The 144179-nt window shown below is 38.7% G+C and overlaps 5 protein-coding genes across 13 annotated transcripts; 2 read left to right on the forward strand and 3 right to left on the reverse strand.

Annotated features, from left to right (window-relative positions):
* Nucleotides 1-3492: 3492 nt before the first annotated feature.
* Nucleotides 3493-23085, reverse strand: sh3bgr (SH3 domain binding glutamate-rich protein). 8 transcript variants are annotated; one of them, XM_053651497.1, is made up of 11 exons: nucleotides 22665-23085; nucleotides 16524-16709; nucleotides 14729-14809; nucleotides 13004-13228; nucleotides 12564-12593; nucleotides 12028-12057; nucleotides 9413-9436; nucleotides 9077-9103; nucleotides 6942-6968; nucleotides 5417-5471; nucleotides 3493-4395 (listed from the first exon to the last, which is right to left on the reverse strand). In XM_053651497.1, the coding sequence occupies exons 1-10, from the start codon at nucleotides 22707-22709 to the stop codon at nucleotides 5448-5450; spliced, it is 699 nt and encodes a 232-aa protein (XP_053507472.1). In that variant the 5' UTR covers nucleotides 22710-23085; the 3' UTR covers nucleotides 3493-4395; nucleotides 5417-5447. The 8 variants fall into 8 exon arrangements, with proteins under 8 accessions (XP_053507472.1, XP_053507471.1, XP_053507477.1 ...); XM_053651496.1 differs by having other exon boundaries at nucleotides 3493-4437; XM_053651502.1 differs by lacking the exon at nucleotides 13004-13228 and having other exon boundaries at nucleotides 3493-4437; nucleotides 22665-23067.
* Nucleotides 23086-54237: 31152 nt separating this feature from the next.
* get1 (guided entry of tail-anchored proteins factor 1) lies at nucleotides 54238-61125 on the reverse strand. The gene is made up of 5 exons (XM_053651505.1): nucleotides 60949-61125; nucleotides 58456-58621; nucleotides 58003-58070; nucleotides 57482-57596; nucleotides 54238-56614 (listed from the first exon to the last, which is right to left on the reverse strand). The coding sequence occupies exons 1-5, from the start codon at nucleotides 61039-61041 to the stop codon at nucleotides 56541-56543; spliced, it is 516 nt and encodes a 171-aa protein (XP_053507480.1). The 5' UTR covers nucleotides 61042-61125; the 3' UTR covers nucleotides 54238-56540.
* A 6665-nt stretch (nucleotides 61126-67790) lies between these two features.
* Nucleotides 67791-103484, forward strand: brwd1 (bromodomain and WD repeat domain containing 1). 2 transcript variants are annotated; one of them, XM_053650980.1, is made up of 42 exons: nucleotides 67791-68195; nucleotides 68311-68369; nucleotides 68474-68503; nucleotides 68721-68780; nucleotides 71117-71267; nucleotides 71355-71453; nucleotides 71628-71788; nucleotides 73737-73958; nucleotides 74031-74131; nucleotides 76018-76088; nucleotides 76595-76695; nucleotides 76790-76830; nucleotides 79769-79870; nucleotides 80202-80352; nucleotides 80957-81091; nucleotides 82041-82169; nucleotides 83024-83249; nucleotides 83416-83568; nucleotides 83883-84066; nucleotides 85003-85093; nucleotides 85450-85590; nucleotides 85709-85785; nucleotides 85999-86251; nucleotides 86953-87069; nucleotides 87150-87257; nucleotides 87469-87593; nucleotides 87713-87795; nucleotides 87905-88016; nucleotides 88116-88177; nucleotides 88961-89116; nucleotides 89248-89368; nucleotides 90249-90374; nucleotides 90515-90584; nucleotides 90661-90714; nucleotides 93323-93445; nucleotides 96593-96745; nucleotides 97002-97177; nucleotides 98201-98370; nucleotides 98838-98972; nucleotides 99065-99226; nucleotides 99324-99623; nucleotides 100407-103484. In XM_053650980.1, the coding sequence occupies exons 1-42, from the start codon at nucleotides 68147-68149 to the stop codon at nucleotides 101810-101812; spliced, it is 6546 nt and encodes a 2181-aa protein (XP_053506955.1). In that variant the 5' UTR covers nucleotides 67791-68146; the 3' UTR covers nucleotides 101813-103484. The 2 variants fall into 2 exon arrangements, with proteins under 2 accessions (XP_053506955.1, XP_053506956.1); XM_053650981.1 differs by having other exon boundaries at nucleotides 67792-68195; nucleotides 93326-93445.
* Nucleotides 103485-106983: 3499 nt separating this feature from the next.
* On the forward strand, nucleotides 106984-111044 carry rbp2a (retinol binding protein 2a, cellular). The gene is made up of 4 exons (XM_053650992.1): nucleotides 106984-107319; nucleotides 107834-108012; nucleotides 109177-109278; nucleotides 110752-111044. The coding sequence occupies exons 1-4, from the start codon at nucleotides 107247-107249 to the stop codon at nucleotides 110803-110805; spliced, it is 408 nt and encodes a 135-aa protein (XP_053506967.1). The 5' UTR covers nucleotides 106984-107246; the 3' UTR covers nucleotides 110806-111044.
* Nucleotides 111045-111917: 873 nt separating this feature from the next.
* Nucleotides 111918-120977, reverse strand: mrps22 (mitochondrial ribosomal protein S22). The gene is made up of 8 exons (XM_053650987.1): nucleotides 120830-120977; nucleotides 118055-118212; nucleotides 115054-115218; nucleotides 114413-114556; nucleotides 114232-114315; nucleotides 113791-113936; nucleotides 112479-112581; nucleotides 111918-112157 (listed from the first exon to the last, which is right to left on the reverse strand). The coding sequence occupies exons 1-8, from the start codon at nucleotides 120954-120956 to the stop codon at nucleotides 112071-112073; spliced, it is 1014 nt and encodes a 337-aa protein (XP_053506962.1). The 5' UTR covers nucleotides 120957-120977; the 3' UTR covers nucleotides 111918-112070.
* Between the last annotated feature and the right edge of the window lie 23202 nt (nucleotides 120978-144179).

The raw sequence follows: 144179 nt of genomic DNA on the forward strand, positions 1-144179 counted from the left end.
GTTCTAAAATCTGATTGGCTGAGCTGCATTCAAAGACATTTTAAAATCCTTAATATCGTTAATATGCACACCTGTGAATACTGTAATTGAATTCTGTATTAATGCTCCAGGTTCTACAACGATATATATGTTAAACCTAAGCCATTGTTCTATCCATAGAATACCCAAATCTTTGCTTGTTATTTTGCTTAGCAAACAGAGCCTGCTGTAACAGATTATTACATGTTGCAGAATAATTGTTTATTGTGAATATTATTAACAATAAATTACATCATTTACTAAAGGCTGGATTTTTTTCTATTCATATTGTTTTTTAAAAAATATTATCAACAGTAAGTTTTCCACATTTAGAGCCTTCTGAAGAAAAAAAAACTCCTCACTTAAACTAATTGTCAATAAATGTGATGTTTTGGTTGTTTCCAATAAGTGAATTACAGATAATAAGGTACAGCAGTTTCATGCAGGAGGAGAAACAGTCAACTGGTCAATTGGTCAGCAGTAAGCTTGGATGCTAGTGCATAAGAATGACTAGTAAGGGAGTGGAAGGTCATAGATCAAGAATACCCTAATGGACTTTAAATCTCCATCAGAGTCAAATTCTGCTTTTTGTGTCTCTGCCCACCACCCAACAGAACGGCTCTGCAATGGGAATGAATAACACTGCCCAATCGATTCTCATTCCAGAAGCCTTCTTCACTGGCATCAACAATGTCATATGCCTAATCAAATGTACCTGAGCAACTGTCTCCACCCAGCCGGGAGCCAATAAATTCTCAGTGAAAAATGTCTTAGTAAGTGATTGCACCAAAAAAAAAAAAAAAAAAAAAGAAAGAAAGAAACCGGATGACTCCCTGCAAGCAGAGAGCTTCAAGCAACAGCCACAACTACAAAAAAATTCACTTTTTATTACAGTACAGTATCTAAGAATCGGTCATATTCCATGTGCCAGACATGGTCTGATTTTTTTTTTTTTTTTTTTGCATGCTTAAAATATTAGACAATTAAATATATATATATATATATATATATATATATATATATATATATATATATATATATGTGTGTGTGTGTGTGTGTGTGTGTGTGTGTGTGTGTGTGTGTGTGTGTGTGTGGTTTGGAAAAACGTATTTGCCCTATCTTGATTTCTTCTGTTTTTTGTGTGTATCTGTGTAAACTGTATTTCATTGGTTCTGTACCTGTACTTGTACTCTGCACAATGACAATAAAGTTTACTTTCATCTAATATAAAATCAGAAATTAAAACAAAATCTAAGGTAAAATAAAGGCAACCTGAGTAAACACAAAATACAGTTTTTAAATGACAGTTATTTATTGAAGCAAAAAAGTTATCCAATGCTAACTGGGTCTGTGTGAAAATGTATTTGCCCTGTAGTTACTAATTCCCCAAATCTATGAAACTGCATTCATAATGGGGTTCAGCTGGACTAGATGCAACCAGGCCTGATTACTGCAAACCCTGTTCAATCAAATCAACACTTTAATAGAACTTTTTCAACAGCATGAAGTTGGTTTAAAGGTCTTACCCAGTAACACACTATGCTAAAGTTAAAAGAAATTCCAGAAATGATGATGAAGAAGGTGATTGAAATACATCAGTCTGGGAAGGGTTACGAAGCTATTTCAAAGGCTCTGGGACTCCAAAGAACCACAGTGAGAGTCATTATCTCCAAATGGAAAAACTCGACACAGTAGTGAACCTTCCCAGAAGTGGCCAACAAGTGACAAGACAATGATCCAAATGATAGGAGTAAGTCCTAGTACTAGAAGTAAGTGAAAGATTGATCTCCAGTTATTGTAAGCATTTGGTTGCAGTTATTGCTGCTAAATGTGGCACAAAAAGATTTTAAGTTTTAGGGCGCAATTTTTTTTTTCACATTGGTGATAGATAATGGATAACTTTTTTTTTCTTCCTTCCCCAGTCCAGAAACATGTGTTGTAGGCTGATTGGAATTTCCAAATTGTCAGTAGCACGTGAGTGGTTGTGTAAATGTGTGTGCCAATGTGCCCTGAAATGGGTTGGCACCTCATCCAGGGTATGCCCCACCTTGTGTAGACCCTGTATTAAGAATGAACATAACATTTAGTAATGAATAACCAAATTTGGAAACAAACTCCAAAAAAAAAAAAAAAATCATAAAATTGGGAATGTTAGCTCTCTTACTAGCAAACACGGCTAATTTTAGAGTTTACACACAGTAGTCAGCATAATGGCTTGCTTAGGCTAATTTGAATATTTACACACAGCAGTTAGGATAACGTTAGCTCGCTTTGTCTAATTTTAGTATTTACAAATAGCGGTTAGCATAACATTAGCTTGCTTCAGTAACCTTTGTGTATTCTATGTAATACTCTTAGTATTACACTTTGCAAAAATGTATTTAATTGTTGAATTAAGGATTAGGCACTACTCTGTACACTGGCGTTGTCATACAGTAATTAAGATATAATTTCTGTTAAGGGTAGACTTGGTTACTGAAAAAGACAAATTCATAAAGGAAGAGTAAACACAAACACTACAAACAGGTAAATCTAATGAACAAAGGACAAGGAACATGGTTATGTAATGCAAGGATTCACTGGGGACACATTGGAAAGCGAAGAGATAAGAATTACACATTTTGGTCTAACATGTAGACACAAACAGCACTACCTCCACTGTTGATTACCCTTCAAGATTTCACATGATGCTTCAAGGTGATCTCTGTAGACAGTGACAAGTCATCACACACTGTCTGGAACTCTCAGTGGTATCATTGGCAGCACTTTGTGGAACATTAGGTAATGCAAATAGAGTTGGTGGCAGAACAGCATCCACAGGCGTCACTGTCAGTACTAGTCTGGTGAAGTTTGATGTGAAGAGGTGGTAGTGACTGAACAGACAGCAGAGGCAAGGACCAGAAAACCAAGAATTTCTATGCCAATGTTTTAAAATTAAACAAGAAACTAGAGATGGCACCAATCAATACCAAGTATCGGTATCAGTCTCCTGTAATAAATAGCAAAGATTGGAACTGTATTTGGGAAAGTCATATATTTTTGCACCTTGGACTTGACTGGTTTTTCTTTTGTTAGGCTTGTTTTGATTATATTTAATATATTCACAATGTGATTTTTGTGTGGAAAAGTTTAATTGTGAAGTGGTTCAGGGTGGGGGTGGGGGTCGGTGGGGGTGAGTGAAAGCATAGTAGTTTTGTAAAGAAAACAATATCGCATAGGTGTCGATATCAGCTAATACTCAAGGTTTCGGTAATGATAACAGAAAAGAAAAAGTGGACTGTAAAAGGGTTTGACCCAGTGCTAGCAGAAATAGAAAAAATATTAAAATATGAGCAACAGTATGTCTTCCACATTTAGAACCTTCTCTAAAATCTTTTTGTTTAAACTAGATGTCAATAAATGTGATGTTTCAACTTTCATTTGTGGGGAGTTTTAAATATGCAGTAAATAACGAAACAGACGGAATCTTCTGCCACAGACGTTTTAATTGCATTCAAATATTTTCAGCAATTCGTATTAAACACAAAGTGCTTTTCAGTTCATACATGACTACAGCAGCCTACAGCCAGAACTTAAACCTCAAATCAAATGGAGATGGAGAGAGAGAGGCCCCTGTTAATAATAAAATATTGTGGGGGGGTTTTTTCCAAACAAAGATTAAGACTAGGTTTGGACAAAATATGTGGATATTCTGCACATTCAGGAATAAATTAACCTGTATGATTCTGGAAAACAGACCTTATTAGTGACTAGCTGCAGCCCTGCAAACCGAGCCTCATGAAGGATAGAAAGGATAGAAATGATGCAACAATATCAGTGCTCCTATTAATGTTAATCTTTTGTAAAAGAATGTTGATAAATTACATGTCTTTCATAAAGGTATGCTGTAATGACATTTTTTTTTTTTTTTTTTTTTTACCTCATATACATAACTACATGGTTATAAAACCACAAGTAGGTATTTGAAAGAGCAGTTTACTTCCAGCCTTCACACTGTCGGTCCGCCAGGTTGCAGTTACACACTATGGTGTACCTACAACTATAACAGACTGCAAGATTATCAGTACTATCTTCTAAAAAAGTAGTAAATTCTTCTAAACATAAAACATGCAATATGGCACTGAGAAGAGCAATGCCACAGCACATGCGCTAAACCATTAAACCTATAGATATTACAAAATCTCCTTCCTCTGACTTCATCATAGTAAAAAAAGACTGAAGGTAGCTAAAGAGGAAGGAAAACAGCAGTTTCATTTAAGTTTGGTGGTTCTGATGTTCATGTTTAAGTTCCAGAAAGTGTCCATGTGAGCACGTACTCCAGGACCACTGTGTGGAAAATGTCCTGCCCTAAACATCTCCATGGTCTTCAAGCAGAGGCTGTCATGGAAGGTGGGAGTCAATATGTGTGAAACTAAAAATCTAACACATCAACAGAAATTTGGGTTATTTTCTCTGTATGCCACAATGGATAATAGTAGAAGCTATTACTTTGTCTCTACTAAATTCATGATAGGTGATCTTATGTTAACTAGCTGCCGAGCATTAGCATTGAAAACAATAACATATAAGCACAATTATTAGTCCTCTCATAAATTCAGGTTAGTCATAATACCTAGCTGGCTAACATTACCATTAAAACGTATTAACATACAGTATATAAATGTGACTTTAAAATCCTCTCAGAAATTCTATCAGGCTAATTCATGATAACTAGCTAGTTAACATTAGCAGTGAAGCATATGAACAGATATATGAATATAACAGGTCAATATAACAGAATATATCAGGTCAGTTCAGAATAACTAGCTTTCTAACATTATAGTGAAGCCTAGGAACATGAATATAACTTCAAATTTCTCTCAGAAATTCTATCACATTTAGTTCATACTAACTAATAATGAAATATTACTTTAAAATCCTCTCAGAGTTTGGAAAAAACTTGCTAGATAGCTATCATTATCAGTGATATATATATATATATATATATATATATATATATATATATATATATATATATATATATATATATATATACACACACACACACACAGTACACTGCTCACATCCAGATAACATTAATATCCTCTCAACTAGTTCATGATAACTATAGCAGTGAAGCCTACGAACATCGAACATACAGTATATGAATATGAATAATAATTAAAGAATTTTAAAAAACTCTTAGATATCCTGTCAGGTAAGCTCATGTTAGCTATCTGGCTAACCAAATAAATACAAAATAAAATAAAATAAAATTAAAAAAAGCAGAAACAATGAGAGCTTCTCTCATTTCCACCTCATTACAATTATCTCAAGCATACATTACATGGACTAGAAAATTTTGATCAAATTTACCCTATTGCTCCATCTAGTGGTAGGAGTAGAGAACAACACATACCGTAATTGTCCTGATCCTCTGTATCCCATCCTCAGTCCTCAGCCTCTTCTCCCTCCTGTAACACAAAACAGATCTGAATTGGTCTTTATAAACAATACTAACATTTGATACCTGAAATAAGAGCTGTTTAGTTGAGTTAATTAATCAGTTATCATGTTTTGAGCAAAATTAAAAAGACTGCAAATGTCAGTTCAGTTACGAAATTATGTTCATATCACATACTACTACTGAATAGACGAATATAATACAATGGTATGGGTATTTTACTGAAATCAATTCCACTGCATCACAGAAGGCAAACTGTGTATTCTCTTCAGTGATTGACAGAAGTGAGGTGAACACAGTCCACTTCTTTTCTAGACAGTAGGGATAGATAAGGGAAGCATTCTCTACCCCTCTATCAGGAGAACATTTACATTTTCAGTGTTGTATTGTAGACGGATCAGGGTTTTTTTTTATTTATATATTTTTTGCTTGTCCTAGGTCGATTCCAAAGTTTGTAACTACAAGAGATTGGTCAACAGAAAAACTAGGCAGGTATTGGGTGCAAACAGTTCATCATTAGTAGTAGGCAAAGAGAGAGATGAGAATTTATAGGCAGTTTCATAACTTCTGTAATGGTGTAAAATGAATTAATGTCATGTGCCACTGAAAGAGTTTGTGATCTGGACCAGATTCATTTAACCCTGAAGGGATCTGTTAAAATCAGAAGAAAATATTATGGAGGAAGTCATGAATGTTTGTTGTAAGAACCTGGTTTGAAATTAAGCAGATTCTAAATAACTGACTCAGATGGATTCAAACATAAGCTGCAATGCACTGTGTGTTCTGAGACTTTTCTATCATAGCCATCATTAAAGTTTTCAGCAATTTGTGCTACAGTAGCTCACAGTTTGGCCCTTGTCAAAGTCACTCAGATGCCCATTTCTCATGCTTGCAGCACATCAACTTCGAGACCTGACGTTACACTTACTGCCTAATATATCCCACACCATGACAGGTGCCACTGTAACGAGTTAATCAATGTTATTAACTTCACCTGTCAGTGGTTTTATGGCTGTTATGGCTGATTGTGTATACAAAATATATTTTAAGGCATGATTCCAAGTACCTCAACTGTAAATGTATCAAAATGAACAAAACTATTTTCTATCCAGAACAAACCATTTTTATACAAATTACATATACATTTTTTTCTATGGCCATCAAATACAAATGACAAAATAATATTTTGCATTTCAAATAGATATTTGACTGTATACGAATATCTGGCCATTTCAGCGCTTGTTATTGCTCTAAGGAAGATTCAACAACGATGTGAGCACAAATCTGCAATTTCTCTTTACATGCTGTCTGAATCTTGTTGAGATCATAAATCATAGAGGAAACAAGGAGAAAACTGTCTTCATACTAAAGGATGTGGATGTATATATTATAAAGCTTTGGATTAAAACACAGCACAAAAACCTGTTAAGATCTCTGTCCTCTAAAACCACTACACATGCAATGCAGTGAGCTTTTATACCTCCGATACTTGCGCCTCTTCTTCTTCCTGAGTCACAGAAATAGCAGCAAGGAAATTAATTAAAACATGCAAAATGTGACCCAACTTTTTAGACTACACACAGTAGAACAATGACAACAATAGAGAGAGAGAAAAAAAACCAAAGCTACAGGCACTTAGATGTTGTGTGTGGAGCTCTGTTTCACAAGCTGAAAAAAAAGCAAGATGCAACGCTCCATGGGTGTTTAGTGTGGAAAAGCAGAGACCAGAGGCTGGTGATGCTTTTTCCTGGGATATGATTGAACTGGAAAAAGAAGTGTGGTAAGAGAAAGAAAGTAGTCTGAACAGAGATCGATTTCTGGCAGTGAGAAGAGACAATTTAGCAGAGAGGAAAGCAAAGCAGTGATAGTCAAGTCAAGAAAGAAGAGAATTTTTTTTAAAAAAATGTTAGAGAGAGAGTGAGAGAGAGAGAAAGGGGGTGGATGATGGGGGATGTCATGGTAATACATTCATTCATTCATTTATCCATTCATTCATTTCATTCAGGGTCAGGGTTGCAGTGGATCCGGAGGGTATCCCGAGAACACTAGACGTAAGATGGGAATACAAACTCGATTTAAATTCCAATCATTCAGAGCGCACCATGCAAACACACATTCCCATATGCATTCACAACTGAAGGCAATTTAGCATAGCCAATCCACCTACTGCCATGTTTTTGGGAGGAAACTGGAAAAAAACAAGAGAAAACCCACATGGGTAAATGTTACAAAATTATTTACTCATTTTGTGAAGAAAAAGGACATACTTTTGAATGTGTAGCAAAAGATTATACAACTGGGACATACTAACACATTGTTGCCCCGTTACGCACACTGACACCGTAAAACAAACTCATTATTGCATTTCAGCTTTTCTTCGTTCATTATTCCTTATACAATTTATACTATGTAATTTAATTGATCATTCGCTTGATTTCTTTTTCTACATTTCATTTACACCTCTCTAAAATGTGTCCTTGAAGTCAGCGAAGTAAACCGTCACAAAACTCCTCCTCCCTCACGCAAGGAGTTGTGGGAAATATTACCTGAAAAAATGTCCACGGATCAACACTTCGAAAATCTGCTACAAATAGCAGACCACCCGGGTACCTTTGGGATACTCATATAAACATACTATGATTTGGGACACACTAATTCGAATCTCAGAAACTATTTAGGACGGACAGTAGGTGAATTGAGACGCAGCAGTTATATACACTCGTAACACACAGTGTTTATTGCTGTCTTAATGGCGAACACCTGATATTGGCTGAACTAGTGTAGTGTATATGCTGCGTTATGTAACAAATAAAACATGATGGGGCATCAGAAATGGGGTGGTGTGATGTGGTCTGACATGAATCATGCGTCCCAATGTGTTTTATTCCTCTTATACCACAGCGATTTGCCAACAATTAAAATGCTTTACTTATTAAAGACAGACATATCATAATTGTATCCATTTATATGAAAGAAATTCGTTCCTGTTATCACTTTCATTACAGAATACTGGAACGTATATGAAAACAGTGGTTCCCTCACTTTCTCTTGAAGTTAACAAGACTGAAAAAAATGCAGCTTGTTATGAAGAAAGCACAAAGCACAACATCCTCTCTCCTGAAGACTTTCCGGTGGTGGAAAACTTAAAGTTGCAGCTTTTCCTGTGACAGTTACGTTAAATAAACTTCACTATAACAATGATTTGATGTTTTTGCCTTGCTAAATAACAGGTTTTTAGTGTTATCTTAGATTATGTCTGTCTGCCATACAAATCCTTGTGAATAGTTGTTACTATATAAACAATAACATATTAGAATGAGCAGATTAATACATACCTGTAATTTGCCTTGTAGCTCACACTAAATCATAGGCCAATGGTTATAGAAAATTAATCAACTCCTTCTGACCAATTAGATTTCAGAATTCAGCAGCACTGTGGTATAAGCATTAAGAATATGTATGTCCCTGTATCAGGTTTGGTCCAAAACCATCACATTAACACATTAGACAGGCAGATGGAAAGATAGAAAAGCACGTGTGTGTGTGTGTGTGTGTGTGTGTGTGTGAGAGAGAGAGAGAGAGAGAGAGAGAGAGAGAGAGAGCGCTGGGATCTACCTCAAGCTGTCGAAGTTCTTCCTCCTCCTAAGAAGGAACCGCAAAGGGTCAAAGGCATTGCTCAAATGATGGGCAAAAGAGAGAAAGCACACACAAACACACACACACACATCACACACACATGCAGTAAAAGGAATAAAAGAGCTGTTTTGTGTATGGGGTGTATAGAGGAGAATCAAACCAACAGGTGCAGTACTGGGGAGAGAGGCGGTTAGAGAGGAGAGAGGTAAGGCAAAGGAGGGTTTATCTGGTGGACAATGAGAAATAAACCCAGATCACTGTGTTTACTGTGAAACAAACCCAAACAGTTTTCAAAGAAAATAGGAGCCAAGTTACCTCAGACATCAAGTCCTCTTCTCCCTGGAGGAATGCACATGGACAAAAGGGGCAAAAAGGGTTTAAAGATGTGAAAAGTGGTGGAACCGTTCATTTTTTTTTAATAAAGTTCATATAGTTCAGTATAGCCAGTTTGAGGACTGAACACACCATGCTACACAGAGAAAAAGAAAACGGTAGGAACGTAACGGCACGAACGTTAACGAAAAACAGATGATAAAAAATATATATCGAAAGCAGACCTGATAGAGGTAGAGAAAGATAAACAGTTAATGTAGAAGACTCTTTGCAGTGAAGTGTTCAATGGTAAGGTATGAAGTCAAATGTAAAAGAAGGTTGAAGCAGAGGGGACTGAATCAGAAAACATACATACTGTACATCAAGTTTTCCTGCTGTTTTTACACCACACGGCCATGTCATTACTTTATATGCTTGTTTATTAAGATCCAAAATAAAGCATGTTAATTTTTACAAATCCTGGAAGAGAAAATTATCACTCACCACACATACACCAATCAGCCATAAGATTAAAACCACCTGCCTACTACTGTGTAGGTCCCCCTTGTGCCGCCAAAACAGCTCTGACCCGTCGAAGCATGGACTCCACAAGACCTCTGAAGGTGTGCTGTGGTGTCTGGCACCAAGACGTTAGCAGCAGATCCTTTAAGTCCATATCCTTACACTTGCCCATTTTTCTTGCTACACCAACTTCGAGAACTGACTGTTCACCTGTTGCCTAATATATCCCACCCCTTGACAGGCGCCATTGTAATGAGATAATCAATGTTATTCACGTCACCTTTCAGTGGTTTTAATGTTATGGCTGATTGGTGTATATGCGCAAATACACATCAAGTTTTTAAATGCAATAAATGAGCCGAGATACGTTGAGAAACATGATTCAAGATATGATTTAAACACAAACTAAAAGAGTGTAGACAAGATTGATGCCTCTAAATAAGGTATATGTAAAAAAAAAAAAAAAAACACTCTCTAAATGCTATTGTTTTCAGAATTAAATTATTAAATCCTATTTTTGAGAAATTAGGACATTTATTTTTTTTATGGTTTTATGCACATAATACAACAGCAGTTGCTATTCCTGCAGTGACTTTCACGCTTACTAAAATCACATTGTGGCTGTTAAATTAATGCATTCGTATTCACACTCTCCCATAATTTGCATCCTTAGATACAAATGCACTAATTTGCATAGTCAAACACAAAACGATGCATATCCTCCAGAGATGAGGCTAGCCCTTTGGCAAATCAGCTTGGATTTTTTTTCTGTACATGTTTTTACATATGACAACCTGCAGCTGCACCTTAAGCTGCAATAATGTATTAATGTAATAAATTACATTCAATTTCACATGTTGAGTATTAGATCAGTGATTCTTAAAGTGGGGTCTGCAAAGTCATGGGATTCATGTTTTTTTAAGAATGTAAGAATGCTGGGAATCACAACCCACCATTATCTAATGTTATTATATTTCCTACTGCGTTTCTATATTATTAGCATATATAACTGAAATGGGATTAATCCAAAGTGCTATAACAAAAACAAGTAGACCTGTAAATAATGTCAGCTTGGGCGTAACTGGGTTCTGATGGTGGAAAGTGCTGGAAATATCTCTAGCTCTAAGGCTCCAATAGCCAGAATATTAACTGACACAACTAAAGAATTACATTTTGAATAGTTGTATTAAGTTCATAAACTAAATCTATATTGAGTGGGTCCCCATAAACTTTACATTTAATGCAGTCCTTGGCTACAAAAATGTTTGAGAACCTCTGTATTAGAACAATCTAGACCAGAGTACACTCTGTTTGTAACAGAAATATTAATTAATTAAACTTGTGGTCAATATGTATGATGTGTAAAATGTCAAGCTGAAGCAAAGTGTGTGCCGAAAAAGAGCAGTTAAAAGCCATGCCCCAAAACCTGAAATGAATCCATGTATCCTGTGGGGAAATAGGAAAGTAATAATGGAAAAAAAAACTCGCAAATGACAGGCTACAAGCGAGAATAGGGACGAGTTAGCAGTCCAGATACGCAGACACACAAACACATAGCTGGAAAAAAGAAACAAGCTGATGGACTGCAGGACTTTTCACAAACAGATGAGGTCAGAGGTCAGAGGTCAGATTACACTCGGGTGAGTAAAGAGTTGTAAACATACTTTAAACATTCATCTAGCTCTGAAACTGTGGCTTCATCTTTTCCTTTAAACAGTCAATAAAAATAATTATGCTTTTGTTTTCATTGTTCCTAGTTTCCCTTGTCATACTAGTTATAGTTCCCTAGTTCCCTAGTCATAGATGTTAAGGGGAAATCCCTTAACATCTATGACACTTGAAATGACAATCTATGAACAAGAAAGACAGAAATAGAGACTGAATATACCAATCTGACTCATTAGACTCATTCTAAGACTAAACCCAGGCTTATATGATATACGATTATAAAAATTTTAATTAAATAAGCCAGCGTATGTCTCTCTACAGTCGTGAACAAATAATTATTACTAAAGTTGTAGAGACTGTGGTCTTCATTTATTATATAGATACCAGACATTGTATTTGTTAAAAAAATAATGTTAAAAACACATTACCTGTTCATATTCTTCTTCTACATCACCTTCCTGTCAAAGTGGCAGAAAAATACAGTACTGTCAACAGTAATAAGGAATTTAACATATAATTTAACACAATTCTCCTTAAAAAAAGAAAAGAAAGAATAATCTCTTCCTTTGTGGACTGAGGACTTTATTAAGATAATTCCTATGAATCTCCTGAATATGAATAAAACATTCTCTAAAACCATCCTGTCCTATCTATCTCTCTATGTCCCATCGATCCACTCTTGGGTTTAATTACACCCACCTTCGTCCAATTTATTACAGTCCATCTTCTTGTATTCCTACACACCTCTTCGTTTATTCTTCCATTTATGTGTTTTAAGGGACAGCCCATCATGTAAATTCACCTCCAACCTCATGAGACAATTTATTTTATTTCTGGGGCTATGTACACTCACTCTACTCCAATCGTGTCCCTTGAGCCAATGACTATGAAAAACTTCCCCTTATTAAGACTATACAGTATGACCAAGCCTGTCAGGGGATGAGAAAATGATTCAGTACATTACCTGCTCTTCCTCCTCTGCATATGGCATTTTCTAGTGGAAAGATAAAGGAAAATTCACCATTAGTACACAATCCCTGCCATGAAATTAGAAGTCTTCCCCATTTTTCCAGACTCAATAATAATTCAGTAATCCATATAAAAATGAAGGTGCTAATCATGCAGTGAGAGCTGTGCGAGGGCTTAGATGAGTACAAGGGAAAATGAGGAAATGATTAAAATTGGTGATGGTTGCATGTCCAACAGACCTGGAGAACAACAAACTCAGAATTAATATGTTACAAGTAGGAGGTTAGGGAAGGAGTGTGGAGGAGTCAAACCACAGGAGAACAGGGAGACAGAAAAGAAAGCATTATAGAAGGAATGGATGAGAGGTAGAGTTAAGAAAGTGCACCAGGAGGAAAGGGTTTAACCAAAGAGCTGAAATACAATGTCTTATACTACTTCTGTTTCTTCTTCTTCTTCTTTTGTGTCTTCTTCTTCTTCTTCGTCGTCGTCTTCTTTTGCCTCCACTTCTTCGTCTTTTGCCTCTTCTTCTTCCTCTTTAGCCTCTTCTGAAGGCTCGTCCTGTGCTACGACCTCTTCCTTAATTTCTCCTCCTCCCTCCTCCCCTGGCGAAGTCACCTCTGGTGTTTTTTCATTTTGCTCCTCTTCTGTGATTGCCTCTTTCTAAAGGTAAAGAGATCAGCATTCCCCAAAAAACTGATGTAAACATAATGTTTGCGTATGTCATGCTGGTCTTACTGCCAACACACATGATCCAACTGATCAGCTAAATTTAGTTTGTTGTATCAAGTGTGTCAGCAGTAGGAAAACATCAGAAACTACAGCCATCCGGACAATAGGACGCAGACAAAACCTGAGACTCAATGAAAAGAATAATTAAAGTTCAGCATAGTTCAGTTTGCAAATCAGCTGAAAGCTTGACTTCATAAATAGGGTATAGTTGACAATATTAAATAAATACTCCAGTGTTTTCAGCCAAATCTATATCTACCATATCTATGTAGGACATGTATGATGATTCAAAACTTATTTAAAAAAAAAGAGAGCACATATTGGAAAGTCCTTGGTAATCAGATCGATGCTACAGATGAGGTGGGTAGAAATAAGTATAGAAAATGATGGAGAAGTCCTTTCAATTTTTGACATTATAGGCTCATCATCAACGTTCTCCTGAACAGTTTTGCTACCTGTACCAAAAGATTTAAGTTAAACAGGAAAAATCATTTACATCACCTGTTAGAGTTGGGGGGGGGGGAAACCAGAACATTGTTGGTGATTACAGGATTCTTTTATGTATAGCTGCAAGGAAACATCTGTGAATCATTTGGAATTACCAAGATTTCTGTTTTATTCTGTAGCATAGATTACTCATAAATTGTGGTTTGACTTTTACCAACCACAATTATAGACAAAAACAATCTGCTTAAAGTAATGTCAAACCAACAATTCTACTTGTTGTGTCAGTACTGGACACACCATTTAAACACATTAGACTGTTTTCTGGACAAAACTGTAACTTTTTTGGAAGAAACAGACAATGATGAGGAAAGATGCATTGCATGCCAACACCAAAACCCAACAATCATCCCAACTGTGAAGCATGGTGGTGGGAGCATCAGGGCCTGAAGAGTTTGCAATCACTGAAGAAACAGCAAAGCCACCATTTGTCTTTTCAGTCTGTCACCTGAAGCTTAACATGCAATAATTGTTTAAAATATAATAATAATAATAATAATAATAATAATAATAATAATAATAATACATATTCTAACCCAACTGAGATGTTGTGGCATGACCCCAAGACAACAATTCCTGCAAGAAATACACTTCCCATAAATAGTTACAGTTATAAATGCAAATCCCAGAAACACAGTTTTTGTAGGGAGCAATGGCCTCGTATTTGTAGGCATGAACATGGCATCTACAGGAAACATTTGGTGGAGATTATTGTGATCAATAAACTTGAAAAGTATCATTCTTTGTGTATTATTAGTTTAAGGATCAGGACCAATATTAAGAGTAGCTTAATTAATGAAGAAATCCAGGAAGTTCAGAAACCTTCTGCAACTGTATATCATGCAACATAAGAAAACACCAACTTCCACAAGTATAAGCATCTAAATGTGCCTTCATGAAATATACTAACCAATAGAAAATACTGACCTTGAAGCCAGGTGGTGGGTTCAAACCCAGAAATTCATAAACTGAATTGTCCTCTTTGGCATCAAAGAACGTCTCATAGTCCTGTAGCACACAACATTGTTTCTGTTTGTGTCTTGTAGACTAACAGAAATTATACAACTTGTAGGAATCATATCCTTCAAGAAAAACATTTCTTCAAATTCAGTCAAACATTATTCTAACAGAGGTGTGTTTCTCTGGCCATTTTCAGCATTGTGGTGGATTACAACTAGAAACAATATTGGGAAGTACAAGAAATGGAACTGAAAAATATAGTACAACCAAGATTTTCCACTTCACTTGATTGAGTTCAGCAAAAGCTTTTTACCTTGCTCCTATGAAAATCACAGCCAGGTTCACTAAGGCTAACTGAATTTGAGGGTGTTTTACCAGGTTAACTACAAGGAAGAACTACTATGTTGGTAGAACTCAACTAAAGTCTTTATATGTACAGTGCTATGAAAAAAGTATTTGCTGATGTCTTTTGTTTTTGTGTATATCTAATACTAAATAGTTTTAGATCTTCAAATGAAATACAACATAAAACAAAGGCAATCTGTGTGAACACACAATACAGTTTTTTTATTGAAGCAAAAAAAGCCACTTTGCCACTCCAAAACTTTAATTTAGCTTTTTTTGAACCATTCAGAGGTGGACTTACACCTATGCTTTGTATCATTGTCTTACTGCATTATCCAGTTGCTCTTGAGTTTCAACTTATGGACTGAAGACCGGGCATTCTCCTTTAGGATTTGCTGGTAGAGAGAAGAATTAATGTTTCCCTCAATTATTGCAATTTGTCCAGGCCCTGAAGCAGCAAACCATCCCCACACCATCATACTCCCACCACCATGCTTGACCGTAGGTATGATGTTCTTTTTGTGGAATTCTGTGTTTGGTTTGTTCCAGCTGTAATGGGACACCTGCCTTCCAAACAGTTCCACTTTCAAATCATCAGTCCACAGAACATTCTCCCAAAAGGTTTGAGGATAATAAAGATGTGTTTTGTCAAAATTCAGACAAGCCTTAATGTTCTTCTGAATTAGCATTGATTTCCCCTCACCACTCTTCCATGGATGCCATTTTTGCCCAGTGTCCTTCTGATAGTGGAGTCATGAACAGTGACCTTTATTGATGCAATATAGGCCTGTAGATCCTTTGAGATTGTCCTTGGCCCTTTTGTGACTTGCTGGATGAGTAGTTACTGTGCTCTTGGGGGAACTTTGGAAGGTCGGCCACTTCTGGGAAGGTTAATTTCTGTGTCAAGTTTTTCCATTTGGAGATAATGGCTCTCACTGTGGTCCTTTGGAGTCCCAGAGCATTTGAAATAGCTTTGTAACCCTTCCCAGACTGATGTATTTCAATCACCTTCTTCCTCATCATTTCTGGAATTTCTTTTAACTTTGGCATAGTGTGTTACTTGATGAGGACTTTTAACCGACTTCATGCTGTTGAAAAAGTTCTGATTTAATTGAATAGGTGAACCTCATTATGAATGCAGTTTCATAGATTTGCGGAATTAGTAACTACGGGGGCAAATACATTTTCACACAGGCCCAGTTAGCAATGGATGACTTTTTTACTTCAATAAATAACTATCATTTAAAAACTGTATTTTGTGCTTACTCAGGTTGCCTTTGTTTTATCTTGTATTTTGTTTGAAGATCTAAAACTACTTACTATGAGATATAAACAAAAACAAAAGAAATACAAGAAAATTCACAGCACTGTACAACTGATTACTGTAAGCAGATCATGGCATCACTAACTTACTAACCCCACAGTAGTTGTCCTCATTAAAGATCTGAGGTGGGAGTGGGATTCCACCGGAGGGCTTCTTGTCTCCTGGTACATTCTCCCTCATCCACATGCGATTTTCTTCATTTGAGGCAATGTCAAGCTGTGCATATTCAATTTTTAGAGCTTCCAGAAACCCAAGCACATCCTGCTGCTTCTTTTTGATCTGTGGATGAATGAATGTGATCTGAATGAAAGAAATATATTGCTTATTGACTTTATTTTAGTTATCCAGTACATCGCATGGGAAACACTTTTAAAAAAATAAAATTTTAAATAAGGAGAACTAGCAAAATCAATAAACACACACACTTTTGAAGAGACAGAGCAAGTAAACAGTATATGGGGTGTTTTTTATTGAAATGCACTGATCTAATTTTCCCACTTTCAATACGATACTGATCTCAAAGCCACGAGTATCAGCTGATACACAATATTGATTCAAATCTCATTCTACAAAATTTTTTGCCAATTTATGTGAAGCGCTACAAGTATAATAATAGCTGTCCTTAAGATACAGCGCCATCAAACCTGGCCTGTTGATCTGTTTCAATCAACATTATAAACATTGATGGCTTAAAATATTGTCAAATTTTAGAAAAACAATCAAAAAAATCCAGATGTAGTCCCTGGAGCTCTGTGAAATTTTACCTCTGGACTTACCAGAATTGTAGATGTACAGTGGCCAATAAATGTAAAACAAAAATGCATTAGCAAATCCAGAAACAACAGCAAAACCAAACAATTACTCGCTCACTTTCAGTAACCGCTTATCTTGGTCAGGGTCGCAGTGGAACACTGGGCATGAGGTGGTTATACACCCTGGATAGGATGCTAGTCCATCACAAGGCATCATGGAAACACACATCCACACACTCATTCACATCTATGGGCAATATATCAATCCACCTACTAGCATGTGATTGGGAGGTGGGAAGAAAAAGAAGAACCTGGAGGAAGCCCAGGCACACACAGGGAGAGCATGCAAAGAAACCACACACAGACAGTAATCCAAGCTCAAGACTGAACCTGGGTTTTACTCAAAACCACCCAAAACCAAACACACAACAGCAAATTCAGAAACACATTAACATAAACTCAAAATGGAAAGAAATGCTTATTGCTGATTGAATGGGGTGAAGTTCACGTTTTCAGTCTGTTATCTAGCATACACGATTTAAGGTGAAGTTATTTATGCTATTATAGTGAGGATTCTTCTCTCTGAATAACCCAGGTTACTTTATTTGGCTTTTCAGGATTTGCATAATCATATTATTGCCATACAATGTTGAGAGCATACAGTATCTAAAATAATATCAAATACATCAGCAGATTCATTTAGGCTCTTCATTTAATCTTACTGTAAATAACATCCTCCAGCTGTCATGCACCACCCTTTCCGTTTTGAATTTGCTGTTGTGTTCTTAGTTTTGCTGTTCTGGTTTTTGTTTTACTGTTCTGTTTTCTGAACTGCTGTTTCAGATGATACACAATATTAATTCAAATCTCATCGTTGCGTTACTGTCTTTGTATTTGGAAAATACAGACCTTGTGTATCTATGCATATCTTGTGTAGACCTATGTCCCACATATCGATGTCACATAACAACATTACTATTAATCAGGGTGATTAACTGAAGCTCTTGATATGTATTTTATGATATTTGGGTATATATGTATATGTACAGTATCTCACAAATCTGAGTACACCCCTCACATTTTAGTAAATATTTGATTATATCTTTTCATGTGACAACACTGAAAAAATGACACTGTGCTACAATGTAAAGTAGTGAGTGTACAGCTTGTGTAACAGTGTAAATTTGCTGTCCCCTCAAAATAACTCAACACACAGCCATTAATATCTAAACTCCTGGCAACAAAGGTGAGTACACCCCTAACTGAAAATGTCAAAATTGGGCCCAATTAGCCATTTTCCCTCCCCAGTGTCATGTGACATGTTAGTGTTACAAGGTCTCAGGTGTGAATGGGGAGCAGGTGTGTTAAATTTGGTGTCATCGCTCTCACACTCCCTCATACTGGTCACTGGAAGTTCAACATGGCACCTCATGTCAAAGAACTCTCTGAGGATCTGAAAAAAAGAATTGTTGCTCTACATAAAGATGGCCTAGGCTATAAGAAGATTGCCAAGACCCTGACACTGAGCTGCAGCACGGTGGCCAAGACCATACAGCGATTTAAGAGGACAGGTTCCACTCAGAACAGGCCTCGCCATGGTCGACAAAAGAAGTTGAGTGCACGTGCTCAGCGTCATACCCAGAGGTTGTCTTTGGGAAATAGACGTATGAGTTCTGCCAGCATTGCTGCAGAGGCTGAAGGGGTGGGGGGTCAGCCTGTCAGTGCTCAGACCATACGCCGCACACTGCATCAAATTGGTCTGCATGGCTGTTGTCCCAGAAGGAAGCCTCGTCTAAAGATGATGCACAAGAAAGCCCGCAAACAGTTCGCTGAAGACAAGCAGATTAAGGACATGGATTACTGGAACCATGTCCTGTGGTCTGATGAGACCAAGATAAACTTATTTGGTTCAGATGGTGTCAAGCGTGTTTGGTGGCAACCAGGTGAGGAGTACAAAGACAAGTGTGTCTTGCCTACAGTCAAGCATGGTGGTGGGAGTGTCATGGTCTGGGGCTGCATGAATGCTGCCGGCACTGGGGAGCTACAGTTCATTGAGGGAACCATGAATGCCAACACATACTGTGACATACTGAAACAGAGCACGATCCCCTCCATTCGGAGACTGGGCCGCAGGGCAGTATTCCAGCATGATAACGACCCCAAACACACCTCCAAGATGACCACTGCCTTGCTAAAGAAGCTGAGGGTGAAGGTGATGGACTGGCCAAGCATGTCTCCAGACCTAAACCCTATTGAGCATCTGTGGGGCATCCTCAAACGGAAGGTGGAGGAGCACAAGGTCTCTAACATCCACCAGCTCTGTGATGTCATCATGGAGGAGTGGAAGAGGACTCCAGTGGCAACCTGTGAAGCTCTGGTGAACTCCATGCCCAAGAGGGTTAAGGCAGTGCTGGAAAATAATGGTGGCCACACAAAATATTAACACTTTGGGCCCAATTTGGACATTTTCACTTAGGGGTGTATTCACTTTTGTTGCCAGTGGTTTAGACATTACTGGCTGTGTGTTGTGTTATTTTGAGGGGACAGCAAATTTACACTGTTACACAAGCTGTACACTCACTACTTTACATTGTAGCAAAGTGTCATTTCTTCAGTGTTGTCACATGAAAAGGTATAATCAAATATTTACAAAAATGTGAGGGGTGTACTCACTTTTGTGAGATATCGTATATGTGTGTGTGTATATATATATATATATAGAGAGAGAGAGAGAGAGAGAGAGAGATAACCTTACAATAACCTGGTTGTATAAGTGTGCACACCCCAAAATTATCTTTCAGCATGGTACATCTTAACTCAGCAATATTTTCCCACTCTTTCTTAGAAAAACATTCTAGATCCACCAGATTGTGAGGGAATCTCATTTGCACTGCCCCCTTCAGGTCACTCCACAGATTTTTAGTTGGATTGAGGTCTGGGCTCTGGCTTGGTCATTCAAAAACATTGATCTTCATTTGGTTAAACCAGTCCTTTATTGATTTGGATGTATGCTTGTGCTGAAAGGTGAAATTCCTTTTCATCGTCAGTTTACTAGCAGACACCTGAGGGTTTTGCACTAAAAACCCTGAAGACCCTGAAGACACAGAACCCTCAGGACACTGAGCCCCAAGTTGCTCCCGATGGCAAGTTAGCACCTTGCATGGCAGCTCTGCTACCATTGGTGTGTGAGTGTGTGTGTGTGAATGGGTGAATGAGACACAGTGTAAAGCGCTTTGGATAAAAGTGCTATATAAGTGCAGACCATTTACCATTTAAAATTGGCTGCTATTTGTAGCTATTCATGATTCCCTCCATTTTGATTAAAGTCCCAGTTCTGGCTGAAGAAAAACAGCCCTAAAGCATGATGACCATTCTTCACCGTGGGTATGGTGTTCTTTTGTGATGTGCCTTTTTTTTTTTTTTGCCAAAAAACATACCTTTTGCAGTTATGGAATTGTTATACCTTTTGGAATTGGTCTCATCAGACCATAACACATTTTGCCACATGGTTTGGGGTGATCTAGTTGGGCTTGGATGTTTTTTGTGAGAAAGGCTTCCATCTAGCCACCCTACTCCACAGTCCAGACATGTGAAGAATATGAGAGATTGCTGTCACATGCAGAGAACAATCGGCACTTGACAGATATCCCTGCAGCACCTTTAATGTTGCCGTAGGGCTCTTGGCAGCCTCCCTGGTAATTTTTTGTCTTGTCCGTTTATAAATTTTGGAGAGACGCTTTTCTCCACTTGTTGCTGATGGTCTTCACTGTGTTCAGTTTTACAGCTAATGTTTTGGAAATTCCTTTATACTCCTCTCCTGACTGATTCCTTTCAACACTGAGGCCCTGTACAGGCTTTCTAAGCTCTTTGCAGACTATGGCTTCAGCAGTCAGATGAAACCAAGATGGTGTCAAGAAAATCCTACAAAAATAGCTGGTCTTTAGTTAGACTTAGTCAAAATAATTTCATTGATGACAGCTGTATCTGAATAATAATTACTTTTGAACATGAAAATGAATGTTATTGGTTCATTCTGGTTCAGTACGTTGTAATTTCACATTAAGGGTGCACAAAGTTCTGACATGATTTACCTTAGTTTAATTTTATTCATCACAAAAATCTGCCATTTTAACAGGGGTGTGTAAGCATTTTATGTCTATTGTATACAGTATATAAAAACACAACAATCTTACATTAAAACATTAAAACCACCTGCATAATATTGTGTGGGTCCCCCTTGTGCCACCTAAACAGCTCTGACACATCAATGCATGGACTCCACAAGACCTCTAAAGGTGTACACTGTGGTACCTGGCACCAAGATGTTAGCAGCAGATCTTTTAAGTCCTGTAATTCGCAAGGTCGGGCTTCCATGGATAGGACTACTTTGTCTAGCACATCCCACAGATTCTAGATCAGATTTAGATCTGTTGAATTTGTAGCTCTTCTGTGGGATCGGACCAGATGAGCTAGTCTTCGCTGCCCACATGCATCAATAGCCTTAGGCGCCCATGACCACTTTTGGTAGGTACTAACCACTGCATACCAAGAACACCCCTCAAGACCTGCCATTTTGGAGATGCTCTGACCAAGTTGTCTAGCAATCACAATTTGGCCCTTGTCAAAGTTGCTCAGATCCTTATGCTTGCCCATTTTTCCTGCTTTCAGCACATCAACTGACTTTGAGAACTAACTGTTCACTTGCTGCCTAATACAGTATCTCACAACAGTGAGTACACCCCTCACATTTTTGTAATGTAACGTCCCTTCGGAGATGGCAGCAGGTTCCATTGTAATGAGATAACCACCTCACATTGGCTTTAATGTTATGGTTGATCAGTGATATTATTATTATTATTATTATTATTATTATTATTATTATTAAATATATATGTATAAAGTTAAAGTTAGTGTCCAAACTAAGATGTGTAGTATAAACTAGAAAAGGTGCATAAGAAGGTGGAATTAGTAGGCAAAATTTATGACATATGCTAAAAGCAACTACTCAGCACTCTCATACGTTAACTATATCTGATCACCATTTTCTATTTTTCTGGTCAGTATCAATTACTAATATTTATAAATATTTAAAAGTCCATTACATATAGGGTTAAATATAAGGTTAAATATGGCCAAATAGCAAGGTATAGGTCCCAATAGGATTACATACAAAATGCTGAGGGAAAGAAATGCACAGTGTGAAAGCAGCCTATTTTTGATTAAGTAGTGTGTCTTGTGTGTTCTAGCAGGTTCTGTGTGCTGCTGCTAGTCGGAGTGTTTCTGCAGGGTTGGTATGTGATCCAGCTCTGACTGCACAGATATATAAGGAAACTGGAGGAGGGCTAAGAACTGCACTGTGGCCTCAACCCTTTCAGAATAATTATTATAACCTAAGGCTTCATCACAAGTCTATATTAAAACTAAACCTATAGCCAAGGCCTGAGCACAGTATAGCCTACGAATACAACTCTCGCTGACTTACCGCTGTCGATCCTGAGGAAGAGGCCAGAAACACTTTAATAACCATGGTGAAGTTGTTGGGGAGAGGCTGTAGGTTGATCACTCGGCTCGAGCGCACAGGAGGCACTGAGATCTATTTCTGTCCTCCAGCGCTTCATGATAGCGGCTCTGACTGAATGATTGGCAACTTCAGCTGTCTGTCTGTCGACATTGAGGGGCACTGCAAACTCGCACATGGACAGAAATAGCAAGTTAGAAAGTTTGAAGGCCTGTAGTTAATGAATAGCCCCTTTGAAAAACAGTATTTGTATCACCTTTGACGACAGAAACGCTATTTTTATCCCCTTTGCCACAGGTTGCCAAATTGTATGCACAATCAAAAGCAGTGACATAGCCAGGAGACTATTTCAGGTGGAAATGAGAAAATATGCTAAAAAAATTGGGGTTATTTAACCCCTTAGGCACCATCTCCCCATTAACCAATCCGGCCATATTAACAAAATTGCTGTAAAATACCTTTATGACAGTTCCACTGAAAATAATAAAAAAATAACCCAGCCAACATACATATGTGGGCCCCACATGGTTTATGCTTGGGCTACATGGGTACCAGGTGGGCATGCTACAGTATCTCACAAAAGTGAGTACACCCCTCACATTTTTGTAAATATTTGATTATACCTGTTCATGTGACAACACTGAAGAAATGACACTTTGGTACAATGTAAAGTAGTGAGTGTACAGCTTGTGTAACAGTGTAAATTTGCTGTCCCCTCAAAATAACACAACACACAGCCATTAATGTCTAAACCGCTGGCAACAAAAGTGAATACACCCCTAAGTGAAAATGTCCAAATTGGGCCCAAAGTGTCAATATTTTGTGTGGCCACCATTATTTTCCAGCACTGCCTTAACCCTCTTGGGCATGGAGTTCACCAGAGCTCACAGGTTGCCACTGGAGTCCTCTTCCACTCCTCCATGACGACATCACAGAGCTGGTGGATGTTAGAGACCTTGTGCTCCTCCACCTTCCATTTGAGGATGCCCCACAGATGCTCAATAGGGTTTAGGTCTGGAGACATGCTCGGCCAGTCCATCACCTTCACCCTCAGCTTCTTTAGCAAGGCACTAGTCATCTTGGAGGTGTGTTTGGGGACGTTATCATGCTGGAATACTGCATACTGATCATGCTCTGCTTCAGTATGTCATAGTACATATTGGCATTCATGGTTCCCTCAATGAACTGTAGCTCCCCAGTGCTGGCAGGACTCATGCAGCCCCAGACCATGACACTCCCACCACCATGCAATCATGCGATCATGAGGTGTACTCACCTTTGTGAGATACTGTATGTAGGTCCCACATGGGCAAACACAGGTGGGCTCCCTGTATGGGTCCTAGTTGGGTCACTAATGGAAAATGAGTGCATAGGCTCAAAACACCGGCCCATGCACTCATTTCCCATTAGTGTCCCAACTAGGAGCCACATAGGGAGCCAACCTGTGTTCGCCCATCTGGAACCAATATTATATTATATTATAAGCAGAGGATGTCCTACTCAATTTATCAAGTCATCAGTTGTCAGTTAATAGGGTCAGATACAAGAGAGTGCGGATAATCATATAACAAAGTCAGTTACATAAGTATTGGAACTACTGTATGAGGGCAAATGGGTCTGGGTGGAACATAGACCAATCGGCAAAATACTCTCTCCATATAGTTATTTTAAAATGTTTAGAAATGGTTCAAAATGTCCAGAAAATGGTCACTGTGTGGCACAATTCAGAATTAGAGGCAGATGCAAATGCAAATGCAGAATCTCAGTGAAACATTTAATAAAGTATCAAACAAAACCCTACACAAGACTTACATGAAAACAAGAATGAGCGTAACATGATACATGAGGACAGAACAAACAATGCAAGACAACCGTGCAGTGCTGAACGTGGCTATATATACACACACACACACACACCAGTGCTAAGGAGCTAAACGTGAAACAGGTGAATTGAGACATGTGACAAGGTACAGTGGCTCATGGGAAACGTAGTTTCAAGTCCTACTCCAATATTACATGACACTGTGCAATAGGAAGAATGGGTTACAAAAGGCTAATTATCTATCAAAATAGTGACTGGAACCATAATGGCATTATGATGGGTAGAGGAAATTAGACCCCTAGCAACAGCCACATCTTGATTCCATGGAAGTACTCCAGAGTTTTATGGTCAGTCAATTAGGGACAATTTAATTCTTTTGAATATTGAAATGTTAGGCCTATCAGTTCAGCTGATGAAATAGCCAAAGTGAAGAAAGATGGAATGGAAATTTGTGTTTCTGAAGGGAAACCCCCTATGTAATTTCAGAAATCATATTTGCAGCATATTTAATAATAAAATTCAGGAGCACATTTCAATTGAAGTGGATATAGTATATGTACTAGTGACAGGTGGCAGCATCAGTAGTAGTAGTAGTAGTAGTAGTAGTAGTAGTAGTATTGGTAGTAGCTCTGTCACTAGTAGTGGTGCGAGTAATGGAATTAGTAGTAATAGAATCAACAGAAGTAAAATTAAAAATGTCTTCTTCTTACCACATGTTGCAGTAAATCATATTCTTACTAGAAATGGTAATAACCCATAACTGCATCAGTATTAGCAATAAATCATCAGTAGTAGTTTTAACAGAATTAAATAGAATCGACTCTTTCGAAAACGCCGCATCGCCAGACTCTACACTGGGATTGTGTGCAATTATAGCTTTAGCATGTCGTCTTTGGTTCTTTTGTGGTTTCTATTTTTATTAAAATATTACTTTATCCTGATTTTCTGCTCTTCAACTTGAGAAAACCATGTAAAGAACAAAGCATTGAACTAAGAGACATGTATATGATGCAGTGGAACGTTGGAATACTTCAATAATGCACCTCGGCAACAATACAAAAACACAAACAATTTAATAAAAGACAAGTTTAATAAAAAACGTAATTTCGAATTAGCATTTGCAGTAAATGTTTGGAAAATCATTTCCCACATCTTTTATAGCCTGTATAACGGTTTAATGATTTTTGTTTCATCTACCGTGATCAGGATTCACCATCCGTCCCATAAATGACTTCTGTTTGAGTGTTCATCTCTGTGCTTGGTTAAGGAGTGCAGGGTTTTCCCCCGATAGAGCACAAGCCACCAAGCACCCATGCCAAGCTGGGAACATTAGATAGGCTGAAACCATGAGTCCCAGCTGGGAACAAACCATGAGTCCCAGCTTGGCATGTCCCTTCCCCCACCCCCCGCTTTTTCAATTGTTGATTGTTGTTTTAACGTTAACTTCGACACTATGCATTTGTACGAATCTTATTCAAAAATTTAATTCTTAAAACATAATTACATAATTACTAGAAATTGAAATTAATTTGATCATAATTAGATTATAATGTCAAATGAATTTCCTGAAGTAAAGTGGACGCGCTTTCCTGTCACAGGCGCTTCAAACTGGTCTAGGTGAGTGTTTGTTTCCGTGGTGTAAAAGCCCATTCACAATAGAGTTCGAGAGTGTTGCAAGGCTTTCCCCGCTGTCATCGTTCCTGTGTAGAGATTGCATTTCTGCATTGCATAAATTCTCTTCCATACACACAAGCCTTTGAAACAAATGCAATCATTCCATATCGTGAGTGTAACCGGTAGAGCTCCTTGTGTATAACCGATCAAACGGCTTCTATTTGTCAGCAAACACTGCAAAATAACGGTCTTAAAAGTTATTAAGAATGCAATAGCGTGTTCATGTATATTTCGATGCAGAGTACAAACACAAATGGCTCTGCATTTATTTGTGCTATCACAAGATATTTGTGTATTTGTATAATGTACTGTATGCTTGTAAAATATTTGTACATTTTGTGGGTCCGTTGATGATTTTTAATTCAATGAAAGTGAAATAAAACTTAGCTCTTCGGCTCACATGAAAACTGTACTGAGGTTCGATAATAGCAATGTAGCTAATTATCTATTTCTGTGTGGCAGGTGGCCGTGAAATTCATGCTCAAGGGAAGGAATAAAACAACTATCACTCTTGTTAGTGAATCTACTTTTGTGATTTTCCAGATGATAAACACTTTCTAGACCAAAACATATGAAGGGTGACAGTGACACAGAAAAAAAAACATTGCTAAACATAGATTTGCTAGAAATGCATGTGAAGTAAAAATGGAGCTAATTAAAAGGCAAGCGTATTAAAATTAATACGTTGTGTTAAAATGAAATACGTTGTTAATATGAAATACGTTGTGTTAAAATGAAATACATTGTGTTAAAATGAATATGTTGTGTTAATACAAAATATGTTGTGTTAAAATGAAATACGTTGTGTTAAAATGAAATATGTTGTGTTAATATGAAATATGTTGTGTTAATATGAATTACATTGTGTTAATATGAAATACGTTGTGCTAAAATGAATTACATTGTGTAAAATGAATATGTTGCGTTGATATGAATTTGATGTGTTAATATGAATATGTTCTTTGTAGTAGTTGTGTTGCTTTTAGACTAGGATTTTATAAATATTCAAATAACAAAGCCACAAGAATAATAACTTTATGAAATTAGGCTGCTGTCATTGCTGATTTGTTACAGATGTGTGCATATTACATTTAAATGTAATAAATTCATGAATTGCAACTCATTCATTAATGATTTTTTTTCACTAAAAACTTAAGAAAACTTAAAAAGTTTATCTTCATATTAAACACATGTAAGTATTACAATTATATAGGTGTATATACAGCGTATGGACCCTGTACTTACTTTGATTTCTGGCCTGATAATTGTTGCAGGTTTCATCTGGAATGCCCTTGTCATGTGCGTAAGCGTACATACCCAGGTGATCACCTCCAAAACAAGACCCTGCCCCTCCACAGTCAATTACATTTTAGATGGACAGTTAAGCTGATGGCCACGCCCCTTTCCTTTTGATGTTACAAGAGGGGTTTTTTTGCAGAATTTTTTCTCTACCGAATACAAAAAACGCAGTGTTCATGTTCATGTTACATGTTTCCCATGGTGGAAAACTTATTGACTTATTGACTGCGATGACACCTGAGACTCCTTTCATAAATGTTAAAAAAAAAATGTTTTCTTATAGAAAACATTATATATATTAAGGAATAATAAGGATATGTTTTGCTGTGTTAAATAACAACTGTTTTATTATTTGTCTTAGATTATGTAGCTCATCCTCATATCTTTTGGATTACAGTCAAAGCTACTGTCACAGCTGCTGTTACAGAAAATTAATCTACACCTTCTGACCAATCAAATTCCACAGTGCTGTGGTATAAGTTATGTAATACAGAATATGTAATATGAGCCCTTTTGTCCTTTTTGCACAGGACAGCAATAATCACAATTTTTCCATAATGCTGACTGGTCAATAGGAGTCGTTAGTATTGCTAGCATGTTTAATTGCTATATGATGTATTTCATTCCTTCTCCATGCACACTGCATAATGTATGATATAATGGCTTCTGCACACTATAGGTACAGCTAATCGATCCATTTGGGATTTAGTCTGTGCTAATTATCAACATAAGCGCTACAGAGGGCAGTAACGAAAAGGTTAGGAGATGCACTATGTATCCAGTAGGTGATCATTTGGGATTCAGCCTATATCAATTATATATCATAGTCCAGGTTGTATATCTGCCAGGGCGCTGTTAGAGCCCATGGCCCAGCAGAAGCCACAGTACTGAGAGATATGCTGATTGCGTGTCACACTCACATAGTTTATCCCATCAGTGTTATGCCAGTCCCAGGAAGCAGGGAGCTCAGTGATGTTCAAGTACTCATGAGGTCTGGCATATGTTCTAAAAAAGATGAAAAAAATCATGCGTTTTAATGCAAAGTACCCTGTAAAATTATCTGCATGGATTACTTCTGTAATCTATTTTTAAAAGTCGTAATAATAAATAAAGACTCATTGAACACGTAAGAATTTAAACACAAAGATGAGTGCTGTTGTAGGAAAATAATCAGCAATGGAGTAGTGTGATACCCCAAATTTGATTATTATCCAAAGTGTTCCAAGGTGTATACGTACCAAAGTGTTTTATTCCTTTTATACCACAGTAATTCACCAGTGATTACTCTTATTAATTGAAGAACACGTACTTTTTTGTTTAAAGGTATATGTTGTAGAATGTCCACAAAACAAGATAGTTTCTGTTATCAATATGTTATAACAGCTATAAACAGTTGCTCCCTTAAGCCGGGTGCACACTGTGAGATTTTTAATAGTCCTGTGCGACTGTTGCTTTTCAGACTATACGAACACAATCCCCACTGTAAGCCATGTCACGCTGTAGGATCTCATTGTCATTAATGTCGGACTGTATGACAGTCAAGGCGCGAAAAACGGACGCACACAAGAAGACTCATACGGAGTAGGAGAAGCCACACTACAGGACTGTGCCTCAAATCTCCCAGAATTGAATCGGAGGAAAAATTTTATTGCAACGGCCGTTAATCGGCTGTCAGGGAACACATAAAACTAGCGATCAAAGACTACAGATTTTGGCCTAGGATTATAGGAATCTTTTAGGATTCTCAAAATTAGTCTCAGACGACCAAATCGTGGCCAAAATTGTATAGTGTGAATCCAGCTTTATCAGCATTTCTCTTTTCTGTGTTGGATAATTAAAGTGCTAAATAAATGTCTCCTCACAGAAAATTTCATCATATGAGTGATGCCAAACGTTTTTAAACAGTTTACGCTGAGATTCTGCCATACTATATCCAATACATGTTGTTACTATAGAAATGATAACATGACTAGGAGCGCATTAATAAAACCTTGTGATTTGCCTTACTGCCAGCACTAGTGTCAAAGATACGGAAGTAACAATATGTCGCCGGTAGATGGCGATAGAAGCATGGACGTACATCATCTCAGCCTTCGAGCACAAAATCTGAAATTAGAAATAAGCAACTGGATTTTGAATCATGACAAAAAATAAATAATTCTTCTTCTTCTTCTATTTTTAATTATTATTAACACCAAAATCAAGCTATGGATATGAAGAAAGTGCTCACATCAGCATTTCAGTCATTTTGACCAGGCCAGTGCCTCATGGTACTCCAGCCTTACAAAGAGAAATGAGGATTGTCTCCAGGCTACCCAGAACAAAATTGTTCAGTACCTGATAAATGCCCCCTAAGGACCCACAGAAGGTACAAGAGTTAAAGCTGGTTAGTATGCTGCCAGTGAAGCTCAGAGTAAAACAGCTGCAAAAAAAATTACATATATAATATTCTTTTCAGAAACACCCCTAGATATGTAACACCTTACTTAAGTCTTTGCACATCTTAAACCCAATATTCCTGTTAAATCCTTATGACTGTCCTCACTTTTTTACATAGGTGACCTCACTTTTTACTGGCCATCTGGAATTCATTACCTAGTCATATTCAATCTATTAATGTCAAGAGTATAATTAAAAGATTACTACTAATAGTCACTGTGATATTTCATATGTGATATATTTTATTATACTTGAATGTTTGTTTTCACTATTGTGAAATCTAGGTTTGTATAACTCTTAATTTTTAAGAATAATAATAATAATAATTTATTTTTACAGGCAGCATTTTTAGGGGCCAAGCACCCAGACTCTGTGAGCCACACATGCACAGATGTGCTACTATTGTTGCAATCACAGGAAAGTGAGTATTAATGATACCTCTACTACCAATGATGTTACTATTACTAATTCTATTAAAACTATTACTGATGATTTTGTTGCTCATACTGATGCAGTTATGGGTTATTACCATTTCTAGTAAGAATATGATTTACTGCAACATGTGGTAAGAAGAAGACATTTTTAATTTTACTTCTGCTGATTCTATTACTACTAATTCCATTACTCGCACCACTACTAGTGACAGAGCTACTACCAATACTACTACTACTACTACTACTACTACTACTGCTACTGCTGATGCTGCCACCTGCCACTAGTACATATACTATATCCACTGCCACAACTACTAACAATACTTATATTCATGTTACTATAACTATATATACTGAATTTATATGATGTAACCATACTGAATTGATTTCTCCCTTCATTCTCCTCATCAAGTAGTGAACTGCATGTTCAGTTGAATGACATGACCAGGCTAAAACTTTCTACTTTTTCCTCCTGATAAAGTCCATTGTTCAGTTGGCAGTGTGTTTTTAGATCTTTGTCTTGCTGAATAATAAAGTTCCTAAATTTGAATGAATTTCTCTCTAAATTGGCAGACAAAATGTTCCTGTTAACTTCTAAATTCACTCTGTTGCTACCATCATGAGTTATACCGTGAATAACGATTAGTGAGCCTGTTCCAGAAGCAGCCATGTATGTCCAAGCCATGACACTGTAGTGGGGTGTGTGTCATGGTTAAAAAACGTCACCCTTATTAACTACGTGGCCAATGAGCTATCTTCCTACCACAGTATATAAGTGGTTGTTTATGCCTCCCAGAATGCGTCATAGTCGAAAACCTGCCCCTTCCTTTCATTGCTATGCACTACATCAGGGATGTCAAACTCATTTTAGTTCAGGGGCCACGTACAGCCTAATTAGATGTGAAGTGGGCCGGGCCAGTAAAATCATAGCATAATTACCTATAAAGAACAATAAGTCCATGTTTTTCCCTTTGTTTTTGTGCAAAGAAGTACAAGTACATTAGGAAAATCTTCATATTTAATGAACTATTCTTTTACAAAACATATCATGAACAACCTCAGATTTCTTAAGACAAGCATGTGCAATTTGCTTCTGATTATCATTTACAGGTGTGCATTACAAATGGTCAGTGTTTGTACAAATGCAGAAAAGTTTAAGTCACAGGTATTTGGAACTGAAATATATAGTATTGCACTTTAAAATTTATGGCATTGCATGAACAATAGGATTCCAACAAACCAAGTGCTTTTGTAGTGAAGCTGTTGACTAAAATTAAATTGCACATTTTTTAACTATTACTACAGCAAGGATTCATTTTCACAGAACTGTATTCTTTAAGTGCAATCAGTGTCTGAAGCAGCATTTTAAAGGACTTAGTCATGTCTAGACTACTTTGTTTTTGCTCCTGAAACTTGGCATCTTTTGGTCCTTTGTCAAAAAAGGAGAAAAGTAGTATCCACTTTTCTCTTTTTTGACAGACATTTTGGCTAATGGGGGTGTGGGGACGAGTAGAATATAGGTTAGACCAGTGGTTTTCAAAGTGGGGGCCGCCCGGGGGGCCTCAATTTGGTGTGAAAAATAAATAAATACATGATATATATATATATATATATATATATATATATATATATATATATATATATATATATATATAATATTATATATAGCCAGCCATCCATCATATCCTATCTATAGCTAGGTCTTCCTTTCTTTATATTTATGTGAGATTTATCTTGCCTGAGAAAAAAGTTTATATTTATCAACTACACTTTGGCTTCACCAGTCACGTCCATGTTTGTCTCATATGCTCCAGTTTTGTTGCAGGAGTTTGTACAACCCTTACTGTATGTACCTGTTGGTTACAAAGCACTATGTGAAGTTGGATAGGTGGAGTGAGTGTGTGTGTGTGTGTGTGTGTGTGTGTGTGTGTGTGCTCCTTCCTGCAGATTGTTGAGACCCAATGTTTAGGGTTTTCTTGATTCGTTTCTTTCATACTGGTGGTATTTTGAACAGGATTGGTACTGTTCTGTAATTACCTGTTCAACATTTCTGATCTGCTCATTCATATGTCTTATATGAAACCACTTGGTAAGAGGCACCAAGAAGAAGAGCTGAACTTTTTTGTATAATTGTATTTATTATAATGTGCATATAATATCTGTGTTTGTTTTCTGTGCATATACCATAGCATTTAGAGAAATGAAAAAAAAAAACAACAACCTGTCACGATTCCCCCTTGAAGCAGTGTGCTCTAAGCGCAAATGCGCGAGCATCTGCTTTTCCGCTGTCGACCGTAGTGACATTGGGACACGTGTGTTTTGTTTATGTTTGTCATGTCTCCTCCCTGTTCCGTCATTGGCTGGGAATTCACGTGGGTCTGTATTGCTCCCAGCTGATAGCAGTTTACACGCTAATCATGTCCGCATATATACCGCGCGCGTCCCAGCACACAACGCGGAAGAGTAAGAAGTCGTAAGTCATGGTCATGCGCTTCCAGGCCCTCGTTCTAGTTCGTGTCTTGTTTTGGTTATCGACCTAGATTCCTGCCTAGCCCCGTGTATGCCTGTTTGCCAACCGCCTGACCTCTTGCATGTTTATGGATCACGTTTTGGATCACGTTTTGGATCACGTTTTGGATCACGTTTTGGATCACGTTTTGGATTTGTCTGCCTGTCTCTACAAATAAACAACTGTTATCCTGCACTTGCATCCGCCTTATCTCTGCTCCGTCACGATGTGTGACAGAATCTTCCGCCCTAACATGGATGCAGCAGGAGGACTAGAGAGAGGGCACGCCACAGCAACCAGGAAAATCGTAGGACAAAACCGCATCGGGGAACGCTCGGATTACTGGCCGCCAGAGACAGCGGGATTGGGGAGCTACCTGCTGGAGTTTCTCTTCAGCTGCCAGGAGTATTTCTGCAGCTTGGCGGTTCCCAAGCCTACTAAGAGAGAGTGGATCGGGTTCCTGGTGTCCAGGTTTTGGCCCGTGACTGGGCGGAGCAGCTGGTGAGTGCTGGGTCGCCAGCCCTCCATGATGTCACTCAGTTTACAGAGCTGTTTATGGAGGAGTTTCACAGCCTGGACAACTTTGTGGTCTTGATTTACTGGGGTGGAGAGTCAATGGACAGCCCCAGGTGGACCCCCCATTCAACCTCTATTATGAGGAGATGGACAGGGCAGTAACCGGCGATCCACTTCAGTTTCCAGCCAACACGGGGGCGAAATCCCCGAGATGTATGACCGAGGGCTGCGGGAGAGAGACTCCGCTTCAATGTCCCACTTGCGGGAAGCTGGGCCTCCAGGAAGCTTTCTTCTGCTCTCAGGAATGCTTCAAGAGCAGCTGGCGGGAGCATAAGAAGCTCCACCGGAGAGCCCGTGCAGAGACCCAGCCCGGGACCGACAGGGTGACCTCAGAGCTCACCCGCCGAGCTCCAACAAAAGGTCCAAGTCAAGTCTCACGTCCCCGAGATCCAAGCCAAGCCTCCAGTCCCTGAGCTCCAGGTCCCGCCTCCAGTCCCTGAGCTCCAGGTCCAGCCTCCAGGCTCTGAGGCCCAAGCCAAGCCTCCAGGCTCTGAGGCCCAAGCCAAGCCTCCAGGCTCTGAGGCCCAAGCCAAGCCTCCAGGCTATGAGGCCCAAGCTCTGCTAATATCTCAGCCTAAGGACCAAGTGCTGCTCACGCCCAAGTCTACCGAGCCGGTCGCCCCAGTTCAACCCACTGACACGCCCAGCCAAGTTCTGCTCACGCCCCCGTCTGCCGACACGCACCGCCAAGCTCTGCTCACGCCCCAGTCCGCCGACACGCACCGCCAAGCTCTGCTCACGCCCCAGTCCGCCGACACGCCCAGCCAAGCTCTGCTCACGCCCCAGTCCGCCGACACGCCCAGCCAAGCTCTGCTCACGCCCCAGTCCGCCGACACGCCCAGCCAAGCTCTGCTCACGCCCCAGTCCGCCGACACGCCCAGCCAAGCTCTGCTCACGCCCCAGTCCGCCGACACGGCCAGCCAAGCTCTGCCCACGCCACAGTCCGCCGACACGGCCAGCCAAGCCTGCCCATGCCCAAGGTTCACCTAGTGACCTCAGCCTCAGCCCGCCTGTTCGGCTGAGGTCGTCGTTCAGCCCGCCTGTTCGGCTGAGGTCGTCGTTCAGCCCGCGCGTTTACACGCTAATCATGTCCGCATATATACCGCGCGCTTCCCAGCACACAACGCGGAAGGTTAATAAGTCGTAAGTAAATGTTTAGCGTTAGTTTAGTTCGCGTCATAGGTTAGTGCTGGATTCTCCGCTTCCAGTCCCTCGTTCTAGTTCGTGTATTGTCTTGGTTATCGACCTAGATTCTGCCTAGCCCCGTGTATGCCTGTTTGCCAACCGCCTGACGTCTTGCATGTTTATGGATTACGTTTTGGATCACGTTTTGGATTTGTCTGCCTGCCTGTCTCTACAAATAAACAACTGTTATCCTGCACTTGCATCCGCCTTATCTCTGCTCCGTCACGATGTGTGACACAACCCTATTCTCATTTCTGTTGAGTTTTTCCATTGAGGTGAGTTAAATTTGAAAAGCCGTTTACAGTAGGTCTAAGTTAATATAGTGTTTTGATTATATTTAATGCCACTGTAGTAATTTGTTGGTTTCTATTTGTTTATTTACAGAAAATCCTTTTTTACAGGTTTTGTGCCAGTATTTTACAGTAAAATGGCTGTAGTTATAGAAAAATGCTGATACATATAGGGTATGGCAATACTTTTAAAAACAACTGTTATTCATTACATCTCTGGCAACCACAGCTACCAGCATTTACCATAAAATACACTGTAAAATGATCATGTACAGTAATATCACATATTTAATGGTAATATATTAAAAGCAAACAGTGTTAATTTGGTAAGGTAAAAAGTTTGCCTATTCATTTTACACCAAAAATCTGGCTATATATATCTATATTAGGGCTGCAACTAATGATTCTTTCATAATCGATTGGTTGGCTGAGTATTTTTTTTGATGAACTGGGGGTGGGGCAAGTTTTCACTACCATTTTTTTTGTTTATCTAAAATAAAATCCACAAACTGAGTGTTACAAATATAAACTTCAGACTAAAACTTTACACAACTGTTTGTCAAAAACAAAAAAGAACCCAATATACACACACCAGAATATATATTATTAATGTAGGACTGTAGTTTAATTGGGTGCTTTTTGTGCATCCATAAACATTATATTTATGCATTATGTTTATGGATGCACAAAAAGCACTGAATTAAACTACGGTCCTAAATTAATAATAAAAACTCACTTTCACTGCACCTTGTGGTTTCTGTTACTCACTGCCTTTAGGAATATTATTTTACTTGTTTACTTTTGATTATAGTGTTTTAATTAGATATTACAGAGCTTACTCGTGCGAGACATTCGCGTCTACACAGCGCGTCTGTCATCAGCGCGTCTGTCATCAGCGCGTCTACACAGCGTGTGATCAGCAACGCGGCCTTGTTACTAACACATCACTTCCGTTATAATAAATGACAATTTACACTGCAAGCGTGCAAATACAACATATAATGATGATAAACTTAAATTAAACTAAACCTTTTAAGCAGCTTGCACCAGTTTTCCCTGCCCCTTGCACATAGTGGAGCATTTTGGATACAAACATAAGTTTGTCCTCGTGCATCAGTTTGATTTCCATGGTGTTTAAAATGCCCCCCTGCCTTAGAGAACTTGGAGATTACACACTTTCTTCCTCAGTCACATGACGATTTCGCCTCCGTCTGTTGGTGACTGAGGTCATGTTGGGAATAAAAGGTAACGCTGACAGAAAGTAAACTGAAGAAAGTCATTATCAGTGACTCTGGGTGTTTGCTAATGCTAGCGTGCGTATGACATCTTTTGCCCGTCGTGGCTTATACTTCCAGTTAGTAAAAAAAAATGCTAGTGTTATATTTGAAATGATTTTATCTGTCTAAAATCCACACACTAGATGGTAGAGTACATAATGCATAGTGTAAGTGTATAGTATTTCATTTGGGACACAACTTTAGTATTTACTCTCCAGAGCATGTTTTCAGAACAGAAGTAAAGTAATGAGTAAACATGCCCCGTGCCACATGCAGACCATCATCCTCACTGCATTGGCTCCCAGTAAAATATCGCATTGATTACAAAATACCACTACTGACCTATAAAGCACTAAACTGTCTCACGCCACAGTATATAAGCAAACTTTTGGTCTTCTATGAACTGCCACGCCTACTTAGATCAAAGGGTGCAAGCTATTTGTTGGTACCTGGAATAGTGAAGTCTACAGCAGGGGGGAGAGCTTTCTCTTACAAAACCCCACAGTTATGGGACAGCCTCACAATTAGTGTTCGGGACTCAGACACAGTGTCAGTGTTAAAGTCTAGGTTTAAAACATATTTGTTTATTCAAGCTTACCATGAGTAGAATTTCTTTTACGCAAAGTACACAGTCTTATCCATTACGGGATAGTAAGCATACCTAATAATCTGTCCCTCTCTGACCCCGGGGAGCCTGGGTTGTTTTCCCCTCATGCTGAGTGCCGGAGCATTCAGCGCACATGAACTGCCCAAAGCGCAATAACACACACTTCTGGGTTTTCATTGACTGTTTAATTTTGACATGTGTTTTGATTTGGATTCTCTCCTGTCTCCGCCCCTGTTATGTAATTGGTTCCTTCCTAATGTCTCAGCTGTTCTTGTTTCCCCCTTTGATTAGTTTGTCTATTTAAACCCCTGTGTGTCTTTGTTCCATGCGTGTAAATGTGTGTTTCTGTGTTTTCCGCCAGACCCGTTCCTAGGCTCTGCTCTTTGTTACTTGTTTCATGGTTCTGATCCTGTTTTGTCCTTGCGTTTCTCGACGCTTATCTAAGCCTAGTTTATGTTTGCCAATCACCCGATCCTCTGCCTGTTTATTGACCATGTTTTGCCCTACGATTTGGATTCGTCTGTCTGCCTCTCTTCAATAAAATCTTTAACTGCACTTGCATCTGTCTCCAACTCCGTTACATGACAGCTCAATTGCTTTGGTAGTGCTTGTAAAGCCTTATTTATGTTTTCTTTCTTAATAAATGCTGAGGCAGCGGGATCAACCCGAGACTTTTATTTATTTCAATTTTACATTACTGCACACTGACTGTGCCAAACGTTTTTAACCTGAATCTGCTGTGTTCTCTGAGCAGCATAGTGTTACACACATGATCAGCATTCTGGAATTCTATAAACAACACTCAGTTATGACTATTCTCTCTTAATGATGTTGACTCTTTAGTTTCTAATTAAAATTCCAATTTATTAAGGTGGAATTTTGTCAGATTGATGTTACTACAGTCAGCTACCTCGATAGGAAAGGTCTGCTCAGCCATCATGTTTCCTACAACTTTTTGTTGTAGACTGAAGACATTTGGGTTTGAGATCAAAAGATGAAAAGAGAGTTTTGACATTTTTTCCTGATATTAATATGTAGACGTGTTAAACAACATAGAACATAACACATTTTGTATCAGACCACCCAATTTGTAGGCGAGCCAAAATATTGGAATGTGACAGGCCGGTGTTTCTTGTTACCCAGGTGTATCATGTTAGATTGATGGGTGAAGGTATCACAATTCACAAGCCAGATTGGAATTCGCAAAGAAATACAGAAATGAGTCACAAAAGTTCTGGAGCCAAGATTAACCTCTACCAAAGTGATGGAAAGGCCAAAGTGTGGTGAAAAAGAGGATCTGCTCATGATCCAAAACATACAAGCTCATGTGTTAAACATGGTGTCATGGCTTGGACTTGCATGGCTGCTTCTGGAACGGGCTCACTAATCTTTATTCATGGTATAACTCATGATGGTAGCAACAGAATGAATTCAGAAGTTAACAGGGACATTTTGTCTGCCAATTTAGAGAGAAATTCATTCAAATTTAGGAACTTTATCATTCAGCAAGACAAAGATCCAAAAACACACTACCAACTGAACAATGGACTATCAGGGGGAAAAAGTAGAAAGTTTTAGCCTGGCCATGTCATTCAACTGAACATGCAATTCACTACTTGATGAGGAGAATGAAGGGAGAAACCAATTCAGTATGGTTACATCATATAAATGCAGTATATATGGTTATAGTAACATGAATATAAGTATTGTAAGTAGTTGTGGCAATTAAAATGAAGTGCAATTTGATTAATTTAGCATATTGTGTTTTGTGTTCAGTTTTCTTTTTAGGCCGGCAGTACAGACTTTTCTTTTCAGTGGCAGAGTGGACAATGGTGGTTTCATTATTTTAGAAATTGCTGATCAGGAGAGTGGCCAAGCAGGTCCAAGCTGACAGGAAGGTGACAGCAAATCACATAGACACACATAGCGCCCACAAAAGCATCTTTGAATACAAAACACATAAAATGTTGAGAATGATCAACTCAACAGCAGAAATGACACTGGAATAATTATTGAACTATTACTGTAAAAGTATTTAAAAAGTCTACATAAGGCACCAACATTTTTTTTTACTGTGAAATTATTTTTGACATATTGTGCCATGTCTATTTTGCATTAGTATTTACAATTCTAAATGTAGGGGAATACTAGGAGTAGCACATTATATTTTCCGTCATGCACCTATACAAACTGCCTACATGGATTTCAAGCAGGATTACACTGGGTATTAGGGCGCATAAGGCCCATCTGAGCCCCATTTTTTGTGCTGTGTGAGTGCTACTGATATATGGGTTACATGTAGGTTTGTCCATGGGCCCCATGCAGATTCCACACACGTGGATTTCACACGACCAAGATGCACACATTTACAATGGTAAATTGAAATCCATGTGCGCAGTTTGCTTGGGTGCAATACACAAAACATGGACTATACTTGCAACCCAGATTTCATCCCATGTAGTGCCCACATAGAGCTTGAAGATGGGACCCAGATGGGTTTTGCATATGTTGCCTAGTTGGGCCCCACCTAAAGCCCAGTGAAATCTTGTATAAAACCCACAAATGCTATTGGAATGGGGCCAACATGGAACCTGTGGACAAGCCCACTTACAACCTGTATTTCAGCCCATGTAGTCATCATGTAGTACCCACATATAACTTAAAGCTGGGACCAAGATTGGTCTTGCTGAGCACCACCCCAAGCAGTGCAGCCTGGAGATTGCTGAGTATGGTGCTGCTTGAAATACCATGGAAATGGTTTTGGACCTCGATTTCACATGGAAATTTTTGCTGTTTTGCATCCAAATCTCCTTTAGTGAACAGTGGACTAGTTCAACAAAACAGACTTCATATAAAAACCATAATGAACTTTCACACTATCCGTTGTTACCCAGATGAAGATGGGTTCCCTTCTGAGTCTGGTTCCTCTCAAGGTTTCTTCCTCATTTCATCTTAGGGAGTTTTTCCTTGCCACCGTCGCCTGCTCATTAGGGATAAGTTTACACATTTAAAATCTGTATAGTGTGTTTATATATTTCTGTAAAGCTGCTTTTGAGACAATGTCCATTGTTAAAAGCGATATACAAATAAAATTGAATTGAATTGAATCTTGCGCATGTTGCCCAGTTGGGGCTCACCTAGCGCCTAGTGGAATTCTGCATGAAATCCATGTGGGCAATTGGCATGGGGCCATTATGGAACCTGTGGACACCTAGGTAGTTGATACTAAGGTAAGGTTGATAGTAGTGATGACTTCGTAGGCCATTTATGAGCAGCATTACAGCTCAATTAATGCGCAAAACATGCTATTTATCACATTAATAATCAATTGCGCTGAGTGTGTGCTATGTTTCAAGCTATACACCTCTGATCAGAAGCTTCATATTCCCTCACGAGTCGTGATTTGCTTTCATTCATAAAACCTGTGTAAGTACTCTTATTATTAGTAGTAGTATTTTATATTTTTTAATGTATAGATTTTCTATAAATTTTACATTTTTATATTTTTTTAATTTATATTCCACACTGCGAATCGCGGCGTCATTATTTCCATTAAAAAAAAAAAAATCCTTTTAAGCAACGTGATCTATGAAACACTGCCATCTCACGGCTATTGTGAACTGAAACAGGTAAAATGCATGACTTATTCCAATAATGCCCAAATAAGTAATAATTTAGCTTAACAATGTTGCTAAGTTTGCACCAAAAATTATATACAGTCAATAATATATACTAAACAGCTACATGTACTGCATGTACTGGTTCCAGTACTCGTGGTAGTATTTTTATACACTTATTTTTGCATTGATCTGCAAATATCTCTATACTGTCATATAATATATTAGAGATGCACCGATACTAAATTTCTCAGCCGATACCGATAACCGATTATTCAGAGTGATGTCGGCCGATACCGATAACCAATACAGATAGTTCTGCCTTTTATGCCTTCTTATAAATTAATAATGATTCATTTAAAAGAATTATGAAAGAAGTGCAAATAAAAACTTTATTCTATCCATCTCAACAAGTTGTTTCACAGTAACTGGTCTCATAAACAGAAAACACATTACTCAAATTAACATTAACACATGAACTAAATTCTGAAGATTAAAGTCAAATTTTTTAACTTTTTAACTTAATTCATAGTAACATTGACTGAAATCTAAAAAACCTGTTAGGCTCACATTCACTCACCACAAACAAAAGCATTTCTACTTCATCACTGAACATCAAACTGGTCATATATAATATAAACTTTTTTATATATTAACATTAACTTGATATGAAATATACTACTCTACAAATATATTTTTTTGTGCAATATGTATAAATTTTTGTCAACTCATCATAATTTAAATCTTTTGACAGTGCACTGGCGCTTAAATTCAGCACGAGGGCAAGGGGGGTTTGGGGGGCCGAGGATTGACTCGACACTGAAACTTCTGTGTCATAAATTTTACTTCCGGTATAAAATTTTATCAGTGCAGAGATTACAGAGCTTACAAACTGCAGTTTTGTCGTCATTCCACACAAGAGACATCTTCTTTACACACAGCACGAAATCGATGTGTTTTCCTGCCCTCTTTTGATTGACAGGATATAATCGGCCCTGATCATTGGATGTCATCGGTGCATCTCCTATATATATATATATATATATATATATATATATATATATATATATATATATATATATATATATATATAATTTATTTATTTTAAATTGGCACCAGTTAGTAATGAGTATCAGATATTAGATACTGTAATACTGTGATATACTGTAAATAGCCTATTAAATAAATCAGTGTGATCATAACTTTAATTCATATGATTTTTTTTTTTTGTAGTGTCATTTTAATGAACCAGAAGAACTGAAAGTTAAAAGCCTACATCATCTTATTTGTAAAATATATTTTTAATAAGCACTAGGTAATTTGTGTTGCATTTAGGAGTCTTTTTTTTTTTTTTAAATGCATGTTCTCTAATGGACGACAGGACAGATCAGTTATGTTTAAAGGGGCAATACATTTGGCCCAAGGGCCCCAAGAGGTCACATATAAAAAAAAGATGAGATGTGGGTGGATCTTCCAGCAGGACAACGATCCAAAGCATACAGCAAAGGAAACTCTCAGTTGGTTTCACAGAAAACAATCAAGGTGTTAGAATGGCCCAGTCAATCACCTGACTTGAATCCAATTGAACAAGATTTAAAGACAATATGTTTAGAAGAATGGGACAAAATCACACCTGAATACTGTGGCCAATTAATTTCTATATGCAGGAAGCATCTTGAAGCTGTCATTACAAACAAAGGCTTCTCCTCTAAGTATTAAATAAATTTCAGTTAGCGTGTTCATTACTTTTTTCCTGTGTCATTCCTCTTTATTACACACAACTTCATTTATGGACTTTAATGTTGTGAATTCTTTATATGTGTGGATTTCTTGAGTTAATACCAAAGTCTGGTCAAAAAAATTTCATGTGAATAACCTCAGTGGAAATTTTGATGTGTTCAACACTTATTTCCCCCACTGTATTGAGTGAAAGGATTGTATTTGTGTTCTATCAAAAATAAACATTTTATTATTTATAAATAATATATAATATTATATTTAATAATATATAATATTTAATCATAATAAATACATTGTATTATTTTATTATTTATCATTTTATTATTATTTAAAATAAATTAAAGTTATATCACGTAAAGTTATATATTTACTGACTTTTTATAATTCAAGCACTTTTTAAGCACAACTAGGTTTTTAAAAATGGCTATTCCGAAGGTTTTCCAGTACTTAAATTTCAAAAAGCCAAATTCAAGTACTTCAAGTATGTGCGCACACATGCAGAGATTTTCCAATATGACCAATTTTTCCATAAAAATTGCCATCTTACAGCAGTCATTCCTTTTGTCCTTCTGACCTGCACCATTGTTAGACGACATGAACATGGAATTTACTCCGAGGACTGCTGTTTATGGAATTCTATTTACTTTATAGTTTAATTTTAGGTTATATACTTCCATATCATTTTCACTGAATATGTTTATCTTTATTAATCTTAAATATTTCTTACTTGCTCATTGTCATTTTTGCTGCTGCTATAATGTGTACATTTTCCTCTTGGATTATTAAACTAGTCAATCAGTCTGTCTGTCTGTCTATCTAGGTAGGTAGGTAGGTAGATAGAGAGAGAGAGAGAGAGAGAGAGATGGATAGATGGATGGACATGAAGTGGTTGATTATTTTCTTATAATATCCCAAAGGGATTCCTCTTATACCACAGCAGTATGCCAATAATTACAATTTGTTTATTTAATAATGACCAAAACATTGTTTTTTTTTTTAACTGTTACATATAGTTACATAAAATTTTGTAGAATGTTAGTGTCATATCACATCAAACTAGTGACTACAATTCCCATCCTGCACTGCGTCCTACAAACATGGCCACCATGGACAACAATTCCCAGAACACACCTTCATTTTAATCACGCACACCTGCTTCTAATTCACAGCACAATCACAACCACAGTTTAAAAGGACTTCCTATGCATTCACTCTTTCCGAAGTATACACTCAGTTGTCATTTGTCTCTGTTGTTTACCAATCGATTTGTCTCTGTTGTTTACCAATCAACCAATTGATTTTGTGGCTGTTTATTCTGGAGTTTTTGACTTTGCTTATGTTTATGACTCTTTTTTTTACCTTTACGACCTCTTTGCCCTGCCCTGTTTGTGCTGTTTGCCTGATCACCTGACCTCTACCTGCCCTTGATTATTGTCTTCTGCCTTATCCTTTGGATGTGTTGTTGTTTGATTAAACTGCCATACCTGCACTTGCTTCCGTCTCAGCCCCCATTACGTGACATAGTGAGACAAGTTAGGTGCTGTTATCACTTACAGTATCGTCTCTATAAACAGTCATTTCCTAACCTGGCTTTCCTTTTTCTCTCTTAAAGACAAAAAAACAGCTTGTCATGTTACTGAGTGATCCGATTTAGAGAGAAAGAGAGAGAGAGGTAAGGCTGGTGAGGGATCACAGCTATAACATGCAGTACGCAAGAAAAGGAACTCACTTGTCTCACGGACGTTCCACAACATTATATTTAACTGTAATGTGTGACATTCTGTACACTAATCAATTTAACATTGTATTAAACAATGATTAAAAATCAATTAAACACTCAGCTTGTGTGCTGTGCCACATTACACCCCCTGCGTGCATTATATTCATATAACAGCACAGTCTGTCAATTCCTTAATCCATGTCTTATTAGAAGGATTTCTCGCACCAAGTTGGTTTCCCCTTTGTTTTCTTCCTCCAATTTCTTCACATTAGCCAATTAGCTGACACAGTATCCCCCCATACATGGGTTGTATTTAGTATAAATTGTACCAAGTGGGTAGATAATGATAACTGTGCTACAAGACATGCACTCATGCACTTAGTGGCAATCTCTTGCAAGGTGAGAATAGGCAGCAACTATTGTATGTTTTCATTGCCTTGGCATGGACCATCTCAAGGAAGCTGAGTTTAACTTGGACATCTCTTGCTCTTACTGGGCATGTTGACACAGCCTGCTCGTCTGCCAGATTTGGATCCTGACTCAGAGCTGAATCTGGCCTAAGCTCTTCAGTCTAAACAGCTTACTGGTTGCAGATGCCCAGGCATGGCAACAACTGACAAGCACAGCAAGACACCCATATATCCAGACCCTATTGCTTTTATAAAAAATTACATGATGCTGGTGGAGATTACTGTCAACTAGTATCAAGGTTGTTGTGGTTATGATTTAGTTATTATAGTTGTAAGCCTAATTGACAAGTCACAAAAAATGAATCTAAACATCAATAGCTAAAACACAATTATAAATAATATTACATTTAAACTAACTGAATTTTTTTTAATTAAAACTCAGAAGTGATGTTAATATTGTGTTTGTGTATGTGTGGAGAATACTGCATCATATATCACATATGTTTTTTGTTTTTGAAATCTCAGTGCTTTGAGAAATGCCCAGGCAATGTCACAGTGAATGGCAAGGTGATGATGCAAGCTGTAGAGCAGGTGAAGAAAAGGGGCATGGGCATGACATGAAGATTCATTTAGCTCACCATCCCACAGATCTGCATATGAAGCTCTCTCCCAGAAAATATTCTGATCAATCCTCTTTACAATCATTGAAAGAGGAATACGAGGAATAGGTTGAAAGCACTGCACCACTAACAACCCACAAGAAGTTAACACAAAAGAGGTTCAAAAACTTATTTATGCTATTAGTCTACATATAAAATGACCATAACAATGATTACATGTACACTAGAGTAGGTTAAACAAAGTGTGCTGTGCATGCTATCTTTTAAAATGAAGTATTTGAAACTTTATTTTGTTGCATGTTGCCATTCCAAGTGGTAAATATGGGCTCATTTTGTTCTCATTTTTGTTATCTCAAGACAGTAGAACAGCACTGAACTGATCACCCTAGCATAACCACAGAGTCAAAAAGTCAGACCACTTTTGTGAATATGACAAGAAATTAAATGATACTTAAATGAATTGATTAATTGCTTGATTGTACTGGTTTGGTTACTGAGACACAATAACAGCTTTATTTTAATGTAAGTCTATGGCCAAGAATGGCATCACAATCTGTTAGACCCTTGTGTATGCAGATTGTAATAATCAGGATTATTGTTGTGTATTTCTCCTTTCAAGACAATCCAGTGTGCATCTCAATACACTATGTGTCAAAGCTATATTGTTGACAAAGCTACAAATCTCATTCTTGGGATGTGAGTTTGCGATCTTGTGAGAACAGGGCTGATGGGACAACAGGTTTGATAAAGGAAAAGAGGAAAAGAGAATCAGGAAAAGAGAAGCATGGAGGGGGATAATTAATAAATAATAGTACACTAAGGATAAAAAATGAGAAGCATGTGTGTTATTGGACTATATATAACCTTAGTCCACTGAGGCTAGTAGGTGAAGTTGCTTTGGATATTCTGTAAGCTAGCATTACAGACTTGAACTGAATATCAACCTCTGCATTGGGACCAGTGACAGGAAATGAATATTGAGTTGCAAATTGTGCTTGTTTTATATCCTTAACACCATATTCATTTACATCTTGTTCCCCTGTAGGTCAAAACAGAGTGGATCAGCAGCACAGGAGTAACAGGGCACCTGTCTTCATCCACATCAAACTCCTACATGGCCCCAGTCTACACATAGCATGAGCCCAGCAGAGGCACATCCATCAGCTGAGCAATGAGATGAAGGATCTGCAGCAGCAACTGCATGCCACCACGCAGGAGAATCGGCTACTCCAGCACTTACAGAGCAAACATGCCGCTGCACTGCTGCACTGCCAGGATGTCCAGGGGAGCCTGCCCCAAATGCTTCATAATCCCAGCAGCAAGGTGAGAGCACTGCAGGAGCTCCTGTGCAGGGCTAAAACTCACAGCAATATTCTCTCTTGCAAGCTGCGGAGCACATAGAACTGCCGCACACCCGTGACACACTGGAATGGCTACAGCGCCTCAACAAGGACCAGAACCTGGAGGAGCGAGAGACCCTGACCCAGCACCTCAGTGTACTCACTGTGGACTTCAGGATTCAGGTTTTGTATAAAGTCAACCTGCAGTGATACATGTGTGGTGCAGTAACACCAGCAGCTCTCTCTTAATGATTTGAATTTTCAAATTCACACCAGGATCTGGAGACACACCTTGCACTGGGTAATGCGTCATTTAATCATCAAATGGCTGCTGAAATGAGAAAGATAATGGAAGCCTGAGACCTGTCCAAACATCTGGAGGAATTAATAAGTAATTTAATGCAAAAAATCAAGATGTAGAATTTTTTTTTTTTTTCAGGATAGTATATGAGTGGTTTTCTAAATAGATTTTACTAGAATTTGAGATTCACATTTGATTAGATTACGTTCCAAACTGGAAGGCAGCTCTGTTGGCCTGCATAGTAAAGTTACCTACATAATATATCTTATTTGATATTGTTTTTGTTTATCTGTTCATCCTGTAATATGGAGAAAGAATGGAGAATGGAAATGGAGATGGAGAAAGAATTGGTGAACCATGATTTCTGAAAGGCAGTTTAAAGAAAGGTACAACAAATTGGACTCTTTCTCACAAATAGAAACTTAAAAAGAAATAAGTTCCATTATGTTTCCAAGAGCAGTCTTACTAAGGAAAGACTCACACCTAGCGTGTTTTTATACTGTCCTTGTTTGGTGTGGACCGGCACAGTTTTTTCAGTTTGCCTGATGTGAACCCAAAACGCATACTCAGGTTCACACCAAACAACTGGACCCTGGTCTGCTCATCCAAATTAACTATGGTCAGTATCAACATGGTCAAATTTTCAGCCTTTGTCTTTGGGCTCTAATAATGCTTAAATGGACTGCATATAACTGTGATATAGTTCTTGAAGTGTTTGTAGAAAAGAGACTTTTAATTATGATTAATATTGGCACACTATTAAGTAAGAAATAAAACATGTCAGGACATGCATTTAGGAAAATTATAAGAAAATAATCAGTGACAGAGTGGTGTCATTTTCCAATAAAAGTACATTCCAAAGTGTTTGTTCTTATACTAGCAGCTGTGTAAGTTGTTACTATAGTAACAATAACACATTCAAATGAGCGTGTTAATATAAACCATTGATTTGCCTTGCAGCCTAACTACCGTCAGAGCAGAAAATTAATCAACACCTTGACCAATCGGAAAATTTAACAGCACTGTGATGTAAGTTGTAGTTAACAATTATAGTATTCTGTCGTTTCACTAAAAACAATGCACCAATTGAATTACCACCGACCAAATTTCTGACCAAGCACAGAACACCCTCACATGCAAACAATTCAGTGCACTTGCAAACTACAAACTGGTGTAAAACCCAGTATGTAGTTTGAAATGAAAAAGATACAGTTTTTTCATTCATCTTCAGTAACCCCTTCAGTGGTTATGGCAGTGGTTTTCAAAGTGGGGGCCGCAAACCCCTTCGGGGCCACCAGGGGGGGCCCAGGGGGGCCTCAACAAACTGTGTCGGAGCCACCAAGCCCATCCCTCCCACTAGTATGTTTTCTCTTTCTCACTCTCAGACAACCACACACACACACACACACACACATACACACAATCAATTCCTAATGTAATGTAATGTAAAGATGTAAGATGTAATTATTAATAAAATAAAAAAAGGGGGGGATATATTCAGAAGTCTGTATTTTTAATGTGTTTTAAAAACATCTTGCAAAAGGGGGGCCTCGGTCAAATGTTAATGCCATTCGGGGGGCCTTGCCCTGAAAAGTTTGGGAACCCCTGGGTTATGGAGCCTATCCCAGAAACACTGGGCCTGAAGCAGGAATATGCAGCCTGGGCGGGACACCAGTTCATCGCAGACACACATTCACACACTCATTCATACCTTGGGGCAATTTAGCATAGCTATCCACTGAAAAAGATACAATGATCCAAAAATGTATGTCTATTGCAAACTGTAGCAAACAAGATAGGTGTGAAAACAGCCTTACACAGCAAAAGAAAGGCACTCAGCATATGCATTGCAATTAAATGGGAAAATGTGAATAGCCTTGTGTTTTTACATCTGCCATTTTCAGGGACAAATTTGTTCAAACAGAACCTTTGTCAGCTACTGTATAGTACTTGAAACTCCTCCTCTTCCACTGCAGACAGAGTATCCACAAAAAGACACTGAGAAGAACACCTGGGTAAAGTTCATGTTAGAAGATGTTGCTGGTATGCTGCTTTGAGTCACTTAAATGAAATACAACCCCAATTCCGAACAAACAAACCGAGACAAAACCAAACAAAAAGAGTCATTTGAAAATTCACTTCACTTTGTACTATATTGAAAACACATTATTAGCACGTTATTTAATGTTTTACTTTGTGAATTTAATTTAGTTTTGAAAATATACACTCATTTCAAATCTGATGACTGCAACACACTCCAAAAAAGTTGGGACTGTCAACTGTTTACCACTGTGTAACATCACCTTTTCTTTTAATAACACTTATTAAGCGTTTAGGCGCTGAAGACACCAGTTGGTTAAGTTTAGCAAGCGGAATTTTCCCCCATTCATCCATCATGCATTTCTTCAGCTTCAGGCCTTCATTGCCTTATTTTGCGCTTCATAATGCGCCACACATTCTCAATGGGAGACAGGTCAGGACTGCAGGCAGGCCATGCTAGCACCCACACTCTCTGCTTACGCAACCATGTGCTTGTAATCCGGGCAGAATGTGGTTAGGCGTTGTCCTGCTCTGGATGGCAGCATATGTTGCTCCAAAATGTGTACATATCTTTCTGCATTAATGGTGCCCTCACAGATGTGCAAGTTAACCATGCCATGGGCACTGACACACCCACATACCATGACATATTCTGGCTTTTGGACCTGACAATGATAACAGCTTGGATGATCCTTTTTATCTTTGGCCTGGGGAACACAAAGGCTGTTTCCTCATTTGAACAACATTTGAAATGTTGACCTGTCGGACCACAAAACACGATTCCACTGTGCTACTGTCAATCTCAGATGAAACCGAGCCCGGAGTAGTCGGTGGCGTTTCTGGACAGTGTTGATGTATGGCTTCTGCTTTGCATAGTAAAGCCTTAACCTGTATCTGTGGGTGCTGCGGCGAATGGTGTTGAGTGACAAAGGTTTACCAAAGTATTCCAGAGCCCATGTCAGGATCTCCATTACATACTCGTGACGGTTTTTAAGACAGTGACGTCTGAGGGATCGGAGATCACATGCATTCAGAAGTGGTTTTCGGCCATGTCCTTTACGCACCGAGATTTGACCGGAATCCTTGAATCTTTTAATTATATTATGCACTGTAGAAGGTGAAATGCCCAAAATCCTACCGATATGTCTTTGGGGAATGTTGTTCTCAAAGTGTTGGATTATTCGCTGACGCATCTGTTGGCAGATTGGCGAGCCCCGACCCATCCTTACTCTTGAAGGACTAGGCCTTTTTTGGAGGCTCCTTATATACTACGATCAGACGATTGCCTCACCTGTTTCACATCACCTTCTTATTTCAACTTGTCACATCGCTATTATTCCTAAATTGCTCCTGTCCCAACTTTTTTGGAATGTGTTGCATGCATCAATTTCAAAATAAACATTTACCTTCAAAAACTATGCAGCTGATTAGGTAAAACAATAAATACCTTATCTTTATACTTTTATTTTTGTTTAAGTACAAGTCAAAGTATTTTACAAATCACTCCTCTTTGTTTTTATTAGCATTTCCCATACTGTCCCAACTTTTTTGTAGCACAGTTAGAATTTTCTGTAGCTTCACTTACAGGAGTTTGATGCCTCAATGACTCAGCAAAGGACAGGAGCAATGAGGATGAACTGATGCAAAAGATAATGAGGAAACTTCTAATGAGACACCTCCTGGTAAGAGCTGCCAGACTGTCCAGGCTGTCACTGTAGGTGGACCGATGCAGGACAATCCTTTTCAGTACAGCTGTACAGTCCAAGACTACATTTACATTTGCTCGATTGGGATATGTTATGTTCAGCCTGGTGAGGCAGAAATTTGAATTCATGACCTTTCGAGCAGCAGTCCAAAGCCACTGAGCCACCACTTCCCTGTCTAAAGCTCCTCACATTCTTTTTTGCTCAACAAAGCAAAATATAATTTATTCCATGACGATGCCTGAAGGACAGCAGGTCCCTCAAATGGCTTTGGTTGGAGTTTGGCCATTTGTTTATTGTATTTATACCACCGCATTGTTGAGTTCTTGAACCTGATTTTCTATAACAGCAGCTCTGACAGTAGTTCCAGCTGTATAACAGGTTCATATTAATGCACTCTATCTAATGTTATCTTTTCAATAATGACAACTCGTGCACATGGACCTGTATAGTATATAAGAAAAGTCTAATAATAAAATACATATTGTTATTTAACAAAAGTAAAACGTATAATCGTTGATACAGTGAATATTTCTGTGAGATGTTTATTTAACATTTGTGGTTAAATGAGTCCTGAGTTCCAATGCTTTATAACATTCAGTAAGTTTTCCTTAATGGGAAAGTCTTTAAGACTATTTACAGTTTCTCTGTAACATTAACTGTTGGTGGTTGGCTGTTTTTTTTGTTTTTTGGTCTTATTGCCTTCAAGGGAGAAAAAGCGATACTAGTGAGGGAACAATTGTTCATAGCATGTCTTGCCTTGTGGCAAGAAAATTGCCAAGAAAATTGTTGAATTCTTGAAAAACATGTCAAGAAAATTGTTCCCTGGTGAGGGAACAATTGTTCATGGCATGTCTTGCCTTGAACAATTGTTCCCTCACCAGGGAACAATTTTCTTGACATGAGACAAGACATAACTTGTCTCAAGGATGATCCACAATAATAAATGTAACTATAAACAGGTAAAATGTCCATCCATCTTCTACACCGCTTATCCTTTTCAGGGTCACGGGGAACCTGGACCCTATCCCAGGACCCTATCCCAGTGTACACCCTGGACAGGGTGCCAATCCATCGCAGGGCACAATCACATACACATTCACACACTACGGACACTTTGGACATGCCAATCAACCTACCATTCATGTCTTTGGACAAGCCCCCGCAGCATGGGGAGAACATGCAAATTCCGCGCACACACAGGGCCACGGTGGGAAACGAACCCCTGACCCTGGAGGTGTGAGGCGAACATGCTAACCACTAAACCACCGTGCGCCCCCCAGGTAAAACGTAAATTGCTATGGTAGAAGATGAATAAAACATTACAGGAAATACTCTTGTATGAAAATATAGTGATTACACTATACAGACGGATCCCCAGTGTTTGAATTTGGAACTTCAAAGTCAATGAATATGCTATTATATAATTTCTTAAATGTGTCTGGTTTTACTACTTGCTAGTTCCTATTAGATATTGGAAGCACTGGTGGCCTTGATGGAATTAAGCTGGAGTATAATGTAGAGTGGGAAGAGATGGCAGCCAGCCACAATCTAGTTATCACTCAATCACTGTCAGCAAACAAAGCCACCAAATCCCCAGGCAAGAACAGACAGCACTATATATTTAAAGAGACCAACTTGAACCTACACAGTGGGACACCTGCTTATGGAACAAGTGAGACATCTGAAGCAAGGTTCCACAGATGTAACAAACCCAAAACCACTACTACCGTTCTAGACATTGGTACATATTGTCATATATCAAGGAGGGAACGCTGGACTTAATTTCCCAGCAGCCACTGCACCATACTACATCATTGTCACATGACCACCTGCACCTATATCACGTTTTTTTGTTTAACAAGCACTCCTATATATAGCCACTGTTTGTACTGCTTCCTCGTCTTACGTATCGTCTAAATATCGTCTTTCTATGCTTTTGTCCACGCTTCCGTGTTTAGTTTTTGCCACAGTATTTTGCCTCGTGTTATTGTGTCTTTGTTTTGTTTTTTGTTTGTTTATTAAATGTTTGAACATCTGCATTTGCATCCATAATTACTTTGTAACGTAAGACTTCCAACAGAAGCAGCGGATCATCATGAAATACCTGGGCTTCACTCTGCCACCTATGTTCGCGGAGAACAACGCTACACTACACTAACGGGAGGAGGAGTACCAACCTGCGCTACGTAAGCAGCAGGAGGACATGGAGGAGTCTGGGTACAAGTGGGAGCCTGTTAACTGGGCTAGTACCATCTCCCACCCTCCCTCCCCTATTATGGATCTAGTCCAGCAAACCGAGTCAGCGGAGAGCGTAAGTCAGCCTCCCTGCTCGTCTGAGGACGCTGCTCAGCCTTCCTGCTCGGCTGAGGACGCTGCTCTGCCTTCCTGCTCGGCTGAGGACGCCGCTCTGCCTTCCTGCTCGGCTGAGGACGCCGCTCTGCCTTCCTGCTCGGCTGAGGACATTGCTCTGCCATCCTGCTTCGCTGAGGATGTCGCTCTGCCTCCATGTTCCGCTGAAGATGTCGTTCCTCTTCTTTGCTGTGCGCCGTATGTCACTCCCCCTTCCTGCTCCATGGAGGGTATCGTTTCCCCCTCGTGCTTCGCGGAGAACCTCGCTCCCCTCTCTGGCCTCGCAGAGAACCTCGCTCCCCTGTCTGGCCTCACGGAAATCTTGGAGCTTCCCTCGGGACTCGTGGAGAACATCGCTCCCCTCTCCTGTCCTGCGGAGGAAGTTGTCCCGCTGTCCTGCCCTACAGAGGATGTCGCTCTGAGCTCCAGCCCCGCTGAGGACGCCGCTCTGCTTACCTGTTCCGCTGAGGACGTCGCTCTGCTTACCTGTTCCGCTAAGGACGTTGCATTGCTTTCTTGTTCCGCTGAGGACGCCGCTCAGTCTGCTGGTTTAGCTGGGGACCTTTTGCCCAGGGGGCCAGGACCGCCAGAGGGAGGGAGTGCATTTTGGCGCTCCGGGAGAAGCACCCTGGGGGGCAGTTCTGTCATATATCAAGAAGGGAACTCTGGACTTCATTTCCCAGCAGCCACTGCACCATACTACATCATTGTCACATGACCACCTGCACCTGTATCACGTTTTTTTGTTTAACGAGCACTCCTATATATAGCCACTGTTTCTACTGATTTACATATCGTCTAACTATCGTCTTTCTATGCTTTTGTCCACGCTTCTGTGTTTAGTTTTTGCCACAGTATTTTGCCTCGTGTTCTTGTGTCTTTGTTTTGTTGTTTGTTTGTTTATTAAATGTTTAAAGATCTGCGCTTGCATCCGTAATTACTTTGTAACGTGACACATATGACCCATTATTTTTTGTGCCAGCAGCCACATCATCAATGAAGCAGGAGCCACAGCCAATAGTGAGGCCAAGCAATAGCAAAAAGAACATCTGGAAGTTGTAAAACTGGTTGAGCAGATACAAAGTAGACACTGTCACTAAAACCTCAGATCCGAATAAATCACCCTCTTGTCATTCTGCATATCCCAAAATTTAAGAAGTTAAGCCATGTGAAGGCTCTTAGCTTAGCTTGTTTAATCTAGTTTTTCCATTTTAAAATTTTTCTTTTGCTTGAGTTGCATATTAGTATGCAAATAAAATGCAAAATAAAAATGCTGTTGATCAGATTTTGGGTTTATTTACTGAAACTGAAGAAACTGAACATCATGAAACATGAATGAGTATAATAATCATCAATACAGATTGATGAAACCATGCTTTTTTCACAGTAGACCACACTACCCTTTCAAATAACTGAAAATACAGAAGACTGTTTGTATGGATATCATTACAAATGATAAATAAATTGTTCCTCAAATTTAATTTAACATTTTTTATTAAATTAATTAAAATGCAAAATATATATATATATATATATATATATATATATATATATATATATATATATATATATTCAAATACAACCAAAATTCAATAAATATAAAGCAGGTTCTGTTTCACCCCTCTTAACCACTAGCGGTGGGGGAATATCACCTGAATACCTTCTTGTGCATGCATATGCACATGCCAAAATCTCCCAAGAAAGTCACAAAGTGACGACATGTACTATTTGCCTCAGCCACACGTGCCACAAGTCTTGCAGGAGTATGCAGGTTGCCCTATTACCACAATGGCCAATGGCATCAGAATACCAGCATTTTAGAATTACAGGTTCATGTGTGCCCTGACTAATGCTATTTGGGACTCATTGTACACAATACTAAGTCAGAAAAGAGATACATAACACAATTCATTGGTGTGAAGCTAGAGTCTCAAAGAGTCCCAGAGATTACTGTGTTTGCTAAAATCAGACTATGAACATTCTTATTGTTATTTAAAGCAAAATCAGAACAATCAATGTGGTGTGGTACCATCTCCAGTTAAGGACATTAGGGTTGCTGACTGCAGCTCCAGCTGTAGTTCCCTTAGGCCTGCTGGAATTAAGGAACTTCCAGAAGTCAGTTAGCCACCTGTAACTAATCCCCAAGCACCATAAACAGAGAGGTGTCCTCATCTCTAGCTCAGTGGAGACACAAAGCATTTCTGTCAATAGGGGTCAGCTTGCGAGGGTTACCCCATTGAAGCCACCACGTACCCTCTCTCAATGGCTGGGGGCAGTGTGGAGTCAGAGAAACAGAGGTCAACTACACTGTGAGATTAGAACAGCAGTTCTTCTTACTGGTTCTGAGACACTGCCATATGTTGGTCCATTTTAACATTGATGTGCTTTACCATTATGACAATAATCAAGAGTCAAAGTTGGATGGCGCTGTCTACCTTGCATGAAAACTCATAAGGTGGGTGCACCCATGGTTAGCCTCACTGAGGGAACTCACTTTCTGGTATGACACAATGGTGTGACAGATGCGCTGTCAAGGCACTGCATATGCCTGGCCTCTGCACCCAGGAGTGGTTTACCAGATCTGGGAGAAGTTTGGCAGGGCACAGGTGGACTGCTTCGCCAATGGCAAATCGAGTCACCGTTGGCTCGATTTGACTGTGACTGCGCATGTTGCACAGAATTCAGCAATTGGGCCAAAAAGTCCTACTCATTGACTCAAAATGGTCATTGAGGCATTGCTTTCCATTGGTCAGAACACCTTGGCAGCTTCTTCACTGTGCCAATGGGTTTGCCCCCTCAGATTAATGTGCAGGTTGAGGACTATGACCTATCAGTACAAGTGATGTCTTGCTGGGGGCTCATAAAATTATCACACACTTTCTAAACAAGGTATCTTTGTCTGTTACGCTCCCCCAAGAGCCCACCAATAAACTCTCCCCTTTCTGAAGGAGCCCTTTGAGTCCCTATTTAAGGAGTACTTCCCTTGCATGCTATGGTGGTTAGATGATTCTGGAATGACCTTGTGGAAAACCCAGGGATTTTGATCAAGGTCATAGCAATTTTGTTAACCAAATCAATTGACCTTGCAGCATTCTGAAGCATTCCTTCTTATGCCCAGTACATGCCCTATGATACTATGTAGACCAAATACAGTTAACAGTTTGCCTGTCATGGAGGAAAGACAAGGGGCCTGTCCATGTCTAAACAGAAACTGGACCACTAGGTGATACACATTATCTCCATATCATACAGGTGGGCTGGATAGCTGGACCCTATACTCTATGAGGAATATCTCCTCCTCATGGATATTACTTCTTGGACCTAGAAGTCTGCATTACTGCTACCTGGGTTACATCACCATGCACACAAGGTTTCCATATGACATTCATCATCTCTGGCTGTTATTCAGTGTTTATAGAACCAGAGTTACATACGTCACTAGTGTTTCCAGTATACAGTTCTATTTGTTTTACTATGTATTTCTTAAATGCATTGATGACAATCTATATACAAATGCAATAAAGAGGCACAGCTGTATTTACATTTGAGATAACCATAGACCACTCACGTTATACAAAATTTAAATAAATCACTGATGGTATATGAAAAACGTGTAATGATGCTCAAAATCAATTCATAATTTAATATTCAAAATGACAAATTTACAACAAAAAGTAACTTTTGCTATAACAACCAAGAGAAGGGATGGGTTGCAGTCTTCCTAAAATTCAGCGTGGGTAATTTGGTAGCCAAAACGTCTTTAAAGAAACTGCATAGTTTGGCTTTAATGAAATGGTAGTTCCCATAATAACCCAATTTGCAAACATGATTTTGAGATCTTGTAAGTACTTTCCACAGTTGTAGACAGATGCCTTAAAATAGCAATTAGCTAAAAGCATGAATGCCAATGGCTACCACTTTGTTGCAGACCACCAACCAGCACGTTATTCCAACACCACCTACAACGAGACAAGGAAAGGCAGGTCGAGTTTAGATAAAATAATATTTGTGTTTAACAAACATATACCCAGTGTTGGCAACAGTTTCTTTACATTTCATGGGTTTTTTTGTTTGTTTTTTTAAACATATACAGTTGTATGTGTACAAAGGTTTGGGCATGCCTGGCCAAGGTAAATATTTTGCTGATCTGCAAACAGTGATGCAGTTACTTTTTATTTGATGAACTGGAAAAAAAATTGTAATTGTGGCATAGGAAAATGTTTTGATACCCTACTAAATCAATACTTATTCGTACCCCCTTTGACAGATTTGGCAGAAACCCTTTTTGTAGCCAGCTAGTTGTCAGTCCATACAGGATTCCAAGGTGTTTTTTGTGATTGTGGTGGCCAAAAATGCTTGATTTTGCTGCAGCTTTTTTCAAGTTTTGTGATGCAATTTGCAGTTTTTTTGTGCTTTTTTGCGGAAAACTATGAGTTGGTGAAATTGCAATAGGACGAAATTGTTTTGCACGGTCTTTCATACCGATGTATGTTGGTAAATGAGACCGTTTAACCATACTCATGTTCGACGCACGTGAATCGAAGGGGGCTTTGGCTGAATGTGTGTTGTGATGATGTCACATGGTGCATTGTGATGACGTCACGATTCATCTTGGCCCAAATCTGCGGAACATCTGCAGTAATCGTGAAAAATTGCAAGCTCCTGCGAATATTGTGGAGTTTCCTTGATTTTAGATTAGTTTCGTGTCCAAATCCAAATAAAATACTTAATTTGAAGTGTAATAGGAATTCCCACACTTTTGCATACAACAGCATAGTGGTCTGTATGTATCGATTATGTTTTGTTACTGATCCATCTGTCCTTACCTGCAACTCCAGATGGAAAAGCTACAAGTCTTTCCAGTGGTGAAATCCACTTGCTGGGAACCACAGTGACTGGGTCTGCGTAATACTTCCAGATAAGTGAGATCATGAGCGCCGCCTGGGATCATACAGCAAAACGTGTAGCAGCATTAAACTCACACACAGCGAGGCAACACTGCAACTACATTTACTACTACAATGACAAACCATAGAGTGAGTTTCTCTGTGGCTTCAAGATTTCAGACACCTTTAAGAGAGTTGTATCTTTTCTCACATCATCTGCTTATTTAATGTTGTACACAAAGATTTATGTGTTTTTGCTGAAATGGTTAAGTTAAATAGTTAAACAGTGAGCTAATTTTCCCATAACGTAGTTATATTTGCTTTTTTGTTCTTTTTCTTGGACAGGGCAGTATGCAAACCTGCATCTATTTTGTCTTTAAAACTGAACATTCTGATTTCCATAAATGTATGATTTTAAAGAATCTGCGCAATAAATCAAGAATAAAGCGTGACTAACTTACCTGAAGAATGTAGAAAATTATGTTAACAATCCATTTCATTTTAGCCTGCTGAGCTGTTCTCGATTTCACTGTATAACAAAGATAACAGAAAAAAATAACAACAGAAAAATCTAAGTATACAGAGATACAGTGGGGTCCAAAAGTCTGACACTATATTGAAAATCTTGGACATTTTTTTTCCCCATTTAAAATTGGAAATAGAAAGGTTTGAGAATTCTGAAATATTTCAAACAAAGAAAGTAAATATTCAATATTTTGAATATTTAATACACACTGGATACATTTGGGAGAGATCAAAAGATGAATTTGAGATGATAGATCATAATTTCAGTGTTCACTTCAGGTGTGATCAGGTTCATAATGCAGATTCATCATAGTGCTACATGGCATCTGAAATGTGTAATGACAGTAGCTTAGTATCTCCTTTTATTAGGCCATGCCCGATTCTCTTACCATGAGTTTTCAGCTTGTCTGTCATCTTGTTTATCTTGCGCTCCAGTCTTGCATACCTGGCAAATTCATCCATCATGCTTATAGACGAAAGCTCCAACTTCATGTTCTGGATTTCTGTTCGCATCTCCATTTCCTGCTCAGCATCTTTCTGCAGGATCTTTGACAGCTTCACATGCAAACATAAAAAAAAATTCATTTATAAAACCATAATACAATTCCTGCAAATTATTTTAATTCACACTCAGGGAAATAGCAGTATTCTTTTATTATTATTTCTTCTTCTTTTTCTTTTTCTTCTTCTTCTTCTTCTTCTTATTATTATTAATAATAATAATAATAATAATAATAATATCAGGGCGCACCATGGCTTAGTGGTTAGCATGTTCGCGTCACACCTCCAGGGTCGGGGATTCAATTCCCACCGTGGCCCTGCGTGTGCGGAGTTTGCATGCTCTCCCCGTGCTGCGGGGGTTTCCTCCAGGTACTCCAGTTTCCTCCCCCAGTCCAAAGACATGCATGGTAGGCTGATTGGCATGTCCAAAGTGTCCGTAGTGCGTGAATGTGTATGTGATTGTGCCCTGCGATGGGTTGGCACCCCATCCAGGGTGTCTCCCGCCTTGTGCTCCAGGCTCCCCGTGACCCTGAGTAGGCGGATAAGCGGTATGGAAAATGGATCTATGGATGGATGCTTTTTGTTCAGCAATATTTACAATATTATAAATATAATTTCCAACGAGGCTATTAATATGAAATTTACACCAGACATTAGTATTAACTCAAGAAATCTGGAAAGATGAATTCACAACATTAAAGTCCATAAATAAAGTTGTGTGTAATAAAGTGGAATGATACAGGAAACAAGTATTGAACACGCTAAAAACAGCAGTTCTCCAAGGCAAGGTAAGGCAAGGAATCAGCTGAAACCCATAAGTAATTATATACCTCCTATCTGTACAAATTAATATCAACTGGGTTAGTAAATTGATGGATTTTCGTTACCAAGGTGTCACACAAGAAACATCTCATGATGGGTAAAAGCAAAGAGCTCAGGTGCCATTGTCACAGAGAAAACAATAGGCAATGTACTCCACTGCTCATGCTCATCCAGCAAGACTTCATTACTAAAGAAAAGGCATCTTGAAGCTCGTTTAACGTTTGCTTCAACTCGTTTAGACAAGCCTATGAAATACTGGCAGAGTGTAGTCTGGTCAGACGAGAGCAATACTGAACTTTTTGGCTGTCATACCACACACCATGTTTGGAGAAGAAATGACACTGCACATCACCCTTAACACTCTATACCAACAGTGAAGTTTGGAGGTGGAAGCATCATGGTGTGGGGCTGTTTTTCATCACATGGTACTGTCAGACTTCATATAATTGAAGGAACGATTTCCTGGTGTAAACCTCTGAGGTTAGGGGTTCAAACCCCACCTCTGCCCTACGTGTGCGAAGTTTGTATGGTCTCCCTGTACTCTGGTTTCCTCCTCCAGTCCAATGACATGTGTTGTAGGCTGATTGGCATTTCCAAACTGTCAGTAGTGTGTGAATGGGTATGTGATTGTGCCCTGCGATGGGTTGGCACCCCGTCCAGGGCGTCCCCCGCCTTGTGCTCCAGGCTCCCCATGACCCTGAGTAGGCGGATAAGCGGTATGGAAAATGGATCTATGGATGGATGCTTTTTGTTCAGCAATATTTACAATCCTCCACATATCTCTGTATCATTATTTGAATTATGTTATTCTTTTTTTTTTTAACCATATTACACAATTTGCAAATTTCATACTATGGGACATCTAAATCTTGTGCACAATATTTTCCCCAGTAATCTGCAACTGTCTCTTCATGATGTCCAGTACATTTGTTGAAAGAGCACAGCTTTATTTTTAGATACATTGTCTAATGAAAATATGACAATAAAAAAGTGAAATATCAATTGGTACAAACTGCTTTTACAAAAATAACAGAAACAGGTGAATTCACTCCACTCAATGTGTATTATTACCTTCATTCATATCTTAATAGCACTCATACCTCAGTATTCACACCTGCTGGAAGGAGGTACATTCAATGTATGGTTTGTAATTTCAAATATTATGTTGTCTTAGCTGCCCAAAGTCAAAATCCTCATATATTTAACATCACATTATTACAAGGCAGCGAACACAACACAACACAACACAACACAACACAAGGGTTAAACTGGCGTTACCTCCACAAGCAGAATGACATGTATATCAGATCAGCTCTGTAATTCTGTACTAGTCTTAATGTGCGTGTTAGAGGTTGGTCCAAGTTACCAAATTTAAAAGAGGACTGTAATCAGACCTTATTGAACACTTTATAATATGAATAAATAATGTGCAGGTGCTAAGCCCTGACCAGGCAATGATGGAGAACCACTGACATAGAAGCTCATTATACTTTAAAACAAATCACATTCTAACAATAAACAAATATCACGTGCCCTTTAGAAATCGCTTTGCTACTTACAAGTGAGGAAATGGACGGTAGTAATGTTTTGACGAGATTACACACAAAGACCGAGCTCAGGACCAGCAGCCAGTTGTATCCGACGTCAGCCATGTTCTTTGTTTGTGAAGCGTTAGGGAACGGCGGAAACTAGGACCCAGGCGCAGGGCAGGCGACGTGAAGCCGGAAGTGTGTGTGTGTGGTACGGTATTTCCTTCAAAGTAAAATGTTTTGGGGGTTTTTTTTTATTATGTAATGAAGGCATACATTATTTGCAGGTCGAACAAAAAAGTGTATTAACCTAAAGCACATCAATCAAAGCGGTTGCATATTATAACAACAAGGGAAAAAAAGAAATGTTTTCGTCTGCACAGAAGTGCAAACGTCCGTGACGCCATCTTGGACAGGGCAGGTTTCCAACTTGAGCTCGACTTTAATTGAATTTAAAGGGTCAGCAAAGATTTCCTCTAAAAACCACGGCACACTTAGCAGCATTAGGTTGTAACAATCACAAGCAGCTCAAAACAAAATAAAATAAATAGGAATGAGTTTTCAAAGGTGAAAGCTCTGACAGTATGTGTTTTCAGTTGATCAGGGGCTTTATGTAGGAGCTATGTCAGGGTCAGCACTGTATAACTTGGACTAAGGCCCTGTTCAGTCTAGATATTAGCATTTCTCAAAAACTGTCACCATACCAGGTGTAAACAGCTGTCCGTCTCAGCAGTGCACTTGTGATCAGATCACCCAAGAGGAACAGCCGCTCAAACCTGGTCTGGTGATAACAATTTTACCCCATTTTTGAGAAATACACTCACCGAGCCCTTTATTAGGAATACTATACTAATACTGGGTAGGGCCTCCCTTTGTGCTCAAAACAGCCTATATTATTCATGGCATGGATTCCACAAGATGTTGGAAACATTCCTTTGAGATTCTGGTTCATGTAGATCTGACTGCATCATGCAATTCCGGCAGATGTTCTTGGCTGACAGAAGAGGAACCCGACATGGTGTTCTGCTGTTGTAGCACATCTACCTCAATGTTTGACGTATTGTACATTCTGAGATGCTTTTCTGCTCACCGCAATTGTACAGAGAGATTATCTGAGTTACTGTAGTCTTTCTGTCAGCTCGAACCAGTCTGGCTGTTCTTCATCTGCAGAACTGCCGCTCACTGGATGTCTTTTCTTTATTGCACCATTCTGAGTAAACACTAGAGACTATCCCAGGTGAAAATCCCAGGACATCAGCAGTTATAGAAGTACTCAAACCAGCCTGTCTGGCAGCAACAATCATGCCACGGTCAAATTTCATTCATTTTGTTAATGAGTGACACATTTAGCTTTTTAACTGTTCATAGTTACATTTCATGTTACTGAAAGTCTGTCTGAGACACGAGTTTTCAAAACAGAGGAGTTTTCACTTTCCGGCTTCTCTGTAACATGACAGGTTGGCAGGAGTTGTTGGTTTTTTCAACTTCAAGAGAAAAGAAAAGAAAGGCAGGTGAGGGAATGACTGTTTATAGCTGCGGGAGTTAGTTCACTTTAAGTAATAAAGTGAACAAAGTCCCGTGTTGGGAAACTTACTGACTTTTACAAAGTGCTGACACTTGAGACTCCTTCCATAGATTTTAAATGAATCTCCTTATAGACAAATTAACCATATCAATGGTCATCTGCTTCTCTTTGTTGGTATTATTTACTGTAAGTCATTTAGCACGTCAAGTTCTATCTTAAGTCAGTGTATGACTTGTAATATTTAGATTAGGACCCAAAGAGAGCCTGAGATTTTCTGAGCTAGTGACACAGTAGCTAATGACAAAGTAAAAAGAGTTCTTCGTACCCCTAATTGAGAAAGTTATTGTGTTTCAAATGGTTGCACTGTTTTTTGCTGGATAACTCTCACAGGTTATTTAATAAAAACCTGAAACTTTATTATAACTGGTGTTGCTTTTTAATTTAACAAGTGCTTTATTGGGCAGTAGCCAAAGAAGTAAAATTGCCCGTGCTCTCTGGGTGAGAGGGATGGCATACGCTCTCTCCCCTGTCAATCAGAGTAACACTAACCAATCGTGGGTGTCTGTAAACTCATGTATACGAGAGAGTAGATAGTGCTTCTGAAAAGCTATGGCTGGCTGACTTCAGGTTTCTTAGAGGAAGCAGGTGTTAGCCCTCACCCTCCCCAGTTGGTAGCTATCATATGACAGGGGAGAGCTGGATGGTGGGTGGGAACTGGAAGGTGACCAAATTGAGAAGAAAATTATTTGGGGGAAAAAAGAAGAAGATATTTTTATACCCTTTGAGCATTCTGAATCATAGATCACATGTAATGACTCTGATTCAGTTGTTTTGAACTACCTGGCTGTGTAAATCATTATGATATCTTTGATTGACAACTCAAAGCTTCATCCAGAATCATTGTCAAATACAGGCTACAATATCAAACACTTTCCTCTACAGCCAGGGTATTCACCTAAAATTTGTACAGGTCCAGTTACTTAAAATTCTTTGATAATACTTTGATAAGCAACTAACAAGTCTGAATAATAACAACAGTTACCTTTTCATGTGTAACTGTTAATGATTAATTGATGGCTATTATTAAGACATGTGAAGTGATTGTATGACTGTTGAGTCATAGTGGCAATTCACCTTTTGACTAATGCCACACACAATGAGCTGTTTTGAATTTGAAGCAGGGAGAACGTCATCTAATCACTAACCAGACTAGAGAGGGAAAATGAAATGAAAAAAAAATCTGAAAATTGTCCCCTTTCTGAAATAATGTCTCTAGCCCTGTGACTAGTTTCTGGTCCAATGAGCTGCCTTCAGCTATATAATTTATATAAATGAATGTGATTGGATAAACTGCATCAGAAGCTCTGCTGTAGACGCTTAGCTGGGTTACAGCCCGTTTTTTTCTGTTTTTTCTAAAATGTATTTTTATACATTGCTCAGCTCTTCTACAATTTAGATTCAAGGACTACAACAAACACTGTTTAATATTAACCTCTTTACTTATAACTTATAACTTATAACTCATCTTATTATTGTTATTCATATTGCAGCATAACAGAAGCCACACTGGATGTTGTACCATTGTATGGCAGTAACCCTGTGAGATTCCAGTTGATTGGTAGTAATGCTGCCAAGTACTAGACAAGCTTGTGAGTTACTCAGTAAGACAAAACCCCAGGTACACAGATATTTGAATGGCAGAGATGTCCTTTTTCCTTGTTTTAGATAAATGAAAACTCAAAAGGGGGGGGGGGCAGTTTCTCACACACACATTTTTGTACACACATAGAGTAAACAGAGAAAAGAACACTTCCTTCCCCTCCACCATCTGGGACAAAAAACACCATCTGATGCTTCGGGTTGCAGAACAAAGGGAAGAGAAAAATCATGAGAATGTGATAGAGAAAGAGAAAATAGGTTTAGCAAGGCAACAGTCACATTTGCACTGCTTTATTCATTGGGCTACTGTCAGTGATACCAGTCAGGTGGTATCCAACCTCCTCAAACCAGCTCAAACGACTGTCTGACATCATTTTGGGTTTTGGGCGAGCTGCAATTGCTGTAGTCCAAGGGTATTCAGCAATAATGTGTTATTTGATCCGGTTATATTTAATTCATATTTTACTGGATCTGCATTCAGACCATGGTGTGACCCTTGCTCTAGTTTTATCAAATTGGAGATGCACCTGCCCATAATACAAACGATACAAATGAAAGCCCAGATGCAATACTTTCATCCATCTTATTGCACACTTCCTACAGTATGCTATATATCCTGAGTGACTTAAAGAGCCCATAACAGCTCTTAATAACAACAGCTAGTGTCAAAGCATAGTGTCCCAGCCTTTACTATATATGATTATATTAAGATAGGCAGCGGAATATGCACTGTGAGAGTGGAGAATTTTATCCCTGAGTTTTATCCATTGAGCTTGACTGAGTTGAGCTTGTGTGAGCTTATGCTCCCAATAACCAATCCTTGATCACCATTGTTTCCAATGACAAATCACTGATCACCATTGTTCCCAATAACCAATCAATGATCACCATCATTCCCAATAACAAATCACTGATCACCATCATTGCCCATGGCAAATCATTGATCACTATTGTTCCCATAACCAGTCACTGATCATCATCGTTCCCAATAACCAATCACTGATCACCATTGTTGCCAATGACAAATCACGGATCAACATTTTTCCCATTGACCAATCACTGATCAACATTTTTCCCAATGACCAATCACCGATCATCATTCCCAATAACCAATCACTGATCACCATCGTTCCCAATAACCAATCACTGATCACCAATATTCCCAATAACCAATCACTGATCACCATTGTTCCCAATAACCAATCACTGATCACCATCGTTCCCAATAACCAATTACTGATCACCATTGTTTCAAATAACCAATCATTGATAACCACTGTTGCCAATGCCAAATCACTGATCACCACTGTTTGTCCCATCTCTGCACTTCTTTGTTCTTTGTTGTAAACTCTTTTCTTGGTGGTATTTACAAATATTTAGCCTTTTTTTTTGTTTTGATCTTGATGATTATGGCTTACATCTCATGGAAATCAAAAATTCAGTATCTCAAAATATTAAAATAAAGAATTTATAATACAGAAATGTCGACCTGAGAAGATCTCTAATCAGCTAACTAACTCAAAACACCTGCAGCCTTTAATCTCTCAAGATGGAAGTAAATTTTGCATTTCATTTGGAAATCAAGGTCCCAGAGTCTGGAGGAAGAGTGGAGAGGCACAGAATCCAAGTTGCTTGAAGTCCAGTGTGAAGTTTCCACAGTTAGTGATGATTTGGGGTGCCATGTCATCTGCTAGTATTGGTCGAATTTTCTCAAGTCGAGATTCAATGCAGCATCTACCAGGAGATTTTAGAGCACTTCATGTTTCCATCTGCTGACAAGCTTTATGGAGATGCTGATTTCCTTTTACAGCACGAGTTGGCACCTGCCCACAGTGCCAAAACTACTAGTAACTCTTTTGCTGACCATGGTATTACTGTGCTTGATTGGCCAGCCAACTCACCTGACCTGAACCCCATAGAGAATCTATGAGAGACACCAGACCCAACAATACAGACAAGCTGAAGGCCACTATCAAAGCAACCTGAGCTCAGCAGTGCCTCAGCAGTGCCACAGGCTGATTGACTCCATGCCACGCTGTGTTGATGCAATAATTAATGCAAAAGGATTAAAGCCCTGACCAAGTATTGAGTGCATAAATATACTTTTTTTTACATACTTTTCAGAAGGTCAGCATTTCTGTATTATAAATTCATTATTCTAATGTTTTGAGATACTGGATTTTTGATTTCCTGTAAGATAATCATCAAGATTAAAACAAACATTAGACAAAAACAAAAAAACAAAAAAAGGCTTGAAATATTTCAATTTATGTGTAATGAATCTAGAATATATGAAAGTTCCTCTTTTTTAATTAAATTACAGAAAAAAAGAACTTTTCCACTGTATTCTAATTTTTTGAGATGCACCTATAATACAAGCAAGTTATTTTATCAGTAACCTTTTCCTTCTTGTCTATTTCCTGACTACTCAGTACCACTGCATTCTTGAAAATAAATGTAAATACATACAGGAAATAGTAACAGTTGGTTTGACTCTATTTCATAAAGAAAATTTTAATGTATCATTTTCTATTCTGATAAAACTATTCTATTCTATTTTATTCTATTCTATTCTAAGTGTCTTCAGACAATCTTCCTTCTTCATGTAAGATGTTTTGGTATGCAAATGATAATAACAGTTCAGTGAATATGCAAAATATTCTACAAATTTGTCTGGCAACTTCTAACGACTTTTTGAGCACATATCAGCTGCTTTCCCCTGAAAAGAGTGGGCAACACTCTTGTTATCCTGATTCTGGGTGACTCCCTGCCTCTGATAGTGGTGTTGGTGCTCTACAGTACGTTCAGAGGAATCATTGCTGTGGGTTCAATGGCAAATAGTGAGAGCAGCCACAAGAGTGCAGGAGTGTGTAGAGCCACAAGAACAACCTGCTACTGCAACAACAATACGGCACTGGAGAACACACACACACACACACACACACACACACACACACACACACACACACACACACACACACACACACACACACACACACACACACTTAACCACCTGAAACTGCATATGTAGACTTATACGTCTGGAAAAAAAATCATGCTCCTTACATGTAAATTGGGTGAAAAATTACATGTGAAAAACTAAAACCACAAACCCACAAAAAAATCATGTTGATTATGTGTAAAAATCTGAAGTCTGCTACATGTGAAGAATGTGAAAGTGTGTGAAACAATGACACGTTAAGTGTCTAAATACCACATGTGTAAATTCACAGGTGAATGATTAAAGAAGTTCATGTTACATTTTGTAGCATTCATATTTCACTGAGATTCATTTCAACATGGATCTAAATGCATTTTTAATCTTACAAAAATGTGTTGAATCTTTTAAGAGAGATTAACTGGTTTAGCTTCTGTAACTTAAAGCTTCAGGCATATAAATAAGCTCTATGGTACACTTTGTAGTAAATGAATAGTGGGCACATTTCTAGAACATTATTAGGTTATTCGTTTACGTCACCATTTTTGAATGGGAATTTGTTTACAAATGGTGTCGTTATTTTTAGTTTAATAAATAATTTAAACAAATACATGATTTATTTGTTGAAATTATTTTACAAATCAAGGGTATTTACTCCAGAAATACACGAAGGGCAGGTTCAGCTGCAAAAGCAAGAGCACGAGCTGCTGACGTCATCGGCAAGCTCACGCGAGCAAGCGCGAGACGCGTAAAAAAATCCTTTCCTTAGGAAGCCCCTAAACATAATAATATCTGTTCGACTTTTATAAACGAGTAGATACAAAAATTCGATATGTTTGACATTTGTCGATGATATTTCCACCCCCTTTGTTTGACAGGGAGACTTTTTTTTTTTTTACCTCCCCCAACCCCCCATTTCCTCTGGTCGGAGCGGAAGTTGCTCTGTAAGCCGAGGCCTCGCACTTCCAATGGCGACTGAAAACTGGCTGAACGGAAAGCGGGAGCGATCACGAAGGGGACCCGAACCGTGCAGTCAGAATTAAATAAATATATCAGTGGATAACAAGACGTCAAATAAGTTTCAAGAGTAGTACGTCAGCTAACTTATGGCTGACAGAATGGACAAAAGAGGGAGTCTTTCGCTCCTTGAATCGGGTAAGGCACAAGAAAAGTAACGTTTAATGTTTTGAAGCGTTAGCGCCGCCGTTTCTTACATTTAAACCACATTTTCACTCTTTTTTTCTCTTTCGCGTTTCCTCTTTTTTTGCAGAGCTTTATTATCTAATTTCTCGCTTTTTAACAACCGGTCCTTGTCAGAGAGCGGCCGAGGTGAGAGCTGTGTATTTACCACTCGGTTATATTTCTATATGTTGTGTCTAAAATGCTGTGTTTTGGTTCAGAGTGCTCATTACACCACTTGTGATCTGTTGCAGGTTCTCGTGAGTGAACTGGAGGAACATCAGGTGTGTGTGTGTCCATGTGTGTGTGTATTTTGCTCGTAATAAACACAAAGCCTGATTCGAGTGAAGCTCACTAAGAGGCGGATTTAACGCTCGTCACTTTTGATAGCCATCTCTGTCTCAGAGTTCGGATATTTTGGATAATGTGATTTAATCAAGTTATTATTTGATCATATTTGACGTCCTGTCTGATTTCCGAACGGGTTTCTGTTCTCGGCAGCTTCTTCCCCGTAGAGTGGACTGGGAAGGAAATGAACATCCCAGATCGTATGAAGACTTGGTATGTTTTTATCTGTTGCCTTTAATTGCTCCATGTGTGTGTTTCTGCTGAATGATGGTCATTTCTCCAGGATTTGGTTAACTAAAAGATTCACTAATCCAGAAGAAGCCTAGGCAGCCATTTGTGCTTATTATAAAAGCGTGCTACACTGTTGGTTTTGGTGTATGCATTGCTTTCTAACATGCGTTGCGCCGAGGTTTTACTTATCTTTTTTTTGTTTTGTTTTGTTTTTGACCGGACTCGCTTCTTATTTAGTGTCGTATTGCAGTGAGGGCGGAGAATCCCGAGCTCTCGTGACGTCGCCCTTTTCACGACCAATCAGCTTCCTCGAGTAGCGGTTAGCTTTTTATTTTTTTAATTTTGTACCTTCGTTCTGATTGGTTGACGGGCGGTTCTGATTTACATAAACGCTCCACTTTCAAACCACTTCCTTTTCAGACATGGTTCTTTATCTTGAACAGAGTATTTATTTCTTTATTTGATTTGTCGCTTATAGTGTTTCTGAGCTGCAAAATAAGCATGGTTCAAGAACATAGGAATCTTTGGTAATCCCTTAACAGGTGGATTACATGAAACCTCCGCCCTGAAACACATTAAACACAATGACATAAAGATGTTTGTAATGTGTTTAATGGTTCAGGTGTTGGTGTTTGTGTGTCATGTTGACACCGCAGGAGGACATAGCTGCGATGATGTTTAAAGATCTTGGCTATAAGAGATAATGGGCAGATTTTGATGTTATCTCCTAAATACAAACGGGCAAGAGCTTCTTTTCCTCACTCTCCAGTTTCCAGTAATGTTCAAGGTCCCGTTAATGAGAAATCCAGTGTATACAGTGAACGTTTGGCTCAACGCTTCAGAATGAAGTGTAGATGTATGAAGTGGTTGCTCTGAGTTACTTGACAGACTCTGCATGGCTAGTTAGCAACTGGTGCCATTGACAAGCTTGATGGTGGTATTGGTATGACAGTTGGAGCTTTAGGACCTTATCCGTTTAAGCAGCACGTACAGATGAAGAGGTGAGAGAGCTAGACCAACTCAAGGACTAAGGCCCTGTTTAGTCTTGCGTTTTCGTTTTAAAACAGCGTTTTAAAATGAAAACAATCCTCGTCCACACTTGCGTTTCTGCTGCGTTTCAAAAACGATCTCCGTCCACTTTACATGACTGAAAATGCATGTCACATGACCATTCATGCAAACTGGGCATGCGCATACAAGTGTAAACAGGAAGTTGGTTGTAGTCACCAGCAGGCACAACAAACTGGCTTTCCGCGTAGGGCTTACATGTAGGATTGCTCTAATCATAGCTCGCCTCTTGCGCATGTAGGCAGCTGCAGTATTATAAAATACAGAATCTAAGATTGACAACAAAACCAGCAAAGCTCGCGGTTCAGTCTCCGTGGTGTTGTGTATGCGATCAAGGTAGTGTAATGGTTATATGGTAGGGGCTCGACGACTCAAGGAAGGATACGCAATAATCCAGAAGACCCGAATCAGGGGGCGATTTTGGGAAGCCATGCCTTCGTTGTGGTCTGTTTACACTGAAACATGAGCCCGGAGTTTTCAAATTAAAACGGGGTCTTCGACGTTTCCAAAAGTCTCCTCGAAAACGCCGGAGTAGTGTAGATGACAGGCGTGACCTTAACAGAAGTTATGCGTTGTAAAATGAAAACGCACTTGTGTAAACAGGGTCTAAAGTGCTGCTGCATTGTTGTCTTTAGGTAGAGATGAAGGAAGAGTTAAATTCCCCTGGCACCACTACCAGCCAGCTAGTTTAACTGCATTCTGAATAATGTAGGAAATAGACCAACATGTCAGTGAAAATTTGAACTAAAAGTATACTCAGAAATTTATTGCAAATGAAATCTTTGTAATTAGATACCGCAAGTTTATTATAAAGATCATTTATGCAGATCGATCAGGGTGGATTTTGCCTTTAAGGACATATTGTTCCACTTGTGCAGTCTTGTCAAAACAAACTTAAATATAGGACACATTATTTTCAAGTAGGGTATTTACATTAGCACTGAAGTTTGTGAAAGACCATTTCATGCATAGTCTGTACATTATTTTGTTCGTCTGTTTGGATCTGAACATCTTTTAATGTGCGTTTCGACTAGCAATAATCTCACACCCAGTTCCTGGGATTAGCTCTGGATCCACTGTGACTCGGGATAAAGCGGTTGCTGAAGATGAATGAATGGATTATTTAAATGAGCCTATCAGATCAAGTTGTTCTCATAAGGGAGCTTCTGTTGCATTTGACTGACATCTGCGTGACGTGATTATTTATTTTTTTATATATATATTTTTTTTCTCCCCTGTCTCGCCGTCAGATCGCTGCCAACAAGCATATTGCACCAGACCACTTGCTGCAGATATGTAAGCAGATCGGTCCAATCCTTGACAAGCAGGTGCCATCTGGTTTGCCTGGGGTGCATTCTCTACTGGGAACAGGGAGACACTCCTTACTTCGTACAGCTAAAGGTGGGGTAGTATTAACATTTAAACCGTTTGACCTTTCTGGAATACAAGAATTGTTCTTACCCACTGTTATCTCTTCATGTGGAACAGATTGTAGCCGTAGCCGATGGAAAAGCTCGACTTTTGCCGCACTTCATCGAGGAAGACCACCAGAGAGGCCTTTGAGCTGCAGGGATGCCCCAAATCTGGGTAGGTGCCACCTCTGTTTCACTGGGTCATTTTTTTTTTTTATAGTTATATGCAGACAGGGTGCTTTCACATATGCAGCGTTTAGTCCATATGAATAGAAACCTGCATGTTTTTTCCTCTCTGTGCGGCTCTACCGTGTTGCTGAATTGTGTGTGTGTGTGTGTGTGCGTGTAGTGGAGGTGTGCAGAGGCAGGGAATTGACAGGCACTCAGCGTTTCAGCTTTGTCCATCCTGTCAGTATATATCAGAGCATCAAAATGCACAAGAGGATTCTGGGACATCTCTCGGCCGTTTACTGCATCGCCTTTGACCGAACAGGATCCAGGATTTTCACGGTGAGGACTTTTTCTTCAGCTGTGGAAGTTTTACTCTTGACTTCACCTTTTGAGAAGCATTGCTTGTGGAATGACTGATAATTTCTCTTGTCATTAGTGATGCTCATGTGTATCATGTGGGTTCTGGTGCTGTAGCCTGCTTTTTCTCTGCTGGTCCTTGATCTGGGACCTAAGCGAGGACTAAACAGTTTAAAGATGCAGCCTGGGGTTTGATGTAAAGCCAGCACAGCAGCTGATCAGGCTGAATGGTGAATTGCAAGCCAACTTGAGGGAATCGTGTTTAAACAACAAGCTACTCTTGATGACACTGTTCCAAAGAAAGGCCACATCAAGTCCATCTTATGGAATATATGCTTCAGATATCTAAAGTCTGACCAAGCACAATTAAGCTCAAAATGCAACAAGTCTGGAAATGCTACCAGTTTGTTCCACCATTTTGGGGGGGGGGGGGAAATCCCCCAGTTCAATACACAGGGAGTGTAAAAGTGCGCTCAAGTGTTTCCTGTTTCTTCTTGCTTCGTTGACACATTTTATGAATATTGTTTTTTCAACTGAAATGAACTTAACCGGGATTGTTATCTCTGCGCCAAATGGCCCATGATATTTCGGGGGGGTGGACAGTTATATAGTAATTGCAAAATTGTTTACAAATAAAAACTGTAAAGTTACATAAGTCAGACATAAGACAAAGGTGCTATCAACTCAAAATCCAGGACAAAAGCTGTGGAAAATTTTCAATCAGGGTTTTCTCAATGTTTGAACCTCATGAGAAACATAATTAAATCCGTCCTTTAAGTGAATCTAAAATTGTATTACATTGATTATTGATCCAGTGCTACTTGATCTTTAAAGGGTCATGAAACCTCCCTCTTTCAGCTCAATTCTACCTCTCAATGTTTTTGAAAAATGCAACTTAAATGGGCTTGGATGCCTGTGTGAAGAAGGGAGGGGGAGTGGGCGTGGCAGGGAAAGGCAGGGGAGGAAGAGGGGGTCGAGCCTTCGGAAGACACACAAAGTTGGATAGTGACAAAGTTTGCAGATAACGCAGAGGACTTCTCTCCTCCGGAATCCCCAGGGCTAAATGGAGACACAATAGATAACAGTGCAGGTACTTTGCCCTAACTATTTGAACCATTAGCCCCTGGCGTAACTGTGGAGGAAAACATAAAACAAAACCGGAGGCAGTGCGGGTGGAAGAAGTGTCCGCATGTTTGTTAACTAATAGGCTCAAGCTTTTCACGACTAAGAGGGGGAAGGTTCTTCCATTCAACGTGGACTCTTGTTGTATAGTTTTGCATGCGACAGCCCGCAGAACTTTAAGCGATTTAATTAGTTCAAAAGGCAAGCAAAACTGTCATGGTTAAAAATTAGACACATACCTCATTTGAAGGTATGGAAAAGTCCTCCGGACTGAGTACCACATCATCGTGTAGACGCAAACTGCTTCCATGAGCAAGTCCGAAGTCCACCTTGCGCCAATTCTCATAGCTCTCCTGAATAAACACACTTGTACTCTTGCACCACTGAAACAAACACCTGCGACCCATTTGAACGCCTCTCTCATCTACTACATCTGTAGGAAAGCACCACGTGCTGTCATGAATAATTAAGAGACAGCATCTTCTTATAGGGTAAGAACACGCACGCTCATGATTAATCATGAGACACCGACGTGTCATCGATGTACTATAGTATATTGCCACGTCACTGTCTGTGACGTGTGACACGACGAGATTTTAAACCCAGAAGACGAAAATAGCAGAAAAGCTCAAAATTAACCAGTTTTCTCCTACAATTAAAATTAACGGATGCTAAGATTGTCTTTTATAAGAACACCTCGGTTAAAATCTCAGAAAATGTAGTGTTTCATGACGCTTTAAATCTCAGGGTGTAGCTGCTCGTTGCTCTGGCCTGAAGAATGATTAAGCTCATTGTCTCTCCTCTTCAGGGTTCAGATGATGCCTTGGTAAAAATTTGGTCCTCTTTTGACGGGAGGCTCCACTCCACTCTGCGAGGACACCATGCCGAGATCTCAGACCTCGCCGTCAACTTGGAGAACACTCTCATTGCAGCGGGGAGCTGCGACAAAACCATCCGAGTCTGGTGCCTTCGTACCTGTGCCCCAGTGGCGGTGCTGCAGGGTCACAGTGGATCTATTACCTCTTTACAGGTATGCTATGGTACCGATTACTACTGCTTTGTTTAATAGGCTTGATTTGACCCTCGTGTCTTGTCCCCTTAGTTTTCTCCATTTGCCAAGGGCTCCAAAAGGTACATGGTCTCTACAGGAACTGATGCAACTGTCTGCTTCTGGCAGTGGGATGTAAAGAACATCAATTTTACGTAAGTGCACTAATTCCTCTTATAACTGGTAGACCGAGCTTTAACAGAGCTTACAAAGTAGTACAAATGTATCCTAGGTGTGTAGATCGGGGGCCGCTACATCAAGTGGCTCCGGATTAAACAGAGCACTTAAAATTCAGCGTAATTTACTGACTCTAATCTTTTAAATATGTGGCATCAGGGCTTCTGTAACAGGTCCTTGTTTGAGCTAGTTGCACGAAGCTCATCGAGAATGGAAAGAAGGGTCAAGTGTAATATATGTTCTTCTGTTTAAAAAGAAAAGGGAAGAGTGTTTTAGACTTTCATAAATTTTAACAATTTATTTTACCCCCTCTGGTCTGATCAATTGAGTAGCTTGTTCAAAATTAAGATGATGGTGATGAGGAAGAAGAAAGTATGCATTTGTTTTCCCTGCTTTAAGCTTAAAATGCATGTCAAATGCATTCAGAGTTCTGGGCAATAGTCAGAAGTAGTAACTTGAAGCGCAACTGCAAAACAAAACATAGCCATGGACCAAGTATTAATGGTTAAAGGGTCATGAAACCCACCTCTTTCAGCTCAAGTTCACCTCAGAATCTTTTTGAAAAATGCAACTTAACTGGGCGTGGGTGGACGTGAGAAGAAGGGAGAGGAATGGGCGTGGCAAGGCAGGGGAGGATGAGGAGAGCAGGTAACTGTCATCTCTCAGCGGCCTGTGCCGACTCACTAAAAATCAGGGGTAAAGTGTGAGGAATTGTAAAATTTTTGTAGCTGGATTTTTTTTTATTGTAAGGTTTTTAAGTCCAGTGAAATAAAATGACTACTGTCTTCCCCCCCCCCCTTTAAAAGTAACTGCATGCCCTGTTACATATACTACATATTTTAGATTAATCATAATTTCCTATAATTGTGTACATATAAATGTAAATTAAAAAGAATATATTAACATTATTATTATAAATGTATAAAAATTTATATGTACACACTATAAACATAAGCTTTAACACATTTCACAACAGGTGTTTACTTCGGGAGTAGCAGCAGGGATCAGATTGACCAAGGTGGGGGAGGATGATGGCTTTTATAAGCTTCAGTCACATTAGTGTAGACATGATCCAAAGTAGTGTCACCTTTTCTGGGACAGGAGACATTTTTGGAAAAAATCTGCGAATGATTGGTTCACCGCCCACCTCAACTTCCAGCATTTGTTAACACATAAAGCGTTGACACAAATTAATTCTGCGCATACTCCGTAGTCGAGCCATTTGTGGTTGCCGAGGTTATCTGGAAGCAATTATCAGCGAAGTGCAATCCTTAGGTTGGCGTGATTGAAATCGCCAGCAATAATAAAGGCACCGTCTGGATGTTCTGTTTGCCCCAAGTTCTTTCATGGCTAGTTTAGGATTAGCCTCCAGGGGGACGTACACAGCAGCGGTAATGGCATGTGTAAAATTACACGGTAGATAGAAGGGTCTACACTTAATAATGAGGTACTCCACATCAACAGAGCAATGTGTCTCGATAACGACAGTGTATGTACACCAACCTTTGTTTACATAGATGCCAACACCACCTCCTCTACCTTCACCAGTGCCCACTGCTGTTCTGTCGGCTATGAAAAAGTTGTGCTGCGACTCTGACTCATTCGGCTCATGCTGAATTAAGCAGACACGTTCAGTCTTTAATTGTAACATCCGTTCTCTAACTGAACTATAAGATTTTTATTGCTATAAAAAAAAGAAAAACGACACTGGGGGCAGTGCCGTGTTGGGCAGGTGATGTAATCGGTGTGTGGCTGAACACCGTGTAACACCGACTATCGCAGCAAGCCTAAGCTGGACCTTTTAGTTGAGTACCCCTGGTATATACGTTATATAAAATCCTGTTCTCTCCTGTTTCTCTTTTAGTGATCGACCCTTGAAGTTCACAGAAAGGCCAAGACCCGGTGTTCAGATGGTGTGTTCCTCATTCAGCCCAGGTAAGGCTAAACGGCCGAGTGCTCCTGGAAAATAACCATTGTGGCTGCAAATTTTCCATTCAGCCAAATAGGAGCCACACCTAATAGTAGAGACCAGAGGATTCAGGAACAGATTTCATAGCCAGTGGACTTAAGAGATTGCATTACAAGTAATTTGGGGTAAATTTCTTTTCCATTTGTTTTGAAATGTCGCTCATTGAGCACCTGGTTTTTGTTTAGTTTTTTTCCCCTCAATTGTGGTGGGGAAAAAATGAACAATGATACAGAAGTCAGTGTAGCCTTGACCTCAAAGACATTATTATATCCACAGTGGTTTATTTCTTGGTAATTTATACATTTTTCCCTGATTCTTATCAACTGAATTTTTAAAAATGTGAAATTCATTGAAGTGAATTCATATCTAACCTGCAAAGTCTCAACAGCATCAACTCCTTTTTAACTAAGCATCTTGAATTCAGTTTGAAACAATATAATGTAACTGATATAATTGCTCTTATCTGATACAGGAGGCATGTTCCTAGCCACAGGAAGCACCGATGATGTAATCAGGATATACTACCTGGGCAGTGGGAGTCCGGAAAAAATAGCAGAGCTCAATTCACACACAGTAAGAGCTTCATTTTTAAACACTGCTATGTCACGTTTGCTGTTATTTGCTTGAACTGAATGCGATGTTCGCTTTGACACGTTTTCGTTTTTAGGACAAAGTCGACAGCATCCAGTTCTGCAATACAGGAGAGAGGTATGTTCATTTTGTTTTGTATGTTCAGAGGCATTTTCAGATTTCCAGGCAGGTTTGTGATGATTCTTTCATGGCGATGTTGAGTGCATGTGGAACGTTGGGGTGAAGTACTGGATGTTGACTGATTTCAGCACATTTACATCCAGTGCTGGGAAAAAATATTTGCATTAATCAAAAGTATCTGATTTCTTGTGTTTTTGTGTATATTCAATTTTATTTGTATGGTGCTTTTTATAATGGGCATTGTCTCAAAGCAGCTTTACATAAATATATAAACACAGGATACAGATTTTAAGTGTATGGCTTAATCCCTAATGAGCAAGCCGGTGGTGACGGTGGCGAGGAAAAACTCCCTAAGGTGAAATGAGGAAGAAACCTTGAGAGGAACCAGACTCAGAAGGGAACTCCTCCTCATCTGGGTAACAGCGGATAGTGTGAAAGTAAAGTCTTTGTTGAACTAGTCCACTGTTCAAAGGAGACCCGAGTACAAAACTGCATGTGGTGATTGCTGTCCCAGGGCCATAGCAGCAACCGTAGTCCCAGCAACCACAGTGATAATGTCCATGTGGATTTGGAGTAATGAGAGCTTCATTCAGAGGTAGAGCATCCGAATGGATCAGGCAGGTCCGGAGAGCAGAAAGGGTCAGGATCACAAGCATCTCCATAAAATCATGTATGGCTTGACAGAAGGGGAGAGGGAGGTAAAGAGAGGGAGAGATTGTTGGGTAAGAGTGTGTGCTTTGCGTAAAAGAAAGTCTACTCATGGTAAGCTTGAGTAAACAAATACATTTTAAGCCTAGACTTTAACACTGAGACTGTGTCTGAGTCGTGAACACTAATGACTGTTCTATAACTGTGGGGTTTTGTAAGAGAAAGCTCTCCCCCCTGCTGTAGACTTCACTATTCCAGGTACCAACAAATATCCTGCAGCTTTTGATCCAAGTAGGCATGGCGGATCATAGAAAACCAAAAGTTTGCTCAGGTATTGTGGCACAAGACAGTTTAGTGCTTTATAAGTCAATAATAGTATTTTATAATTAATGCGTGATTTCACTGGGAGCCAATGCAGTGTGCATAAGATCGGGGTGATGTGGTCATACTTTCTGGTTCTAGTTAGGACTCTAGCGGCTGCATTCTGGACTAACTGGAGTTTGTTTATGCTCCTACTGGAACATCCAGACAGTAAGGCATTACAGTAATCTAATCTCGAGGTGACGAAAGCATGACCTAATATGTCTACATCATGTAGTGACATTATATTTCTTATCTTAGCAATATTTCTGAGATGAAAGAAGGCTGTCCTAGTAATATTATCTACATGAGCGTCAAATGAATGGTTGGAGTAAATCATCACACCAAGGTCTTTTACTGTTGTACATGATGAAAGAGAGACCATCCAGTGTAACTATGTAATCAGAAAGCCTACTTGTCGCTAAACATCTCATACTGAATAGTTTTGGATCTTCAAGCGAAATACAACATAAAACAAAGGCAACCTGACTGAACACACAATACAGTTTTTATTTTTTTTATTGAAGCATAAAAAACAAGTTATCCAACACCTATCACCAATGTGAAAAACTAATTGCCCCCTTAAACTTAAAATCTGGTTGGGCTACCTTTAGCAGCAATAACTGCAACCACACGCTTCTGATAACTGTAGATCAGTCTTTCACTTACTTCTAGGACTAGGATTTACTCCTATGCTTTTGATCATTGTCTTGCTGCATTATCTAGTTGCTCTTGAGTTGCAACTTGGGTACTGAAGACCGGACATTCCCCTTTAGGATTTTCTGGTAGATGGCAGAATTTGTGTTTCCCTCAATTATTGCAAGTTGCCCAGGCCCTGAAGCAGCAGAGCATCCCCACACCATCACAGTACCACCACCATGCTTGACCATTGGTATTATGTTCTTTTTGTGGAATCCTATGTATGGTTTACACCAGATGTAACGGGACACCTGTCTTCCAAACAGTTCCACTATCGAATCCTCAGTCCACAGAACATTCTCCCAAAAGGTTTGAGGATCATCAATGTGTGTTTTGGCAAATTCAGATGAGCTTTTAACATTCTTCTGGGTTAGCAGTGGTTTTTGCCTCGCCACTCTTTCATGGTTGCCATTTTTGCCCAGTGTCTTTCTGATAGTGAAGTCATGAACAGCGACCTTTATTGATGCAACAGAGGCCTGTAGTTCCTTTGATGTTGTCCTTGGCTCTTTTGTGACTTGCTGGATGAGTAGTTGCTGTGCTCTTGGGGGAATTTTGGAAGGTCGGCCACTTCTGGGAAGGTTTAATACTGTGCAGAGTTTTTCCATTTGGCGATAATGGCTCTCACTGTGGTTCTTTGGAGTCCCAGAGCCTTTGGAATAGCTTTGTAACCCTTCCCAGACTGATGTATTTCATTCGCCTTCTTCCTCATTGTTTCTGGAATTTCATTTCATGGAATTTCATGTTGAAAAAGTTCTATTAAAGTGTTGATTTTAGTGAACAGGGTTTGCAGTAATTAGGCCTGGTTGCATCTAGTCCAGCTGAACCCCATTATGAATGCAGTTTCATAGATGTGGGGAATTAGTAACTACAGGGGCAAATGCAATTTCACACAGGCCCAATTGGTATTGGATAACTTTTTTGCTTCAATAAATAACTCATTTAAAAATTGTATTTTGTGTTTACTCAGGTTGCCTTTATTTTATCTTAGATTTTGTTTTAATTTCTGGTACAATTTAGTATTAGATGTACACAGAAGCAGAAGGATTCAGGATGGGGGGGAGGGGTAAATACTTTTTCACAGCACTGTAACCGTAGGCCTGTAGGAAAATGTACTGGATTTATAGATATGCTTAAATTTTTTATGAATTGCTCCATAACTCAGACACTAAAGACACCTAGATGATGGTGTTGTAAAATGACATCCTATTCACTGCATATTATCTCTCAGGTTTGTAAGCGGCAGTCGTGACGGCACCGCTCGCATCTGGAGGCTGCATCAGAGACATCAGTGGAGGAGCATTTTGCTGGAGATGTCCGCCACTTTACCAGGGTACGAGTCCCCCGAATCACAATTTTATCATATCAGTTTTGACAACTATATTATTTAAACAAAACAACGTTCTTCACTCTCGTATTCGTGAATATACTCTTGTATGTCATGAATAACATTGTGTTATTTGTTGAAAAGCTGTTTTCATACAGCTCATTAAAATGTATCTCTTTTGTAATTACTATAATATTTTTTAATAGTTGGCTTAAACAGAATGTTTTTTGTATGATAATATGGTAAAATAAGAAGATATTCCTTAGTAGCAGTCTGTTGATATTAGCCCTTGCTTCATAAGCTTTATCACTACTATTTTAATCTTTGCTGATTGCAGAACTGTGCCTGCGGAAGAAGAGAGCTTCTTCAAACCCAAGGTCACCATGGTGTCATGGGATCGTCATGACATCACAGTTCTAACTGCTGTCAACAATCATCTCCTCAAAGTGTGGAACTCCTACACAGGGCAGCTTTTGCATGTGTTGAAGGTGAAAAAACCCCCAAACCTACAGAAATAAATGTTTATATGGAATTAAAGCTAAGGATGGTAAATATCAGGGTTTGTTAAGGCAAGTGTTTTTTTTTTTTTTAAGCATCTAATTATTTGTTCAAAAACTACATAAAATAGAGCTGTGAAACACAGCGACCAGTCCGCGATGCGTTTCAGTTTGCACTGGATAGGAGTCACATGTGCCGTCCGTTATTTCTTGCACTGGGTTAGCACATCTAACATGCAAATGACCACAATGGCACAGTGGCCATCTGATTATTATGGACTGCTGTACGGGATCCGATTATGCAGTACCACTCTATGTTTAAATCAAGTTTGTTATTCAAAACAGTCATGAAGATTGAAATTTTGACTTCGCATGAGGGTGTGCCCTGCTACTAAAGGACTATAGACATAGAAATGACATCTTAGTAGGGGTCTGAAGACATCTGGTTAGAAAAGTACGTACTCAAACAACTAATGTTGGATAATTTAAATATAAATAAAAATTATTAAATTAAAAATGAGATGTTTTTTAAGACTGATGCTTGAGGGGATACTGTTGCTGTGGGGCAGACTGTAATGTTCTTCATTCCTGCCAGGGCCATGAGGCAGAGGTGTTTGTGCTGGAGCCACACCCGTACGATCCCCGTGTCATGCTGTCTGCAGGTCATGATGGCAACATTTTCATATGGGACCTCATACGAGGCACAAAGACTCATCACTACTTTAACATGGTGCAGTATTCCAGTACTACTTTTATACAACTGAGAGAAATCTTAACATTTTATCCAAAATGATCGAAATATCACAAATGTACAAATCGCGATATGCTTATAGCAAGGGCTTGCGATAACAACTGAATGATTTTAATACTTCAAAAAGTTAGGAAGAATCAAGGTTGTAGGGCGATGCACATAGCGGAGATGTTTTCTTTTCCTCAAAAGAACATGAACCCTGAATATAATTTTCAGTTTTTAAATATAAATAAATATAATGAAACTAATATCGTGGAGCCCTAGCTGCTGGATTTGTACAGCCTATGAGGCTGAAGGGAGGGTTCTTAAAGGAAAACTCCTCCCTGAAACACATTAAATATGTTTATATTGAAAGATTTGTCATGTTCTTAGTGATTCTGATGCTGATTTGTTGGTCGGTGTTGTATTTTGAGCAATCGTTTGTGTGCCGTGCTGGCACGATTACTTACAATGGTGGTTAATAAGAGAAAGAAATTCAACCATAAGGCATAACAGTCAGGTTTTGCTTTACACTCCTAAAAACGAAACCACAACAGCTTGTTTTTATTTTTTTGCACTCTCCATTTTCCAGTGATGTTCAATGTCCCATCGATGTAAAAGCCAGCGTAGAAGTAGCAGAGATCGATAAAGTTGAACACAACTTCCAGAATGTAACACAGCTATACAACACCGTCGAAGATTGGCTACTTAGCGACGTATTAGATTTACATTTATTTATTTAGCAGACGCTTTTATCCAAAGTGTCTTACAAATGAGGAAATGCAAGCAAATTGCGAGCACAATGGCGGTATTAGCATCAACATTTCCCTACCCTCAACGCAACCTTGTTCGACCGCAGTGGAATCAGTAGGCGGAATTTTAAACTGAATAGGTGGGAGTTAAGGACCCCCTGTCTAAAGGTTTTTCTGCTTCTTTCTGTGCTGTGTAGATTGAAGGCCAGGGGCATGGTGCTGTTTTTGACTGCAAGTTCACCCCTGATGGTCATCGCTTCGCCTGTACAGACTCTCACGGGCACCTGGTCATTTTTGGATTTGGGTGCTCCAAGCCTTATGAAAAGGTTTGCCTTCATCTGAAATGTTTGTAATGTGGTTGATTAGTGCTTTTAACGTTTCCATTTGAGCTCATGCTGCTATCCTGTTTTCAGCAAATCCTTGCTTGTATATGACTGCTAGAGTCCATGAATACACGTTGGTGACCCATAAAAGTTATAAAAATGATCATCTGTTAAACTAGCATGATAAATATGATCAGTATGAATCATAAAATCACAGTGGATGTTGACATTATACTGTGGTGATGAATATAATAACAATCTTCACTCACATCTACAGTCACAAAGATAAATATATTAATTAATTCCCCAGACTATAATGAGTGATTACAGCAATTAAGCAACTTTTCATTTGTCAGTTCGTGATGAATACTGTGAGGTGAGGTGGTGGAACACGTGCATTTGATTGCCACAGAATAAACTTCCAGTCCACAGAGGTTGCTTTAGAGATGTATTTTATTTTTAATTTCATATATAAATTATTTATACTTAGAATTTACTCTGGTTTGTTTTAAATTTATGTTTTGCTCTTTTTGATAGCTGCCAAATGCTGATTTTAAATGATCATGAAGGACAATAATGTCCCTTATAATCGCCGTGATCGTTGTCATGTCTGTAGCGTTTGAATTTAATGGCACCTGGGGATTTGTTGATTTGAAATCCAGTTATTTTAACCAATACCGTGCACTAGAACGTCACTTAAGTGTTTAGTGATCTTTGGATTAGCCAAAAAAAAAATTAGAAGATTGTACTTATATGTTGATGTAGCAGATGGGCTGCAGGGGCTGGACTTTGGCTCGTTTTAGCTACATAAAGGTGCTATTGCCAATGCTAGAAACTTCTTTTGAAACTACTTGCAGCTTCCAGATCAGGTGTTTTTCCACACTGACTACCGCCCGTTGATCCGGGACTCCAACGGGTTCGTATTAGACGAGCAGACACAACAGGCACCTCACCTTATGCCCCCGCCCTTCCTTGTGGATGTCGATGGGAATCCTCATCCTCCCGGATATCAGAGACTTGTGCCTGGGAGGGAGAACGTCACAGATGAGCACCTGGTTCCTCAGCTTGGATACGTTGCTACAAGTAAGATGGATATCTCTCTCTCCTATGGTGTAAAATCCCAGAACAGTTCCAGACCAGGCATCAGCTTGGGAAACACTGACCCCACATCAGTGAGAAATGTCCAGTTAAAGTCACTCCTGTTCTCATATTAAAAACGTTACTCAGCACATCGTTTATATTTATGCAGGCGATGGTGAGGTGGTGGAGCAGGTAATCAGCCAGCAGCCAGCTGAGAGCGAGGATCCACAGGCACGTCGCAATCTCTTAGATAATGCCATCCGTCAGCTCCAGGAGCAACAGGACCAGCAGGCCGGGAGGCAGCAGGGTACCCCCAGAAGAGGTGCAAGTTTGTTGCAAATTTTCAAACCTTTTTTGAGTAAGAAACGTAGGCGATTTTCTTACTCGGTACCAAGTGTGAATAGTATTAAGACCATAGTACTGTACAAAAAATCTACACAGAGTCCAATTTACTTGCGCTACAAATTTCAAAATAGAAATACATGTTTAGCTTTATTCAGTTATCAGTTGTGCATATTGTTGTTGTTTTTGTAGGTAGTTGTGTAGGTGTGTTATTAGTGACCTACTTTGTATAGAATGTGAATGAAGTTTGTCCAATTTTGCCCCGATTTATTTAATTTTATTTTTTTTGCGTAGTGTCTCTCAGCGAGCGGATGGAGGTGCAGTCTCCACCTAACGTGGGGCTCCGGCGCAGCGGGCAGGTTGAGGGAGTGCGTCAGATGCATCAGAACGCACCACGCAGCCAGATGGCAACAGAAAGGGACCTGCAGGCATGGCGTCGCAGGGTGGTGGTTCCTGAACTTACCTCCAGTGCATACAGGTAAGGCCTTCAAACATTCTAGCTTTAGGATTTAGTGGTTTATAAGTTATCCCAAGGTTATAAAGTGTTACTTTAATGGCTTTATGGTAATTCCTGCTCTTCCCTGCAACGTCCAAACTTGCCATGTGGTTCGTAATTGGATGATTAAGTTAAGACGAGTATTTTGTAGCTGTAAGCTAGGTTAATGTGACCTTCTAACTCGGATGTCGTGAAACGGTGGAGCCCAGATTCGGATTTCAGTATTTCAATAGACCTATCTCAGTACTTTTATATACCGCATAAAATACGATAGCAGGAAAAATACGGACTGTAGTTCAGTGACTCCATTACCTTAATATGAACCTAATGTGGTCTATTGTGGTTTCATCCAACTGCATGCATTTATGTCAATTATTTATCAAACCAGAGAATAGTTACAGGGCTAGAAACTTAGTCAGAAAGAGGATTTTTTTTTTTTTGTATATAAATACAGACTTGCATAGATTTTTCATACTATTTCCATAATCTGGTCTGATCAGAGAACTGACGATATGGCTTGTTTAGAGCAAAGGGAACAATTAAAGCAATGTTTAAAGATGAATGGGTAGAGAAGTATATGTTTCTTCTCCGTGCATCAAATTCTTAACCTGTATTTAATTTCTTGAGAGTCTTTCACTAGTAAAAAGTGGTGCTGTGAAACAAAACCAACTGACATTGTCTTGGTTATAGCCATTGTTTATAACTAATCACCTTACCATTAAACATTAAAAGGTAACTGTTGTTGCTGTTCGGTCATGTTAGTATAAAACTGAATTGTATGTAACGACCTATTTTTTTTATTTTATTTTTTGAAATTTTAGCTGAATACATGTGATATAACCCCTGCCATGGAGATTCAGACACAAAAAAAGCCTTGTTTCAGGAACAATGACGGTAATATAAAACTTTCTCTCGCAGTGATCAGGAGTCGTTCAGAATCATGAAGGGAGAGGAGGAGATTTTGCTCTATAATGCCAAGAAACGCAGAATTGCACACGGCACCTTTAGGGTAAAACATTTTTCAATATGTTCAGCAGTAAAGTAGTGAATACAAGTGAAGCTAATTGTAATAATTTTTTTTTTTAATCCCTATTAATTTTCAAGTGGTAGATTTATAAGAATTGTAATTGTATAAGATTTGTAAGACTTTTTACCCCAATAGAAATTTTACATCTTAATTTTTAATTTGTTAATTTTTATTTATTTATTTATTTATTTATTTGCCCTTCATTTGGTAGTAGAAAGTTTTCAGTAGCTAACAAAGATTCACCTCCTTTGAGGTGAGGAATGTTTGGAATTGTCATCTGAGACTTGATTTGCACTTATTATATCTCCTTACTGTTTGCGGACTTGGTGTAAGCACAGGATGACTCTGATGATGAGGCGGTGTGCATTAAGCGCGCGCAGCCACGCAAGCGGCACCGCATTTTGGAGGGCACGAACAGTTATGTAGAGAGTCTGATAGAGTTTTCCTGCGAGGAGGGAGAGGAGACTGCTTCCTCTGAGGTAAAGTGTGTTTCATCTCTTGATTGGGTTTTTTTTCTGTGTGATTTATTTTTATTTTTTTTATTTTGTTTAATTTTTTTTGTGTTGACCACTCACCCTGGTGTATGTGGATATTTAGGAGAATGAAATTGAAGCCAGCGAGGTGGACTCCTCAAATGAAGAGGAAGACGAGGAGTGGAAAAGTGACAGCTCGAGGTACAAAAACCCATAATGCCAACAAGTGGTTTGCCTCATGCTGATGTTAACTTGCATATTTAACGTTTTCTGTCATCATGGCATGTCGTAGTCAGGGCTGAGTAAAAATCATATAGTCCGTTAAGTATATTATAGTGAATCAAGTATTTCATTGTACTTGCTAATGTATATATTTCCAGATTGTTTAATTGATTCTGCCGTTCTTATTTGAAGTCACTCGTCCAGCGAGCATTCTGATTGGACAGCTGATGCTGGCATCACCACACAGGCGGCCATGTGCTCCCGAAGACGGGCTCGTAGGCAGATTAGCAGTTCTGAGGAGGAGGAGGAGGAGGTGGAGGAGGAAGAGGAGGAAGACGAAGATAACACAGCAGAGGATGAGCAAACTGAACAAACCCAGGATGAGGATGCAAAGTCCTCAACGCCTCGGAAACCGAAGAGAAAAGCAAAATGCAAAACACCAAAGGTGAGTAGCATTGAAGAGACAGCAGTGTTCTATAATAGATGTTAAGAGGCAGTGGCAAAAAAAAGGCATGTTAGCTACCTGTATTCCAGTACCTAAGGAGATAGTTAGGGAAAATCGCCACCTAAAAAGTAAAAAAAACACCCAACCAGTACTTTAGGGTTTTGATAGGGAAACCCAGGGCTGTCAGCCTGGTGTATTATAATCGGGTTCCAGGATGCTAGTTTTTATATTTAGACCTGTTGTTGTTGTTGTTTGGGATAATTTTAGGGTTGAGAAAAATTACATCAAGGTCTTTATTGTCATCAGAGCCATATACAGAGTGCAGTACACAGTGAGATGAAATAATGTAGTATTTCTCCTGGACCCAAGGTGCAAGATTCATGTATGACACGCACAGTGCTGACAGGACGTAAATGTAGTGCGACAGGAATAACAAGCATGCTGGGGTTATTTGAAACAGTGGGAATGAGTACACAGAGGCGCAGTAGATCATAAATACTCCAATATCAAAGAATATTTAACTTGACACTAAAGTAACCGTAAGGTGCATTGCTGCAACTAGAATGATCTTTAGTATAAAGGGACAGTGGAGTACTGTAATGGCTAAGTACAATAGTAGCGTCTGTGTGCTGTAAACAGTACAGAATGATTGCAGAAAATCTTGTTTTCCTTATTGATTGTCTTTTCTGGGGGGAAAAAAGTGTCCAAAACCCAGGCAGTCCCTGAACAGAGAGGTCTCCAACGAGTTTCGTCCCTCTACCTGGATTACCGATGTCATTCCTCGAAAGTCTCCTTTTGTTCCACAAATGGGAGATGAGGTTTGTCTTCACGGTCCTATATTACTCCACCTTCTGTGTTGACTTGTGCCCAATATTTATACTTTGTGTCCTGTCTGTAGGTAATCTACTTCCGTCAGGGTCATGAGGCCTATGTGGATGCAGTGTGCAGGAGTAATTTGTACCCAATCAACCTGGACAAACAGCCATGGAGGAAGATGCATCTAAGAGTCAGTTTTCATTTATAAGCTCTTGTAACATTTAGGCTAGAAACAGCGTTTACTTTTTTGATAGTTGTATCAGTTTGGTAATTAAATGTTTGTCCCTCATTTAGATGTGTCTGGATTTTGTGTTATACAGTCCTGTAGTGGTGGTTTAATTTTAGAAATGTGTTTGGTGTATCACTACTAAAATCTCACTGTTTGTTGTTTTAATCACCAGGACCAAGAGTTTGTTAAAATAACTGGGATCAAGTATGAGGTGTGTCCTCCGACACTTTGTTGCTTGAAATTGACACAGATTGACACTGGAACAGGCAAAATAACAAACAAGTCGTTTTCTGTGAAGTAAGTCAACAATATTCTATCGTGTTTGTACCTACTAGCCACTGTAGTTTCTTATCAGAACTTCCTTAACATATTTTACTGGAGGTTAATGTATTTATTTATTACTTGCTTTCCTGCAGGTATCATGATATGCCTGATGTGATTGACTTCCTTGTGCTCCGCCAGAGCTATGATGAAGCACGCAGCAGGATCTGGAGGCCAAGTATGTCACCTTAGTGCTCTTTACATTATTTAACCTTATAGCATTTCCATCTATATCCAAATGGAACACTTGTTTGTGGGGGAAAAACTGTAAATATCTTGTCCTTTAGATGATCATTTCCGGTCAGTAATTGATGATGCTTGGTGGTTTGGGACCATAGTCTGTCAGGAGCCATATCAGCCTGAGTATCCTGACAGCCATTTCCAATGCTTCAAAGTCAGGTAAGGTGCAAACTTTTTTCCCCACCCTTATTTGTGGTGTGTTCAGATGTTTGTTTGGCTTTGATAAGTCTTATTGGTAATGCAGTGGCCTCTCTGCAGGTGGGACAATGGAGAAATTGAAAAGCTTAGTCCATGGGACATTGAGGCTATTCCAGAGAATGGTAAACTAATATCACACATATACACTTGTACTCTGTACTTTTCATTAGCTGTAATTTTCCATTATATGTGTCTTCAGCAAGATGCGCAGCAGGGTATCCCTTACTATTTGTGTTATACTGAGTGAATTGAATGAAAGGGAACATGTTAACTCATCTTGGAGAACTGGATATGCATATGTTTATATTTGAATAGGTATATATTTCCAGATGCCTATTTATAAAACTGGTATTCTTTGAGGGTAAAGGTGTTGAGACAATCCTACCCAGTTTCATTTGTTCCTTGGGAATTAAATACTTTAATCAATTGAGTATTTACTGTTATGTTTAATGGCTTAGTGAGACTTGTGAAGGACCTCTTTGTTTTATCGTCTTGCATGAGCTATAAATATTTTGCTTCCATGCATTCAGTATCCTCAATTTGAAATAATTTTTTTTAAATTCATTTCTATTTCGTCACGTTAACATTTTTATCGTGCAGGAGAGAGTTCATAAATACTCAAAGTAAAAGGTGTTGTACCTTTTTTTGACTTGTTGGTAATGCAGCTTTGACTTAACCTGTAAAGTTCTGAATTCTGTTGTAATACACAGTGGGAAGAATTCAAACCTGAATGCAATGTTAAGTCATATCGTGTGTCTTTGTTACATAATTGAAATTTTTGAGAGTCTTTAGTGCCCTAGTCCAAACTTTAGCAGTGTCCTGTTAATATTAAGACAAGGGGTGTGTGTGTGTGTGTGTGTGTGTGTGTGTGTGTGTGTGTGTGTGTGTGTGTGTTGGTTGTATAGCTCAGAGTCCGGAGGCGGTGGGTGAATGTGTGCCAGTCACAGACGAGGAAAGAGCTGACATTCTGTACAAACCACAGGGGGACGAGTGGGGAGGGAGGAGTCGAGAAAAAGAGTGCGCACGCATTGTTGCCGGCATAGACCAGCTCATCACAGTAGGTATGTGTGCTGAAAACGGAGCCGAATTAATTCAAGTCTTAACTACTGTGATTTGTGTTTATCAACGAATATCACTTACCTGTGTGGAGACTATTCCAGATATATATTTTTTTTCTGTACGGTCTTAACAGATATTGCTGCACCTTTCTCTGGCCCAGTGGACCTTGCTCAATATCCCACTTACTGTACTGTAATTGCCTACCCCACTGACCTGAACTCCATCCGCATGAGGCTGAAGGCCAACTTCTACAGGTGAATCTTAAATGGTTGGGAATTTACACCATCGCTGCTAACTAATACAAATCCCAATTGAGTTTCAGCTACGGACACTACATTTTGTATGGTGTTTAAATACTATTTTATTCGTATTTTTTATTTTATTTTAAAGTTTTTAATAGAGAGCACAAGGACCGACAACCTGAGCATGAAGACAAGCATCTGCAAGTCTCACATTAATAAGATTTTTCTCAGGGTCAATGAAAAGTGTTTTGAGATTTTAGGTGAAATAATGTCTTGTCACGTTAGTTGTTATTTAGTTAGGTGTCAACACCAGAACGTTTTACTTTCTTCCTGTTCTAGGAAAAAGATGTTATGTACAGTAATTGGAAGTATTTCATGGCATCCTGCACTTTTTTTAATTTTTATTATTTTATTTTATTGACCACACATACTGATAAGCTCTCTGTGCGCTCAGTTCGGTCATCCTCGTGCTCTCTATTAAAGATATAGTAGTCTCCAATAATATTGGCACCCTCTGTAAATATAAACAATAAAGAATATGTAAATTCTTTACTGTTTAACCTTTTGATCTTTTGTTAAAAAAAAAATTCACAAAAATACTCTGCTCTCATGGATATCAAACAATTGCAAACAAAATACAGGTCTATCAAGTTAAAAAGATATCTTTGTTAAATATAGGTGTGTAACGATTATTGGCACCCCTATGAATTCATATGAGAAGAATATATTTGAAGCATATTTCAATTGATATTTTACTTTTTTTAAAAAATCATTTTACAGTTTGAAAATGACTCAAATCTGATGCCCGATTGTAAATTCCAGTCTGCTTTTGAACTGACTTGCTGTGGCTTTATTTATATTGCCTTATCTTGTGTTGCATTGTTATTTTCAGGAGACTGTCTGCACTAATTTGGGACACGAGGTATATTTATTACAATGCAAGGACCTTCAATGAACCACGTAGCAAGATTGCACAGTCAGCAAAACTGATTACAGATGTCCTGTTAAAGTTCATTAGGTAGGTCTGTTGGAGATAGATAGATATATATATATATATATATATATATATATATATATATATATATATATATATATATATATTTCATGACAATAGTTTATATGTACCCTTATTTACAATATGTGTATTTTATTCCTCAGTAAGCCACATTATACGGATATTATGGAGATTTACAATGCGGTTGAAAACATGGAGTACACTGAGGATGAGGTGACCTAGGTTCCTTTTATTACTGTAGATAACTCATTGTGTTTGCTGACTTCATCATTGTTTTATACTGTTTCAGGATATGGAAGATGTTGACGCACCAGGCACATCTACTGGGCGAAGGGCGCATCAGGTAGCACTTTTAATATGGACTATACAGGATTCAATTAAATAGATGAAACGTGGACCAATTGCATACACTATGGTCAAAAGTATATGGGTACTGGACCATCACACCAATATGTGCTTTTTGAACACCACCTTCCAGATTTAGTCATCCCCTGTTTATACTAATCTCCACTCTTGTAGACTAGATTTTGGAGCATAGCTTTGCCATGCATGGATTTGAGCATGAGCATGGATTTGCCCATTCAGCCACAAGAGCATTAGTGAGATCAGACACTGATGTTGCGCAGGAAACCCGGGGAGCAGTCTGCATTCCAGTTTATCCCAAAGGTGTTCAGTGGAGTTGAGGTTAGGGCCTCTGTTCAGGCCACTCAAGTTCTTCTCCAACCTTGGCAAACCATGTCTTCATGGAGTGCACTTTGTATGCTTTAGCATTACAGTTTACCTTCACTGGAACTAAGAGGCCCAAACTTGTTCCAGCTTGACAATGCCCCTGTGCACAAAGACATAGTCATGTGAAAAAATAAGTACACCCCATGTCAATTGTTTTTGTTTTTTTTGTTTTTTCACGCACATATTTGGGTAAGCAAACATTTGATCGTCTTTGAAACAGTGCATGTTGATATACTTGAACAAAACCACAAGGAAAATGAGCTTTTTCAGTCATTTATTCAACAGAAATATCAATAGATGTGATATTCTTCTGTGGAAAAAGTAAGTACACACATGGCCTCAGAAGTTAATTTTGCCCCCTTTAGCAGAAATAATTTCTTGTAGGCGTTTTGCATAATTGTCAACCAGGCTTGCTGGAATTTATGACCACTCTTCCATGCAATATTCTTTCAGTTCCATGTACTGCCAGTTTCAAATCCCCCCACAACTTCTCAATGGGATTCAAATCCAGGGTTTGACTAGGCCTTTCCATAACCCTCTATTTCTTCTTTTTGAGCCATTCCTTGGTGGATTTGCTAGTGTGCTTAGGATCATTATCCTGTTGAAAGGTCCACTTTGCTTCAATTTCAACAGAGGTCCTCACATTATCTTCAAGCACTCTTTGATATGATGCAGAATTCATAGTTGAATCAATGAATGCAAGCTGTCCAGTCCCTGAGGCAGCGAAGCAACCCCAAACCATAACATAACACCACCACCATGCTTCACAGTTGGTATGAGGTGCTTCTGCTGAAAAGCTGTCTTTGGTCTTTGCTAAACATGTCTGCTGTTACTGTGGCCAAGCAACTCTCTTTGGTTCATCTGTCCAAAGAACATTTTTCCAAAAGGATATGCTCATTGGCAAACTTGTCTTGCAAAGGCTTTTTCCTGGCATGCCTCCCATGCAGGTCATCCATCCATCTTCTATACCGCTTATCCTTTTCAGGGTGACTGGGAACCTGGAGCCTATCCCAGGAGCATCGGGCACAAGGCGGGGTACACCCTGAACAGGGTGCCAATCCATCGCAGGGCACATAATCACACACACACACTCACACACCCATTCATACTCTACGGACACTTTACACATGCCAATCAACCTACCATGCAAGTATTTGGACTGGGGGAGGAAACCGGAGTACCCGGAGTAAACCCCGCAGCACGGGCAGAAAATGCAAACGCTGCGCACACGGGGAATTGAACCCCCGACCCTGGCGGTGTGAGCTGAACGTGCTAACCAGTAAGCCACCGTGCGCCCCCATGCAGGTCAAATTTGTGCAATCTCTTTTGTATTGTAAACCCATGCACTTTGACACCAACAGTCGCAAGACTTACTAGCAGATCCTGTGATGAAATTTTGGGGTTCTTGGAGACTTCTTTTTGCATAAGATGGTCTGCTCTTGGGCTGAATTTGCTGGGACAGCTAGTCCCAGACAAATTGGCAGTCTTTTAAAATCTGCACCATTTGTAGATTATTTTCCTTACAGTGGAATGATGTAGTTCAAATAATTTGCAGATCTTTTTAAATCCCTTGCCAGACTCATAGGCATCCACAACCTTTTTTTTCTGAAGGCCTTACAGAACTCTTTAGATCTTGGCATGATGACACCACATACCACAATAGAAAAGGGAACACCAGACACCTGTTGTGAGAGGTTTAAGTGAGAGAGATTCCACCTGCACTCCCTTAGCAGGTTCTAATCACTGGCACCCAAGCTTGAACACCTGATTCTAATTTTATTGGTTTGAAGGTGTGATAAATGTAGGGGTGTACTTACTTTTTCCATGTGACTGATCTGTTTAAATTTTAAATCGTGAAAATGACTACAAAATGGCAGTTGTATGTGATTTAATTTGATTGTGTATCACCTTTATTAATTGGCACTATTTCAAAGAGGATCAAATATTTGCTTGCCCAAATAAGTAAAAAAAGAAAAATTCCATAGAGTGTACTTATTTTTTCACGTGACTATATTAGACAACAGTTTTTTTTTGTGGCAACAGTTTGGGGATGACCCACATATGGGTGTGATGTGATGTCACGTATCCACAGACTTTTAGCCATGTAATGTATATAATACTGACCCAATATTAAACCTACAGTAATATTTGTGTAATGCTTTTATTATTCTGTTCAGGGTGTCATATTAAAGCTGCTATTTGGCTGTCCTGTGTCTGTTAAGCAGATGGAGCTGGTACAGGACAGGGACGCATGGAAGGATGCATGCAAACAGCTGCTGGATTATATGTTTGAGTGCGAGGACTCTGAGCCTTTCCGTCAGCCTGTGGATCAAAATGAGTATCAGGTACAACGATGCAAAGATCATGAATATACTTTAAAGCCACTAATATTCACATAGTAATGCAGCACATGCCATGGTAATCTAGCACATGTGCATCATGTAACCTTATAGCATTTCCATCTCTATCCAGAACACTTGTTTTTGTGTGTGGGTGGGATGATATGAATTGTGGTGCTGCCACATGATTGGCTGATTGGATAACTGCATAAATGGGCAGATGTACTGGTGTTCCTATTAAAGTGGATGGTGAGTGTACATGTGTGTATACAGTGGGGGAAATAAGTATTCCACGTGTCACCACTTTTTTCAGTAAATATATTTCCTATGAGGCTATTAACATGAAATTTTCACCAGACATCAGCATTAACTCAAGAAATCTGGAAATATAAAGAATTCACAACATTAAAGTCCATAAATAAAGTTGTGTTATAAAGTGGAATGACACAGGAAAAAAGTATTGAACACACATCACTCTGTCATCAACTGGCCACGCACAGGAGCTCCTCGCTAGATTTCTGACCCGGAAGTCAGAAGAGTAGCCCAAGAGCCAAGGACCACTCGGAAAGAGCTCCAGAAACACTTGGAGGCAGCAGGTGCCATCGTCACAGAGAAAACAATAGGCAATGCACTCCACTGCTCACGCACACCCTGCAAGACTCCATTACTAAAGAAAAGGCATGTCAAAGCTCGTTTAAAGTTTGCTACAACTCATTTGGACAAGCCTATGAAATACTGGGAGAGTGTAGTCCGGTCAGACGAGAGCAAAATTGAACATTTTGGCTGTCATACTACACACCATTTTTGGAGAAGAAATGGCACCGCACATCACCCTATAAACACTACACCAGCAGTGAAGTTTGGAGGTGGAAGCATCATGGTGTGGGGCTGTTTTTCATCACATGGTACTGGTAGACTTCATATAATTGAAGGAGCGATGAATGGAGCCCTTTACCAGGAAATTCTTGAGATGAATCTGCTGCCATCCACCAGGATGAAGAAGATGAGACGTGGGTGGACCTTCCAGCAGGACAACGATCCAAAGCCTACAGCAAAGGAAACTCTCAATTGGTTTCAGAGAGAAAAAAAAATTAAGGTGTTCGAATGGCCCAGTCAATCACCTGACTTGAACGCAATTGAACAAGATTTATAGACAATATATTTAGGAGAATGGGCCAAACCCACACCTGAATACTGCGGCCAATTAATTTCTTCATACAGGAAGCATCTTGAAGCTGTCATTACAAACAAAGGCTTCTCCACTAAGTATTAAAGAAATTTCAGTTAGCGTGTTGAATGCTTTTTTTCCCCTGTATCATTCCTCTTTATTATACAACTTTATTTATGGACTTTAATGTTTGGATTTATTTATATTTCCAGATTTCTTGAGTTAATACCAAAGTCTGGTGAAAATTTCATGTGAATAGCCTCATTGGAAATATATTTACTGAAAAAAATATTGATGCATCCAATACTTATTTCCCCCACTATATATATTAGAAGCTGACCGTAAGATTACAATAAACATGCATTTCCCCTGTGGTCATATAAAGTTTGTTAATCCAGTGCTTATCTCAGTGACAGTTAAAACATTGAAAAATGTTGCTACAGCATGGCTCCTGGCTAAAATATTATGTATATTCAGACATTCAGCATAACATTCAGAGCTTAACAGTCATTCATTTCATATTTCTGTTCATTTTTTTTTCTGCATTGTATCAGCAAATACATAAACATGTACTCTGCCATTGACTGGGGGAATGTTCATTTGCTGTGGAAAAATTATTGTTGATTACACTACATCAAAGACACAATCTAGTACATAACTGAAAGTCTATTCATTAACAGATATGTGAATACTACCATCAGGCAGAAGGCATATACAGTTTTATTCAACCCCCATTACAGATCAGGTTTACTGTCAAAATTTACAGATTTCCAGCTGTTTGCCATAAACAAATCAAGCAAAAGCAGTTGAAATAGTTCAACACAATGAGTGCTTCAAGTGGTTTCCCCAAATTCAACTGAAAATGTAACTTATAATGATTTCTGCAGTTTCAAAATTATTCAGTCCCCTGAATAGAATCCCTCACAACAGCAAAGCACGTACTAAACGCAGAAGGTTTCCATGCCAGAACTCCAAGACGTTCACCACTTCTGACCCAAAAGCACAAGATCATATAAATAAGCCACAGACGTTTTGGGATTCTTTTCTGTGGAGCAGTGAAACAAAATTGGAACTTTTTCGGCATGACGGATCAGCGGTATGTGTGGAGGAAGAAGAATGAAGAAAGAACACTCTGTCCACAGTCAAGCATGGTGGTCCTCTGTGATGCTCTGGGGCTGCTTTGCATCCTCTGGCACTGGAAACCTGAAGTTTGTGGAAGGCAAGATGGATTCATTGAAGTATCAGGAAATCCTAGGAGAAAACATCATGCCATCTGTGAGGAAGCTGAAGCTTGAGCGTCATTGGACCTTCCAACAGGACAATGATCACAAGCATACCTCAAATTCCACCAAGGCTTGGTTGCAGGAGTCGTCCTGGAAGATTCTACAGGGCCATCACAGTCACCTGACTTGAACCCCATCGAAAATCTCTGGAGGGATTTGAAGAAGGCGGTTGTAGCATGCAAACCCAAAGAATATTGCTGAACTGGAGGCCATTGCTCATGAGGAATGGGCTAAGATTCCTCAGGAATGCTGCCAGAAGCGATGCATCTCATTTGCAGCAGGTCATAAGATCAAAAGGGTGCTCTACTAAGTACTAACAATGCTTGCCATGAAGGGGTTGAATAATTTTGAGACTGGAGAAATTGAATTTGGGGAAACCACTTGAAGCATTCGATGTGTTGAACTATTTCAATTGCTTTTGTTTGATTTGTTCATTGCAAACAGCTGAAAGTCTGTACATTTTCACAATAAACCTGATTTGCAATGGGGGTTGAATCATTTTGATTGCAACTGTACCTTCCCATAAACGACAGTTTAAACTTGGCCATTTGTCAATTTGAATATACCGAAGCATACCCAAGCAACCAAAGATTTACTGTCCAAAGCTTATTGATTCTTTTGCTTATTGAATTAGGACTGACCTTGGACAAGGAAAAAAAAAAAAAAAACAAGGTTAAATCTCATTGCATGTGACTGCTCTAGGATTATTTAGAAATCATCGACACTCCCATGGATCTGGAGACCGTTCGACGAAATCTTGAAGAAGACCGCTACGAAAACCCCACCGAACTATGCAAAGACACCAGACTTATTTTTGCTAATGCTAAAGCCTACACACCAAACAAACGTTCAAAGGTAAGGTCGCCTTTTATTGGGAATACTTTCCTTAACCAGAATAATTTATGGTTTTATGTACCTGTGACATGCATTACTTTTGTGATAGTCTGCGTAAAGTGTATTTGGGTATCTGTTTTCCATGTTGAACTAATTTGGTCAGGTTGTTTTGAAGTTTCTTGGTTATGATGACTTTGCACTATATAAAGTTCTTACAAAGACCATGATGCTGTGCCTAATGTTCATATATTTATTTATTTTTTTCTTAAATTTACAGATTTACAGTATGACTCTCCGTCTGTCTGCATTCTTTGAGGAGCGCATTCGGAAAATCATATCCCAATACAAGACTGCAGTTAAAAGCAGTTTGAAGCTGAGACGCAGTCAGAGGTTTAAAAAGAGAACTCAGCAGCAGGAACTCGTTCTTCCTCCTCCCAGGGTTGAATCCACTAGGTGGGCTTTTCATATGGCCATAGAGTGCTGCAGGAATGAGTCCCAACACCTGGAAACGAGTTAGCATTTTAGCACTTCTGGTTCCATCGTCCCGAAGTCAGTGGGATTTTTTAAAAAATTATAATTTCAATGGGTTTTTGGTTAAATGCCTGAAATAAGGTCTGTGGTTAACACAAGCTCGAGATATTTTCACGTTTTATTTTATGACATACGTCAGTAATGCCTCACTCAGGATAAAAAATAATAATAATAATTAAATTTTTTTTTAAGAGCTTTTACATGTCTTGAAAAAGACTGTTTCTAACGAGTGGCTGAACGGTACTACAGAGGTTGTCCTGGACATTAAACATCATCACGCCGAACAGGCGAACTCATGTACAGCCTCTTTATACTCGCACGCTTCAAAACTGTTCCAACTCAAACTTTCCAAGTTGTAGATTTATCAATTCATAGTCTTTTCCAATTGTAGTGTTTTTAAAATAAAGATCGAAAGAGTTGTTGGAAGCGTAGTAGTGGTGACGATGAAGTCACGCGATTGTGGTGTGGTTTTTGTTATAGCCTTTTACAACTCGTTTATAATTTTAGCTTTTTACTTCTGTTGATTATATTTGTGCTCCAAAATTCATAAAAGCGTTGTTCATCTGTGAAGATTATATATATATAATATAAAAAGTGTAAGAATCATAAACTTTTGTTGGTCACAGGGGTTATTTTACTGCAGTTATTTAAAAACCAATGCAAAAAATCCTTCTGGCGTTTTTGTCACAGGAACCAGGGTGATGCTAACTTCCAGTTAGTCTACAAAAATACGTCATCCCTGCAGCATTCTATTGTTTTTCCATTTTATTCTGTGTCCAGTACGTATTTTATTCATTGCCTTTTTTTTTTATCTACGTTTCACATTGATTATGTCTGATCTCTTACCAGTTTGTTTTACTGTAGCTAGAAAAACTGGTTAGCAGTCAACCTCGATATCTTTTCCCAATGGTAAGCGATTGCATGATTTTGTTTTGGTTTTGTTAGTCAGAAGAGGGCTGCTGTTAAAACTCAGGAACAAGTAGAACCACCTACAACCAAATCTACCTCGGCTAAAGCCTCTACAGCCGAGCGCCATCACAGTAAGACGAGAAGGCGGCTTAGTTCTGCCTACACGTCGATGGAGGACTCCAATAAAAGTGCATCATCTCTGTCAGGTATACCTTCAATAATCACAACATTGCTGTTAAAACAAGATCACATGCATTCCTACAGCAGCGTGACCTAACTGAAGGAAAAAAGAAATCATAAACTTGTGACTACAGCATTTTAGTTTAAGCAAATAGCTGAGGATATGAGTGAGTTCTGAGTCCATTGTGAGATGTGCATTCTAGGGATGGTACGCACTATTTTTACACCTTCATTACAGCAACACAGTCCAAACACTTTCCTCTGAACTATTTCTTTGGTGTGGACATATTGATTCAGAAGCTTAATGTATTCTTGTAGAATTAATGGCTTGGAATGGTTTTTAATGGGAGAACGATCTGAAAGTCTGATTCACTTTTAGATAACGTTTTCATGTAATGGCGACACCCAGTGTTTAAATCCGGAACTTCAGTTTGTATTTAACTTTCCCACTCTAATGTTCTTCTATCTCTACCCCCTTTTTTTATTGTTTTAGAATCTGAAAATGACAGTGAAGTCTCATTGAGCGAATCGAAGGAAGAAGAATTCCCCTCGTTTTCTCAGCCATTCAGGCGTGAAACAAGAGCGACGCGAAGAGCCATTCAGAACAGAGAGGCGAAGAGAAAGAATGGTGAGACTTTTGTCATGCCAAATGTTCTTTTTACTCCAAACTACAAATCACAGTTTATCTTAGCCATCCATCCATGCTTAATGGATTTACAGTCACTGAAAGCGGAAGTGAGGTTGACCGCTCGACTGGGGATGATGATGATGATGATGATGATGAGTATTCTGGGAAGTCCGGCTCATTAAAACGACTGCAGTCGAGCAGAACCAAAAGCAGGAGCACCCGACTCACTCGGAACTCTGAGAAAAGAAAGCCAGGTAGATTCCAATAATGGCCTTTGCACACCAAAATCAAAATGGGAGGAAGTTAAAATGTTGGTAAATTTTTTCTAATGCGATTCCTGTTGTTTATCAGAGGGTAGTGGTCAGGTGAACGGTCTTAGCAGCAGATCCTCCCGTGCAGAGCGCAGAAGAGTTCGACACAGCAGTGGCTCTGACCTGGAAGGTTCTGAAGGTCAGGAGAATATGAAAAACGCGGATGACTCTGACCACAGTCGCCAGCCCAGGAAAACCGCTATGGCTGCAGTCAATAAGATGAAACTGATTGACGCATCTGAGGAAGAGGATACCTCGGAGCATAAGTCTCGTTCCAGGACCGGAAAACGTGCTGCAGTTATCCAGAGCAGTTCAGAGTCTGAGGAGCATGACCAGCAGGGTAGGAGCAATTTATTTAATTTTCTCATTTATTCTGTGACGACTTGCCTTCTCTCCGGTCTCCGCTCCAATTGAATGGTCTATGGCAACGCTATCAGTTACAGAAGTTATTAGAAAAATCGATCCTTGAAAGGAATTGCTCTTTTATTTGTGCCTGGATTGGCAGCGTTTCTTTTTCCTGTCTTCTAAACATGAATTACAGTACGGATTGTTTTCCTGACCGAGTCGATTGAAAGTGGACACTATGCCAGTTAGGAGGAGAAGTGCGAGGCCAGTCCTGATAGTGACTTGGTTTCATGTCAGAATGGTGAGAGTAAAAGAGTTAACCGTAGACCATCTAGGAGGAGAGGGGTAAAAAGAAAATTGTGAATACAGTTTGATTTGAAGCAAAATATAGATGACACGAGCTAGAGATTTACACTACCTGTCGAAAGTTTAGACGCACTCATTCTTTATTTTTATTATTTTTTTCCCCCACATTTTAGGATGATAATAAATTCATGGAAACTCTTGAACAACACAAATGGAACTATGGGAATTATGTTGTGATAGAAAATCCAAAATAAATCAAAATAATTTAATATTTTAGCATCTTCAAAATAGACCCCCTTTTTGCCTAGAATTTCCAGAAATGTATTCTGTGACACTTCTGTTGTGAATATGTATGTTCAGTTCAGCTCCAGGTTTCATTCACTCGCTTTTTTTATTATTATTATTATTTATTTATTTATTTTTCCTTGCGAGTTTGAATTATTATAATTCTGTTTTTATATTTTCACTTCAGATGATTCTCCTCATGTCAATGGTCACAGAAAGCACAGCCATGAAGAGAGTGAAGACAACAGCAACGAGGGAGAAAGTGAGAATGAAAGTTTTGATGAGGAGGAGGATTCCATCAGCAGGCGAAAGTTAATCAAGAAAACTGCAAGAGATGCAGTATGTAAGCTAAAACGAATTAATGAGAGTGATGAGGAGGAAGAGAATCAATGTAGAACCAGACGCCGGAGAAATCACCCAAGCAATCCGAATACCTCAAAAACGTCTGATGAGGAAACGGAAACTCCAGAGGCTGAGAAGCACCCTCATCAAAATGGAAGAAAATTAGACACACAGGACCTTAAATACTCTGAGAAAATAAATATGACGTCAAAAAGCCAAGTAGTAGTATCTGCCTCAAAAGCTCGTACAGCTCCTGGAGCCATAGCATTAAAGTCAGGTATCAAGGAATCCAGTAATTCAAGGAGAAAAATCAGGTCTGAAGATGAAGAAGAGGGGAAAAACGAGGAGAATGAGCGCAGTAGTGAAGAAGAAGAAATCATGGAAAAAAGAAGCTCGCTGGCAAGAAGGAACAAATCAGGAAGACGAGCCAAGTCTCAGAGTTTGGATGGCGACTCCAACACTTCCGACTCTGAGAGTGAACCTGCCTTAAACCAGAGACGTAAGAAAAAAGAGGCTGATTCTTCTGAAGAGTGGCGACAAAGTGATGAATCAGAAAAGGATAAGAAATCGTTTTCCAGAAGACCTACTCTAAGAGCCCTCCCCAAGAAGAAATACATCACCGACTCGGAGGAAGACCTTGATTCTGAGGGAGAAAGGCAGTCATGGAATGGGAAAAGCTCTGATTCAGTGAAGGATGACACCAACAGTCAGCCAAAATCATCAGGAGGATCAAAAAGGAAATGTATCAGCACTTCTGAAGAATCTGAAGACAGAGAAGAAAATGGTAAGGCCAGTGATGAAAGCGAGTGTGGCAAACCTCCAGGGAGGAAAGGTAAGCGGTTCAAGAAACTTTCAGAATCTGAGAGCGATTCTGGAAGTAGGGAGAATGTGGCGAATGGTCCTTCAAAAAAGCATCAATCTGAGGATGAACTCTCTGGAGGTGCTGGTCAGCGATTAAAACGGCAGTCTGGGAAACGGAAGCACAGCAAGAGCTACAACAGTGATAGCAGCACAGACTCTGAGAGGTGCCAGGAGGAGTCTAGCAATGAGTCGCAGTTCTCCAGATCACAAAGCAGTCCAAAAGGATACGCCAAGGGAAGACTGAGGGGTCGAAAACAAAAACCCGCACATCACAAAGCATCCGCTTCTGATATGGATAGTGACTATTCCTATGAAAAACCTCGGCGAGCCACACGCATTCGGACCCGGAATCTCGGCAAACGGACTGTAAACTACAGAGACAGCGAGTGAAGGATTTGGCTGTGGAAGAGACACTAACTGGAGAACTTGAAGACATTTGATTGTCCCAAAAAAGTAGTAGCACTGGAGTCTTCTACATACTGTGAATCAACTTCAGGGATATTTATATTTTCTGTTGGGGGAGGTGGGGGAGCTATGTATTGATATGAGTTTTGAGCTACTGGTTTGGCTGCCCCTTTCTGTTTGTAATTTCGCCACCAAGAATAATCATAGGTGCATTGTCTGTCTGGGTGCTATCTTAATATACCTCCTGCTTAATTGAGCATATTTTTGCTGGCTTGCACTAAATGGCACACTGAACTGAGGTATCTCGTACACTAGTTCTGTTAGAAACTCAGGGGTCAACTACATTTACCGTTTTCAGACTTGTAGGGTCGTTCTTTTTTTTTTTTCTTCCCCTCGTTCTTTTCCCCGTTAAGTGTAATTGTGATGAACTTTCTTCCATCATTTGACACTTACTACTTTTTTTTTTAAAGCCACATGAATCTTATATTGTATTTGTCAAAGGAATTATTGAGCCAACATGTACAAAGTTTCCTTTTCCCATTTCAGTTAGGGTGTGTATATATGTTATGTGGATTTTATTTTTTATTTTTAAATCTGCATCTTTCCAGAGTTTTCTGAGAATCAGTTTGTAGCAAAGCTTTGCATATTTAAAATTGTCAAGCATTATTTTGTATTAAATTCAAATGCATTGTCTTGCCATATAGTATAAATTTGGTACATGTTTGCAAAGTACATGAAATCAGTACTTGCTGCGAAATACAGTGATTTCTCATATTGGGAAGATTTCTCAGTCACCTGTTATATACTTTTCAGTATTAATTCATTTTCTGACTTAACTTATGAACGGTAAATAACTTTTGTACCCACTGCATTTGAATTTAATAGTGTTGGACATGAAATACACCCGACCTGACATTATTTCTTAATGTCTTTTGCAAAAAGCCAACTCTTTGATTCAAGTTTTGCAGACATTGAGTCTAATGGAACATGGATGGAGTGAGAGGTAAAAGCATTTGATGAATAAAATAGCCTACTGTTTAATGGCAAAACTGATTATATTTCTTTTGTGGAGGTATTATGTTTTCCCGTGTGCCTGTCGAAGATTCCTGTTAACACGGTATCTCGAGCAAGCGGTTGAATGTTTGTAGGATTTATATACACTTATCATTGTAACCAGCGGATGAACTGATTAGATTTTTGAATTGATTTAAACAGGGTCAAGGTCAAATGTCTGTGGTCAATTCCTTCAATGGCTTCCTTTCTGTTTTAAGTATATTTTAAGGGTATTTTTGGCATACAAATTGGTAACAAGAAGGGCTAGACCTAACCATACCTTTCGCAACAGTTCCAATGGTCATAACATTGTGATTAACTAGCTGCTCACACTGGTTCCTTCATTAAGTGTTGTTGATGCTTGCACCTTGTGATTAGTCCATGTACAGCCTATTAGATCTCATTCCATGCGTTCATGGAGGTTTACAACATAGAATTTATTTTACAGTGCAGTACAGAATATCAGTAGTAATTAGTAATACAGTACTCTAAAAATACTGGTCTTCAAAGTGCTTTAAGTCATACATAAAGCAATGAAAAATGTGTGAAATAAAAAGGAAATGACAAATAAAATGAATTCTTTGGAGCAGGCCACCGTGTGTAATAATTATAGCCCTTGTGCATTACAAGCCTTCTTTAAAGCCTTTCTCAGGGGAGCTAGGATCCTTTGTCTACCATGCTGGCCCAAGAGCCCAATGTGGGATCTCACCCTCCAGAGTGATCTTGTAGTTGAACACAGAGTTTCTGCCCAAAGACTACTTCTGTTATCTCTTGATCTGACCATGAAAGGGCTCAATACATCATGAGGTCATTTGTTCATTTGGGTAAGACACGGGGAGCATCCTCTGTCTTAACAACTGGCCCACTGGGAGTTAGATGTCATCACCTTTGCCTACACACTGGAGGCCTTGCCACTGTGATGACATGCCACGCTATGGGGAGTGTCTCATCCTCATGGGCGTATTCATGCCAGTGGTAACTGGAAGTTATGCGGTGTTCGTTGAGCCACAGTTACTTACGTAAACAGCACTATCATGTCTGTTTTTATCATGTCTGTGATTATATTCACTCCTCTTGCTAAGAAACCTCTAAATTGCTCTGGCGCAACCAGTTGTCAGTAGAAGTCACATAATTAGTTGAATGGTGTCCACTTTCAGGCAATTAAACCGTCATCATTAAAGTGTGATTTCAACACAAATACATCTGATCTTGGATGGCCCTAGAGTTTGTTAGACAACATACCTAAAGAAACTGTATCATCGAGGCCAAGGAGCTGTGAAGTGTGGGACAAAGTTCTAGAAAAGTATCAATCAAGAGTTAGTCATTAAAAATATCCCATAATTTAAATAGCCCATAGAGCACCGGTAAATCCATTACAGATAAATGTAAAGACTGCCAAAACTGCACCTTTATTCAGAAGAAAACATCCAACAAGGACAGCATTAATCAGAGAAGCAACCGAGAGGCCAAGGGTAACTCTGTAGGAACTGCTGAGATCCACAGTTCAAATGAAGAAGCAGTTCATGGGACAGCTGTAGCCCATACATTCCACAGTGCTGGACTGCATGGAAGAATGGCAATCCATATGATCCATCTTGTTTGCCAGTTAGAGGGACATGTTTTTAAAAATTTCTGGTCTGAGGTGGCACAAAGCACTACATTTGGCATGAATTCAACACCCTGATAACACCAACATAAAGCATGGTGGTGGTAGCATCATATTTTGGAGGTACTTTTCATGAGCAGGAAATGGATAACTGGTCAGGGTTGAGAGCAAGATGGATGGAGCCAAATACAAGGCAACCCTAGAAGAAAACTTGGTTCAGTCTGTTAGAGATTTGACACTGGGGCAGATCTGACCTTCCAGCAAGACGACAACCCTAAAGATACTGCCAAAGCTACACTGGCATGGTTCAAAACCCAAATGATATAGAATGGCCCTCAATCAATTGAGAATCTTTGACAGCACTTAAAATTTGCTGTTCACTAACTATCCAAATTTAATTTTCAATCATTTTTCTTCCAGATGCAGTACATTAGATATACAATTCAGAAAATTTAAAAGCAGTACGTTTGAGGTATGAGGTCTGTTTCCTGTTCTCAGTTGCTCACCAGCAGTAGAAACTGGGGTGAGTCACTGATAATACTAGATGTTGATGGTGTGTATTTAGCAAAAGATCTCTCATTTATGCAACTCTCTATCTCCGTGACACCGCAAACATGGAGCTTTATAGAAGATGTATAAAGAAAATATACAAAAAAAAAAAAAATTGGCACTAATAACAGTGCTCAAAATGTTATATTACACCAGTATTTTGAGAATTTAATTGGGAGTATCTGTTAGCGCTGAAGGTGGGGCAAGGCCATGAAGTGCTTTGGAAGTGAAAAGTAGGAATTGTGAATTTTATTTCCATGTGAAACGGGTAACTCGTACAGCTAGTATGGGTTCAATGCATGTCGAATTTGGAGGTTCTGTACAAATGCCTGACATAATTTCATGCAAAGTTTGAATCCCTGACCATGAAACAATTGTACAGAATATTCTACAGTGTAAAGCACATGGACCTCACTTCACTTACTGACAAGGCCTTTATGGGCTTGGTGTGTTTGAAGAGGGAAAACACAAGTCTCTGTAGGGCTGTGGTCTTCCTGGACTCGAGCTTTCATCCCTAGTTTAGCATTTTAAAGTACTTTAATATATCAAACTGCATTAGGTGCTAGTATATACAGGATAAACACCCACACACACTTTCAGTAGCCTCTTTGTCCTGGTCAGGGTCGCGGTGTATATAGAGTCTATCCCGGGATGGATGGGTCCGGCAACAGGCACCAGGCACACGGACTTTCACACGTAGGAGCAATATATCATAGCGAATCCACCTATTGATATATTTGTGGGAGGTAGGAGGAAACCAGAGAACCCAGAGGAAATCCAAATCATCACAGGGAGAACATGCACAGACATGTTCACTGCCCCATGTACCACTTTAATTCAAATGTTCACATTTTCTATGTGATGACATTTTATAATTGTTTTTTCCCTCTTTTTCGAGACTTTGTTTCATGAGCTGTAGCACTTATGCATGCATTTGATCAATTGCAGAGGTTTGTAGCAGATTCAGATGCAATGGCAGTGTTATCAGGTCTACAGTTTTCCCATGCAACTGCAGGATGATCTCTCTCTCTCCTCTCCCTCCTCTTCTCTTCCTCCTCTCCCTCCTCTTCTCTCCCTCCTCTCCCTCCTCTTCTCTTCCTCCTCTCCTTCCTCTTCTCTCTCTCCTCCTCCTCCTCTCTCTCTCCTCTCCCTCCTCTTCTCTCTCTCTCTCTCTCTCTCTCTCTATATATATATATATATATATATCCCCTCTTTTCTCTCTATATATATCTCCTCTTCTCTCTCTCTCTCTCTCTCTCTCTCTCTCTCTCTCTCTCTCTCTCTCTTCCTCCCTCCCACCCTTTCTGGCTGCTTCTCCCAGGAGGTTAGGGCTTGGCTGTAGATAGAACTTTCATCATAATCACCCCATGGATCTATCTCAATGGACATAAATGGTTGCGAGAATACAGAACCAGTGTTTTGCAATGTTTAATAAGTCCATGACCATAAATTTGTACTTGCAGCAGGGCCCAGTTTGAACTTTCCTTCAATTTTCTCATCTTGACCACCCAGGTATTTAAATGGACCTCGTGTTCATGCTAACATTTGACATTCAAAATTGAGGCTTTGGTCTCAATATGAAGTCGATGTTTCTAAATGTTTGAAGAAAAAAAAAAACACATCTCAAAACACAACTTTGAAAGGTGCACAAAGTTTATTAGGTAGACCAAGGAGCCTGTGGCTACAATCATACCTTTGTTATAGCATTTAAATTCCATTGTGATCCGGTGCATGAACTGATCTATAACAGAGTTCACTTGGCAGATAATGGTTGTGATCAAAAGGTTGATGCTGTGACACCTCTGCAGTGACGAGAGATGTGGGGAAAAAAAAAAAAAAAGATAGATAATTGAGACTGATATGAGTTACATCATCCCATCACCAAGACTTCACTGTCTCTATTTGGGTGAAAGACACTGCAGTGCAATGGGGTATTTCTAAGACTTGTTTTCATTTGATAATTTTTTTTTTCCTTTTTCCTTCTCTGCCCCAAAATATAAGAAACATTATTAATAAATTGATCAGCAGTTAAAAGGTGAGTTAATATCATAGACAACACCCCACGTCTCCATACAGGGCCTTATCAGTTGAACTTTGACACAGAAGTCCACATTGTGACACACAGTCACATTATTCCAGATATAAAAGCACAAGCCTTGGATCATTTCTTCCCTCGCTTACACAACACCCAGCCTCACTCACAACACCACAATGCCTGCTGACTATAACGGGAGATGGGAGATGGTGAGCAATGAGAAATTTGATGAAGTCATGAAGGCTATGGGTGAGTGCTTTCTTTATTCCTGCATTCAAAAACACAACTCTGAATTGTTTTATTTGCCTAGACTTTTCATGCAGGAAAAAAAAAAAAAAACATCAGCAGAACTGATGTGAGATAAGATCTTAAATAAACTCGTTTGTCAAGGATTATTAAATATGTAATATTTATATAACATTTCTGAAAAGGTTCCTTATGTAAAAGGGAAAACCCTCTGTAGGTTCCTTTCTTAGAATCTTTAAAAGTTTCAGTAGAGGAATAGACAAAATAAAAAACTTTATTGTGTTAGATTTAACCTTTTTTTTTCTATTGAATGTCGTAAAATGAATGTTTTCTGTCTGTGTCAAAATCAAAGTGTGTTCAGGTTATAGTGTGTTAGTGATAAGACTGATAAGATAATTTGACACCCTTTGAATCCACATACTGTCGATCTGATTGACAATTAAACTATAGTCAGCAGAAAACTATTCTTCAGCTATGTATTTACTTCTTTTTTTTTTTAATACTCTCTCCTCATCAGACATAGACTTTGCCACACGCAAGATCGCCGCGCACCTTACACAGACAAAGGTTATTGTGCAAAATGGAGATAAATTTGAGACCAAAACTCTCAGCACATTCAGAAATTATGAGGTGAACTTCACTGTTGGAGAGGAGTTTGAGGAGCACACTAAGGGCCTGGACAACAGAGTGGTAACGGTGCGTATGTCCTCTAGACCTAAGGACACTATGTAAGGACAGTTTCTGTCTGATCTGGCATCTATAACTCCACTTATTCCATTTATTCCCCTCCATAGGTCAGTATTGTTTTCCCTTTGTAATGTTCTCTAAGGTGCAAACACTTTTATTCTGAAGCTGAAGTGGAGAAGTTGATCAAATTTAGACTAATTATACAGGAGTACATAAGTTATCACTTATCACTTGTTTATAATCGTAGTTCAGTCTTTTGGATAAAAAAAAATATCTGTGAAAACAATAATACCAGATTCAATGTATATTGTGATAAAAAATTAAAAAACTGTTGATCCAAAACCATACATAAACCGATCCTTGTATGATATAAGGTCGAGTTAGGCTTCACTGCCATTCCTCTCATCACAGAGATTCTTTTTCATTGTAATTATCACGCCGATGCTGTGGTGATGAAGCCATGACAGGGTTGAGTTCACTGATGCAAGCTTCCATAAGGGTCTGGTACTGCACCAATGTGGAGCGATGAAGGATTCTGAAGGATGAAGCAGATCTTAGATGGTGGTGCGGATTAGGACGAGGTGCAGGCCAAAGGTCTCATGGTTGCATTCCAAGTTGTAATTTCTCAAAATTTTGTCATTGACAAGCCCCGCCCACTAGCTAGGGGTAGGTCAAAGGCTAACATGTGCTTATTTGGCACAAGAGATTGTACAAATGACAAGTGGTCTCAGTCTGTACCAAAGGTCAAAGGGTGCGTACAAACAAGCACACACACATGCACACGCAATACTAAGTAGGACAACATTATACTTTCTTGCATTTACTTGCTGTTGTACACAGGATTGTACAGTGTAATATCATGACAATAATACAGAGGTTGTCAAGTAGCAAACAATTTTCTAAGCTTGTGAGCCATTTCGCTAGCTATCTATCTGTTTAGTTCACTTGTTAACTAGTGAAGGAATGACACAGCAGGTGCACTCGCTTGTCAGTTAGAATTAAAAATCTCTCTGGACAGTTTAATTCATTGCCCCCAGTGCCCAGTGCAGTTTTATAGTCTTTTAATACGGAGTGGCTGCTGTTGTGTTGTGAAGTACACACTGTTGTTCCTGAAACTTTAGATCGTCCATTGCACGTGCGTGTCATTTGCTCACAAACGCTCACATCTTGCAGGCACTCGTCAGCTGGGAGGGAGATAAACTTGTGTGTGTGCAAAAAGGGGAGAAGGAGAATCGAGGCTGGAAGCATTGGATCGAGGGAGACCTGCTGCATCTGGTAAATCATCGATCAACACCTTCATTGCATAATCACCTGATGACTAAGAGCTCAATCAGAATTAACAGCCTTCATATGAATGCCTACACTGGAATAGAGGTCAATCCTAATGAGATTTCTATATATGGAAAAGAGTGATCATTAATCATTAATAATCATTTAATAGTCGGTTATATGAAAGTAAAGTATATATTTTTTTAATCAGTTTTTCCATGCTTTCACAAAGCACGATGATCAAAGATTTAAAAATAATTGTAAGGTTAGTTGGGTGTATGAGGAGCATTTTGAAGCGGCGTTATGGGGTATGTAAGCTATTATTAAGATTAATAGAGAAATTTGGAGGCTGTATACTAAGACCAACATCATTTATGATTGTTCTTGTCCTCCTTCTTGTTTTGATAATGTTACAGTATTAGTCCTACAGGGCAGATTTGATGAGTGTCCACATTGCAAGTGATGCATACAAAAATTACAGAATGTCTTTATAGGAAAGTAATCCGCACTCAGGTGTTTATCAGGATTGTTTTCCTGTAACACCATGTCCTGAAGTGATTTCACTTATATGACAACTATTAGTGGTTAGCACATTTGCCTCACACCTCCAGCAATGGGAGTTTGAATCCAGCCTCCACCCTGTGTGTGCGGAGTATGCATGTTCTCCCTGTGCTTCAGGGATTTCCTCCGGGTAACCTGGTTTCGTCCCCCAGTCCAAAGACAAGCATTGTCGGCTGATTGGCATTTCCAAATTATCTGTAGTGTGTGAATGGGTGTGTGATTGTGCACTGTGCCCAAAGTTTCCTGGGATAGGCTCCAGGCTTTATAGCAGCTTAATCAGTCGTTTCCTCACCAGCCACTCTTCATGCGCCTCTCTTTTGAAGTTAAGACTAGAAAAAAAAAACCATACAGCTTATCATGTTACCAAAGAAGTCCTGAAGACTTTCCTGTGGTGGAAAATGCTTTTTGAGTTTTACAAAGTGCTGACAATGAGACTTTCCATTTAAATAAATGTCACCATGCTGCTATATACAGTTAATTAACACTGACCAATCTCACCAATCAGATTCATATCCAAATCTAGAGCCATAACTGGATTTCTGTAAAACTCGTTGTGACAATGTCCATTGTTAAAAGTGCTATATATATATATATATATATATATATATATATATATATATATATATATATATATATATATATTAGAAAATTGAGATACAAGAATTCAACAGCGTTGAACAGCTGCATGTCCAGACATTAAGATTTAATCATACATGTAACCACATACAAACGAAAATGCAGATTTTGCAAACAAGTGCCAAGTTTGCAGTGCAAAAAAAAAAAAAAGTTGGTTAAGATCTGGACTGAGAAAATTTCTGCTAAACAGAGCCAGTGGAGCATAAGAACCTATCCAAAAATAATTTTCTAGTGTGTGTGTTTGAGTGATGGTCTTTTTAATGATCACCTTTCCTTCATCAGGAGATCACCTGCCAAGACAAAGTCTGCCACCAGGTCTTTAAGAAGAAGCAGTAGCATGCTGATATAGCAGTTCTCTTGTGTGTCACCTTTTAATGCTCATGTGTGCATTTAATTTTGTTGTACATATGTACTTATGCAATGGGATTCTAATAAAGACATTTTAGTGTTTTAATCAGTTGTACGTTGAAAATATTTAAGTAATGTGCATAAGTTTGTGTTATGAAATTAATCAGTAAATAGAATCAAATTAGATTATTTACTGTACCTAATATGAGTTAAATTGTTAAGTGAGTTGTTAATTTTATGGCTAAAGACTAAGAAGCAAAAATTCCTCATTCATAAAGGTAGAACCATCCTTTTGATTGCTCACTTAGAAACTAACCATGGTACACATTACCATTAGGATATTCATTTACAGTATATCCTGCTTTTATAGACACCTGATCAAGTAAATAATATATTAAAATAAAGTCAAGTTGAAATAAGATAAATTAATGGTCAATAAAACAATTTCAAGCTTGAAATGTATAAAAATGTTCAGACAACTGAGCAGTTTAAACGAGATTATCACATTCAATAAAGGTCAAATATTTACCACATCATTTGTTTCACACCACTACAGTTACAGTTGTGCTAAAAATTTCACTTACTTAAAATAAAATTCAATACCTTCCTTTTGTTTCGATACAAATAGAGTGTGTGTGTGTGTGTGTGTGTGTGTGTATATATATATATATATATATATATATATATATATATATATATATATATATAAATATATAAAAATAAGAGAGAGAGAGAGAGGTAAGGTTTGGGCGCCCCTCAGTAAATTACATATCAAAGTGAATAGTAGTAAACAACCTCTGCAGCAAACTATTTTCTAAAAACATTTTTCTGCAAATATCAATGCAGTTATTGTTTATTTGATGATCTTAATATGATTATTAAACCTATTTCTAGTCAACTGTTACTAATTTCAAGCTTGAAATCTTCAAAGTTTAGGCATTTATTTCTAGAAAGAGGCAAATTTATCAGCCAGTAGAAAGAAACAAAGAAAATTTATAGCTATAATTCTTTGTGAAGTGTGGTTCATTGAGAACTCAATTTGAGATATTGCACCGTATAGATATATTCTTTAGGCAGGATGGATACTGAGGGCACGACACTTCACATAGCTGAAAGTTTATTAACACACAGTGTTACACAAGAACAATAATCAATCTGCAATATTCTGTTCTGCCGTCGTATTACAAAACGTCTTATTGTACAATACATATAGTGATGTCTCACACGATGCCGCACTTTAGTACAGTTTTGATTTAAGCAGAGTTCGCTGCCATCGCCTGTTCATACGACTGCAAAGCCAACTTTATTGCAGGCTTCTGAGACTCACAATCAGCGTAGACCTGAGAAGAAAAAGGTGTGAGACGTGTGAGATTTTACAAATCAAATGAGGAAAAAAAAAAGTGTGCATATTAGCAATAGAGTTTTTTTGTAAACTGCAGGCATTTGCTTATCAACAGAGTCAAAGAGAATAGCGCCAATTCCACTTTTGAACCATCAAGACAAGAGTGTGTGTGAGTTGAGAGAGGTGTGTGTTGATGTTAGTTTTCAGTTATAAAACGGCAGTAATCAGTTGTAAGGAAATGTTGATTTGACACCATCTACAACAATCTATCAGCAAGTCGTGTTCAAATGATGTGTCTATTGTATATGCATGTGATCACCTTGAGCAGGTCGATGCCTGTGGCTTGTTTGCTCTGTAACGCCACATCACTCTGAGGATGCACCAGATTAAACAGATGCACCAAATTCACTGCATCCTGTAGCCTAAAACAGTAAGAGCATCACACATAACTGACATATTACTGAATTCTGGCTCCACATCAACAAAGACATGAGCTTCAACTCCACACAAATGTTTTAATCCTTGATTCCTCGATACATCCTTCAGCCCATGACCTGGAATCGACCAACTTTAAGGTACGTGCTCAGAGCAATCAAGCGAATCATGGCATTGGTCTTCTGATCGGAAGGTCACGAGTTCAAATCCCAGTACCACCAAACTGCCCCTGCTGGGCCCTTGAGCAAGGCCTTTAACCCTCAACTGCTCAGTATAAATGAGATAAATGTATTCGCTCTGGATAAGGGCTTCTGCCAAGTTCAATAAATGAATAAATGTAAATATAAGGACACAGGTGCTTCTTATGCAGCAGTCTTTATTTATTTTTTTTATTTTGGTGTGATCTAAGTCTACAGTATAAATGCTCCTCCAGAAAAACAAATTACAAATAATAATAATAATAATAATAAACATGTGCATAGTTAATAATCTTAATTAAATGGGTATCAATAACACACACTTCATTAATTAAACCAATCCACTGCATTGCCTCTTACTCCATAAGCCTTATTTATCAATAATGCATAGACAAATTTGATTGTAAATGGAACGTATGGAAATTACACCATCAGTTTCCTTATTCATCTGTTTCGTGCACCTGGTTGTAGTGTGTGTAAATTCGAGCATGATGTTTTAACAACCTGAAAATTGCTTGATTTGCAGTTTAATCAATCAGAAGCAATATATAGGTGTACATCAATATTATAAAATCAATTCTATTGACTAGCACACTGAATTCTTTGCTTTTATTGGCTCACTAATACAGCACCTATGTAAATGAGGTCGCGTTTCATATAAATGATATGTACAATAGGATAAATTGGGGCATGCTGTATGTATGGGACATGTAAACAAAGCACTAGTGGGAGGGAGCTTTCATCCATGCAGCTGAAGTGCACTGAGGTGAAGTCACTGCTCACGTCGATGTGGTATGAATCAGATGCAGCACTGTTCGTATGTCATTCTGTGCACTCAAATCTGAGCACACTTCTACACTACTTTGATAAATAAGGTCACTATTAATCACTGCACATCAGCTAAGACAGCTTGTTTGAAATCCCACCATTGGCACCAATTAAAACTAATCTTTGGTTTTATCCTGATGCTGTTATATATTCTTGCCATCTCATACTCACCGCTCTCTCTGTAGCATGTCCAGCAACAATCCGTCTGTCCTGCGGCTGCTGACGAGGTGCCAAACAAGACCTCCAAATAAACACGTGGATCTGAGAAGCTCATATTTCCCGTGTTTCTCAATGTCCTCGTAGGTCAGCGTGTGTACCTGAGAACAATTCACACAAACACGGTCAGGAAATGTTTAGTAACCTGTATACCATTTTATTTACTGAAACACTCTGAGGACAAGTCCCTCGAACCCCCCACTGAACAACCAAGACTGACCACACTGATCAGGGCAGCAGTTTTAATATACGAAATATTAATTGTGAAAAGTGAAATATTAATTGTAATCTGCGTATAACACCACAGTGACATAGTCCTATCTTTGAATAAATTTATAAGCAACATAAAAACATTTAAACAGATGTGTTCCAGAGTTTAGTCAAACATACACATACCCGCTTGAAATCTGCAGAGTCGGGTTCAAACTGGACCAGGCAGTAGTTCAGAACCTCCTCGTGTCTGTTTTGGCCGAACACGACCTGCATATGGACAGAGAAAGGGGTGGGGTTACACTTAAATCCACCATATTTAAAAAAAAAAAAGACTTTTAATTGTTTTGATTTTCTTCTGCAGTACCTTTAGGTTTTCCTCTTTGAAGACAGGCGGTGTTTTGAGCTTGCGGCCCTCCCTGGGGAAGTAAACCTGTATGAGTCGGTCTCTTTCTTCCCATGATGCTTTACGCAGCACCCCACTCGGCTCTCTCACCACAATAAACCGCTCCTATTCATTCAAAATTTTAAGGCGTAAAAGAAGATGAAAGCAGCTGTAGATAATGAACTACAGTAAGATACCTACTACTGTAGGTAGTGATGAACAACTCAAAGCAGTGTTTGTAAAGGTGCTCAGCTGAACACAGCTTTTGAGACATTCAGAATGTTTAAATTACCTGCCTGCAAAAAAATGAATAAATAAATAAAAAATGAAGCTTCATTACGTCATTACATTTCAAACCATTTCAACCCTTTTAAGTAAATGCAGACCAAATTATAACTAATAACTCTGGTTCCAATAACTGACTCTGGTTCTTGTGACTGACTCGGGTTATAATAGCTCTGGTTCCTGTGACTGACTCGTTTCTATGTCTGACTCTGATTCTAATAACTGGCTCCTTTGACTCACTTTGATTTCTATCACTGACTCTGCTTTTAATATCTATGGTTCCTATAACCTACTCTGGTTCCTGTGATTGACACAAATAACAAAACGGACATAATTACTCGGTGTGGGATGTTGTAGGTGATGTCAGTGAAGACGTATTTGGCCGTGTCCATGCCCTCCAGTATATTATCCTCACACAGGACATCCTCGATTGGTTGCCTTTCTGGTAGAACTGGGGGCATCTTCAGCAACCTCTGGGCCTGTTCCTCAGCCTTCTGCACTGCCTACACACACACACACACTTTTTTATTCCACTAAACACTTAACTTTCTTTCTTTTTTTTTTATTTTTTTTTTTTATCATTTACACCACTTTAACTCTATACAGACACACAGTGCCCGCCACTAATATTGGCACCCTCTGTAAATATGAGCAAAGAAGGTTGTGAAAAATTCTTTATTGTTTTACCTTTTGATCTTTTGTTCAAAAAATTCACAAAAATACTCTGCTCTCATGGATATCAAACAATTGAAAATAAAACATGTTTATCCAAAAAAAATATATCTTTGTTGAATATAGGTGTGCACTCAAGCTCTGAGTGTTCTCCTATAATGTCTGATGAGGTTGGAGAATACATGGCAAGGGATCGGAGACCATTCCTCCATACAGAATCTCTCCAGATGCTTCACATTTCGAGGTCCACGCTGGTGGACTCTCCTCTTCAGTTCACTCCACAGGTTTTCTATGGGGTTCAAGTCAGGGGACTGGGATGGTCATGGCAGGACCTTGATTTTGTGGTCAGTAAACCATTTTTGTGGTGATTCTGATGTATGTTTTGGACCATTGTCCTGCTGGAAGATCCAACCACGGCCCATTTTAAGCTTTCTGGCAGAGGTAGTCAGGTTTTCATTTAATATCTGTTGATATTTTATAGAGTCCATGATGCCATGTATCCTAACAAAATGTCCAGGTCCTCTGGCAGAAAAACAGCCCCAAAACATTAAAGAGCCTCCACCATATTTAACCGTGGGCATGAGGTACTTTTCCATATGGCTACCTCTCTGTGTGTGCCAAAACCACCTCTGGTGTTTATTGCCAAAAAGCTCTATTTTGGTTTCATCTGACCATAGAACCCAAACCCATTTGAAGTTCCAGTAGTGTCTGGAAAATTGAAGATGCATGTTTTTGGATGAGAGTACAGGCTTTTTACTTGAAACCCTTCCAATCAACTTGTGGTGATGTAGGTGACTTTGGATTATAGTTTTGGACACTTTCTGACCCCAAGATGCAACTAACCACTCGAACCATCCTCTTCACAGTGCGTTGAGACAATATAGACACACCTCTAGGGATGAAACGGTTACCGGTTTCATGATAAACCACGATAAAATTCCCCGATGGTTAGTATTACCGTGTCACATTTAATTGTCATTAAAACCATGCACGATTATCGTGATTTGTAAAACTTGTGGTAAATGCTGTCCCCACATACCCAGCATGGGTCTGATGCAGGTGCAACATGCAACATCTCTACATGCATCCAATTCCAGGTTGACTCATAACATTTCCAGTTGACCGGAACGTCTTAATTATTGCCCTGATGGTGGAAATGGGCATTTTCAGTGCTTGTGCTATTTTCTTATAGCCTCTTCCCATTTTGTGAAGCTCAACAACCTTTCCTTGGTCTTACCCATTGTTATGAATGACTAAGGGAATTTGGCCTATGTGTTTCCTCATATTTATACCCCTGTGAAACAGGAAGTCATGGTTGATCAATTTCCTGTTCCTAGTCACCCAGATGTACTAAAAAAGGTAAAATATCAATGGGAATATACTTCAAATATAGTTTCCTCACATGAATTCATAGGGGTGCCAATAATTGTTGCACGCCTATTAGGGATGTCACGATACCAAAAATCTAGTAGTCCGTACCGATACCACCAAAAGTACACAATACTCGATACCAGGGTGTGGTTTAAAAAAAATTTTTTTTTTTTGGTAAACAAAATTAAAAACTCCTTGAGGACACCCTCCTCTGGCTCATACTGGCAAAAAGAAAGAGAGAGAGAGAGAGAGAGAGAGAGAGAGAGAGAGAGAGAGATATTTTAGTTATCAAACACTGTCTGACAATGACTAATAAGTGCTAAGGTGCACTCAAACACGCACGCACGCGCGCACACACACACACACACACCTTATACTCTGAATGCAAGCATTAAAAAGATTTATTAAAAGCATGAACATGTGAATAATTATTAGTGACATTAGGCTACATTTAGCTGACAGGACACAGGCTGAATGGCGATGCATGGTGGCCCATTAGGAGGTAGTTTATAACACTGCAATGCGTTAGCGTCGTTAACAAATAACTGGCTATCGCTAACATTACATGGAGCATAACATTAGCTGGTTTCACAGCAACAATGCCATCTGCCTCAAACAAACATAATATAGGACCGTCTTTCAGGTGCTTCACCAAATTCCAGGTGTTTCCTCGCTTTGCTTGAAATGAATGATAGCATTGGCTGCACACCGGAAACCGCTAAACTTGTTAAATTAAGCTAATCTTCTGTAGTTTTTCCAGTGTGCATGTAGGCATTCTTCTTCTTCTTCACCACTTGTAGACCGACTAAAACACTTGCGCGTATTTGCTGCCCCCATCAGGTCCGGAAGAATTGCAACCACGGTACATTCATTAGAACCGGTACCAACGGTACTGCAGAAAAACAAGTACAGTCACGTTTCAACAATGTTGGTACCGACTTGGTACTGAAGTATCAGTTCTCGTGACATCCCTAGTGCCTATATTTAACAAAGATTTTTTTTTTGATAAACCCATGTTGTGTTTGCAATTGTTAATGAGAGCAGAGTATTTGTGTGAATTTTTTGAACAAAAGATCTAAAAGGTTAAACAGTGAAGACAATTTTTAACAGCCACCTTTGCTTATATTTACCAAGGGTGCCAATATTAGTGGAGGGCACTGTATGTTTGCATATTTGGCACATGCAACCCAACACACAGCAGTGCTATTTTGAAAATATGAACAAACAAAAAAAAAAGAAACTGAAAAGGTGAAATGGTGGTTACAAAGAGAAAGATGAAATGTTTCTCTGTCTTACCTCCTCTAACTGAACGTCAGTCAGAAGTTTATACTTTGGCGGTTTTAGCTCCTGTTTAACCGGACTAAACACTTTACTCAAATCCAAACCTCTGATTCTCGTCAAAATGTCCTGAACCTCAGCATCCAGGAACTGAACTTTTCTGACCCCATCAGTGACTTGAAAGAAAAGCAAATGGAGGGGAAAAAGAGAAAACAATACATCAGCCATGTTGATCTAAGCGTCTGTATAAGTAGTCTACAGAATGTAGTAAAAACTGTATACTAATACAGGATCTATAGGATTTACCAACTTATTTTGTAGTTTATAAATCTTGTATACAACCTATAACTAGTGTATAGGAATGTATATGTATGCATTTTCTCCATATACACATGGAAAAAAAATTGCATGCATATTTATATATATATATATATATATATATATATATATATATATATATATATATATATATATATATATATATATATATATATATATATGGTGAGTTACTTTGCAACATAATACAAAAGAATATATATATATATATATATATATATATATATATATATATATATATATATATATATATATATATATGGTGAGTTACTTTGCAACATAATACAAAAGAAAATGTTTTAGAGATACACCGAATGTTTGGCAACCGAAATTATTTGGCCGAAAAACGGCAAAAAAAGCACTTTCGTGTTCGGCTGAATAAGTGAAAAGGCCGAATAAATTTGACCGAACAATGACGTGTTTGATGACGCAACCAAATAGCCTAGCAACCAGAGTGAGATGCGTGAATGTCACGACCTCGATGAGGGGGCACGCGCATGCATGAGCTACATGCATGAGCGTATGCTCTTCGGATGTTGACAACCGTGACACTGTTTACTGTGGACACATGCATTTGTTTTGTTTCTGTTCTGGAGTATTCTGTCACGTCACGAGACGTATGGGAGTAGAGTACGGAAGCAGGTAAAGATGTATTTATTTAAAGGAACACAACATTAACAACGTATCTAACTATACTATATCGACTATAATACTCCGCGAGGTGTACAGGGACGCGAGCGGTATATATCCCCAATATAATCAGCCGTAAAGAACCCAATAGAACCATTTTTTGCACTCTTGTCAATGCACTTTTTAATGCAATTTTTAGTTGTAGGCGACAGAGTGTTAAATTCTTTCAGCAGTCAGTTATAGGCCTAACATAGCCTATTCAAGGGGGGCTCAAAGATGACCACATAAAAATATTTTTATTTTAGTAATTTATTTATTTAAAGTTATATTGTGCCTTGTTGGTAGCTTATGCCTGCTGGAATTTAAAAAAAATGTTCAGTGTTAAATAAATATTTTGAAATTGTAGTTTTTGTAATTGATTTTTTTTCTTTGAAAAGCAAGACAAAATAGTAAAAAGCACATTTTGACTATTTAATTTATGCAATTGTGAAAAAAATGGCAAAATAGATGGAAAAAACGTGTTCGGTATTCGGCCAAGTTTTTCATTATATTCAGTTTCGGCTTCGGCCAAGAATTTTCATTTCGGTGCATCCCTAAAATGTGTGGCCAATGTAAACTATTATATTTCAAACGACTTGAAGTCAGTTTGTATGTGTACAAAGAGATTAAAGTGATGGAAATTTAATTTGTGGATGAATTGTTCTGTTACTCACCCTCATGTCGTTCCAAACTCATAAGACTTTCGTTCATCTTCAGAACACAAATGAAGACATTTTTATGAAACCTGGGAGATTTCTGTCCCTCCGTTAACAGTCCAAGTAACCAAAACTTTCAAGCTCCAAAAAGTTCAGAAAAGCATCGTAAAAGTAATCCATGTGACTCCAGCCGTTTAATCCCAATTTTATGAAGTGATACGAATGCTTTGTGTGGGCAAAAGTACTAAAATTAAGTCTTTATTCACAAAATATCTTCACTTGCGCATGGATCTCAGACACGCATTTGTGAGAGAACCACAACACAAGCGTGTTGTGTTCATGCGAAAGTGGACAAAAAAAATGCAAGCCCTTCTATATGTCGAAATCTGCAGACATGTTTTTTTTTTTTTTTTTTTAACAAAGCTTGTTCTATGTGACTCAGTTCTTCCTCTGCTGTAAACAGTGCAACACTTCTGGGTCCCGTGGTATCATGAGAGTGGACCGAGTCACTAGAACAAGCTTTGTAACAAAGACATCTGCAGATTTCAACAATTTTTTTTTTTTTTTTTTTTTTGTGTACACAAAGCATACGTATCGCTTCAAAAAATTGGGATTAAATGGCTGGAGTCACATGGATTACTTTTACGATGCTTTTATGAACTTTGTGGAGCTTTAAAGTTTTGGTTACTTGGACTGTTAATGGAGGGACAGAACTCCCAGGTTTCATTAAAATGTCTTCATTTGTGTTCCGAAGATGAACGAAAGTCTTATGAGTTTGGAACAACATGAGGGTGAGTAACTCATGACAGAATTTTCATTTTGGCGTGAACTATCCCTTAAATATTAAGAGGAATATTAAACCACGACAGGACAAATGAAACAATTGCTCAATCCTTCCCTAGCAGAATCCTGACAGAAATCCAGTATGAATTTTAAAATCTGTCATTGCATACGATATCAAATGTTTTTTCGTATTTTATAAAAATCTGCTATTTAAACACTACCATATGATGTGAGGTGTTCAGGTTGATTCATCACAAGAGCTAAGGTTAGCTAAGCACAGGTCAACATACAAACACACTTCACTGTTCTTTGCTTTCATCTTTAGACGGTTAAAATATTGTTTACTCACTGTCCACTGATGATAAACTACCAGACAACCGCTTAACACCACGTAAAACGGTTCTAGCATCAAAATCCACATTTCTCATTCCATGACAAGAACGAAATAAACGCAGTGCAGCACTGAGCGCAGCCATGTTCCCATCTGCTTCTTCTTCTACTTCGTTTTCTTCTTCTGCAGATGTGATGATGAACTGCAGCACTTACCGCCATCTAGCGTTTGGAGCACATAGTGCAGTAGTGCAGTCTAAAGCTATGACGTTAGCAACATTTCTTAATCGATAAAAGCAGCCCTGACTTTTACACACACACGCACACACACACACACACAGTACTGTATATATATATATATATATATATATATATATATATATATATATATATATATATATATATATATAAAATACATATGTATGTATATTTACAGTACTGTGCAAAAGTCTTAGGCACATGCAAAGAAATGCTGTAGAGCAAAGATGTCTTAAAAAATAATGAAGTAAAATGTTTCTCCATTTTAAAAAACACTATAAAGAGCGGTAAACAGTAATAAATTAAACAAAGGCAATATTTGGTTTGTAGTTTCATGTAGAATTAGCGCAGTTTCATAAGGAAATGAGCTGGATGTTTTACTGAGCACCTTGCAGAACTAGCTAGCTCCAGTTCTTCTGGAGACTTTGACTGTCACACCTGCTTCTTATTTATGCAGCAAAATCCAGCAGCCTTCATTGTTTTTTTGTCTGAAAAGTGTCACTTAACGATGCCACTTAATATGCTGGTTTCTTTATTAACATACAAACATTTTTCTATAACATTTAATTTTGTGCTGGAAAATGAATGTTTGGAAATCTAAAATATTTTTGTACTGACTCAATAATGTAGAAACAAAGTTTGTACTAAAAGAAAAATAGGGTGCCTAAGACTTTTGCACAGAATTATATATATATATATATATATATATATATATATATATATATATATATATATATAGTGGGGGAAATAAGTATTGGACATTTTTTTCAGTAAATATATTTCCAATAAAATTTTCACCAGACATCAGTATTAATTCAACAAATTTACAGCAATAAAGTCCATAAATAAAGTCATGTATAATAAAAAGGAATGACACAGGAAAAAAGTAATTTTGACTGGGCCAAGACTACACACACATAGAGAAAGAGAGAGAGAGAGAGAGAGAGAGAGAGAGAGAGAGAGTCTCACACCAAGATTTAGACTTAAGTATTCACCCCCTCAGACTCTTCCAAATTTTGTAGTGTTACAACCTGAAACTAAAGTTGACATAAATGAGATTACACGTCATGATGCATGGGTATTCATCATAAATTTCCTGTAAATTAAACCCATAAATTACTTCTTTATTAATTACGTGTGATTTGAATACACATAATTAGTTGAATGGGGTGAAATTAAAATGTCACATTCCCCAGGGTTTGTTAGAGAACATACCTAAACAAACCGCATCATGAAGGCCAAGGAGTTATCAAAACAAGTCTGAGACAAAGTTCTGGAAAAGTATTGATCACGGTTTAGATATTTAAAAAACATCCTGAAAATCCAGTGGAGTGTAAGGAGGGCATTTGTCCGAGAAGTAACCAAGAGTCCGAGAGTAACCACTAGAACTGGAGAGATGCACAGAAGAACAACTATTCACTAGACAACCATAGCCCAGACACTCTACAGAACTGAGCTCTACAGAAGAGTGTCACGAAAAAAGTCATATAAAACCCCATTTGGGGTGTGTGAGTGTGTATGTGACTGTGCCCTGCGATGGATTGGCACCCTGTCCAGGGTGTACCCCGCCTTGTGGATACCCTTGTGGATACCCCTCCCTGGGATAGGCTCCAGGTTCCCCGTGACCCTGAAAAGGATAAGCGGTATAGAAGATGGATGGATGGATGGAAAACCCCATTTGGAGACTCAGCAAACATTGAAAAAGATTTTATTGTCTGTTGAGCGCAAAACTGACTATTTTAACCTTAGCACAAAGTGTTATATTTGGTGGAACCCTAACAGTGCCCATCCCTTTGAGAACACTATTTCCGACATGAAGCCTAGTAGTGGTATCATGTTGTGGGGATGCTTTTCCCAGTACTTTCTGAATAAATTAAAGTATTACAAAGATTAAAATTCCCCAAACATAATGTTTTACGAACACAATCACTTCTTTAAATCCACCTCTTTTGCCCTTCTGTATAACGTGAACAATGGTATAGTTAGGCGAGTTCAGTGAGAGGGACTTCTCTACCAGAACACAAGCACATTGTACTGATTAAACAAAAATTGGACCAACGTATTTTGTTAAACAAGAGGCCACGTATTCACTAAAACTGTTTTAGGAACATAAAGCAGAGAATTTTTGACATATTTTCTAAATTTCTATTTACACCACCACGTTTATCTGGGTTCATAACCTGGCACCCCATACTAAACAGGATACATGTCAGAAATTATTATGAAGGCTTTTGGTGAGATGCTTGCAGTTGAAGATATTTAAATATCCTGCAGTCATTGATATTTACATATTTTTTCAATATTAGCTGCCAACACGAATTTCCTCTTTGATTTGCATGAAGACCATCTCTACTGGCCAGCTCTGATGGCAAACTGCCTGGTGTTTTTCAGTCAGAAAGGAAAACACATTTTTAGTTCCAGGACAGGGATCAGCCAATGCTGAGGCCTTGTGTATAAAGTTGACAGATGATCTTTTGAAACCTAAACCCCACTTCTACCTCTTCACTACTATATAAGTGCAATAATCAGTGTTTTATGTTATTGTCTGGTTGAGATAATCTTGGCTCTGCTAGAAAGTCTAATATGTTGGGTAGTTCAGTGGCGTTCAAATAGTGGTACTTGAAACGTTCTGCATGGGCAGCTTGACTCTGTGAGTATAACTACGTCTGCACATAGCCTGTAGTGGCTGGCTGGCATCCAGGGTATGTGCTTTCTGTGGGGGGGGGAAAAAGTGGACTAAAGTTTGTACAGGCACAGAGTATAATGAGTGCCTGTCACTGGCTGTATTTGGCTTCCTCAGAGTCTTGTGAAAATATAACTCATGCTTAAATTACCTGTAGTGAGTGAAAGCTCAAGGATTGGATATCATCTTTGTCTCATGAGTGTTTCACTCACATTGCTGCTGTGGAGTTTCACTTTGAATTTCATAATGTCAGTTTCAAAAACGGTTTTGTCAAGGCTCAGGTAAATTCATTACATAACACTGTAACAATATAAGGCATTGAATATACAAAACACACATGCATTTACACAACACAAGCTAACCAATTAATTCAAGCTCATTTAAATACAAATATGATTAAAATAGAATATGTTCAACAAAATACAATATATAATATACAATATAAGAAGTAAAACCAGTATGAGTAGTGTAAACAATACAAAGTAGAGCACTGTGTAAAAATAAGGTGTAAAGTGACTAAGTGACAATAGAAGTACAATGGATATGTAAAGTGGCTCAGGAATTCAGGAATGAACTGGGCTAGAGGATATTTAGGAACCTGGGAGTGTGCAGCCACCTGCACTGTTGGCACAAGGCACGAGTGAAACTTCATCTGCTTATTCCTCATGCTGAGCAGTGGAACACAGTGAGAATTTCCTCTGTGTGCACTTCACCCTGTGATAATCCTTAACATGTTGACACTAATGGTGATGGAAAACCGGTTCATGCAAAACAAATGAAAATGATCTTCAACAGTTATTAAAGTCCATCTAAAGATGGCGCCAGCTTTCCAAGTCACACCAGACTTTTTCTGTATGTTCTATCCCTCAACGTTTTGTGCACTTGATAAAATAAGAGTAATTCAACTTTTGTTTAGACTTGTTCTAGACATACATTTGTTGTGATGATATCTGTTCAGCAACAGCAATTATGAAGAAAACAAAAAATACATGCCACTGGTAGCTAGAGTAATAATGAATAATGGAATAATGAATTAATCCTTGTATAAGATTAGCATAATAATGTGACATAATGTGAATTATCCAATGTATGTGATCACATGATAACATGATAACACGGTGGCTCAGTAGTTAGCATGTTTACCTCGCACCTCCAGGGTTGTGGGGTTCGATTCCCAATTCTGCCCTGTGTGCGCGGAGTTTGCATGTTCTCCCCATGCTTTGTGGGTTTCCTCCCCAGTCTAAAGATATGCATTGTAGGCTAATTGGCATCTCCAAATTGTCCGTAGTTGAAGGATTTTTAAGGTGATATGATACTTTACAGGAAGCCAATGGAGGTTCTGGTGAACCTTATGCAGAAATGAAGAGCTGATGCCAGTGAGAGGAGAGTTACAGTAATCTAAGTAACACGAATTGAAAGCATGAATAACAGACTGAGCTCCAGAGTAGGAGAGGCAGGATATAAGACAGATGATGTTGTGGAGGTGGAAAAAAAGAGGTTTTAACAGTAGATCTAATAATATGGGCATCAAATGAGAGTGAAGGTTCAAAAGCAATACCAAGATTGTGAACCTCTGAGAGGGGGAAATAACTGTATTGTCGATCTGGAATGTTAAAGGTGCAGTTATATTGAGGAGAGATTTTGAACCAATGAGGATGAATTCAGTCTTGTTGCTGCTGCGCTTGAGAACGTTCTGCTTCATCCAGGTTTTGATTTCTGATTGCTGAGGTAGATTTGAGTGTTGTTGACATACCAGTGTGTAGAACCCGGTTTGTTAGGGTGTAGAGGAAGACTTGGGAGGCAGGCAGAATTCTAGCACAGCTCCAGGCTCGTGTTAATTCACACCATGCTTTTCAGCGCACTTTCAAAACTCAGTTAAAAAAAAAACAACCAACTGCAAAGAATCTGTCATGAACTTACGGCTTTCACTCTGTTCAAGTTCAAGTTCATGCCAAGTTCACGCTCTGCCAGTTTGATGTTTGTTTGGGTTTGTGTGCTATTGTGCCCTGTGATGGGTTGGCACCCCATCCAGGATGTCTCCTGCCCTCATTCCCCTGGTATAGACTCTAGGATCCCTGCGACCCTGTGTAGGATAGGTGGTACAGAAAATGGTTGGATGGATAACGTGAAGGGCCTAAAAACATATTTGATTATTTAAATATGATTTTTCAGCAAAGGATAGAACTTTTAAGGGTATGTGAGGACTTTGTTTATGAGGTTCTTTCAAAGCCAACTGTGTGTTGAGTGCTCGACTTTATCAGTGTCAGCTGTTATTGTCTTTGCGTTCTCACTCTCTCTCTCTCTCTCTCTCTCTCACTCTCTCACTCTTATTTTTACCAAATTTGTTAATTGCTAATACCCTACGTTGACTTTTCAAACATCACAGGGCAGCTGGAACACTCTGGTATATGGATGAGGACATTATCTGTCCTAATCCATTTACATTAGCTCACGGAAGCCAGCAGTTGGCTAGCTGGCTTTGATTGACATCAGAGAAATTAACTTCAACCTACCCACATACAGAGCTTGACTTACATCTGGCCACAGGGTAAACGCTTTAATGTTGAAGCTTTTGGGAACCCACAAGTCTGTATTTTGATTTGTTTTGGCTTTGTGATTGTTGTGCCATTCTCACTGTCATTTAGATGTGTAAACTGTTTGATTGTGTAGTTTACTAACAGCTAATTAAATATCTTGACTTTCTAAGACAAGTAACATGAAAAACATTAGCCGGAGAAATTATGGTGCAACTTTCAATTTGTCCAGGGCAATGGTTTATTTTTTAGAGTTATTTATCAGATTTAGTCAGAAAAGCAAAGGCCAGACCATAATGAAACCTCAAAAATGACAATGGGAAGAAAAGAAATGAGCATGGCGAATGATATCCATCCATCCATCCATCTTCTATACTGCTTTATCCTTTTCAGGGTCACGGGGAAACCTGGAGCCTATCCCAGGGAGCATTGGGCTCAAGGCGGGGTACATCCTGGACAGGGTGCCAATCCATCGCAGGGCACAATCACATACACATGGAGAATGATATAAACAATCATAATTACTGAGCAAATATCCATCAGCTACATCTGAAAATCTATAACATGACATCTAACAGTGACAAAGCATTGCACAAAGCTGATGTATTTTTGGCACTACTGAAACAACATACTTATGTAAGCTTTTGGACTCAAAACGCCTTTTCTCTTACCACTGTTGTTGTAAGACTTGAGACTGGCAGGCGTCTGGAGGCAATATTTTGCCCCAAACCAATTAAAATATTATAACATTGGCACATTGGGAAGTGTTTATCATAAACACATGCACGTTTTGACTTTTTCATGCATTCTTTTCTATTTGAGGGGGCTTGTGGGGGGATTATGATGGAGTAAGATAGCAGAAACAATCAATCTTTCAGCAAGCAACAGCTGCCTCCATAAGGAACCACATGCTCTTTATGCCTGGCTCACTTACCTTGAAAATGAACACACACACACACACCCTACTGCAAATGGACAATCAGTAAAGGAGGTGTTTGACAGACTGTTTGGAAAGTGAAGAGAATTGTGTGGTAGCCTATATAGTATGTGTTTGTGTGTGTATGTGTGTGTGTACATGTGTGTGTGTGCACACCTGTTGTAAGTAAGGAAGTGTGTGTTTATTTTCATTTTGTCAGAGAACAAAGGGTTCAGAAAAAGGTGAAACGGACAAGGTGTGTGTATGCTGTCCATTGAGGCTAAAGAAAGTTCAAGGTCTTTCAGGCAGTAAAAGAATGCTTCAAGGTCTAACACCACAGAACTTTTACTGTTTTCTTCACCCCTGTGTTCTTTGGGAGTAAAGGAGCAGCAGATGGGAGCGAGCATTTGCAGGTCACCATGACACCAGAACTTCGTCAGTTCTCACATTCAGTGTAACTGCCTTCTTCTCATCATCTGTCTTTCCATTGCTTTCTCATACTCACTCTTTTCACTTAGATCTCACTGTTTGGAATGATGATGAGTTGTTGCATTGAAAGACAGACTTTTCCCCTCGGTTATGGGTGCAGGTCTATCGTAGGGATAATGTGACATGGCTGGCATGCTGTAATTGACTTGTACCACACACACACACACACACACACACACACACACACACACACTCACACACACACACACTGAAAAGTCTAACCTTCACCCAAAGCTGAAGATACTTATCCTGTAGTAGAGCTTTTGAAGAAACTCTATAGTAATGGATTCTGCTCTCTGTCTTATTTGGCTTGATTTCAAGTTTTCCATAGTTGTGCTATTCACATCCAAGTCACAACATGCCAAACAGCAAGAAGTGCCCTTGCCTGTAATTCAGTTTATTGATATACCAACTATAAATGAACATACAACGACAATCATGTGAAAAAATAAGTACCCCCCATGAAAATTGTTGGCTTTTTTGATATATTTGGATAAGCAAACATTTGATCCTCTTTGAAACAGTGCCTATTAATAAAGTTGATATACTTGAACAAAACCACAAGGCAAAATAACTTTTTCAATAGAGGTGATATTCTTCTATGTAAAATAGTAAGTACACCCTTGGCCTTAGAAGCTAGTATTGCCCGCTTTAGCAGAAATAACTTCTTGTAGGTGTTCTGCATAATTGTCCACAAGGCTTGCTGGGATTTTTGACCACTCTTCCATGCAATATTATTTCAGCTGCAAGATGTTTGAGGGTTTTCTTGCATGTACTGCCACTTTCAAATTCCCCCACAACATTTCAATGGGATTCAACTCAGGGTTTGACTAGGCCATTCTATATCCCTCCATTTCTTCTTTTTGAGCCATTCCTTGGTGGATTTGCTAGTGTGCTTAGGATCATTAGGATTATCCTTTTGAAAAGTCCACTTTTGGTTCAACTTCAACTTTTGGACAGATGGCCTCACATTATCTTCAAGCACTCTTTGATATGATGCAGAATTCAGAGTTGAATCAATGAATGCAAGCTGTCCAGTCCCTGAGGCAGCGAAACAACTCCAAACCATAACATTTCCATCACCATGCTTCACAGTTGGTATGAGGTGCTTCTGCTGAAAAGCTGTCTTTGGTTTGCACCAAACATGTCTGCTGTTACTTTGGCCAAACAACTCTATGTTTGGTTCATCTGTCCAAAGCACATTATTCCAAAAGGCCTGGTCTTTGCCTAAATGCTCACTGGCAATCTGTAGTCTTGCAAAGGCTTTTTCCTGGCAAGCCTCCCATGCAGGTCAAATTTGTGCAATCTCTTTCTGATTGTAGAAGCATGCACTTTGACACCAACAGTTGCAAGACTTACTGTCAGATCCTGTGATGAAATTTTGGGGTTCTTGAAGACTTCTTTTTGCATCAGACAGTCTGCTCTTGGGCTGAATTTGCTAGGATGGTCAGTCCTGGACAAATTGGCAATTGTTTGAAATCTGCAGCATTTTTTTTTTTTAGAAGATTTTCCTTACAGTGATATGATGTATTTCAAATCATTTTGAATAATTTAAAAATCTTTTTAAATCACTTGCCAGACTCATAGGCATCCACAACCTTTTTTTTCTTAAGGCCTTACAGAACTCTTTAGATCTTGGCATGATGACACCACACACCTCAATAACAAAGGGAACACCAGACACTAGATATGAGAGGGGTATAAATAAGACCGGTTCCACCTGCACTCCCTAAGCAGGTTCTAATCACAGGCACCCAATCCTGAACACCTGATTCTAATTTTATGGGTTTGAAGGTGTTATAAATGTAGGGGTGTACTTACTTTTTCCATGCGACTGATCTGTTTTTTGTTCATTTAAATTGTGAAATTTACTATAAAATGTCAATTTTGTGTGTCATATGATAGAGTGTATCAACTTTATTAATAGGCACTGTTTCAAAGAGGATCAAATGTGTTGTCCAAATATGTCAAAAAGCCAAGAATTTCACTGGGGTGTACTTATTTTTTCACATGATCATGTGATTATTTAATCACATTTAAATTTAGAATTTATGAACATGCCTTTAACTTGAGGACTCTCATTGCCATTAGAATGGTTTTGTCAGGTTTTGTCAAGTTTGTGTTTCCCTTACACTACATTACTCTACCATCTTACATTTTACAGGAAGAAATGTCTTTTTTAAATTATATTTATATTTTATTGCTTTATTCTATTCTATTATACAAATCACACAAAATAGTGATTTCATCCTGGTGTACAAGAGAACTTAAACCTCACCTTAAATTTGACCCTATTTAGAACTAAGGCTGAAGACCAAAACCTGCAGTCTGAGGGTAGCAGCTCTGAAGCTGTATAAAGTGGTTTATAAAGACCAGATCTTTTCATTGCTTTGCTGGGATATATAGATTTTTTATATAGATGGTGTACAATTTGCTGGCAGTAGTTACCAACATAATTAATAAGGTTAGTTACAAAAAACAACTCCTCATCAAAGCACTGTATAACATTTTACCCACATTGTGGTGGACGATAACATATATATTATATATATATATATATATATATATATATATATATATATATATATATATATATATGTATAGATAGATAGATAGATAGATAGATAGATAGATAGATATACTGCATGCCAGACCTTGACAATGCCTGACCTCACTAATGCTCTTGTGGTTGAATAGGCTAATCTGCACAGCCACATTACAAAATCTAGTGGCAAGACTTCCCAGAAGAGTGGAGGTTATTATAACAGCAAATGGGGGACTAAATCTAGATGTTCAGAAAACACATATATGTGTGATGGTCAGGTGTCCACAAACTTTTGGCCATATATTATAGATAGATATACTGTAATAGACAGATTCTTATTCATATTCTTATTCCTCTTATTATTATAGGTACAACTCTGACAAAAAAAATGATTCCTTATATATAAGGTAAAGATGAGTAACTACAATAAGCAGTTAAATACGAACAATTAGATATGTGCAAAGAATAAGTCTGGTACTATATTGGTCTTCAATCTTGCTATATGAATCAGTGATTGTGTCATCCTTTGATGATAGTAAAACATGATGAGATCTTTTTTCAAGAATCAATCGGAAATTAATTCTCCACACAGGGAGTACAAAAAACTGTGAGCCATTAGTTTTTTTCCTTTGTTGTTCAACTTTAAATTTTTAGTGAACTGTCTCACTTGTACTAAATGGTTTAGGGCTAACAGAGTTTTCCTCTTTATTGTATAACGCGGTGCTAAATATAGATCAATAGAAGACAAATCCTACTTTAATGCTTTTCAACTTCAAAATCTGAGAGAACACAGGCTCAGTGCTTTCCTCACTTACTTTATCCAAGCACACTGGCACACTGAATGGGGCCAGTAATTAGGAGGCACACCACACAGGAAAGAACACACACGCAGTAAGAGAATAAATTCTGGTGATGAGTGAGTGGGATGCTAATTATGGCTCCAAACTCATTAATGCTGTTCCACTCCCACACACCAATCAAAGACTAAGGAAAAGATGGTCGTTTGTCACTGTCATCTCAAAAAGATTCTGGAAGTAGCCAGACACGCACACAGCCTGGTTTACGGATGAGGATGATGACGAAGGATATGAGTAAAACTTAACGACGACAGTGGGGTTGTTGTTTTTGTCTCTGATTGTGATTTTTGTTGTTGTTTTGATGCTATTTTATTATTGACATTTGAAGAGATGGTACAAGTCCACTCACACCTCCAAATGATAAGCTTGTACTGCACATTCACCAATTATAGCACAATTTTTCTGTTCAAAAATCATTTTTTCTTCTTTTACTTGTTTTTTTTGTAACTGTCAGTCTCTTTTTCATAGTTTCTGTTTAATGTGTCCTTACCCAGTACAACTACTGAGAAAAAACCTGACCCAAAGCACTTAAATATTTCAGATCAAGGTTTTGCAATAACAGACTTTGTAAACAGAGTAAGGAATTATAATGGTACAATAATTATGCATATCCCTGTTTCTCTAATGAAATGATGCTGTAGACCTGAGATTCTTAAAAGTTTTTCAGCAAGGGTCCATTTTAACTGCGAAATAAATTCCAAAAACCTCCCCAAGAAGTTTTTTTTTATTAACATACTTCAACTGTTGAAATATTAAGCTTATATTATTAAACTACGTATATGCAATAATATTCTGGCTACATATTAGAGCCAAAGAGCTTGTTATTCCTGAACATTCCACAGAAAGACTGGTTTAAGTTATTAAAGTTTGGATTAAATTCATATCCATATTCAAATGACCAATAAAACATAATTAAAATGACCAAAATGACGAATCACAAACTCTAAGAACTCAGTAAGAAATATAATCAAATTGAATGATGTTAGGTTGTGATTTCCACCACTATAAATCAATCCATCTATAAATCAATTAATTTCACGGACTCCTGGAGGTCAAAATTAGTGCTCTAGCGGTTAAGTAGGTGAATTACAACAATGCAACAATTTATTTATTTATTTTTTTATCACTGAAGCTTCCTTCATTCCTGCATATATACACAAAGCACATCCCCCAGAATCTACAGTGAATGAAATTCATCTCAAACTGATTTGCTGCTGCAATAATGGACAAGCATGCCTTCACTGTCCTGGTTTTCTTTGTAATGAGCTCCCATGAGTTTTTCAGCTGATTGTCACTACCAGTTTTAGCTATGGACTTCTATGAAAGTAGTTCAATCAAAGCATTTCCTTACTTGGCTCTCTAAATGATAAAAATCTACTTGAAAAGCCACTTGATTCATTGTGTAAAGCCAGCTATTCAAACAGCTTCACCCCCAATTCTTGGAAGAGCATTACCACTGTTTATTGTAGTCTTACTATGTTACATTAAGTTTTTATTGAAGCAGGGTTTTTCTGCTCACAGTAAAAGTATCTGGCTGTGCTATCTCCACAATCAAAAACTAAAAGACACAATGCCTGTATTTCATTTTAAGAAGCTTTAATTAGATAGCTAGATAGTTTTATGCTTAACTTTTAGTTGACCAACACGTATTTAAAAAAAAAAATTCTGTGTGACAAATGAAGAGACTTGGATATGAGTGCATGTGTTTTACTGTCACAAACCTACACTGTCGTTGGAAAATCAGGTATAACGTCAAAATACCATTAAACAGGCTACTCCAGAGATCCAAATGCAGAACTGAGAAGCAAGCAAAAAGATCAAGAACAAATACAAGCACAATGACAGTCAATAAGTGCAATATATGTACTGAACCATGCAATGGATGAGGAACATAAAAGGGTCTGAATAGACAATGTAATTAAGAGAATCTTGACAAAGAAGGACACAGGAAATGAACCAATAACAGGACAAGGGCAGAGACTAGAACAGGAAGTGAGAATTAAAATAAACAAAAGAACATGGCATCATCAAGCTGTGATGTGCAGAAGAGTCAGACTGACACTTTGTTCTAGTACACAAAAAACTTGTTCATTATCTGAAATGTCAAACATAAAATAAGCTAAATATTTCAACCATAAGGTATTTTTTATGGTTTTAAAAATATTGCTATGTACTGTTATTGCTGCGAGTACCGATTCAACCATTTTTTACTTGTACAGAAAGTACAGAAAAGATGTGAACAAGAGGTTTATTCTGCTCCATATTTTGTTTCAATTTAATGACATTGATTAGAGGTTATACAGTGCATTATATGCTGGTAAAAACCCTCCTAAATCTTTCACTCAGTTCCATTTGAAGAATTCTCTCTGAAATTAGTATATAATGCAATAACAAGAGGTGCAACAGAGCATATGCTCTTTTCTTTTATTTCTGCACCCAATATTTACTGTTTTGTTCAAATTAACCACAGATCATCAACATACATTGTTTGCTGTATGGAAATAGCTGTCAGTTGGGGTGAATCTGTAAATCCATACCTGTCTGAATCCATAAAATAAACTGTCTGTGAATTTGAATAGAATCTGCTTCTCTGTTTCAATAGTAAATACAGCTTTGTGAGATATTCAGTATCAACTACTAAAATCACATTGTAATTGAACACTGCTTCTATTTTCTCAACCACTGTGAGATGGTTTCCATATTCTATATAGTTTAGATGGAATTACTATGAATCAAGACAGCCCCAGTAGGTCCAAGGTCTGATGTTTTTAATGTTTGTTTATTGATGTACTATGCAGCTAGTAATAAACTATAATTCTTTAACTTACATATCTCACTTTTGTGAAAAATAATCAGAAATGAAGCATGGTGTCATGTAATGGAGGGTGAGACGGATGCAACTGCAGGTAAAGCAGTTTTAATGAGAATAACAATCCAAAGTGTAATGCAAAGATCAAAAACATTAGACAGGCAAGGTCAGGGAATAGTGCAAACAGACTGGAATAGGTAAGGCAGAGAACCAGAGTCAAGGGCAAAACAGAATCAAAACCAGAGAAACTATAACAGAGAACAGCTTGGTATAGATAGACAACAGCAACTGAACATATACTTCGCCTTTGTACAAAGACAGACAAGGAATTTAAATAATACACATAATCAAGGGGATAACAAAACAGCTGATTACAATGATGACATGTAAGGGAATCAACCAATGACAATACAGGGGCGGAGACAGGACATAAACCATAACAGAACACACACGTGTCAAAAGTAAAGTCAAGTCAAGGTCAATGAAAACCCGAAAGAGCGCGCCATCACGCTGCGGGCTGTTAATACGCACTGAATGCAGCGAGGAGAATAACGTGACAGGAGGCTTTGTCCAGTTGTCTCCAAGATCCAAGACAAGGCTGAAATAAAGCAGTTATGCTCATACTTTCATAGCAATAACATTCATGAAATCGATCAGTCAGGATTTAGAACTCATGACAGTATTGAGACAGCACTGGTCAAAGTTGTAAATGACCTACTACTATTCATAAACATGGTATTAGCTTCCACTGTTATGCTAATGACACACAGTTTTATGTTTCAGCAAAGTCAAATGAGAGACACTTGCTTAATGAAGTTGAGGGATGTGTAATGTACATTAGACGCTGGATGCTGAGTAACTTCCTCCTACTTACTTCTGACAAGACAGAAGCACTTCTACTAGGACAACAGGCAGCTATAACAAGCATTTGTTTACATAGTAACTCTTTATGGCCTTTCAGTTACATCATGTGAAGCAGTAAAAGACTGTGGTGTGATTATTGACTCCAGTCTCTCATTTGAAGCTCAGTTATATAACATTACTAGAATATCATTCTTTCAGAAATATTGCTAATATAGCAAATATAATGCAACTATATGATGCAGAAAGACTGGTTTTTGTTACCTCTTGGTTGAACTATTGTGATGCCATGCTGTCTAGATGTTTCTTACCGTCAAATCACAGCAAACCAGCGACTCCAATTCCCAGAATGCACCACCAACTACAAACATGGCCAAAGACAACTACATGTGTGCCTCCTTTATGCGACACTAGAACAAAAAGATAGAACAATATCACCCCTATCTATCCACACTACATTGGCTCCCAGTAAAATTTCATAGTTACTATAAAATATTAATAATGACTTATAAAGCACTGAATGGTCTCATGCCACCATACCTGAGGAAATATTTGATCTTTTATGATCAATCATGCCTGCTTTGATCAAAAGGTGCAGGCTCTTTCTCTTTCTCTTACAAAGCCCCCTCAGTTATGGAACAGCCTTCCAATTAGAGTTCAGGACTCAGATACAGACATGGGCTGCATCTGAAATCACATACTGTGACAGAACCTACAGCATTCGAATAAGTATTTACTGCTCGGCCGTTGATAGAGTACATACTGATCAGTATAAGTGGTAAGCATGGATACAATCTGGTCCTACTACATGGTGTGGATTCTTACAGCTCTTTCACACCAGTCCCATTGCATTATGGGATAGTGCAGTATCCAGTGGTTCCACACTGCAGAATTGAGGCAGAAACAGTAGGTCATCCAGGTATTTTTCACCTACTTTTTCATGAATATTGAGAATTCTGACATATATTCCTTCTTTGGCATACTGCTTTTTGCCTACTGTGTGGTAGGGTAGTAGGGATATTTGGACCCAGCATTAGTCTTTAAGTCTAGGCAGAAAAGATGTTTGGGGTTTTTTTTAGTCAAGCCTTTTGTTAATAGCTTTTCTGTGGTAAAAGCACAGATCCTGAGGGTTCATGAGCATAGTGTTCTGGTAAACTAGGATGTTTGCATGCTGTTGCCCAGGGAGATTTCCTTGCCACCATTGCCTCTGACTTGCTCATTAGGAATACATTTATATTAAAATTTATTATCTTGATTTTTGTAAAGCTGCTTAGTGACAAAGTCTATTGTAAAAGTGCTATATAAATAAAAATAAAATTGAATTAAATTGAACTTCTTTTAACCTATTTAACCTTCTGGGAATATATAAGGGACCACCGACAGCCCTGCCTGAGGAAGAAAAACATTCTAGTGATCAGCTTCATCAGCCCAGAGCCAAGAGTAGTCCTTAACTTTGGATAGAGGAAAGCTTTGTCTGAAGCTAGCTGGGAAGGAACACCACAGAAAATATAACATATCCCGACCAGAAACCATAACAGTCACAAGACATATGTAATAAACAGATGACAAAGACTGGTAAGCTTACATTAGATCATTGAAGACAAAGTCAGTTTATGAAGACTCCGGCTTAAAAAGCTTGTCTAAACAAGGCACAGGTGCCACTAATAAGAATCTGGTGACTGGGAGAAGCATCATGTCTACAGCCCTCTCTTGCGTCAATAAAAGTCCCTGTTCATGACTCTACTAGCAGAGACACTGGGCAAAAATGCCATCTATGGAAGAGTGGCAAAGTGAAAACCACTGCTAACCCCGAAGAACTGTTAGAATTTTGCCAAAACACACATGCATGGTGTTTGCAGTATGATGGTGTGGGGATGATTAGCTGTTTCAGGGCCTGGGCAACTTGCAATAATCGAGGGAAACATGAATTCTGCTCTCTACCAGAAAATCCTAAAGGAGAATGTCTGGACTTCAGTCCATAAATTGAAACTCAAGTGCAACTGGATTATGTAGCAAGACATTGATCCAATGCATAGGAGTAAGTCCTAATCCTAGAAGTAAGTGAAAGACTGATTGTGTAATGAGATATCAAACAGGAACTGACAGAATACAGACTTAGACATTAAAGGCCATCTTCAGCAGGATTTGAAACCCAGTCTCCTGGGCCCGGCACTGGTGTTCTTCCTGAGTGAGCTAACTCAAGGCTGAGGATTAAGAGACCCAGGTGCAGAGATACAACAAAAGTTCAAGGAGACGAGAGGTATAAACTCGAAGTAGATTTACTTAGAAAATCCAAAAACAAAGTACAATCAAAAAAATAGAAGCCAAGCTTCCAATGGTCACAAAAGAAGAAAATAAAACATGCACAATAGCTAACAAAACAATCAAGAGCTGCAACTGGATACACAGGTAGGTAAGCTCAAGGCTAAACAGAAAACAAGGGGGGGGGCAGACTTAAAAAGGGCAACAAACAGGTGTGGATAATCAACAATGATTAACGACTGCAATCGAGAGTTCATAACGATGGTTGCCCCCTGGCAACTGGGAGGAGAATTGCAGGTAGATGGCATCCTGTGCTCCCTTATGACTGGGAGCAGTACTGCGGCCCCTAGTGGTTGGAGGACGTATTGCTGGCTAGAGTCTTACAGATCTCCAGTTATCTGGAGCGATAGGTTGCAGTTATTGCTGCTAAAGGTGGCACAATCAGATTTTAAGTTTAAGGGGAAATTGGTTTTTCACATGGGTGATAGATATTGGATAACTTTTTTTGCTTCAATAAAAAAATACGTATATGAGTAAAGTTTTATGTTGTATTTCATTTGAAGATCTAAAACTATTTAATATGAGATATACACAAAAACAGAAGATATCAGGATGGGGCAAATACTTTTTCACAGCACTGTACATGCGTTCCCCAATGCCTCATATTAAACTAGGCATTGGTGAACTGAGGTTTGGTAACAATCTGGATGCATCAATGCGTGGTATGTACCCCCTTGAACACTCACCGGTATAAGATACCCGAGCTCTTCACTGCTCCTGGTCTTGTTGTAGCTGGAACATGGCCTGATACTGGGTCTGGTGGAGGCTGGTGATGGACCTGATGATCTCAGCCAGTGGTGAGGACTCCATGACGGTGCTCTTCCTCAATCCTGGGTTTCAGCACCAGTGTGACACTTATACTGGGTCGAGAATGAGGAAGTGTGAGGCAGGCTTGGAAGAACTCAAAAAGGTCTTTATTTGCAACTTCACTTTTGCTTTTCAGCATGCTAAATCAATCACACACACACACACACACACACACACACATGACTGTGTTGGTTGTCTCTTTCTCTCTCTCTCTCTCTCTCTCTCTCTCTCTCTCTCTCTCACTCTCAATGCGTTCATCTCTCTCATTTTTATCCTCACCTGTGCTCACTGCAACACAGAACATTCATTAATAGAATTCCCCATAGGTGTGCATTTCTTACCTCTCTACTATGGTGTAAGTTGTTTAGTACCATCTGAGAAAAATAGGCTGGTAATGAATCCTACCCCAGTCCCTCTTGTGATCATGGCCTTTTCCATGAAGCTCACAGCACTGGTCATGAAAGTAGCCCATTAATAGGCATTATTTCTCATATCCTCTCTTCCTGGCTCAAGCTTGAGTGAAATAGAAACATTTCAGTTTAGGAAAACTAGTTGTTATAGAGCAGCATATAGTAAAAGTTGTCAAAATGGTTTTACCTGTCACCTCACATATATGTAAAACAAATAAATATGCATTTATTTCTGTCATTTGCTTGTAAACATTTTTAGTCAGTCAATAGCAGTTTTTCCCAAAGTTTTCCAAAACAATTTTTAAAAAATCATACAGACATTGCCATGGTGTGGTCCAGGGACTAAAATTAATTTTCTCACACAGCTGGGAATATTTAGGATTAAATGAGATTCTTATTGTAGGATTCCACTAAATTTCAGAGACTCTGAAACAAAGACATGATGTGAGAACAAAATCCAAAAGTTTTGGATATTATGATTATGAGGTATTGAAACTGACACCGTCAATTAATCTCAAGTTATTATTGAATTTATTCGAAGATATTGTACGAATGGTTGTCCATTTCAGTAATGCATAACAGAAACCTAGATAATATAATGTATTTAATGTAGATATAATTTCCATATACTTTAGTATCAGATAAAGGGAACTTCAGTACATAGAAGGCGCCAAGAGCATAATGTATTAAGCATTACATACTAAAGAGAAAAAGACTGTGTAGCAGTTTGGCACTAACTTGATATTGCAAATGATTGTTATTGATCGAACAATTAATGCAGAATGGCTAATTCACAGGTGAAATCTGATTACTGATTTTATACTGAATTTATTTTATAAATTGTAACATTGTTAACATTATATAAATTGTTATTTTACAGATAATGTGTGTGTGTGTGTGTGTGTGTGTGTGTGTGTGTGTGTGTGTGTGTGGGTGTTCAGGGATGTATGCACACGTGCCTATGTGTATGTTTTGTGAGGGTGTGTGTGTTGGGGGGTTAAACAACACAATGTAAGGATGTGTGTGTGTTATTTTAGCATTTGAATGGTCTGCTGCATTAGTGACCTGCTTCAATGGCACACAGGACTGATGAGTGACAGCAGCAACAGACCTGCTGACATGTGGGTGTGAGCTACTCTAAAGATGTTTCCGATCCATGCACATTATATATCTTGTATGGAGCAGACAAATTTATGGCTTACGGTGCCATGTTAAGGATTGTCTGATTGTAAAATTCAAAAGGAGGACCCAGTCCCCATTATACTGACATCCTTGCTCTGCCTCAGTTGTTTTTTTGGGGTGTCCTCCATGTTCAGGTTCTTCTGATAAATGTGCTAATGTGCTGATAACGTCTTTTCTTCTTCCTGTGTGGGTATGTGACATATGACATACCAAATCCTATGACTCCACCAAATCTGACACAAAAGCTCTGACTGAGCAGTAACTTTTCCATTGTAACCATGCATCTATAACTGAGTGGAGGACCGCCATGTCGGATGGGTCACTTGGGTTAACGAAATGGCAGAGGGTAAGTATTGTTTTTGCCAGCATCTTTTATTGGCTACATACAGGAACAAAGTGATGACTTTACTGTTGTTACTTGGCAAGAAAATGAGCAAATAGGAATACTCCATTAGTTCCTAATAAAATAATTTTGTCAGTCTTCCACTCAGTTGTAGAATCATTCTTATATACACTCACTGGCCACTTTATTAGGAAGACCTGGACACCTGCACATTCATGCAATTATACAATCAGCCTATAATCTGGGAACAGCACAATGCATAAAATCATGCAGACACAGGTTCAGAGTTTCAGTTAATGTTTACATCAACCATCAGAATGGGGAAAATGTGACCATGCCATGGTTGTTGGTGCCAGATGGGCTGATTTGTGTATTTCAGAAACTGCTGATGTTATGGGATTTTCACACACCAAAGTTTACACAAAATGGTGTGAAAAACTAACCAAAAAACCCATCCAGTTCCACATGACTGAAGCCCTTTAAAATGTACTTTTCCCTTGCTTGAACATTTTTTCATGTTTCCACATCCTAGCAATCATGAACCTTTTAGGAAAACATATATTACAAACGTAAAATGGCATGGGATTAATGAAATACATACACACAGATATGAAGTGCATTAGCTAACTGATGTCAAATGCATGATGCAATATGGAAATACCATGGTAACTTTGTGCTGAATCTGTCAGATGAGATGTGGGTTTTCAAAGTAGCAGGACCACAAACACACACGCATGCGCACATGCACCCGAGCACACACACACACACACACACACACACACACACAGGTGTGTTATATTAGATAATGAGTGCTGTAATTAAATGCATCAGTTGTGCAATACAGGAGAGCACCCTCTCTGATCTGCCTTCCTGATAACACTGTCCTTCATGTCATCTCAATTAATGTGTGTGTGTGTGTGTGTGTGTGTGTGTAGTCAAATATGTTGGGAGATTACTGGGAGAAACATGTCCGGTAGGCTGTCCCAGCCCGTTACAGTTTACCCTGAAATATAAGCATTAAAATATTACAGAAACCTTATTATCTACTTTAACATTTAATATCTCGTGGAATATAAGTTACATGTTCATGAGAAGAAAAAAAACTAAGTTCTTTCTCTCCTTTAAATTTTATGATATTGATGTATGAGGTCACTCTGAAAGTACAACTCTGTTGCCCTGTTGTTGATTGAAAGGAAATTATTAATTTAAAAATAGTTTAAGTCAATAATTAGAATATCCTTAATGTTCTCACACCATTATCATGGATGCTAGTAAACCACATTTTGTGCATTTGCACACAAACAAACAAACAAAAAAACCCTTGACCCTGTTACTCAATTCAGAGCAAAATGCAGAAACTGTAATCAGATATTTTGTCTAATATTTTGACACATTTTTAACAGGGTTAAATACTCCCAAGTGGTGCATCAGAAAAGTGTTCTCCCTATCATCAGGATATTGTGAGTTTGAATCCTGATGATGCCCTAGCCATCTTTGGCCAGGAGCCAAGGAAACAGAATTGGCAATGCTGTCTACGTGACAGATCTGGTATACTCTCTTTAATTATTATATCCGTTGAATTATGTATGTGGATGAGGGTAGATAACACTTTCCTCTGAAGCATGAGCAGCAGTTTAAAAAGATGTGGTTGACTGGCCACATGCATCTTGGAGGAAGCACATGTTAGCCTTCACCCTCCATGGCTGGTAGTTGCAATATAACAGGGGAGAGTTGGCTGGTGAATGGAAATTGGCAGGTGGCCAAACTGTTGAGAAAATTGGGGGGAAAGTGTTATAAGGGCTAAATGGCACACCAATTGTTGAATCACATGGTCATACATAGTCATTTACTGGACTTAGTACATATTATGTTGGTACATGTTGTTGTTGAGTTTTGTTATGTTATCTTGTTTAGTTTAAATAAGGTACTGTCTTTTGTCTGTTGCTTACCATGTTTGTTTTGGGTAGAGTTCTGCACTATGGAAGCTGCAAAGAGCCAAAAGTGTTGTGAGGCTGCAGGCTGGTTATATAATGCCGATTCCATGTAGAACTTATGGATCCCTGAGGGCTGCTGGAATGTGTTGCTCTTCTGCTCTAACAAGTAATAATGTTATGCTGTAATTACTATTAATGTTAATTAATATTAATATTTCTGTTAATTTTGTATGTTTATTTACATTACCTGGGGGCATGTTTAGTACCTGTTTGGAGATTTTGTGCATGTTCTCCCGTGTCTGTGTGGGTCTCTTCCAGGTTCTCAGATTCTTCCAACCTTCCAAAAACAAGGCAGATTGATTGGTTTGCTAAATTGTCCTTAGGTGTGAAAGAGTGTGTGAATGTGGTGCCCTGCAATGGACTGGACTCTCACCCAGGGTGTATTCCCGCCTCATGCCTGGTGTTCAGATCCACCTCAACCCTGACCTGGATGAAGTGGTTACTGAAGATGAATGAATGACTTTACAGTACATTACACTCCTACTGATAGTATGAGCTGGGGGAAGGACTTTGTGTAGATAAGGAAGTGAGGATAAAGTGAGTCTAATCTGCACCCCAGTTATAGTGGGACCTCAGCTGAGGCTTGGCTGCGCATTAAAACAACAAAGTGCTTGTTTTTACACTTATAAATATTTTTGTAAATCTTTTTCCTGAATAATTTTTGTACACTGTGGATATCAAATATATTACTATATAATACAATACATTATCAATAAAAAATTAAACCAAACTTCTTAACGCTTCTCTATAGTGTGTGAGACTGATTTTAAGGTCTAGTATTATTATGTATGTGTATTTTTGAGGGTTGTATGCATGTGTTAATGTGTTCTCCAACCTTTAATTTTGATTGGATTTGAATTTGCAAATCTATTTCATTTTGAAACATTTATCTTGGCCTTAAGTGATCCTTAAATGGCTAATTACAGCTGGAAAAAAATATTTAAAACAATAGACACATACTGTCAGTTCCATTTAGAAAGATCTTGTGAATGCTACGTTTTCCCTTTTACACTTTCAGGAGTTTGAATTGCAATATCAGATGTCCAAGACTTTCTGTGGATACAGATTACATGATGGGGGTCAAGTATATACCTAAAAAGCTGCTCAGCCATACCGGATTTCCTCCATCCACTATTTTAAGTTTCTCATTTTCAAAGTTTTTTAATCCTGTTTCAAATGAACACTATTGTGTCACACGACATCCAGGGACTGTTGAGTAGTGTCTGTAGAAACAACCGCAATGGGATAAAAGCACTGGGAGAGAATAAATTCCGAGACATCTTTGAAGATGTAACCTCTCCAATGCTCTTGTGATGTCATGTGCCAACACTCATAAGGGGAACTTGCTGAAAGCGTGAAAGCATACAGACACCGGTGACAAACACAGATATGGATCACTGGATCCATCCAAGTTCTGGCCACAGCTTGAGCCAATTATTGCTATCATCTTGATCCAATTTGACTGATCTGGTGGGGGGTTTAGAAGGGGAGGACTGGGGGATAAAGGGCAAATACTGGTCAAATATCCTGAGTGAACAGACCTCTGAATACAGAGAGACACCCCACCCCTTTCTCTTGCAGACCCTGATCATCTGCCCCCCCTTTCCCAACACACCCGTCATTCTTATCCCCTGGTGAGGTGAGGAGTGTCGATTACAAGGTCACTAAGAAAAATTCTGATGGGTCAGAATTGAGTTGTGGTTGATGTGTAGCAGAAACAATTATACGCTGCTTGAATGCTACTCGCATGAAGTTTGTCAGCATACTTTTACATTATTTGACTGAGGTCAAGTTCATGTCTTCTTAGAAATAGAATGGCATAAAAAGACCAGAGATTTTTCTGACTAAATGGGTCAGAGAGAGAAAAGTCTGTATGTTTGTCATCATTAGGATTTAATCTTCTGATTATAGGGATGAATCCTTTACCACACTCAGGAATGTGTTAACTGATGTTAAGACAAACTTTTGTTGTCTATTGTTCACTGCAAAGTTTGCTGGATCAAACATCAATAAGTAGACCTTAGTATTTAGCATATATACTATTCGTACCTGTATTGCTATTAAAAGTAGACAGATAGTTTATTTAGCACCTAGTCTACTTCTCTTCAAGTGTACCTTCAAATTCTGGCATGGCAAAAGTATACTAGTGTGCTTAGGCACAATAATATATAAAAAGTAAACTGTAGTAAGCTTGCTTAACTCTGTATTGGACTTGAATGAACTTCACACATCATTATCTTGGCAGATTGGAGCACAATGTGTAAGTTTGTTGTGATCTCTGTTTATGTGAGGTTTCTCTGGAGAAAAACCTGACAGACAGGAAATTTAAGATGAAATCTCCCTTTCCTATGCATTTTAT

Source organism: Ictalurus furcatus, chromosome 20 (assembly GCF_023375685.1).
Source record: "Ictalurus furcatus strain D&B chromosome 20, Billie_1.0, whole genome shotgun sequence".
In the NCBI taxonomy this organism is placed as follows: domain Eukaryota; kingdom Metazoa; phylum Chordata; class Actinopteri; order Siluriformes; family Ictaluridae; genus Ictalurus; species Ictalurus furcatus.

Coding starts and splice junctions, on each gene's coding strand:
- sh3bgr (XM_053651497.1), bottom strand. CDS start 22,709: ATGGTTATTAAAGTGTTTCTGGCCTCTTCCTCAGGATCGACAGCG. Junction 13,229..14,728: donor ACCCACCACCTGGCTTCAAG/GTCAGTATTTTC, acceptor CTTTACCTTTAG/AAAGAGGCAATCACAGAAGA. Junction 9,104..9,412: donor AAGAGGACTTGATGTCTGAG/GTAACTTGGCTC, acceptor GTTCCTTCTTAG/GAGGAGGAAGAACTTCGACA.
- brwd1 (XM_053650980.1), top strand. CDS start 68,147: ATGGCTGACAGAATGGACAAAAGAGGGAGTCTTTCGCTCCTTGAATCG. Junction 85,786..85,998: donor TGGAAAAGTGACAGCTCGAG/GTACAAAAACCC, acceptor TCTTATTTGAAG/TCACTCGTCCAGCGAGCATT. Junction 99,227..99,323: donor CTCTGAGAAAAGAAAGCCAG/GTAGATTCCAAT, acceptor GTTGTTTATCAG/AGGGTAGTGGTCAGGTGAAC.
- get1 (XM_053651505.1), bottom strand. CDS start 61,041: ATGGCTGACGTCGGATACAACTGGCTGCTGGTCCTGAGCTCGGTCTTT. Junction 58,071..58,455: donor AGACAAGCTGAAAACTCATG/GTAAGAGAATCG, acceptor TTTGTTATACAG/TGAAATCGAGAACAGCTCAG. Junction 57,597..58,002: donor TAATTTTCTACATTCTTCAG/GTAAGTTAGTCA, acceptor GTATGATCCCAG/GCGGCGCTCATGATCTCACT.
- mrps22 (XM_053650987.1), bottom strand. CDS start 120,956: ATGGCTGCGCTCAGTGCTGCACTGCGTTTATTTCGTTCTTGTCATGGA. Junction 113,937..114,231: donor ACTCTGCAGATTTCAAGCGG/GTATGTGTATGT, acceptor AATTGTTCTCAG/GTACACACGCTGACCTACGA. Junction 112,158..112,478: donor CAGGCATCGACCTGCTCAAG/GTGATCACATGC, acceptor TTTTCTTCTCAG/GTCTACGCTGATTGTGAGTC.
- rbp2a (XM_053650992.1), top strand. CDS start 107,247: ATGCCTGCTGACTATAACGGGAGATGGGAGATGGTGAGCAATGAGAAA. Junction 107,320..107,833: donor TGAAGTCATGAAGGCTATGG/GTGAGTGCTTTC, acceptor TCTCCTCATCAG/ACATAGACTTTGCCACACGC. Junction 108,013..109,176: donor TGGACAACAGAGTGGTAACG/GTGCGTATGTCC, acceptor CACATCTTGCAG/GCACTCGTCAGCTGGGAGGG.